General features: G+C 31.1%; 2 protein-coding genes across 2 annotated transcripts; both read left to right on the top strand.

Annotated features, from left to right (window-relative positions):
• Positions 1–37,532: 37,532 nt before the first annotated feature.
• On the top strand, positions 37,533–45,710 carry LOC143918017 (cytochrome b5-related protein-like). Its single transcript, XM_077439665.1, has 6 exons — positions 37,533–37,576; positions 37,662–37,904; positions 40,785–41,188; positions 44,686–44,877; positions 44,963–45,187; positions 45,278–45,710. Exons 2-6 carry the CDS (start codon positions 37,680–37,682, stop codon positions 45,555–45,557), a joined length of 1,326 nt encoding a protein of 441 aa, XP_077295791.1. The 5' UTR covers positions 37,533–37,576; positions 37,662–37,679; the 3' UTR covers positions 45,558–45,710.
• Positions 45,711–65,445: 19,735 nt separating this feature from the next.
• Positions 65,446–126,715, top strand: Dh31 (diuretic hormone class 2). The gene is made up of 4 exons (XM_077440324.1): positions 65,446–65,531; positions 117,765–117,879; positions 121,940–122,044; positions 125,850–126,715. The coding sequence occupies exons 2-4, from the start codon at positions 117,785–117,787 to the stop codon at positions 125,983–125,985; spliced, it is 336 nt and encodes a 111-aa protein (XP_077296450.1). The 5' UTR covers positions 65,446–65,531; positions 117,765–117,784; the 3' UTR covers positions 125,986–126,715.
• Positions 126,716–144,179: the final 17,464 nt, after the last annotated feature.

Raw genomic sequence — 144,179 nt, 5'->3', positions numbered from 1 at the left:
CAACGCTAAATAAAATAAAATTATATCGCGCGCTCATATTACCATTATTAACCTATGCTTCACCTATATGGAATAACGCCTCGAATACTAACCTTTCCAAGCTCCAAGTAATACAAAATAAATCCCTAAAAATAATTTATAATACACCCATATATACTAACCTGAAAAAACTGCATGCCATATATAATATTCCGTTTGTTACAGACATTACTAACAAACTAACCAGTAGATTCTATGACAGAATCACTAATAACCATACTAACACACTTGTGAAGAGTCTCGGTGATTACAACAAAAAGTCTATACCCTTCAGGTATAAACACAGATTACCTAAACACAATCTGCTTTAGGTCATCGACTTTAGAGAGTCTTTAATTAATATTATGTATTAGATGTATTATGAACATTTATAAGGATTGTAAATAGGTTTTTGAGCTCTTTTTCCTATTATGCTTTAGATTAACATTAGAATAATATAATACTGTGATTACTAACCAAATTAAATTAAATTGTAAAATAGAAAATGATCAGTAGATCAGTAGCTATTAAAATAGATATAAGATGTATTGTGAACATAATTTCGTAATAATAAAAAGCATTTAAAAATCAAATCAAACAATTACGAAAATTTATAAAATGGACATATGTATGTACATATGTACATACATATACATATTATCAAAGGTTATTTTTATTTAATATGCAGTTTAAATGTCTTAATATTATAAATGTGTAACGAATCAAAATTTTCCATTTGAATTATCATTCCAATTGAAATTTTCAGTGAATTTTCATTTCATTTAACACAAAAAGTGTTCCTTACCAGTGTATTTTATAATGAACTAGCTTTATTACCCGGCTTTGCTCGGTATTTGTAATATAAACCACTTAAACATGACTAATCTTATAGTAAACAATTTATTAAATTTATTTGAATACTCTTTTGTTTTGTTTTTATTAAATTGACTGTCACGAACAAACAAACATATATAGTAGGTCTCTTATAAAAAATTATATGTACACCCCCGAGATCTGCGCCCCCTATTGCTCCGCCCTAGGGGGTGGAGCGGAGCCCTAGAGCTTCGCCTACGCCTCCGGGAACTTTGAATCGGAAAAAAGCGAATTATTTGTTCGATGACGTCAGAGAAATACTGTTGACGAAAAATATGTAGGTACATGAATACATAAATACATACATATACGAACAAACTTTAGTGTTTTATATAGTAGATGGTGTGCTTGTATACATATATTAAATAATTCTACGGTTGTTTTTATGAATATAGCTGTAGAGGCCCTAAAAGTTTCCAAAACGTGAATTAAAAAAAAATATTAATTATGTTAATATTTTTTTAACTACTGATCATTTTCTATTTTACAATTTCATTTAATTTGGTTAGTAATCATAGTATTATATTATTCTAATGTTAATGTACAGCATAATACAAAAATAAAGAGCTCAAAAACCTATTAAAAATAATTTCGGCCATATAAATACATACATATGTACATGTACATACATATGAGAACTGAAAAGTCAAAAATGTTATGACCACTTGAATTTTTCCACACCGCTGAAAGTGTTAAGCTGAAAAATAATGTTTGTATTCTTTACGTACTAAATTTGTTGATAAGGTTTTGGTAAGAACTCGTAAACCGGAATAGTATTTTTTTTAAAACAATACTTTTTTTCCATCTTCTTGTTATTTTATGATTGCAATATCTATAGTAATTTTAAGTATTGAAGAGTATTCAGAGGTAAGTGGAGTCAGTTCGAGGTACAAGAAAACACGCAGGCAGGTTCCAAGTCTTTATTGCTGCTCGTCAGGTGGAGGTCAGGATCCGAATGCCACCGTTCGAGAGCGTACCATACTTATATCATAGAGCGCTCAGTGTATACACGTATTACATGTGTGTAGTCATTGGTCAAGGAGTCCGGCGCAGCCATTGGCCGCAACGCCCGACTCCACCATTGGTCGACGTCACCATGACGTCATCGGTCTACGGGCGTCTCTCTTCATAACTTTACAGTATTAAATTTTTTTTTTAACAAAATCTTAAAACCGGAAGTAGAACTATTGCCTTGTGTAAGTTTCCTTATATATGCACTCAATTTGTATCGAATATGCTTTCATATCCGGCTAACGTGTGTATGTTTCAATATCGAATTTTGTTTTTCATTATTCTTATATTCCTCGATTTTGTAGATAACGATTTTAATAACAAAATAAAAAACGTCTATATATATATATATATATATATATATATATATATATATATATATATATATATATATATATATATATATATATACTGTTTGCTACCAATGTTTCCTCTAGGGCAGCGTTTCCCAAACTATTTTTTCCGCGACCCGGTTATTTTAATCTTTCTCCTTCGCGACCCACTTTATTTGTTATCGCCTATACTACCAACCTATAGGTAAAATTAAACAATATATTTATGTCCATACTGTCTTTATATGTTGTAATACAAAATAATTTACTATGATCAACCTATAAAGAAATCAAATGTACCAATAATTTATTATTTTAGGAAATTGACGACAACCAACCCATCATTTGGGAAACGCTGCTCTAGGGAAATAAGTCTCTGAGCATTTAGCACCAACTATTGAAAATTTATTTAATTAATTAATTTTTCTATTGGTGTTTTATATTGTTTATATGTAGGTAGGGAGGTAGTTTTTACAATTTTTTTCATATTAAACAATCTAATATATAATTTCGAAAGAGACTTTGTATGTAAGTATTGTTGGTTGGAAATTTCATATCTAGAAGTTTTAACTGAATACCAAGTTATGTATATGTATGTAGGGATGATTTTTAAACGAGCCGAGCCGTAATTGTGGTTGGTCAAACTGCAAGGGATAAAGTGTGTGTGTGGTATGCATGGGAGAGACCGGATGCGTGTTGTTATGGTCACATGTTGGAGAACAAGCCCGAAGAGACATGTACAATAAATAGTCTGACACTTAATCTGTGCGTTTCGCTTGGAATCCTTCACATCCGGATCCTATATGTATATAAAATTTAGTGAACACCCGTCAACAGGTAGTGGCAGTTTACTCTTGTTCGATTTCTCTTCCACTATTCTTTTCGACTCTTTAAATATGTGTGCTCTTGACGAGAAAAAATTCAAGTATAATTCTTGTATAAGTGTGATGACAATAAAACTAAAGATTTTTAACTTAACTTAAAGATTTTTTCCTCTTAGAAAAGTCAAAAATGTTGTGACCAAACGATTTTTTCCACACTGCTGAACGTATCAAGCTAAAAAATTATATTCGTATTTTTTATTTACTAACTTAGAGTTGATACGGTTTTGGCTAGAATTTTAAGTTGTAGAATTTTTAAAAGAATTCTATTTATTGATATTTTATCTTTATAATATAATATTAATAGTAATTTTAAGTAAAAATTTTTGATCAAAATTGCATAAACTAACGTAGAGCTTTCGTCTTTTGTAAGTTTCCCTACTTTTGCGCTTAATTTGTATCGAAAATGGTCTCATAGTCAGTATGTGTGAACTTGTATGTATGTTTCACTATCAAATTTTGTATTTTATACGTCTTATATTCCTCAAATACATTAATAACGTCGTGGATTAGTCACATCCGAATTTTTTAACTATGCGATAAATCTTACAAAAATTATAATTTACACCAATCAATTCATTTCTTAGACCATACGATTTCAAATATGCAAATCATTTTTATTAGGTTATTCACATGTGTCATAGTTAGATTAACATCGACTAAAAACGACAAAATCAGCTGATAACTAATAACTAAAAATAAAACTATCACTGTTTGATCTGTGTACATATATTAAGCCTGTATTGGTTAGAAAGTTTGTTTTGATTTGAAGTTATGGGTTAAACGTCATTCTGTCAGATTCACCGAACAGTGTTGCCACCCTGCATAAAGGCCGGTGTGGCAGCACCCAAGACCGTTGGCTCAGCAAGCCTCCACAAAAATATAAATATTTATATATTAGAGATAACGAGAACCAATAAAGCAAATTTTATAAAATATAGAGTGAAAAAAGAAAAATTATAGGCGTTTAAATAATTAAAATTTGACAGCGAGATGGCAGGGCGAAAAGTAATGAAACTACCGATGTGAATGATGAATGTGACAGATAAACGTCACCGTGTAATACGATGCAGTATTTTCAAACGTGTCTAATACGATATTTTTTCACCATCGTAATTGCGGATGATACCTTAACCTATATTGATGACCAAAATGAGCAATATGGCAAAGTATGAAAACGATCGGATAAGAGATAAGGGATATAAAAAATGACCGCTTACACGAAAACCATGTGAAACGTACATATAAGAGGTTAGTAAAAATTTGAAGTATACCAAATAAAATTACATTTTTTTTGTTATACTTTTTATATTAAAATATGAACAAATTAATGAATGAATTATGGTTTTTTTTATGTTATGCCTACATGTGTACCATGAAATATAACTGAACAATATTTACTGCTGGCTATGTAAACAATTTACACGCATTTGTTTCCAATACATACATATGTATATAAGGTATTAATAGATTATTAGACTTAGTGAAATAAAAGTCCTATACATATCTACGTATATGTAAAATACGTATTTTTTTATATAAATTAAAAATGTTTATAAAGATTATATTGAGAATAGCATACACGTAGCATTTTTAAAATTTATTTTCTTACTGCCATTTCAAACTCAAATATTGAACAATACAAGTTTCCTTTTGGAGTGTAGAAGTAGTTGATAGATTTAAATTTGCCGTAGAACGCTTTTGCTCCAATTTTTTTTTTCATTACTTTAATTATATCAACACGAAGGATTGTCGATTTCTGAAACGAACGATTATAAATATGTAAAAGAGTAGTTTAGCGATTAATACCACATTTCAAAAATCACCTTTTCAGTATTGCATATATTCTTCCCATCAGTCGATACTGGCAACATGGCAAATGCATCTTTGAAGCCAGCTGTGAACTCGCACACATTTTCACTTTTCGAAGTGAAAGTAGACACATACTTGGAATTCTTCATTGTAAACACTTTTAGTTGAAACTGTAAAACGTAAAAAATACAAAAAATACTTACGCATAATTTCCGAAACGTTTAAAGCATTTGAACTAACTTTTATCGGTCCATCCACCTGTGTTATTGTGTAGTTAACATCAATCAAAAAGCTGTCATTAGATATTGTAAAATTTTGGTATACCTTTGATACATTTACTTTCTTTAAACCTTTGCATAGTTCATAACGAGTCACTAATATTTTATATGGTCCCTGAAACAACGAAAGTTAAATTTAACATAAACATTGAAATAATATTAGCTTTATTTCATTTTAAATACATTTTTTCATACATAAGACTTATAGGAGAAAGAATATACTGCAATGATGGGTAGTAAAAGTATAACTTTTTTAATCATCTTTTACTAAATGATATACATATAGTATGTGTATTAATGGAACGACAATTCCGCTTGTATCATAATTTTTGCTTTATGTATCAATATTATTACCATTTAAATGGAGGCTATTATATGTATACAGCATTATATCTAGAAATAAGATGCTTAATTGACTAGTGAATAAATGATTAGTGGGAATGAATAAATGATTAGTGACTAATGAATAAATGATTAGTGGGAAAATATAACGATAAAAATAAAATGTATGTTTATTTTTAATTTTAAATATGGAATAACGACGTATTGGAGGCTTAATGGGGTTTTGAATGCGCTTGATGTTAATTTTAGAAAGGGAGGGATTGGAGTAGTATGTGATTACTATTAAATTTATGGAAACAAATTTTCAAAAAAAAATAAATATTACAAAAGTTTTATTATTGATATCACTGAGCAACAAAAAAATGATCAATATTTACAAAGTTTGACCCACTGAATTCGAATATGATAATGATTGTTGTTAGTTCGCGATCGTTTACGAGATAAGAGCATTTACAAAAATGCGCAATTTTTACAGTTTTTTGGCTTTTGCGGTTTTTATATATATTTTTTTGACGGATTTTTTCTCCGTGTTATTTGGCCAGGTTTTTATTTCTCCACGTTTATAAGGATTGTTTTTCTATCTCGATATATTTTTTTTATCTAAACGTACTAACTCGAGTGATTTGTTGTTTTACCCGGCTTCGCTCAGTATTTGTAATATAAACAGCATAAACATGGCGAATCTAATAGTAACTATACATTTGTTTTTTTTTTATTACATTTATTTGAATCGAAAAAATAATACATAATATTCAACCGATTGAATTTTCGTCATAGAAACTTTGTTTTGTTTACAAAGTTCCCAACCAAAGATTTAAATAAACAAAATCTCTTTCGAAATTATATATTAGATTACAACAAAATATACAATTATTATCTATATATATAAAAATTAATGTCTGTGTGTGTGTGTGTCTCGAATAGGCTCCCAAACCACTCAGCCGATTACGATGGAACTTTCAGGATTTATTGTATGCATGTCCGGGAAGATTACTGTGAAAAAATATTCGGGAAAAAACGGGAACGGAAACGGAAAAACGGGCATGAGTGTCATTCACTATAATTTCAAATGTTTTCGCGTCGCGACCAGGGTGTTCGCTGCCTGCGTTGTTCCGACAAATAGGAACGGGAACAGGAATTGCATGCATTGAGGGGTCTACAGACGCTCCGGAATTCCGGAGAGGTATTCCTTGCGGTAGACCTTGAGGTATTCCTTTCAGTCAACCTGAAATTGTATGGGGCTACACACGCTCCGGTACGCCTCTCCGGTATGACGCGATGTTACTGTGAAAAAAATCGCCCAAAAACGAGAACGGAAACGGGAAAAATGGGAATGAGTGTCATTGCAACACTATAATTTCAAATGTTTTCGCGTCGTGACCTGCGTTGTTAGATAGATTAAACAAACAATTGAATTATTTCAAATGTGTTCGATGCCTGCGTTTTTCCGACAAATGGGAACGAGAACGGGAACGGGAACGGGAACGAGAATTGCATGCGTTATTTTGGCATTGTAACGCATGCCGGGTTCAGCTAGTATCATATATATAAAGACGGCCTTTTTTTAAACATTAATTGAAATATTCCTTCTCGCCATATAAAAATACGTAATTATAATAATTTTATTTAGCGAGGTTTTGAACCATTTTTTTTCTTTTCATATAAAACAATTAAATATATATTTTTAATTGAAATTATTGAAATTGAAATTAATTTATATTTTAGCGATATTTGAAAAATAAAATTAATTCCAAATCACGGAATCGAACTAAGGCCCCCACGCCCAGAACAGGTACGCTAGCCATTAGACTACGGCCTCGACAGAAAAAACCCTCTAAAATTACTTAATATTTGATTATCCTTTAGAAGTATGGGGAACCAATCATTCGCGTATCTTCGGCTTTCGTCGACAATCGACTTTCGTTCGAATTGATTTCCAATTTCTTATGATCAACCATCAACCAATATGGGGAAATTTTTTTTTTTTCATTTTTTTCATATTTTTCATTATTTTAAGTTTTTTCATATTTTTACTTACCTCCTTTACATATCGTATTTAAAATATCTACGCGTTGAATACGTACTTTAAAATATCGTATTCAACGCGTTTTAAAAACAGGGCACGTAGACCTTCTTGACGTTTAACAAGCGTTGCTTAACAAGGCGTAAACTGTTCGCCATGACACGGCCTTATCAATTTTAATTGTTTAAACGCCTATAATTCACTCTATATTTTATGAAATTTGCTCTATTGGTTCTCGTTATCTATAATATATAAATATTTATAGTTTTAACTCTCATATGTATATATAAATTTCAAATTTGGCGTGTAGCTTCTTGTAGGGTTTTTTTATGGCCAAATATGTCAAATCTGACATTTAACGGCTAAAAGTATATCTCTTCACGGAGTTTTATCTGCGAGATAAATATTCAATAAGAAGTTATGTTGTATCTAATTGTTAATATGATTTACAATAAGCTTACATACATTTAGTTTTTTAAAATAAGCTTATATACATACACCACGCATACATTACATTACATACTTACATACATACACCACCATTTTTCGCGGGTTGAGAGAGCTCGGTGCGGACGTGCGTTTGTGTGTTGTTCCGATAAGTATGTAGAATTTTGTGTTAAATTGGAGCTAAAGAGGAGGTGCTGGGATGAGTATTTAGCTCTTCTGGCGCCTCGCAAGTTAGTACATATTCAGAATCATTACCTATGCTTGATTTCATATTTTTTTTTTAAATGGAATTTAAATTTATAATATTTTCATATTTACATAATTACCCACATAATTTCGATCACATTTCTTTTGATAATAATTTATTATTAACGTCGATTGATTTATAAATGATAGTATTGATAATGTTTAACGTCGAATTATTTCATATTTAATATTGAGTGTTGAATGGTTTATATTTCAATGTTGAATTATTTCATAATTGATTATTTAATATTGAGTGTGAATTTTATTTAATGTTGATAATTTAATATATTGGATACTTGTACTCAACGTTAACGTTATTGTTTGGTACTAATTTCATAAATATTATGATTGTGAATAAACTGTCTATATATGTAAATATATCATAAATGGAAACACGTCCGTCCGCACGGAGTAATTAATAAGCTCAGAGCAGAGCTCCATGCAACCGCTCAGGTCCCCAAGTTGCAAATAGGGGAACGACTCTTGTAGTCAACTGCCATGGCGACATGGTGGTCCTGGACAAGGAGCGCTAAGATAAGAGTGGTGATGAGTGAATCCGTGGTAAGTTTCACTCTATAAAATGTCACACAACACTATGACGGTCTCAGGTCAGCGGCGAGTAAGTGCCGCCGCTTAACAAAAGCTCAACCCGGTTTTGAAAGGTACCGTAACACCCTTCATAGAGAAGGAAACTCCATAAAAAATTCTCTGGCAGTGGGCAGCAGCTCTGTCAGTACCATCCACGGCGGAAGTATATGCAATATACTAAAACGGCAAAAGATGGAAGATTCAAAGCGACGTGGCAGCCACTCAATCGGTTTGAATTCTGCGGAGCAGAAGGTTTGGGGAAAACTACTGTGCTCTCATATCCCTAGTATAACCACCATGAAGAGAAAACCTAAAACCACGGCCCCGAGTCTCCGGCGTCCCTTCAATGGGACAGGGGTGCTAAGAATCCCCGGACTCAAAGTGGTGAACATACGAAAAATTGGTACATGGAACGTTAGGACCATGTATCAAGCAGGTAAAATTGAAAATCTGCAAATAGAAATGAAAAAAAACCAAATACAGATGCTCGGCATAAGCGAAGCTAGATGGCCTGGAGCAGGAAAAACGATGCATTGCAATGGATATACGACTTACTACTCGGGATCGCTTGACGGCACTCATAAGAATGGTGTTGCTGTGATTCTGGAAGACGACATCAGTAAAAGTGTGAGAAACTTTATTCCGTTATCTGAACGAGTCATGATGATACAATTAGCAGGAAAACCTATAAATGTTAACATAATACAAGTGTATGCCCCCACTTTCGATAAAGAAGAAAATGAGATTGAAGAATTTTATCAACAAATCAAAGAATTGATGACATATACGAAAAAAAACGATGTTAACATTATAATGGGAGATTTCAACGCCAAAGTTGGAGACGAAGAAACAATGGGTATAACTGGTCGCTTCGGACTTGGAGAAAGAAATGAGAGAAGAGACAGACTAGTTCAGTTTTGCCAGGAAGAGCAGTATGTTATCTTGAATACTTTCTTTAAGCTACCTAAAAGAAGATTATACACATGAAAATCCCCAATGGACTGTCCTGATAATATTGTGCGAAACCAAATTGACTTTATTTTGATAAACAGTAGATTTAAAAATAGTATAAAATCGGTGAAAACCTACCCTGGTGCAGACGTGGCATCCGATCATAATCTACTTTGTGGGAAATTGAAGATAAGACTGAAAAAGATTTTAAGAGCATCAAAACCTAAACCAAGATTGGATTTAGAGCTGCTTAAAAATCTTACGATCCACGAACAATTTACAAAAGATCTCAATAAAATTTTTAAACAAAAATGTATAGAAGAAAATAGTAATGTAAACTTAAAGTGGGAAGGTATGAAATCAGCAATGACCCAATCTGGGAAAAAGTTTCTTGAAACAAATCAAATAATTAATAAAAAACAACCTTGGATGACGGATGAAATTATACATTTAATGGAAGAACGTAGAAAACACAAACATAATAATCCAACACAATATAAAAATATTCACCGCCAAATTCAAAGGAAAATTAAAGAAATCAAAGAAAAATGGATGGAAAATAAATGTAACGAAATTGAAAAATTACAAGAAAAACACGACGAATTTAACGTACATAAAAAACTAAAAGAAGCAACAGGATCATTCAGAAAAAAAGATTTCATACTCCTTAGGAATAAAAATGGAAAAATCATTTTAAATATGGATGAGAAGAAATCAGAATGGACCGAGTACACAAAATTGCTCTTTAAAGACAATAGAGAAACCGGAGGGCATATTGAAGATCCAGAAACGGGACCATATATATTGAAATCCGAAGTGGAACATGCTATAAAACTAGCAAAGAGTCGGAAAGCTACTGGACCGGATCTGATTCCTGCCGAATTTCTCAAGTTATTGGACGACGATAACATAGAAGATCTAACAAAACTCTTCAATAAAATATATTTATCAGGCGAAGTACCTAGCGATTGGTTACAATCCATATTTATCCCGTTGCCCAAAAAGAGTAACGCGAGGACGTGTAGCGACTTCAGAATAATTAGCCTAATGAGTCACACATTGAAGATCCTACTAAAGATAATACAGGGCAGAATTTACTCACGGTGTGAAGAGGCGATTAGCAGAGAGCAATTTGGGTTCAGACAAGGCTTGGGTACCCGAGAGGCCCTTTTCTGTATGAAAACACTACTCCAAAGATGCAGAGAAGTCCGTAAACCTGTGTACATCTGCTTTATAGACTTTGAAAAGGCCTTTGACCGTGTCCAACACGCTCGCCTGATGGAAACATTAAAAAAAAATTGGCCTGGATGACAGAGATGTCAGATTGCTACGAAATATTTATTGGAATCAGACTGCAGTAGTACGTGTCGATGATCAATTCACTGATGAGATTAAAAATAGAACGGGGCGTCAGGCAAGGATGCATCCTATCACCTACTCTTTTTAACACCTACACCGAATCCATCTTCCACGATGCTCTCCAAGAGGCGGAGGGCATCAAGGTGGGCGGCGAGACGATCACCAATATAAGATATGCTGATGACACGGCACTAGTCGCTGAAAATTTAGCAGACCTGCAAAGATCTCTAGACCGTGTACATCAAGAAAGCAATCGAAGAGGTCTGCGCATAAATTTAAAGAAGACAAAATTTATGATAGTAGATAGAATGCAAACAGACACCGGGAATCTAACCTTGGATGGAGAGGTGATAGAAAGAGTAAAAAGATTCAAATACCTGGGTACCTGGCTGAATGAAGAGATGGACCCAGATGAAGATTTAAGAATCCGCATCGAGATGGCTAGAACAGCATTTGTAAAAATGAAGGCGGCGCTTACAAACAAGCATCTCAATCTTCATACGCGGTTGAGATTCGCGAAGAGCTACGTCTGGACAGTATTACTACACGGATGTGAGACGTGGACTCTGAAAACCAAGATGATCAGCCGCATTGAAGCTTTTGAGATGTGGGTCTATAGGCGTATGCTGAAGATTCCGTGGACCAAAAATATATCAAACGAAGCTGTCCTCGGCATGATGGGGAGAGGCAGGGAACTTGTTTCTGTCATCAAGCGGAGAAAGATGGAGTACCTCGGACACATGATACGGGGTCCAAAATACGAATTTCTCCGTTTGATAACCATGGGGAAAATAGAAGGAAAAAAATGGATTGGCAGGAAAAAGTTATCTTGGCTTCGAAACATGCGCATGTGGACCGATATGAGCGCCGAAGAGCTGTTCCGAGCCGCTGAAGACCGATGCGGATATATTCAAATAATCGACGAGGTGGTCGCCAACGTCCGGATGCGGACAAGGCATTAATAAGAAGAAGAAGAACATACACCACATGCAATTAGTTCAACAGCTACCCATAACCTCAAATTTCATTGTTTATTTGTCTAAAACAAACTTTCTAACCAATAAAAGCTACATATGTACACAGATCAAACAGCGATAGTTTTATTTTTAGTTATCAGCTGATTTAATTTATCTGATGATTGAAAAGTTCATTTCTGTAAATACCTAAACTCATTTATGGACAATCATACATTGATAAACTATTCTTAACTGTATGGATTACATTACAATTTCATTGTTAATATGATTACAACTTAAATTTTATCATTAAAGCAATCTTAGTATTAATAAACTATTTTAAACTGTAAGATTCCCGGCATAAATGAGTATACATAATTCCATAAATTCCCGGCATAAATGAGTATACATAATTCCATATACATAATTCTATCCGGCATAAATGAGTTTACATAATACATAAATGAGTATACATAACTCTCGTTTCGTAGATGCATATATACAATTTTAAGATTGAAACATCTTTGCAACTGTACTTGATGACTATGATTTATAGAAATACTACATATTGAGATTTTAAAGTGCCTTTAAAGTCATTTAAATGCAATATTACTCAACAATGCAAATAATTATAAATAATAATTAAATTAATTTGTAAATAATTATAATTCAGTATTATAGTAATTTCTGAATTGAATCCATAGCAAATAGGGATAGTAAAAATATTACGTTTCCAATCATTTACAGTGAATGAGTTATGTCCAAATATGTCATACATAAATATCATTTAAATGTAAATATGTACATACATATATTCATGTTCTTATAACAATAGGCTAATAAAATAATTTCTCTCATTTTTGTAATTTAGAATTTACTGAGTACAAATTCAATTTTAATATAATGTAATATGTAATATTTATATAGCATTTTATTCAACGACCTTAAAAGGTTAATACATAAACAGTGCTTTTCAATGTGTACAATATTTTAAATCAGTTTTTGTACTTTTCTTACTGCCATGCCTTTAGCAGCAATATTAAAATTGGAGAAATAACAACTACAAAGTGTAATGTACATAGATAACACTGAGCAAAAAAAAATGGTTTTTGAGTTACCAGAGCGGAGACTAACCAATCTTTACTAAGTTTGACCCACTGAATTTGAATATGATAATGATTTGTAGTCCGACCACTGTACTCTGTGAGGTGGATTACATGCCATCTCGCTTGCACCTTGCTATCCGCGTTTCAAACTTATACACAACGAAAGCATTTAAATTGCAATTTCCGCTCAAGTGAGTACGTTTAAATAAAAACAAAAAATATTAAGATAGAAAAACAATCCTTATAAACGAGTTGAAATAAAAAATTTGCAAAATAAATGTAAAATAGCACGGAGAAAAAATCCGTAAAAAATATATTTTTGACTTTTAAAATTCGCTAGACAATTAATTAGAAATATTTCATAGCAATGAAATATTACAATCAATAGGAAAAACATCTGACTATTGATTCCAATACTCACTTTGAGCACAGCAATACTAGATTTTAAGTTAAAGACCGCAAAAGCCAAAAAACTGTAAAAATCGCATATTTTTTTAAACGCTCACTAACCAACAAAAATCAATATCATATTCGAATTCAGTGGGTCAAATTTAGTAAAGATTGGTTAGTCTCCGCTCTGGTAATTGTTTTTGTTGCTCAGCGTAATGGTCACTAAAACAGTAACAATTCATATTTATTGAAATATTAATGCAGTTTTGGGCATAAAAATTTAGTGAACAAACATCAAAGAACCAAACCTCTTCGTTAAATATTTAATTACATTAGTTTAAGCCGGGATCATAATTTTGATTGAAATCTTTTTGATTGAAATCGTTATCATGAAATCCCACATATTTTATATATTTATAGTTTATATTATCGAACATTTGTTATTGAAATATTGTTTAAATTGCCTGTTTATTTTATTTTATAATTATTTTTTTTATTTTAATACATTAGGTTTTTTTTTAATATAAATTTATTTTTTATATAATTTTATTATTAGGTTATTCACACGTGTGATAGTTACATTAACATCGACCACAAATGACTAAATTAGAAGTATATATAAAAAAAATACGTATACTATATACTTTTTAGTTTTTTTGTTATACTTTTTATTTCTTGTATGTACTTTTTATTAATTAATGAATTATGGTTTTTTTTATGTTATGCCTACATGTATACCATGAAATATAACTGAACAATATTTACTGCTGGCTATGTAAACAATTTACATGCATTTGTTTCCAATACATACATATTATATATATATATATATATATATATATATATATATATATATATATATATATATATATATATATATATATATATATATATATATATATATATATATATATATATATATATATATATATAAGGTATATAAGGTATTAATAGATTATTAGACTTAGTGAAATAAAAGTCCTATACATATCTATATGTAAAATACGTATTTTTTTTATATAAATTAAAAATGTTTATAAAGATTATATTGAGAATAGCATACACGTAGAATTTTTAAAATTTATTTTCTTACTGCCATTTCAAATTCAAATATTGAACAATACAAGTTTCCTTTTGGAGTGTAGAAGTAGTTGATAGATTTAAATTTGCCGTAGAACGTCTTTGCTCCAATTTTTATTTTCATTAATTTAATTATATCAACATGAAGGATTGTCGATTTCTGAAAAGAACGATTATAAATATGTAAAAGAGTAGTTTAGCGATTAATGCCACATTTCAAAAATCACCTTTTCAGTATTGCATATATTCTTCCCATCAGTCGATACTGGCAACATGGAAAATGCATCTTTGAAGCCAGCTCTGTATTCGCACACATTTTCACTTTTCGAAGTGAAAGTAGACACATACATGGAATCCTTCATTATAAACACTTTTAGTTGAAACTGTAAACACACAAAAAATACATTTGGAATACTTATGCATAATTTCCGAAACGTTTAAAGCATTTGAACTAACTTTTATCGGTCCATCCACCTGTGTTATTGTGTAATTAACATCAACCAAAAAACTGTCATTAGATATTGTAAAATTTTGGTATACCTTTGATACATTTACTTTTTTTAAACCTTTGCATAGTTCATAACGAGTCACTAATATTTTATATGGTCCCTGAAACAACGAAAGTTAAATTTAACATAAACATTGAAATAATATTAGCTTTATTTTATTTTAAATACATTTTTTCATACATAAGACGTAGAAGAGAAAGAATATACTGCAATGATGGGTAATAAAAGTATAAATTTTTCAATCATCTTTTACTAAATGAAATATAGTATGTATATTAATGGAACGACAATTCCGCATGTATCATAATTTTTGCTTCATGTATCAATATTATTACCATTTAAATTGAGGCTATTATATGTATGTATAAATAGCATTTTATCTAAAAATAAAATGCTTAATGTATTGTGGATGGTTAATTGACATTCATGAATAAATGATTAGTGGGAAAATATAGCGATAAGTATAAAATGTATGTTTTTTTTATTTTAAACATGGAATAACGACGTATTGGAAGTTTAATGGGGTTTCGAATGCGCTTGATGTTAATTTTAGAAAGGGAGGAATTGGAAAAGTATACGCTTACTATTAAATTTAAGGAAATCAAATTTTCAAAAAAAGAAATATCACAGAAGTTTTATTATTGATATTATATGTATAGTAATTAAATGTAATAATTTTAAATTTTTATATTTAACAATTAATTTTAATAATTTTATTGAAGTTAATAATTTAATATTTTAAATTTAAGGGTGACTTCAAAACTAGTGCTCATTCATACATTATATATATATATATATATATATATATATATATATATATATATATATATATATATATATATATATATATATATATATATATATATATATATATATATATAATAATTCATTACAATACAATTATATATATATATATATATATATATATATATATATATATATATATATATATATATATATATATAATATAATGTTTTTTTTTGATTTTTAAATGCTTTTTATTATTACGAAATTATGTTCACAATACATCTTATATCTACATACATATGTATATTAATAGCTTCTGATCAAATGATCATTTTCTATTTTACAATTTTAATTTAATTTTGTTAGTAATCATAGTATTGTATTATTCTAATGTTAATGTACAGCATCAAAGAGCTCAAAAACCTATTTACAATTCTTATAAATGCTCATAATACATCTTATACATAATATTATTTAAAGTCGATGACCTAAAGCAGATTGTGTTTAAGTAATCTGTGTTTATATCTAAAGGGTATAAACATTTTGTTGTAATATGTAATATGGCCTATGATCCTGCTGGCGATGTCGATTGGTCTTCAACTATTCATTTAGATCAATGCACTATTGAAGATCTAAACTTTGCATTTATTAAGATAAAACCTAAATCCTCAGCTCAAATCCTAAATTCTCTGCACTTCATCTTTAACCTGTGTCTCAAATCTGGAGTTTTTCCAGATAAATGGAAAATCTCCAAAGTAATTCCCGCTTACAAAAAGGGTGATAGGCAATTGATAGACAGTCACAGACCTATAGCCGTTCTATCAGCTCCTGCCAAGCTTTGACCTTTTATCAATGATAAAAGGTCACAGCTTGGCAGCTTATCATTGATAAAAGGATCACACTACCACAGTGTGATCCTTTTATCATTGATCAACAGCATGGATGCAGGCAGTTCCGATCGATGGTGACGAATTTACTCTATCTGTCAAACTACATTACTAAATCACTGGTGAATGTTATCTATACTGATTTCAAAAAAGCCTTTGACCTTGTCAATCACCGGATTTAATCATCAAACTGAGCAGTCTGGGATTATCTGATAATTTTCTCAATCTTCTAAAATCCTATTTTATAAATCGAAAACAATATTTGTCGTACTGCGGCAGAGTTTCCAATGAATATCCTACCATTTCTGGTGTCCCTCAGGGTTCTAATCTGGGTCCCCTCTTATTCAATATATTTATTAATGATATTTATAAAGTAATTAAATACTCTGAATCTTTATAGTTTGCTGACGACCTTAAATTATCCAAATCTATTGGTGCCCCTTGCGATTCAGCTGACCTTCAGTCGGATTTGGACGCGATTTTCAATTGGTCAATGAAGAACTTGTTGCCGTTCAACATCGAAAAATGCTGCTTTATTAGATTCACCAGATCGAGAAACCAATTTAGTTACTCTTTAAATGGAATTGCGATAAATTCTTATTCTGCCCGAATCTTGATTTTGGACGGCACATTGATAATATTTGCTCTAGAGCTCTTAAAATGTTGGGTTTCATACTCCGGGCAAGTAAACCTTTCCAGAGTGCCTTGGTACTCCGTATCCTATATAATTCACTTGTACGAAGCATTCTCGAGTTCTCATCTATTATATGGAGCCCTAGTGATAGGGTTCATTGTTTGAGAATCAAAAGAGTGCAGAAAAAGCTTCTCAGATATGCTTACATGGTTGTTTATGGTCGCTATCCCTGGCTCTATCCAAGTGCCTATCTACTGGGAGCACTAGGCTATAGTTCCCTCGAGTCACGGCGTACAGTATATCTGGGGAAACATTTTTATAAACTTCTGATTGGATTAATATGCAATCCTCGTATTCTTGCTTAGTTGAACTTCAATGTTCCCAGCAAACTCAGATCTACTAGATACCGCAAATTGTTTTTCTCACCTGAGGCACGTACCAATTTAATGCTTTCGTCCCCTGTCACCAGGGGCATCAAGCTCCTCAACCGGATTTCTATTAGATTGGATATGTTTAATCTAAAATATACTGATCTGGTTGAGGTATTGTTTAGTTTGAGATCGTAGCACCTTATAAAATATTATATTTTTATATTTCATATTTTTATATTTTTATATATTAACATTTTTGGTGTTGTTTTGATGTTTCTATCTATCTATAATCTTTTCTTTGTGTCAGCTCCCATTTTCGCAATTTCACTCACTGAACAGTGCCATTCGTCTGGTTTGTTGATGAGTAATCCAATTTTATACAAAGGGTGAGATGGACGAGAGTTGCGCAAAACAGACGAGTGGAAGCTTGTTGGACAGGCCTTCATCCAGCAGTGTATGGTAAGCGGCTGTAGATGATGATGATGATGAATCATATACACATTATGGGCGAACGGTCATATTTCAAGTGATGAAAAAAATCATCGAATCAAAAACATTCTTTGGTAAATTTAAATTTATACAATCGGAATAGGTGTTTATATGGTTGAAGTGATCTTTTCAGAAAGTCGTCATTTTTTTCATGTTCCCGTCATTATTTTGAAAATAAAAGTACTTGAGTGCTTATACGATATTAACGTATGATAAATAAAATCAGTTTTTTTTTTAAATTTTATAATAATATATTTAGCTGTGCTCATATATTATTCAAATAAATTTATATTTTTTATGGTAATTATAGGTATTATGTGGTTGCAATATTATACTGTTGTTGAACATCATTACATTTTATTAATTTGCTTTCATATACATAGTACAATAATAATACATGTTTGTATATAAAATGTTCATGATGATACTATAAATTATAGACGTGGACTATTTTGTAAAAAATACAGAAAATAGTTTGTTGGTATTGATTACATATGTATGTACATATGTAATTTTTTTTATCTCTGTAATGTAATATTGTGTAAGGAATATATAAATGGTAAAACAAAAAGGCTTTTTTATTGAACTGATAAATCTTTATTTGACATGTTTACAATTATTTGTACACATATATAATACATACAATTATAGCACACACACACACAATGACAATATTACATATATTTTATATTTTTTCCAAATAATCGTATGTGATTAAGAAACAGAACACATTTCCTTTTGCTGTAAAAAACTTGGCAAATGCTTTAAATTTTCCATACATAACTACGCTCGGTAAACCTTGGAACAAAGCGACTTTTAAATCTAGGGTTTTTATAGACATATTTCCCTAAAAATATACATATACATATATAACAATTATCATACATATAGGTATTTCAAAGCATAAAATATACAATGAACACAACGATTCGGAGTGACAACCATAAATGTACATACATACATATCCAATAGATTGCATAAATACAATTTTATGTAATGTGTGTATTTAATTTTAGCAGTATTTTTTTTAAATCACTTATATGAAAAAAATGTTGGTAAAAAATAAACAAAATTGATTGGTTTTTAGTTAATGTGTTAATTCTGTAGCCATGGCATTTATTTTTTTTTCATTATTTTTACAGTTCCTTAATTTTGAAATGTTAACATAAGAATGTTTTATGTAATGGATTTTTATATTTTTTACCTGATTTTATACAAAATATAATAAATCAATTTTTACCTTTTTAAAGTAGCAAGTCTTCTTGTTTGTGTTGACTATTGGAAGTTGTTTAAACAAAGCCTTTAATGTAAATTGAAATTCACATATAGTGTCGGCCTTAACAGTAACTAGCCAATTATATTTTGAATCCACTTCAATATAATATTTAATTTGTGCCTGAAGTAGAAAAGAGACCAATATTAACTAAAAAATACTTAATTAATGGGTCTACCTCACGGAACCGAATGTGAAACGCCCGAAAACGCAAATATCGGAAGGCAAAGATCGAAAATCGAAAGATCCTAAGTCGAAAGATAATAATAATGGTGCATGGTAAACGGTACATACTCACTTGATTTTCGCGAGCAGGATACAACAAAAACAAGAGGAACAGGCTTTTCCTCCCGTATTCTGCGCGCGCATATTAATACGGGAGGAAAAGCCTGTTCCTCTTGTTCCTGTTGTATCCTGCTCGCGCAAATTAAGTGAGTATGTACCGTTTACCATGCACCCTTTTTTTTGATCTTTCGACTTAAGATCTTTCGATCTTCGATCTTTAACTTCCGATATTTGCGTTTTCGGGCGTTTCACATTCGGGCCCGTGACGGAGACCGTTAATTAATATAAGAGCTCATAAACATATGTATATTATTACTTTGAGCGTATCAGTATCCTCGAAAATTGTACCATTTACATTTAATATAATTGTGTTGTTAGTTTTTTGAGTTGTCCAAGAATATTCTGTTAAATTTTTCTTTTTATCTCCACGACAATGTGAAAAATCATACAGAACAATTTCATAGGGGCCCTTAAATCGATGACAAATTTAAATTGAATAATTCCACAAAATAAATATATTTATTCTATCGCTCACGATTTTTTTTTCTGCAGCCACCAATATTATCAATCCAATGGCCACAAAGATTAACCTTACAAACATTTTAGTCATCATTATAAACATTTACCATCGCAAAGTCTGATGTAATAAAAGCACATTTGAAAAAATCCAGAGCTTATCGCATCATTAAGAAAATAGTGGTAACAAAAAATTCGTAGCAGTTCTGAACCTTTTTTTTTTTTTGGAGCAGCACAATAATTTTTCTGTATGAAATATTTGGTGCAAATCTTGTTCTAAATAATGCCCCCTTTCTTAAATGACATTCGTTCGAAACGTAAATAAAAACAATCGTACTCAAAGATTTTTTGTTTTATATTATATACTGGTTGTTTTACCCGGCTTCGCTCTGTATTTGTAATATAAATAGCTTAAAATTGGCGAACCTAATAGTAAATATTCATTTTTTTTTATTAAATTTATTTTAATCGAAAAATATATATACGTACCTACCAACATTACATACTTACAAAGTTTGTTTCGAACTTATAAATTATGTAGATGTATGTATACATATTTTATGTGAAGTTTTGTTTATTTTTTTCATGCTTGGTTAAAAAATTTTTTTAGAAAAGCTACTACATACCGTAGTAGCTTATCCTCATGAGGACGTTCATAAATTAATTTTACTAAATTAACGAGTTCACGACTTGCACCCACAAAATTAGTAGCATTGTCGGAATATATCGTATTAGACCTGCCACGTCTGGCTACGAATCTTCTTAAACAATTTAAGAAATTTGAACTCGTTAAGTCTCCGACAAGTTCCAAGTGGACTGCCTTACTGGAAAAACACACAAAGACACAAACGTAACCCTTAATTATCTTAGAATTCTTATTGCAACCACTCTTCACAGGAAACGGTCCTGCGAAGTCTATCCCCACATGACTGAAAGGAAAATTTGCAGTGGTACGTTCAAGCGGGAGTAATCCTATTAATCTATTATGTGAAAATGGTTTATTTCTAAAACAAATGACACATGAACGTACTACTCCTTTAACAGTATTATGTCCGGCCAATGGCCAATAGGGCTGTCGCAAAAATGACAGTAAGACTTGAGTACCCAAGTGAATATACTTCAGGTGCGCATCTCGGACAATCATGTGTGTAAGTTTGTGCTTATTTGACAATATAATGGGTGACGTTGATAGGGTAGTTCCCAGAAGAAGTCTACTTCCAACACAAATTATATTCTCGTGGAATACAGGGGAAAATTTAGCTAATTTACTGCTACTGGGAATTGGATGTCCCTTACTTAGCAAACAACGTCGGAACAATATATATATATATATATATATATATATATATATATATATATATATATATATATATATATGTGTATATATATATATATATATATATATATATATACACATATATGTATGTATATCATCATCATCATCATCATCATCATTTACAGCCATTCGCCATCCACTGCTGGATGAAGGCCTCTCCAACACGCTTCCACTCGTCTCTGTTTTCCGCAACACTCATCCATCTCACCCCGCACATTTTTCTAATTTCGTTCACCCATCTTCCTTGCGGTCATCCTTTTACCCTTTTGCATTCTCTCGGGTACCATTCAAGCACTTCTTTTGTCCACCTTTCGCCCATCCTCCTAGCTACGTGACCCGCCCATTGCCATTTCAATCTCTTCACTCTATCCACTATGTCCACTACTCTTGTCATACTTCTCACCCACGTGTTCCGCTTTCTGTCTTTCCTCGTTATGCCAAGCATACAGCGTTCCATACTTCTTTGAGTGCATTGGATTTTATGTAGCATCTTGGCGTTCAGTGTCCAAGTTTGACATCCATACGTCATCACTGGCAAAACGCACTGATCGAAGATATTTTTCTTCAGGCAGAGTGGCATGTTTGATTTAAAAACAGCGTTCATTCGTCCAAATGCACTCCATCCTAATTGCATACGTCTCTTTATCTCTTCGTCTTTACTACCGGATATTTCAATTATTTGACCTAAATATAAATAATTATTTACTACTTCTACTGGTTACGTATATATATTTTTCGATTCAAATAAATTTAATAAAAAAACAAATGATTATTTACTATTAGACTCGCCATGTTTAAGCTATTTATATTAAAAATACTGAGCGAAGCCGAATAAAACAACCAAAAACAACAAAGTATATGATATAAAACAACAAAAGCTTTGATTACGATTGTTTTTATTTACGTTTCGAGCAATTGTCATTTAAGAAAGGGGGCATTATTTAGAACAAGATTTGAACCAAATATATCATACAGAAAAATTGTTGTGCTGCTCCAAAAGAAAAAAAAGTTTCAGAACTACTAAAAATTTTTTGTTACCACTATTTTCTTAATGATGCAATAAGCGATGGATTTTTTCAAATATACTTTTATTAAATCCAAATTTGCGATGGTAAATGCTTGTAATGGTGACTAAAATGTTTGTAAGGTTAATCTTTGTGGTCATTGGATTGATAATATTGGTGGCTGCAGAAAAGAAAATCGTGAGCGATAGAATAAATATATTTATTTTGTGGAATTATTCAATTTAAATTTGTCATCGATTTAAGGGCCCCTATGAAATTGTTCTGTATGATTTTTTACATTGTCGTGGAGATAAAAAGAAAAATTTAACAGAATATTCTTGGACAACTCAAAAAACTAACAACACAATTATATTAAATATGAGCGGTACAGTTTTCGAGGATACTGATACGCTCAAAGTAATATTATATATATGTTTATGAGTTGTTATGTTAATTAAGTATTTTTTAGTTAATATTGGTCTCTTTTCTACTTCAGGCACAAATTAAATATTATTATGAAGTGGACTCAAGATATAATTGGTTAGTTACTGTTAAGGCCGACACTATATGTGAATTTCAATTTGCATTAAAGGCTTTTTTTAAACAACTTCCAATAGTCAACACAAACAAGAAGACTTGCTACTTTAAAAAGGTAAAATTTGATTTATTATATGTATTTTGTATATAATTAGGTAAAAAATATAAAAATCCATTACATAAAACATTCTTATGTTAACATTATAAAATTAAGAAACTATAAAAAAAAATAAATGTAATGACTACAGAATTAACACATTAACTAAAAACCAATCAATTTTGTTTAAACACTTTTTTCATATAAGCGATTTAAAAAAATTACTGCTAAAATTAAATACACACATTACATAAATTGTATTTATGAAAATGTTTGAATATGTACATTTATGATTGTCACTCCGAATCGTTGTGTTCATTGTGTATTTTATGCTTTTAAATATTTACATGTAGGAATGTATGATAATTGTTATATATGTATATGTATATTTTTAGGGAAATATGTCTCTAAAAACCCTAGATTTAAAAGTCGCTTTGTTCCAAAGTTTACCAAGCGTAGTTTTGTATGGAAAATATAAAGCGTTTGCCAAGTTTTTTACAGCAAAAGGAAATGTGTTCTGTTACATAATCACATACGAATATTTGGAAAAAATATAAAATATTTGCAATATTGTCGTTGTGTGTGTGTGTTATAATTGTATGTATTATATATGTGTACAAATAATTGTAAACATGTCAAATAAAGATTTATCAGTTCAATAAAAAAGCCTTTTTGTTTTACCATTTATATATTCCTTACGCAATATTACATTACAAAGATAAAAAAAATTACATATGTACATATATCTCAATTAAGGGGCTATCAATACCAACAAACTATTTTCTGTATTTTTTACAAAATAGTCCACGTGTATTATTTAGTATAGTCTCATCATGAATATTTTATATACAAACATGTATTGTTATTGTACTATATATTTGTAATATGTAAAATGTAATGATATTAACAACAGTATATTATTGCAACCACATAATACCTATCATTACTGTATTTGAATAATATATTGCACAGCTGAATATATTATTATAAAATTTAAGAAAATAAAAAAAAAAACTGATTTTATTTATCATACGTTAATATCGCATAAGCCCTCAACGATTTTTATTTTCAAAATAATGACGGGAACAAGAAAAAAATGACGATTTTCTGAAAAGACCGCTTCAACCATACAAACACCTATTTTGAGCCTATAAATTTAAATTTACCATAGAATGTTTTTGAATCGTTGATTTTGGTCATCACTTGAAATATGACCGCCCATAATGTGTATATTTTATTTTATTTTATTTTATTTTAAAAAATCAATACCACAGAGACTTGACAGGTTGCCCCAAAGCGTCAATGTGATTTTAATACAAATAATAAAAATCATAAAAATTACAAAAAAAACATCATAAAAAAAATAATAAAAATCATAAATAAAAAAAAACATAAGAAAATAATAAAAATCATAAATAAAAAAAAAAACATCATAAAAAAATAATAAAAATCAAGTAAAAAATATGTACACAAAATAAAAACAAAGAAATAAGATTGAAAAATTTATATCGTGCTATTTAGGATGTGTTCCACCAACTCAACATAACTGGCATCGAATAGGTCCAAGTAATGTGCCAGTAAGTTAAGGAGTCGAACAGCTCTCGAGAGGGGGGAGTTCATGAGCACGTTTGATTTAGCCCTAATTGGTAAAAATATATCATGTTTTCTTAAAACTCTACGATTTTCCGGGGCCGAGAATTTTAGTTTCTCCAGGATAGTGGGATTGTGAATCTCTCCTCTAAGTAATTTTACGAAATGTTTCCCAAGAAATAAATCTCTTCTCTTTGCCAGGGAGTTGAAACCCAAAGATCCCAAGACAAAGGCACTAGGGAACAGATATGGATAAAATCCAAATGTCTTCAGATATAAAAATCTAAGGAATTTCCTTTGGACTCGTTCCAACATTAGAGAGTAACGAAGTTGATAGGGAGACCATATAATGGAGCCAAACTCGAGCACACTGCGAACTAATGTACAATATAAGAGACGAATGGCAGTGACCCCTAGTTTGGACGAATTACGGATTACGAATCCAAGGATTTTTGTTGCCCTATCACAGATATTCTCAATGTGAATGTTGAAACTCCAACTATTTTCGAAGACTATTCCCAGATCAGATATAAATAATTCTCTCTGAAGAAGAGAATCATGAAATTTATACGGATATTTAATAGGAGAACGAGAACGAGAGTAAGAAATGACCCGACACTTAAGGATATTGAAGGGAAGTTTATTAACATTAGCCCATTCATAAATAGAATTCAAATCCTCTTGCAAATAAAGAGCGTCAGGTAAATCAATTATTCTCTTATAGATTTTTAAGTCATCCGCATATAATAAAAATTTAGAATGGTGAATAGAAGATTGAATATCGTTGATAAATATTAGGAATAATAAAGGGCCAAGATTTGATCCTTGGGGAATCCCAGAAGTGGCAACATACTCATAAGAAAAGCAACTCCCAAACTTAACGAATTGACGTCGATCCTGTAAATAAGAAATAAAAAGACCAACAAGATTATAAGTAAATCCAATAAAACTTAATTTACTAACCAAAATTTTATGATCAACTTTATCAAACGCCTTCTCAAAATCAGTATATATTACATCCATTTGATTATTACAATCCAAAGTGCTGGTTATGTCATTAGAGAAACATAACAAGTTGGTAATGGCTGATCTGGCCGGACGAAAGCCATGCTGCTGATCAATGAGCATACTTTGAAAGTGATTAAAAATGTATCTGTGTAATATTACCTCAAACATTTTGGCTGGCGCTGACAAGATAGTTATTGGTCTGTAGTTCCTTACACAAGATTTATCGTCCTTCTTATGAATAGGAGTTTCTTTAGAGCATTTCCATAAATTGGGGAATGAAGAGTTCCTTAGAATTAAATTAAAAATGAATTTTAAAGGTTCTAAGAGACTAACCTCACATCCTTTTAGGATGTAATTAGGGATGGAGTCAGGACCGGAAGAATAAATATTTTTTAACTTTAGAAAGCCATATTTCAGATCGGAAGAGTCAAGATGATTAATCGCTAAAGTGGGGAAAGTAAATTCCGAGTCATTGGTAGGTTCCATGGAATCAGTAGGATTATTGAAAACTGATTTAAAAAAGTCGGCAAATCCATTAGCAATGTTTTGATCACCCTCTAACAATCCAGAATCATTGTACATAATGGTCGACTTTACACGATTTACACGTTTAGAATTGATGAAGTTCCAGAATTTCTTAGGGTTTTTAACTATGGAACTTTCACAATCAGCTACATAAACATTATATGCATTATTAATTAATTTCTTAATTTCCGTACGTAAAATACGGAAATTATTTAAGATAAGAGGATTGCTCGATTTCTTCCAGAGTTTATGTGTTTGATATTTACTTTTTAAGAGATTAATAATTTCTTTAGTAAACCAAGGCGGATAAATCCTTTTACTCGTCACTAATCCTTTCAACCGAAAACAATCATTAAAAATAGAATATATAATGTCATAGAAATTAGAGAGGGCCAAATTAACATCTTTGCACTCATAAACTCGCTCCCATTGACAATTACAAAGAATATCATTTAAATATTTGAAATCAACATTTGTAAATAACCATCCATTTAGGACAGAGGTATTAAGACAGTTATTTATTAAACGAAGTGAGGAATAAGTTATAGTTAATTTTAAATGAATATCAAGAGCAGGATGATAGCTGTCTTCAGGAACCAAGGAATCAACTGAATTTGAAATAATAATATTCTGACAATCTAAATTTGTTAATAGAAAATCCAACATGGAATTATTAAAATAGTTTCGAATAGTATTAATTTGTTTTAAGTTGAATAAAGATATAAAAAAATTAAGGTCATCAGGAAAACAGTTAGAAGAATTCAGATTAAAATCTCCAGATATAAAAATGCGACCATTACTTAAATGTGAATAATTAGATATAATTAAATCAAAAAATCGCTTATAAATATTTGGTGGAGATCTTGGTGGAAAATAAATAGTACATATGTATATAAAAAAAGGAATGTTAACAAATCTTAGTTTTAGCCATACACATTCATGAATGTCCTCAAGATGACTAAGTCTTTCAACCGAAATAATATTTGTATTTTTAACTGCTAGAAGAACACCACCACCTCTGGCAGATCTATCATGGCGATATATATTGAAACTGCTGTCAAGTACTTCGGCATCATGTACAGATGAGTTTAGCCATGTTTCAGTAATAGCAAGGACGTCAATAGATCTAGAAGCGGCGTTGTTGTAGAATTCCTTGAGTTTTGTATTTAAACCCCGCACATTTTGATAATAAAGTTTAATGTTACGGGTCACGGGTTTGGGCAATCGGTTTCGAAGAGATTTTTTTGAGAAATAACCATTCTCTTATGCCAGTACCCATAGGCCAAAATTCAGGATTGATAATTATATTAAAAGTTTCAGTATCTACACTAATTTTAAATGACGAGCACATGTCAGTTTTAGCAACTGTTTCACAGTATCACAAGTGCAGTTATTTGCCAAATTAAAAACGTGTACATTCTTCAATTTCGGAATAGTGGCCACCTGTAAAGTTTTATCAGGTGCTCCAGATCCACGAGTGTATGGCAGTCTCCCGGAAGAAGTCCCTGAAGAAGTAGATGATGAGTGATTCATCATCATCATCATCATCTACAGCCGCTTACCATACACTGTTGGATGAAGGCCTGTCCAACACGCTTCCACTTGTCTCTGTTTAGCGCAACTCTCATCCATCTCACCCCACATATTTTCCTAATTTCGTCTACCCATCTTCCCTGCGGTCTTCCTTTTACACGTTTGCATTCTCTCAGGTACCATTCTAGTACTTCTTTTGTCCACCTTTCGTCCATTCTTCTAACCACGTGGCCCACCCATTGTCATTTCAATATCTTCACTCTTTCCACTACTCTTGTCATACTTCTCACCCACCAATGCAAAGCATACAGCGTTCCATACTTGCATGAGTGCATTCGACTTTGTGTAGCATCTTGGCGTTCAGTGTCCAAGTTTCGCATCACTGGCAAAACGCATTGTATATGATTATATGTAATTATATTATATGTATATATAATAACTCCTCGAATACTTACATTTCCAAGCTCCAAATAATACAAAATAAATCCCTAAAAATAATTTATAGTACACCCATTTCGGCTTGCCCATGATAGGGAAGAATTCGCACGGGCCATAAACGATGTCTGCCCATGGTAGTCGCCTACGTCCGAATACGGATTGTATTGGCATTAGAAGAAGAAGAATACACCCATATATGTATACTAACTTGAAAAAACTGCATGCCATAAATAATATTCCGTTTGTTACAGACATTACTAACAAACTAACCAGTAGATTTTGTGACAGAATCACTAATAACCATACTAACACACTTGTAAAGAGTCTCGGTGATTATGTACAACGAAATGTCTATACCCTTCAGGTATAAACACAGATTACCCAAACACAATCTGCTTTAGATCTTCGACTTTAGAGATTCTTTAGAGATAAGAATTGTAAATAGGTTTTTGAGCTATTTTTCCTATTATGCTGTATATTAACATTAGAATAATACAATACTATGATTACTAACAAAATTAAATTCAAATTGTAAAATAGAAAACGATCAGTAGATCAGTAGCTGTTAAAATAGATATAAGATGTATTGTGAACATCATTTCGTAATAATAAAAAGCATTTAAAAATAAAAAAAAACATTATATATATATGAATTACATTGAATTATATATATTATATATATACATATGTATATATATATATATATATATATATATATATATATATATATATATATATATATATATATATATATATATATATATATATATATATATTAATGTATATAATACAAACCAAAAACCAAATTTTGCGATGCATGGTTTTGTGGAGGATTAGCATCGTTATGCATGAGAGATAATTGAAACAATACTTTATTTTTTTTCGAACTTTTTCATTTCAATGTCATTTTTGATTATATTTTACACATTTAAAAATAAAACTTAATGTTTAGTGGACCCTGGTTTTTCTTTTATGACTTCCTTAATCCTAGCAGGCATGGAATGGAATAATCAATTTATCATAATGCGTGTCGGCATTTCATTGTATCACACATTATAAATGGCATTTTTTTAAATTTTGACGCAGTGTTGATGTTCAATTTGCTTAATCGAGGTTTTATAATCATCCACAAATTTTCATATCGGGGCTTTTCCAGGCCATGGTAACGTCGTAACTCCATTTTCTGTATATTTTTTTACCTATAAAAAACCATATAATTTTTTTAATTTTAATTTTTAAATTTCATTAATAACATACATAAGTATAAAATAAAACATTTGTTTACCATTTTTGATCGCTGGAATGGTGCAGATACGTCTTGGAATATTCCTTCACCGCAGTATGAAACATGTTTTTCCATCGATGGGAAAAAAATTTCCTCCAATATTTATTTGTACATCCCTCCATTCACAAAACCATTATTAAAACAAAGTTCTCTAATCCCGCAGTATGAAAAACACCCCCAAACCATTTGGCTGTGAGGGTGCTTTACTGTTTTGACAGTATACTTTTGGTTGTATTGTTCTGCACTTTTGCGTCGAACCTACTTTTATCCATCCGATCCAAAGATGTTAAACTTGGACTCATCCGAGAGTATCACTTTCTGCCAATACAAAAATGTCCAATTTTCATAAGTTTTGGCCCATTGAAGACTTGTCTACTTCATTGTATTTGAGAGAAATGGCTTTTTTGCAAGTCTCCGAGAAAAATCTTCTAAAATGTCTCTTCTTAAATCTGAAGCAGTTTTGAAAAGATATTGAATAAATTGGCGTGCCAGTAAACGATCTTCCCGTGAATTTATCTTCCGAGTCAGTCCAGTGCCTTTACTCGGTCCAAACTGTCAATTTCTCGTTCTTTCTTCGGTATTCTTGAAATTGTTGATTGAGAATATCCCAACTGACTTGAAATGTCTTTTGTTTGAAAGTCCACATTTCGAAAAAGATAAAATTTTCACTTTGTTCTCCGAAGTTGTTTGGTGGTGTTTTGACATCACTATTTGTAGATTAAGAATAACGCTGCTTCCACTTCGAAATAATACTTTAAAATGAGTTCAAAATATCGAGGAGGGTCTATTTAAACAAAAGCCTAAAAAAAAATTCGAACCCAGATGGGGTAGAACTTTTACGACCCGAAAACCGTAAAATTCAAAGTGATGCAATTTATGTGACCGCTAGTGTATATACATATATGTATATATATGGGTTTGCTACAAATGATTGCAAACTACCCGGCTGCATGCTCATTTCGATTGAATTTTAACTGTTTGAATTTCAGCATGTACATTGATGATTGGCAATTCTTAAAATTGAGTTGGGTCTTTCTGGCAAGTTTAAAATGGCAAAAGCCGAGAAAAAAATATGAAATAAGCATGCAGCGAAATAAGCATGCGTCCGCTTTATTTGCAATCGTTTGTAGCGCAGGGATTCCAACTAGCGTTTAACGTCATTCGTATTCGAAAACAATTCAACTAGTAAATTATCTTACACTTTCAACAATGTGCGCCAGTTATAATATAACAGTTGATTTTTGACAGGTCTCATGTTTTTACGAATGCTTTAGAATGAAATTACGCGTTAAAATAATATTTGCTAGGTATTGCGAATAAAGTTAACGAGTATCGTATTACGACAACTTAAAGAATGTGTTCAAAACAAAAAAAAATGGGACTTTACAACTCAATTTACTAGTTAAATGACGTTTTCACAAAGACATATCCTCTCCATCTTACCTAGTACTAACTTATAGGTAAGTGTATTTTCAATTGTAGTATATTTTGATCACTTGGAATGTAATTCGTCATATGAATCAACTTTTTTGGGTTACACGCTACCATTAAGCCATACAGCCAGCAGTATGGCTTAATGGTAGCGTGTATGTTTAGCACCAAGTGATCAGCCAATTCGATCCACCATACGGCTGGTTAGATTTGGGGGTATTTGTGGCTCCAAATCGATCGTTTCTTATAAGAGTTTGCCAATCTTATCTGATCATTGTTGAAACGGTTCCTCAAAATTGGCAAAAAATCATATTTCTTGTTATCACAAATCTTCTGTATTTGTTGTGTGTATAGTTTCTAAAAATATGTGCAAAATCTAAATCCATAGATGTCTCAATGGATTAATTCTGTAATTAATTAATAAATTAATTGTTATTTCGTGTACTTCAGCTTCTGGAGATACAGTGATTTATGTAATAATAAAATGCTGCATTGTTTGTAATTAATTGTCCAGGAAGGCGCATCGGGGCATTCCTGTCAAGTCTTCCTGGTATATATATATATATATATATATATATATATATATATATATATATATATATATATATATATATATATATATATATATATATATATCTACATATGTAAAAATAAAAATATATACATATTCCAACTAGTCCAAATATATTAGAACTGAAAATATGTAAATTTCAACTGTTGTATAACAGTTGTTGAGTATATTCCAACTTGTCGAAATATATTACAACTGGAGATATACTTCAACTGTTATATATACATGTATTAAAATGAGATTTATACAATTTTAGTTTAATTCATGAATTACATTTTTATGCTTGAATAATAAATATTATGCCATATTCATTATTCAAAGTGAATATTATATTATTATTATAATGCAGAATAATAAATAATATGTTCATAATATTATATTGTATTACTCAAGCAATGCGTTGGTATATTTACATACATTTGCATGTCTACTCAGGCAATACTGAGTATATTGTATGTATGTATGTATGTATGTATTTGCTAGTTTTTTTAATAATTAAAACAAACAGTTGAACATTACAATGTTTAATTTCTTAACATTTATTTAACAAGAAACATGTATATGCACAGTAAATGCGAGGTTTTTCTTGATTATAAGATTTTCAATTTTAATTCTTGGGAATTATTCTAAATATTAATTGGAGGCATATCAGATTTCCTTGTGGTACATAAAATCTATTTACTGATTTGAAGTCACCATAAAAGCCATTAGAGCCGTTGTAATCATAGAAAAATTGTGTCAAATTGATTCTATTTACATGAAACGTTCCCTAAAAATAATTATATATTTAATTTAATATTGTTAACATATTAATATCATCTCTTATGTGATCACATAATTTTTTACTTACTTCTTTGGTGTAGCATTGTCGTCCTTTAGAATCTACAAATGCAATTTCTTTGAATACTTTAAAACCCAACAGTTTAAAATCACAAACGCTGGCATTGTTGATATTCAATACGTTTTCCATTTTAATACTACCCATTTTTCCCATAACTCGACTGTTAAACTGGACATATTATTATATTATTTTAATTGAAATATAATGCTTTTGAATCTGTAAAATATTTTTTAAATTATACACAAACAAACCATCATTGGACCATTTCTACTCGGAAACGAAATATTGCCTCGAAATATGTAACTATTATAATCATCATAATAAGGATCTAGATTGAATTTTCCGAAATCTTTCTTCTTTAGTCCTTTACATAATGTCACATTTTCAATTTTTATTCTATATGGACCCTGAAATTTTACTTTTGAAATTTATTCAAATTCACATATTTATATACATATGTACATATATCTGTTTGAGGTACAAATAAAGAAAATAAGTATTACCCGTACAAAATTGGGTGTCAGAACTGCAAAATTAATAAATATTGAAAATAGAAACAATATAGAGAGCTTCATGAACATATTAACGTTACGAAACCTCGACTGTACGTATTTTTATTTAAAATTTTTTTATGAACAATTATTTTAGATGACATTAATAGCAAAGTAATTTTCAGATATTGTATATGTACATATACATATACATATGTACATATGAATATACGGTTCGTTGCACATAACTGATTGTCCATTTATTTTATATCTTCTTGATGTTTTCCTGTATTTTTTTATTACAATGAACATATATATATAATATATAGGTATATGATCATTGTTTATAGAGTCATCATTGTCATTAAATATGTACATATGACATATGTATTTTATGTATACATTTCATGACGATGTTAATTTAATGTTTTCTCTTATTGAAAGTGGAGGTATTCCGATATATTTTTTTTTCAATGTTTTCTAAATTTTGGAATTAATACAATTTAGAAATAATTAAAATAGTATTTATCTCGTTTTCAAAAACAATAAGCACGTCTGAAATTAGCAGAGATACAACTTGTAGTAAGTTGCATATACAGTGGCGTTGCGAGGGTAAGGGCGAATAGACTTAGAATATATGTAATATATAGAATATAATAGAATAGAATAGAATAGGTAAGGCCGCTGTGGACGTGCAGAATGAATATGTTTGATTTTTGATTTTTAAATGCTTTTTATGAATACTAAATTATATCTATTTTAATAGCTACTGATCTACTGATAATTTTCTATTTTACAATTTTAATTTAATTTTGTTAGTAATCATAGTATTGTATTAATCTAATGTTAATGTACAGCATAATAGGAAAAAGAGCTCAACAACCTATGTATTTACAATTATTATAAATGCTCATAATACATAATATTAATAAAAGACTATCTAAAGTCGACGGTCTAAAGCAAATTGTGCTTAGGTAATCTGAATGAATATGTTGGGAACATGTGTTTAGATATCCATATGCAACCGACAAGTTTATCCTACATTTCTTCAAATATGTGATTCACAGTTATCGATCACGGTCAAGCAAGGATAAATACAAGGATAAAATATCACTGAAAACACTCCAGGGGGTGATTTTTGGGACTGTATACCATGTATATGGGCTAGGGATGCTACGTTTTTTTTTCATATTCACTAAAAAAAAAAAACACGTCACACACGTCCAACTCTATGTTTTTACTATAAAATATGACAAAAAAATAAATAAAAAAATATATTTTGCCTTTGCAACGCAGCGCCCTCAAAGCTGGTGCGCCTATTGTTCTAAAATGCGAATCTAACTCTCAAAAATGTCTTAATCTTCTGTAAATTATTGTTAATATTTCTAATGGAAATAATAAATATTTTTTATTTAGTCTAAATCTAATATATAATTTCGAAATAGACTTTGTATGTATGTAAATATTGTTGGTTGGAAATTGGTTGGGAAATTCGAAAACAAGTCATAATTTCCATGTCGACATGGGGACGGGGGATAGGGGGCGCTGGGGGCGAAGGCCGGGGGGCACCGGGGAGGCCACTGGATTCTGGTATAATATATAACCAGCAGCGTGGTCTAGTGGTGAATGTTGAATTATTTCGTACTTGATGTTACGAGTTCGATTCCCCGCTAAGTCTCACTGTTGGCCGGACCTTGATTTGTCTGAATTTTCCAATTTTTCTGATTTTCATTGAAACGATTCCTGTAAAATTGGCGTTTCCTTCCCAATTTTCTGTTGCGAACATTTAGTTATTGTTATATCTTAGGTTTCGCCATATTGCTCACCATAGATGTCTCTGTTGTTGTTTATCGAATATAAAATTCGTATTGTTACATGAAAGTTATTCATCGTTATTTATCGTATCAATACGATTTTTGTAATATATGTATACTGCCCATAGATGTCAGATATTATTTAGATTTACATGTATCTATGTAATAATTATGTGGACCAGGAAGGCGCATTTGGGGTTTACCTGTTAAGCCTTCCTGGTATATTTGTAAAATAAATAAATAAATAAATAAAAATAAAACATCTATAATATATAATTTCAAAAGACATTTTGTAAGTTTGTAACTAAAGTCGGTCGGAACTCGAAAACAAGTCAGTTTCTATGATGATTCCATTGTTAAATAATGTCTGAATTAAAACGCTTTGTGTATTTGTTTATATAAGTTGTATTATAATGGAATTTAAATTTATTACAGTTAAATCATTAGATGAAAAAAATACATATTCACATTTTAGACAATGTAAAAATGGTAGAAAAGCATACTATATTTTCATATTTTGTAAAGTATTCACTAATAAATTTGTAATGTCCATAAAAGTACATCTTCCCTAACAAATATTTCACAATTTTTGCAACATCTATGTTGGCGAATGTTTTAGTGCCCTGAAAAAAAAGCATTGAGATTATTAAAATATATACATATGTATGTATATTAATTTCTTATTGTAAAATTTGGTAAACGTTAACAAACCTGGTTTAGAGTACATGTTTCGCCATTGATGGCAAAAGTCACCATTTCATCGAAATACTTTTGTTTCACCGACTCAAATTCGCAAATATCTTTACTTTTATACTTGAGCAGTGATTCAAATCTTTTCCCGACCCATTTCAATAATTTTCCTTTGAACTAAAACAAACTTGAGATTAGATTTTGGCACTTGAGAATTGAATTGAATTATTGACTTGAATGTTAACCATCACTGGTATAACGTCTTTCAAGACAGTAATATTTCCATCGATTATTTTATTGTTCTCATTTGTCACGCTGTTTATAAAAGCAGTTGTCAAATTAGACTTTTTTGTTCCTTTGCACAGTTCGACACTGTCAACAATCACACTGTAATCACCCTGTCGATAACAAAACAAAATAAAATATTTTATATATCATAAAGAGTATCAAAATTTCAGAAAGGCTCACAAAATCCTTGGAAATTTGCAACTGTCCATTTGCGATTTGAAACATGTAGAATATTATAAAGAGAGCCAGTTTCATTTTGGTAATGCTCGTTTGACAAAACGTAAGACAATGAATATACATATGTATGTAGGTACATATACTTACAGAGAAATAGATTAATTTTTGGAATGTTTCCTGTTTTTTCAACCATATAATGCAAACGTACAGGAAATCGTACGAATGATTGAAAAAATAAATTACATATGCACCGGAAATGGATTTTATAAACGCTTCACAGAGTATTATTTTATTGTATTTATTAGAATTAAAAAAAAAATAGTGTCGCTATATAATTAACTCCGTGTTGTGTATTTTAATTTATAAAATTTTTAATGTGCACTTGATTGAAATCATCTGGTGACCGGCACACGACTTTTTCGAACGAAAATACCCTATGGATTTGCGGCTACTATTAATACTGTTCGACACAAAAAATGGTTCAGAGACAAGATATGACTTTTCTTATAGATCTATGTCCAGTAAACACGAATCTGTTTATAAAAAATGTTGATTGGCTCGAGATTCGGAGATATGTGTTTTTTAAATCGCGCGATTTTTCTATATCTTGGTATTGTTCGGTCGATGTCTCAAAATCTGTCTATTTCCTGTTCAAAATGAATATTGGAATCTATAGTCGAGTATTTTATCTTCCATTTGTAGTACTTTTCCGCTTTCAAATCTCTCTAAGTAGTCGTCTAGTATAAATCAAATGTCAAAAGTACATATTTTCATTTGGGATTTTTCCCACTGTTAATACTTTATTATATTGAGTATTTTCTATTGAAAGATGTTTATTGGGATAGTGATCTGGCCACACTATTTTTTGTTTTCGTTTAAAAGGGTTAATTGGAAGTGTGCTGAATTTTAAATAAATAAAAAATAAAAATATCATTGCGTTGAGCAAAAAACTTGCGACAAAATACAGGCCGTTCTTACCATTTCGTGGAAACGGCGAGCCGGCGTCGAAACGAGATAGAGCAAACAAATTTACTATGGCTGTCATTGCTTATCCCACTATTGCTCATTATATAATGTTGTTTTATATTTTTTCCCTATTATTTTTGTAAAAATAATATTTTCAAAGAAATTTCTGCCAGCACCGTAATCCCGGTATGCAGGCTAGTTTCAGCACCGGGATTTACGGTACCAGAAAACACCGGTGCCCGGGATCCCGGGATTGGAAGCCTTAGTATTTAATAAACAATCATGTAATATTTTTTATGAATGTTAAGAAGCATGTAATATTTTTAAAAAAATATTCTTATGAAGGTCAAACATAAAAGCATTTCTGACAAACTCACACTTGTAAATTGGCCATTCAATGTTTATTGATAATCAAACGAAACGTTCAAAGAACGAGGAAAAATTCGTTGTATTCAGTTTCTATGACTTGTGAGGTCACATTTAAAAAAATAAACATACAATTTAATCATTCTATTGAGGAAAATCAAAGAAGACGAATGTCGACAACTCCGTAAGTGTTTTGCCATTATTTGAAATTACAAGTGATATTCTTTGATGTACATATGTATGTATGTTTCTGTTGTATATTTATATAGATATTGAGGACTTTTGGTATGGCTCCGAATGTACAAGATTCCACAGAAGTGAAAACTAGCTTTCCAGAATTGTCCTATCCCACGTTGAGAGATGGCAGTGTCAAGAATGGCGATCAATGGATACGTGGAAAAATCATCGATGATGGCGCAGAAGGCCTGTGGAGGGTGCATGATAAAATTTACGACCTGTCAAACTTTGCAAAAGTTCATCCTGGTGGGGAATTTTGGCTGAAGCGAACTAAAGTAAGCTTTTTTGAATTAATTTTGGTCGTGTTGCAATATTTGTTTATTGTGTTTAAATTTGTTGTTAACGGAATAGTGACACTAATTAATACTCTAAAAGCGGCACATATGTAAATGACAAAGTGCTATAACATTGACATGCAAATTGATTTTTTATTTATTTGATTAATATATGTATTTATAATTTTGATGCAATACAATATATTTTTGTAGAGTTCATGGCATTCAATTCAAATTATGCTTTGATATTTTTTTATACAATTTTCAATAGAAATCACACAAATTGCTCCTGATATTGGTTTTTGCCATTAAATGTAATTATTATTCGATTAATTCAAAATTTTAGTATAGTTTATCATGAGTCGATTTAATCAGAATAATTTTTATACTGAGATATCACTAAAAATTATTGTTGTTGAACTTACAATGTTCTAATAATAGATATTTCTTTTTAATTTGATTTACATATATGTATGTACATATGTACATACATATATCGTGTTCTGCAAATCATTTAACTACCAATATATATGTAGCTCTAACTCTTTTTACATACCTCCTTTACGTTTCACTTACGATTACAATTCAGGAAAAAGTTTGCCTCTTATCCGATCGTTTTCATCCTTTGCCATATTGCTCATTTTGGTCATCAATATAAGTAAATGGATCCTCCGCCATTACGATAGAGATAAAATATCGTTTAAGAGGCTTTTCAAGTCCGAACATTTTTAATCTCGGTGACAGTTGATAGTCATTAATTTTATACATAGATGGCGGTAGTAATTACATACCTCCTTTACATTTCACTTACGATTACAATTCAGGAAAAAGTTTGCCTCTTATCCGATCGTTTTCATCCTTTGCCATATTGCTCATTTTGGTCATCAATATAAGTAAATGGATCCTCCGCCATTACGATAGAGATAAAATATCGTTTAAGAGGCTTTTCAAGTCCGAACATTTTTAATCTCGGTGACAGTTGATAGTCATTAATTTTATACATAGATGGCGGTAGTAATTACATACCTCCTTTACATTTCACTTACGATTACAATTCAGGAAAAAGTTTGCCTCTTATCCGATCGTTTTCATCCTTTGCCATATTGCTCATTTTGGTCATCAATATAAGTAAATGGATCCTCCGCCATTACGATAGAGATAAAATATCGTTTAAGAGGCTTTTCAAGTCCGAACATTTTTAATCTCGGTGACAGTTGATAGTCATTAATTTTATACATAGATGGCGGTAGTAATTACATACCTCCTTTACATTTCACTTACGATTACAATTCAGGAAAAAGTTTGCCTCTTATCCGATCGTTTTCATCCTTTGCCATATTGCTCATTTTGGTCATCAATATAAGTAAATGGATCCTCCGCCATTACGATAGAGATAAAATATCGTTTAAGAGGCTTTTCAAGTCCGAACATTTTTAATCTCGGTGACAGTTGATAGTCATTAATTTTATACATAGATGGCGGTAGTAATTACATACCTCCTTTACATTTCACTTACGATTACAATTCAGGAAAAAATTTGCCTCTTATCCGATCGTTTTCATACTTTGCCATATTGCTCATTTTGGTCATCAATATAAGTAAATAGATCCTCCGCCATTACGATGATGCAAAAATATCGTGTACGACGCTTTTGAAATTTGAATTTCTGAAAAGTGCCTGACGTCTATCCAGTTTTTAGTTTTAAACATAGATGGCGGTAGTAAAATAAAATTATTGGTATATTTATTCAAAATATCAAATAAGCGCCTTTTTTTAATAGCTACATGGCAAAAACATAATTAAAGAAGTAATCTGGTTATTAAAATTGTTATTTATTGTTTAAAATTGCGTTATACAAAATATGATTTTTTATCAATAAAAATGTAAAACATTAATTTATTATATTTATTCGTGGTATTAATTTACCGATTCATACTTAAGAGGGCTGGACCCCAGCCCCTTCTCCATACAAACGTATGTATTAGACTTCTCCGCTCCTCAATTATGGCACTAGAGAAATATTTTTTTAATATGCTACGGATATCTAACATAGGCATGGTTCTATTTTTTTTTTTGATTAATTGATTTTTTGATTAATCAAAAAAAAAAAAAAAAAAATAGAACCATGCCTATGGTAGAAATAAATAGCATATTAAAAAATAATTTCTCTTGTGCCATAATTGAGGAAGGGAGAAGTTTAATACGTTTGTATGGACAAGGCGTTGGGGTTCAGCCCTCTTAAAATTGAAATAAAAAAAACGCAACTATGATTTTATTTTTTTAGCTTCTAAATTAGCAAAATCATTAATGATATCGTCAAATTTAAAATCATTCACTAATTTATGTTCTGTTGACAAAAATTTTAAATCAGAAGTGCGATCTTGACAGATCTAAAACAATTTTTGATTAGTCTTAATTTGCTGAAACTGCTTCCGGCCGTGGTTAAAAATATGCGTATATCTTGTGTTTCATAAATTTTATTCTAGTATTATTACTTGAATTTCATATTGTATTTTTCGTCGTAAGAAAGTTTTGCTTCACGCAACTAGCGCCCTTGGAAAATGTCCCGTTGCTAATGTATTGGTACGGTTTTTAGATGTATGTAGATAACGAAATTTTTTTAAGAATTTCTATTATTTTATTTGTTGTTCAAATTTTCATTCATTAGAGCGACGCCAGGCAATTATATATACAGTGGCGGATCAAATAAATGGGGGCCCCAAGCTCTTTTGATATTTGAGGCCCCTACTTCAGTAAAAAATGCTATACATATATGTTAATACTTTTTTATTGCATCTTTTAGTTTAACATTTCTTATGTCTTCTAGCGATAAATAATATTAAATAGAAATGAATAAAACGAGATGTATATTATTTTCAGGGTACAGATATTACTGAGGCTTTTGAATCCCATCACATGTCTTCCCGGCCTCAATCGATGTTACCCAAATTTTACATCAAAGACGCCACTACTTCTAGGAACTCACCGTTTACTTTTGAAAGCAACGGATTTTATGCCGTATTGAGAAGCAGGATCAGAAAGGAACTGAAGGAGCTACCCAAATCTCTAGACGAAAATTCTAAAGGAATAATGGACGCTCTAGTAGTAGTGACTATCGCTATGGCAGTTCTCGCCTGCAGAATTAATTTCCTTCCGGTAAGAATCACACTGTGCATAGTGGCAGGACTTTTTCAGACCTGGACCGTTAACTGTGCCCATAATTTCACTCACCAAAAGGACAATTGGAGAATGTATTGGTTCAATTTGAGCTTCAATCCCACTAGGTAATTATAAAAAAAATCAGGTACTTTTTTCTTCTTCCAGAATTCAATAAATGAACCTGCCTTCATCACTTAACCCTTTGAGTGCTGACGTCTTTTCTGTTGAAAGTCCACCATGCTGAAAATGTTGCCAACATTTCCAACTATTGTAGAATTATTTAGAAATCCAATAAAAAGCAGGTATAAAAAATGTAGTTTAACCAAACAAACCCAAGATCACTACACTAGATAACTACCGCCGAGGATTTAGAGTTTTGTAAAGGTGTATTTAGACTCTCTAATATATCTTGCAACAATATAAAATAAACAAAAAAATGTATTTTTTACATACCTCCTTTACGTTTCACATGGCTTTCGTGTAAGTGGTCATTTTTATCTCTTATCCGATCGTTTTCATACTTTGCCATATTGTTCATTTTGGTCATCAATATAACTAAATGGAGCCTCCGCCATTACGATGGTGCAAATATATCGTGTAAGACGCGTTTGTAATTTGCCCGCCGACATTCTATTTGACGTTTACGGTTGACGTTTGTTTGTTAGTTTTAAACATAGATGGCGATAGTAAAAAAAAAATATTGGTGTTTTTATTCAAAATAATAATTTTATATACAAATTACAGAAGAGGTATGTTTTTAAAAAACTTTTTTTTTTCCAAAATTAGTTCCATCTTCTTTATTGTTGTTAAAAATGTAATGCTCACAATCTAAATGCCAAGCCACAATCAAAAATACTCAGCAGCTAGAGATTTTCATCTAGAAATTCTGCTATGGTTATAAATTCAGAAATTACGATGTAAACCAGTTTTTATAACATTGACACGGATTACACGACCAATGTTCAATACATTTTTTTTCAATGCTACCTGGAAAGGCTTAGCGGGTAGTATTCTTGTTTATTTTTTACATACTTGTTGGCAACATGACTTGTTGGCAAAACGCCAATCGGCGTTGGTTAGCATTCAAAGGGTTAATGACTTATGTTCCTCCAATTCTTCAATAACCTTTTTTTAAACATTCTGAGAACGATCCTCATCCAGTGCAATTAGGATCCCATTTAGCCGCTTTTATATAATTGACTACATATGTATTTACTTGAATCTTAGATCGCACACATACATTTTTTCAATTATTGTAAAGTGTTTCTTTTGATTGTTTGTACCAACGAAATTTCGATCAAATAATAGCTTGCATGTATACACAATAGACAAAATATAATACGTGTTCTTATTGTATTTTTGAGGTATTTTGAAATTTTTTAAAGAAATAATATAATAATATGGGATTTGGTTTTGTCAGGAGACATATGTAAGTGGTAGAGTAAAACAAGTGGCTTACAACATTATTTATTTCACGGGGCGCCGCAATGTAACACGTCGAATAAATCGTTCGACGTGTTACATGTTACCAACCTCAATTATTTTTTCTTCTCACGCGTGCCAACCCAATCATTCATACATGCATTTTTCTAGGTGAGAAAGGTAAATCCCACAATATTAATTTAAAAAATAATAATTTTAAATAATTTATTTAACGTTACACTCAATTGTACTATAAATAATAGATATTAAATAACATACAAAGTTCTTCAAGGTACACGTTTACTTATCCTATGTCTTTTTCAGTCACATAGGGCTAAGTTAAGCTTTTTATTACAGTATACTAGTGTTGTGCCCGTTTATTTCAACGGGTAGCTTCGGAAAGGAATTGATACACGAATTAAAATAAGGTTTATATGTTATATATAAATATAATTTAGTTATATTTATAAGGTAATTTATAGGCGCATGCACGCACGTATAATAGAAAAAGTTGAGTGCGCGCATTACACGATCGTCGATCCAACCCGTTCATCCATTCGAAATGTTGAATGAATGTGTGAGTGAGTGTGTGTCTTTGTGGATGTGTGTATATGTTTACGCTCCCACGCATGCTTAGGCACATCTGACGCTGACGTCACTCGTCGCTTGGCGCTCAGTATCAGGAGCACGTGTCAGACGCTCATGTCCTCGCTACACACTTCCCCGCTACTCGGCGTCTTCTCGACACGATCGGTCTAATTCTAATTCCTGGTATTCTAATGTTTTTTTTTTAAATCTCCATACTTGTCCACACGTCCGCCACATACATCGCGTCCGTTTTTATATTATACTATGCTAGTGTTGTGGGCTTTGATTTAAACGGGTGGCTTCGGAAAGGAATTGATACACGAATTAAAATAAAGTTATATGTTATGTATAAATAAAGTGTAAGGTAATTTGTAGGCACGCGTGCGTATTCATAATAAAAAGTCAGTTGCTCATTAAATGCCCACGTCGAGAAGATTAATGAATGCGTGTGCGTCTTCATGGATGCGTGTACGTATGTGTATACGCTCCCGCGCATCCGACGCTGACGTCACCCATTCCAACTCGTTCAATATCAGGAGCACATGTCAGACTCGCAACTCGCTTCCCCACTTCCTCGCATCTCCTCGACATGATTGGTCGTCACGCCACATTCCGTTGCATAACGTATACTCCTGGTATTCTAAATTTTTTTTGGAATCTCTATACTTGCAAACATATCTACATATGTATATACATACATCCCGTCCGTTTTTATATACATAATAGTTGAACCCAGCATGCGTTGCAATGCCACAATAACGCGTGCAATTTCCGTTCCCGTTCCCGTTCCCGTTTTCGTTCCCGTTTTCGTTCCCATTTTCGTTCATTCAATTTTATATATAGGTATAGATATATTTATTGACGTGGGCCCATCCGCTGTGTATTTGTGGTACAGCCCTGAATGGTCAGTACATTCGAGTGCGAGGTAAGCGTGGCGCGATTATTGTCACACTCGCAGCGTGATGCGTTGAAGGCCGGAGGATAGCTTTACTTTCCCGTCAGTAAAATCGTAATTACGAATATTATTATTAAGAGGTTTTTTCCCGTTTTTTTTCACAGTAATCTTCCCGGATATGGATACAACAAATCCTGAAAGTTCCATCGTAATCGGTTCAGTGATTTGGGAGCCTATTCGAGACACACATACACAGACATTCAATTTTATATACATATGTAGATATTATTAGAATGTGATATTTTCCACCTTGGGGAGCGTAGATTATCGGATGTTATTTTAACATATTTATCTGGTAACCTGCGCTCATCATTACTTTCTTAATTTTAATGTGATGTATGAATGGAATCTTAGTCTACTCTCTTTCATTTGGGCCTCGCTGTGATTTTATTTTTTATTCATATTTTGTTTGATTTATATTACTTTTTCTTTCTCCTTTGTACATTTTTATATACTATTTTAATTGTATTATTATTTTCCTTTTGTTACTTTTTTATTATTATTTTATTTTACCATGTTTTCTGCTTTCTAATTTTTCTGTTTTTTACTTGTATTTATATCTTTGTTAAATGTAGGCCACTGTGGCGCATTAGGTTCTTCTTGTAATGCCACAATGGTCCAAAACTATTAATAAATAATAAATTATAATTTTTTTAGGGAATGGCGGATAGGACATGCACTATCTCATCACATGTTTCCAAATACTCTTCTTGATCAAGAGATTAGTGTGTACGAGCCGTATTTTATGTGGTTACCCAGAAAATCGAAGAATATTTTTCATAGATATGCTCCTAGGTTGTATGCCGCTGTTGTTTATGCGTTTATTGTTGACTTTATTATTTTGAGCAGGTGAGATATGTTAACATTACAGCTTATTTACCAACAAGAAAAACAAATAAAAATGCTCACACTATGACGCAATTATTGATTTAAGGTTAATGCTAGCGTTTACCGCCAGAAAACTACCTGGTTGGCATATTGAAGATTTGTTTTCATTCATTGTACCGTCTGTTATGTACACATTTGGAGGTTGCAAAGTTCTGGAAACACTTCTGGTGTGGGTTGGAATATTGCACGCGTCCAGTTTCTTCTTCACACTGATAGGATTGAATGCTGCTCATCATCATCCGGATATTTTCCACGATGGAGATGAGCATATGTATTATTGTTTTATCGTTGAATCTTGAAACTGAAGTATACATACATATTATATGGATGAAAAGTTTAATGATTTGGTTTTCAATTCCAGTTCTGACAGGGATTGGGGTCTGCATCAGATCGAAGCTGTGATGGATCGTGTGGATGTGAACGGATCTCTTTTGCTGGTTTTGACCAATTTTGGTGATCATTGTCTTCATCATCTGTTTCCGGCGGTGGATCACGCCTATTTGCCCAAGTTATATCCGGTGTTTTGGGAGACTTGTAAGGAATTCCAGACTAGACATAAAATATCCACACAGCTTGATTTGTTCCTTGGACAGTTTCAACAGATGACCAGAATCGAGCCTAAAAAAATTGAAAGATTTTGATTCGTTATTATGATATTATTATTGTATTTCATACCGATATTTGTATTTTGGTCTAATGTTTCCGGCCATATTGACATATTGGGCCAACCTATCACAAGCTAACACTATGGTTTAATTGTAATTTTGAAATATATAATTAAAAATGTAATATTTATTTAAATATTTTATTTTATTTATAATAGCTTAGAACGCTAGTTATAATATGCATAACTTACAGCTACAGTATAAACTAAACTTATTATAACAATTATATGGTGCTACTTTAGTATGCGGTCTATCTTAGCATGCGATCTACCTTTGAATCGCAGTCGACTATTTTTTTTTTATTTGTATCGTAGCAACGACCTGTTTATTATAATTTTTGTTTTTTCCTGCCGCCCCATAATGTTGTCGTAGCATTTATATCAAAATATCGTCAGCAGCAAAGAAAATACCGACCCTAACAACCTAATCTTAAATGAATAGAGACAACCCTAACTTAACCTAACCTAACCTGACCCTTAAATAAATAGGTGTTGGCTGTTAATATATGTTTTTTTTAAGTTTAATTTCATCAATATTTTCACAAAAACCTATCTCGTATTATATTTAAGGGTTAGGTTAGGTTAAGTTAGGGTTGGTCCTATTCATTTAAGATTAGGTTTTTAGGGTCGGTATTATTCAGCCTCACTGTCACACGTGGGAACTGTAAGTGAGACCGCATTTTAAAGTAAAAACGTGAAGGTAGATTGCATACTAAAGTAGATATGTGAAGGTACTTTAGTACGTATACTAAAGTGACACCAATTATATAATATAATATTCGTAACAATTTCTATGAACTCTTATTTTTGAATATTATTATATGTATATTACATTTAAATATAAATTAATACATATGCTACATAAATGTAGAAAATAGGAGGGAAAATGTAGGATTTACACATTTTTGATATGTATATGTATATAGAGCAGTGGTTCTCAAGTACGGCCAATAGTGGATTTTACTGCGTCACTAGCAACTTAATAGTAAATAATACTAATAGTATTTTAAAAAAATTAAATATATTTTAAAAACTACAAAAAAGTAACTTAACAATAATAGAAACCATGCTCATCATTGACAAACTAAAAATTATAGCGAAAAGCCTTGTGACAGAAGTTGAAAATGACAATTTTTCAATTTTATCTTCTGTTAGTGATTTGATAGATAAGATGACAGGCACAACTTCAAAATTAAAATTAAAACTTAAAATACTAGAGTGTTTTAAATCTCTGAATCTGGAACTTAATAGAAGTTTCGAAGAATTGATTTTTTTTAAAACTGTTTCTTTTGTATCTTCCCCTTTTATTATGATGACAAATGAAAATTTCATAGTTCTACAAAATAGATTAAAATCATTTTCAGTATTGAGATTAATTAACTGGGCAAACGTAAAATATTTATTATTAGAAATTAGTCATGATCAAGTACTTAATAACCATTTTAATAATATTTCGGTTCAAAAATTTTGGCCGGAAATATACGTTGACAATGAAACAAACCAATATAAAGATTTGGCAACAATTGCTTTATTAATATTGTCTATTTTTCCCACTACCGTACATATATTGTGAAAGATCATTCAGTGTAATGCACTTTATTAAAAACAAATTTAGAAACCAGCTTACAGACGCAAACTTAGAAGCAGCAATGCGGCTTGCATTGGAAGGAAGGAGTATTGAGCAATTTCCATTTACATTATTATTAAATAAATAGATACCAAAAAGTTAAAATTTCTTTTATTTTATGAATAAATTGATCCACTTTTTGTAACTTAAATTTATTTGATTAAATTTGGTGCGGCCACAAGACATTTCAATGGGACCACTATTATCACCTGTGCGGCCACGGTAAAATTTCGCCTGAGAACCACTGATATAGAGACATCTATGGCTGATTTTTTAAATTTTTTAGACCTAACGGTTTAAATCTGAGCTAAATATAATTTTGTAACGATTTTTTAATTGTTTTATTGAAAAAGCTTTTATTTATATTTTTAAATAAAAATTAAAATGAAAAATAGGTTATTTCTAATTTATATTATTTCCTTATACTATACTTTTTTCCAAAAGTTTTAGATAAAAATTTTACCAAGAGTGAATTTTCCCAGTAATTTCGTATTCAGGACTATACGGAATGGTAGTACATACATATGTACATAATTCTTGATCCCACATAACCCAAAAGTTATAATGTTTGCTGTGGTCGTTTTATTAGGGTCGGTTTCAACCGTGTCGATGTTTAGAGGCCTCTCTGCTTGTACCAAATTGTTTTCATTTTGCATATACGAGACAGGTTAATATTATATTACGTAATAATGAAATAATCACAATAATAATTTAAAATCATCAATCATTCCGGATGTTCCTTAGTATATCATTAACAACTTCACGGAATCACGATGAATCCATTGATAATATATACAACTAATTATGTACATTTATACTCAGGACAAATATACAAATACACTTTAAATTTTAAATACACGTATATACATACCAGTGGCGTATATTGGGTGTGTGCTAGGTGTGCGGCGCACACCCGTGAAAACCAAAGACCACATAAAGTAGTATTTTAATACAAAATAATGTGTTGTTGTATAAACAGGCATTGATGTGTATGGTGTATTTACCGCGTGCGCTAAATGTATGGTGTATGGTGTGGTGTGCAGTCTGCAGCGTGTTGTGTGATGTTAGATGTAGTTTGTGCGCCGCGACGAGAGAATACCTATGCCGTGCAGCAAATTGGTGGGTTTGGTTGGAGTGTGCAGGCGGATATTCGCTTGTATAGGTTTGTTCGCGATATTAAGACGTACGGTGTGCTACGACTTCAGAGCACCACGCACCGCACCGCACCACTCGGCAATTGACCGAATGCGATGCGATACGTGGTCTCGTACTTTTTCGCACATTCGTATTTTTATGGTCATATTATTACCTCTAATAACTAATAATGGCTAACAGTGTTCAAGACATTTTAACTATTCCGTTTTCAAATAGAAGTTTTGAGATAAAATTAAAAATAATTAAAGATGGGAAACCGTGTCCGTCTCTTCCAAATTTATCCAGTTTGCATAAAGAAAAAACAAAAGTTTACACTAGACATTTTTGCGTTTCAAATTATAAAAAATTCGAATGGATTACAGGCTGTGAAATTCGATCCAAACTTTTCTGCTGGCCATGTTTATTGTTCTCCAAAGATATTAATGTGTGGAACAAAGAAGGATTTGCTGATCTCAACCATTTGACAGCAGCACTGAAGAAACACGAAGGATCGCAGGCACACGTTCAATCATTTCTTTCCATACAAATGTTTGGCAAACAACGAATCGACGTATTAATTGACAGTCAACGTAAAGCCGAAATAAGTCGACATAATGAACAAGTAAATAAAAATAGAGATGTTTTAAAACGAATTATTAACGCAATAATCTATCTAGGAAAACAAGAACTGTCCCTGCGAGGTCACGACGAGTCATGTAATTCCGTAAACAAAGGCAATTACATTGAATATCTAAATGCTCTTCGAGAATATGATTCTGTTTTAGATACTCATTTAAATACTGCTACTACCTTTCGTGGTACTTCTCCAAGTATACAAAATGACATAATCGAAGCAATCGCTCATGTTATTAAAGTTCATATAAAAAATGAAGTAGAGTCAGCAAGTTTTGTTGCTATTATTCTCGATGAAACTTCAGATATAATGACAAAATCACAGCTCTCAACAGTTTTACGTTTTGTATGTAAAGGCAATGTACATGAACGGTTTATTAGTTTTACAGACGTTAGTGCTGATAAAACATCTAATGGTCTATTCCGTCACGTGGTGAACATAGTTGAAGAATTTAAAATTCAAGACAAATTGGTTGGACAGACTTATGATGGAGCAAGTGTAATGAGTGGACACGTAAATGGTTTGCAATCCAAAGTCCTCAATGCTTATCCTTTTGCTCTTTTTACACACTGTTATGCTCATGTATTGAATTTAGTATTGCAGCAAGGTCTTTCTGATATTAAAGAAAGTAAATCATTTTTTCAAACTTTAAATGGATTGTCTACATACTTTTCAAAATCTTCCAAAAGAGTATTCGCTTTACAGGAATTTGTGACAAAAAGACTTCCCTCTGTAGCACCCACAAGGTGGAATTTTACATCTCGTTTAAGTAGCACAGTACAACAATACAGAAGTCAATTTACAGATTTTTTTCGACATGTTATAGAAAATTGTGAATTATGGGACACAGATACTGTTATAAAAGCACGAGGGTTTTTAGGCTTTTTAGAGGTTTTTCAAACAATTAAACTTCTTCAAATTTTTTCAAAACTGTTTGGAATAACTGATGTTTTGTATAACATTCTTCAATCTAAATCTTCGGACGTTTTATATTGTTGTAAAAAAATTAATCATGTTTTGCAGCAACTGAAATACGAAAGGGATAATAATTTTGAAATGTTATGGAATAATTATTTAAATGAAAAAAATGATGATCATGATCGTAGGCCACAAAGATTAAAAAATTATTCAGAAGTAGAAGATAAAACTTCATTTCGTCAATTATATTTCAAAATAGTTGATAGCATAATCGCACAAGTCGAATGTAGATATTCTTCACTTTCCAAATTAGAATATTTCCACCTTCTTTGTAATGATAAATATGACGAATATAAAGAAAATTTTCCAAATGTTTTAATTAATAAATTAAAAGATTTTTATGGATCACTGTTTGATTATATTCGATTGAAAAACGAACTCATCGTGCTATATTCCAGCTCTGAATTTTCAGAGAAACCTGTTCATGAATTAATACAATTCATGACAAAAAATAACCTCGAATCTGGTTTTAAAGAGGTGTTTAAGCTGGGAGAATTAATATTAACGATACCAAGCAGTACAGCTTCAGCAGAACGTTCTTTTTCGGCGCTGAAAAGAATAAAAACTTGCTATAGAGGTACGCAAGGTCAAGATAGATTATGTGGCCTTAGCTTAATTTCAATAGAAAAAAAGTTATTGGTGGAATTAAAACAGAAAGACACATTCTATGCATACGTGATTGAAAAGTTTATGTCTCAGAAACGTCGCATTGAACTTATGTATAAATAACTAATAAATTAAACATTTTTGTAATGCAAAACGAGTATTTTTTTTTAATTGCTAATTTTATACCCTACGCCCTACGGCATACACAGCACACCCGGTATTAACACCCACCGTCCGCCACTGATACATACATAAAATATGTAGATAATATGCGTTTATTCCCTTAGGAAGTGTTTAGCGACACTGTCATTTGTCTTTTTGACAGATTAACCATCTTAGGTGGCCGATGGGATTTAAGGCAGGTATACTAAATTGGATTCAATTATGTATGCGTCAACTTTGTGCGACACCCACACGCTTTTCATTTAGTTTAAATTGAATTTTCTTCATAAAACCGATCTTTTTCAATTTAAAGCATACACATGTAATTGAATCGTCAATTTTTTTATTCTATTTTATTTTTTATATTTTATTACATTTTATACAGGTAAACCCCAATGCGCCTTCCTGGCCAATTACAAACAATGCATCATTTTTAATACACAAGTCGCTGAATTACGAGACACTGAAAACTCGCAAATTAACGAGACATCTATGAATTGTACATTAATTATACTCAAATAGTGGTGACATAGTAGGTAGAAAGGTTTTTAGCCAATTTTAATCGGGAACCGATTCAACCAGAGAAATTTTATATTAATAGAAGTGGCTTTAAGCATCATATTGTTGTCAAGTGACGATCATCTACAGGCAATCCTAAATAATTTTAGCATCAGTCGTATTTTATGCTTGGTGCTCGACGTATGTCCGATAAAAACTTCTCTGTTTGTTTATATTACTCGCATGATGGGCAAGCATCGGTAAAAATTGCACAATGCATTCAAAAACACACAATAAACAACATGGGATAAATTTTAAATTTAAATTTAAAGTAAATTTATCCGATTGTATTCCGTGCATTGTAGCGTATTTATAGAGACGTACCACGTAATATTCATAACAATTATTTATTAGTAAGGGCCCTTCTATTGTTATAACATTTCTCTGGTTTCAGCAATGAAATTAGAGAAATTGGCAAACTCTGATAGGAAGCGATCGACCTGGAGTCACAGATATCCAGGTCTAACCAGCAGCACTACAGATATACTCAGAAAAATTATTTTAAATCGAGGTTAGCTCTTGGGATCGAACCCGGCGCCTCTCGGTGCTAGGCAGAAGCTTAACGACCGAGCTTTGCTGCTGGCTAAAAAAATATTTTGATTGGGAAGTTCTGCTTGTGATTGGGAGGTTTCTAGTTTAAGTTCATATGTTGGAAATATCCCATTTAGACCATTTATCGGCCCGGCAAAATAGCCCTATTTCCAGACTAATTATTTATCACGACATAATATGCAAATGACCATCTCTAAAACATTTCGCCCTACAAATTAAAGGAATGCCCCTCTCTAAAATAGCTCGCACGACCAAATCAGGGTTCGCCTGGTAAATAAAACGTCAAATGGGTTGCCAGTAACAAAACTAAAACTTGTCAAAAATAAATACGGACCCTAACAACCTTATCTTAAATGAATAAAACCAACCCTAACTTAACCTAACCTAACCTTGCCTTAAATTAATAAGTGTTGGCTGCTAATATATTACGATGTGTGGACTATGAGGAGAGTGGGAATGGACAAGAGCGGGGCGACGCACTATCATAAAAACTGTCAAAAATTATAATTTCACTGATAGGGGCCAGTGAAAATGTAATTGGATGCGATTTCACTGAACTTTGCCCAGTGAAAACGTAACTGATTATGATTTCACTAAAACGTCAAATTTTATATTTGTTACTGACAACCCATTTGACGTTTGATTTGCTGGGCGAACCCAGTTTGGGTCGTGCGAGCAGTTTTAAAGATGTTAATTTAACATATTTTGTGTAATTTATTATGTGGCCGTGCCAAAAATATTATCCTTTTAGATAATTATAATAATTTAGACCAGACGTCACCCGTCAGAGTATTCATTTATCAAAATAAAATTCATTCTAAATCACATTGAATACTCTCTAGAAAAGACAAAGGAGGTGCTTAATAACATGACAGATAGTAAAAATGTTTCTCATTTTGAAATTGATATTGATAGTATCGATTAATGGAATACTTAAGCTAGTATGAGAATGACGCACAATTAATATTAAGATGTAGACGTGTAAGACAGCACAATGTTTAGGAAAATTTGAATTTTTTGTAATTGATTTTGGTACTATATGTTTTTGAAATGTATATATTCTGTACAGTTGAGATATGAGTACTATATTTGATCGTATATTTACAACTTGCACATACATATTTACACAACTCATTTTCTTATACAAAAATGTATATGATGAAATATGTATTTTACTGAGTGACAGATTTTTAAAAACCATTTTTATTTATTATTTTGTATTTATCAAGACTGCACTCAACATCAAGGTAGTAAATTACAACTTGTAATTTTATTTTAAGACCCCAATACGCCTTCCTGGATTAATTACAAACAATGCAGAATTTTTATTACATAAATCACTCTATTTCAAGAAGCTTAAGAGGGCCGTACACCAGCGCCTTGTCCATACAAACGTATTACACTTCTCTCTTCCTCAATAATGACACTAGATAAATTATTTTTTAATATGCTATGGATATCCACCATTGGCATGTTTCTGTCGTTTTATTTTTTTGATTAGTTATTTTTTATAGGAGTTAGGAGCTGCCAAACATCTATAAAATCGCCTCTTTTTTACACCCACGAAAAGAGTCCAGCATGCTTATTTAACGGTTGATTTTTAAAAAAATACGACCACACAAACATAGAAAATATCTTTTTCATACTGATGATGAATTTTTTTTTAAATTGGTCCAGTTTCGGAGGAGAAAACTGGAGAATACAAAACCTCGATTTTGTCGATTTAAAATAGATATTATCTGGTCGAGTCGCAACTGTCGCATTCACTTAATATATGTATATATCGAAGAATGGAATGGCAACAAAATTAACGTTTCGAATATCCGCCTTCCTAAGAACTCGAAATTAAAAATTAATTAATTAATTAATTGGGACATCTATGGATTTTAGACTTGTACATATTTTTTTACAAATTGTACATACATAATACAGAAGATTTGTGATAACAGGTAGGATGATTTTTTTTGCCAATTTTAAGGAATCGTTTCAACAATGATCAGATAAAATTGGCAAACTCTGATAAGAAACGATCGACTTGGACGCACAAACGCCCAAGTCTGACCAGCAGTATAGCGGGCTCGAACCAAATAATCACTTGGTGCTAAATATACACGCTACCACTGAGCCATACTACTGGCTATATACATATATGTATGTATTCAGTAATAATTTTTAATTAAATTTTTATTCGCATTGTATTACTTACTTTTAATTTTTTTTTCTTAATTTGTTTAAATTTTTCAAAATGTTTATTATGCTCTTTCTTACATAATTTTCTCTCTCTTATTTATATATTTTTTCTTTTGACGTGAATAATATTTTGTTTAAATGATTGGTCACAATGTCGTTTCGGGCGACTGTAAAGACACTGTGGCAAAAAAGTCTTTTTCAAAAATCACATTTCTTTTAAAACTTTGTAACGAAAATATGCTCACGAGACTATGTAGGTATACTATTTTTTTATTTTAAATATGTATACATTTTTCAAAATTGACATCCAAACCTGTTCTGGTAATATTTTTTCATTTATATTTCATATACATATACATACATATGTACGTATGAACATATGTAGATATATGATATGAAATCATTTTATATATATGTATATTTATATGAAACTGAAAAGTAATTAATTAATTTAAAACAATGTTTTATAGGTTTTATTAACTCGTACTATTTGAAATATTTTGAACGCGTTGATTTGCGTGCTTAATTAAAATTAAAATTTTACCATAGCAACAGCTGATACATGTACCAATCGAGCCAAAATTATGTATGTATAGTATTATTATAATATACATGTAATACTAATTTATATTTTTTTAACAGTTTGACAATGGAAATTTATCAAACAAAATAAATAAAAAAATTGTAAGTATAAATTGGAAGCATTTCAAATTTCCTTGTGGTGTATAAAATCTATTGATTGTTTTGAATGCCCCATATAAAGAAGTCTGGCCCAAGAAATCATAAAAAATTCGTGTTACATTGATTGCTATTTGAAAAAAGCCCTAAAAATAATTATATTTTAAATTTAATATTTGCTGGATAATAATAATATAATTTTTATGTAATCGTTTACGAACTTTGTTGGCGTAGCATTCTTGTCTTTTGTCAGATTTTTTATGAACGTAAGACCCATCGATTTGAAATTGCAGAAGCTTAATTTGTTGATATTCATTTTACTAGAAGTCATTGCTCCCATAACGCGACTGTCTAATTAATAAGAAATATATTGTATTTAATTTCAAAACCATTAATTCGACATGATTAGGTTTTGGACATATATAGTAACGGACCAGTTTTTTTCGTAAGTGTGATATTTCCTCTCAATAAGCAACTATTATAATCATCATAAATTAATTAAAAAAAAACTTCCAATATATCTTTTAAAAAGTTCTTTACTATGCAATATATTTTCAATGCTTATTTTAAATGGACTCTGAAATGTTATTTTGTTAGCATTTAAAAATGATCTGATATCACATATGTACATATTGAAAATAAAAATAATATATGCAAAAAAAAATATATATATATATAAATATATATATATATATATATATATATATATATATATATATATATATATATATATATATATATATATATATATATATATATATATATATATATATATATATATATATATATATATATATATATATATATATATATATATATCGCTGGCCTGTTATTTTCTGCTGGTTCTTGGCCTGCTGGTGTTCATTTTGGTAGATTTAAAGATTGGGGAATGAGCATTAAGAATATAAAATCTAATACTAATACTACTTCTATGTCTGCCACTGACGTTGTTTCATCATTAGAGCTGCGCCCAAGTGTTTCATTTGCTGATGTTTGTACGGGAGCTGCTAGATGTTTGAAGCCTGATATTAAAACTACGTCTGCAAGTATTAGTGAATCTTCTATGGAAACGGTCGCAGTGACGTCGATGTTTGCCTCTTCTCCTACATCTGCCTGCTCAAATGGTCCTGATAGACGTGATTCTGTTGTAACTGTGTTGGCTTCTTCTTCTGCTTCCTCTTCCGTTTCGTCTCCATTGGCTCAATCAAAACTGCCATTTCTTGTCTCAAAGAAAGTCACGCGCCAAACTGGGAGACCGAAAATTGGTAATTTATTACCAAAATGCACGAGGTCTCAGGACAAAGCTGGCTGCGTTTAATTTAGCCGTTTCTTCTACATATTTGTGATGATATGGTAGCACTAACGGAAACATGGTTGACTTCATCATTTTTTTATGCTGAACTTTTTGATTCTTCCTGGAGGCTGCATCGTAGCGATAGAGTAGATCGACGTGGTGGTGGTGTATTATTTGCTTGTCGTGATTGGTTTCGGTCGGTCCGGATGACAAATTTTGAAACTCTATCTGGTGAGGACTTATGGAATTCATAACTTGAAAATCATAATCGAGAAAGAGTATTACGAAATACAAAAACCTTGTAAACATAGAATGAATTCAAGACGATAAACGATATATAATAATAATAATAATTATTTTTAGTTGTTTGTGTATATATATGTTTTGTTTTTGTTATGTCTAATTTATTATTTTGTTTCTTGTCTTTTCTGTTTGACCATTGTGGCGCATTAGGAATTCCTGTAATGCTACAACGGTCCAAACTTTAATTAAATAAATAAATATATATATATATATATATATATATATATATATATATATACATATATATATATATATATATATATATATATATATATATATATATATATATATATATATATATACATATATATATATATATATATATATATATATATATATATATATATATATATATATATATATATATATATATATATATATATATACACAAATATATATACATATTAATATGGAAATTATAAGTATACATATTGAAAATTAAAATAATATATGTACATACAGTCAGACAGAAATGCGATATTTGAATACACTTTATGAAAATGACATCGATTATGATGGTAGTTGTCGTAATTAGATATCGGTTCGTTGAAAATTTGTGATTTATGTACATACATACATACATATATATTAATGCATAGAATACTCCACATAAGCTATGAAAAATATACGTGTTTACTTAAATAGTCTTTAAGACAATTGTTCTGTTCTCAGTGGAGTGCCTCAAGGATGAGTTCTGGGTCTTTATTTCTTACACACATACAGCGATTTATATTATTCTAATGGTGATGCAAAAAGTGGTTTTTAACACTGACTTTAAGTAGTGTAAGCCTTTTACAGTTTAATTTATACATAATATACCGTACCGTAGAGATCACCAAATTATATATTGTATTATATACATAGTCACCGTGTAGTGCGTCCGGCTTTATCGAATTTAACTTTGTAGATATGTAAATTCAGCGTGATTTCTATAATTCTTGCGAACATTTTAGGGAACATTAATCTTCGCTATCACGTTTTAGACTGCTCCAATCATCTTCCACATTACATTGTGTACATATAAATCATGCGTGCGTCCTATTATTGTAAATGTGTATAACCAATTTCGCTTAAGCGATCGTGAGCAATTCCCAGATGTGCGTAATTGTGAAAGCGTCATTGTAAAGCTCTCGGGTATAACTAAATAAATTGCCCTTTTTAAAAAAAAAACCTTTCACAAGTAAAACCTGCGGCTATACCGCATTCAGAATATCACGACGGAAAAAGCGCATATGCTTGATATTGAATTAACTTTTTCGTGTGTTTTTAAAAAAATACGATTAGTCGAAAAAGCTTGCACAGTCCAATTCCGCATTCGTAAAGCTTCTCTAATTTATTTATTCATACGAGTGAATTCTCATATGTAATAACACATGTATGTATGTGTGTATATATGCATCAGTGGCGTGCGGTAATTTATTAATATATACACATGAATAGTTCAGTTTACAAACACCGAAGAGTGCACGTATACATTATTTAGTAGACATGCTTAGTTCGAGTGTACGTCTAAATTGGTATAATGCAACCAAATGACATTAGGAATGGCTTAAATTGAATGAGTCTTATTAACTACACGTACCTTTCACGAACTGAAATTTTAATTGTATAATTAATAATTTAATTTAATTGTAAAATGTTTGTTGCAAAAAAGGAAAGGAGGGGAAAATGGATAAGGAATGTGAAAATGCACCGTTTCATAACTCGCTCAGCTGCATTATTTCAATACATATTACCACGTGTAAGGAAGTTTAACTTAAAAAGTATAATAATTAGTATCAAAACATACCTACATACATGTGTACATATGTATGTATGTTGGTAAAAATAGGTTTTTTTTTAGGATAAATACGACAATGACAATGATATATTGTCGTTGTATTAGAGTGGTACATACATACATACATATGTATTCAAACTAATTAAATGTACATCTGCATATATTGTGTTTGTTAAGTAATAAATGTTCTGTAATTCATTTAAATATTCTATATATATATATATATATATATATATATATATATATATATATATATATATATATATATATACATATATATATATATATATATATATATATATATATATATATATATATATATATATATATATATATATATATATATACATATACGGAGTGGTTACTATTTAAGTTAGGTTCGATTCCCACTAACAGCTGTTGGCCAGACCTTGGTTTGTGACTCCAGGTCGATCGTTTCCTTTCAGAGTTTGCCAATCTTTCTGATTTTCATTGAAACGATTGCTGTTAAATTATTCAACAGACACACAGACAGACCGACAAGCAGAGACAGAATAGATATATTATATTTACAATGTACTTCAATGCAAGGTATTATTAATTAAATATTACTCTAAGTTTTGCTGTCCATAACATGACGTTGAAAATTACTTTTATTTTTAAAATATACACCTAATTTTGAAAGAGACTTTGTATGTAAGTATTTTTGGTTGGGAACATCGAAAACAAAACAAAGTTTCTATGACGATGATTCGATATATATTTTTTTCGATTCAAATAAATTTAATAAAAAAACAAATTTTTATTTATAATTTTTTTTTATTACATTTTATGTAATAAAAAAAAGGGATGGCCCTACAGGTAAACCCAAATGCGCCTTCCTGGCCAATTACAAACAATACAGCATTTTTATTATACAAGTCGCTGAATTACGAGACACTAAAAACTCGCAAATTAACGAGACATCTATGAATTGTACATAAATTTTATTGTACATTAATCATACTCAAATAGTGATGACATAGTAGGTAGGAAGGTTTTTAGTCAATTTTTAATCGGGAACCGTTTCAACAATGAAATCAGAGAAAATTGGCAAACTCTGGTAGGAAACGATCGACCTGGAGCTCAAATATCCAGGTCTGACCAGCAGCACTATAGATATACTCAGAAAAATTATTTTCAATCGAGGTCAGCTCATGGGATCGAACCCGGTGCCTCTCGGTGCTAGGCAAAAGCTTAACAACCGAGCTATGCTGCTGGCTAAATGAATATTTACTATTAGATTCGCCATGTTCGAGCTGTTATTACTATTAATATTACAAACACCAAGCGAAGTCGGGTAAAACAACTAATCGTCTATAAAATATAAATTTTCGTTAATATCAACAACTTACGTATATTAAAATTTTATATTAAAGTTTTACTAATGTAAATATTTCAAAATACGAAACATGAATTCAAAACTAACAAAAAATAAAAGCCAAATTCTACCGACCGCTATACGCACGAACAATGTTGTATTTTTTGACCAAAATACAATGCGAAACTGAAACGAAATGTAATTGGCCATCATGGGTTGAGTGTGGGGCGAATGCGTTGGATGAACATTTTACGTAAGTCTCAGTTCGACTATATCATTTATTTTCATTCGATATGTCAAGAATCTCGGAGAAGCAGAATAAACGTATTACAGGCCACCATTATTTTTACATATGTATGTATGTACCTCTTTACGCTTCACTTACGATTACAATTCAGGAAAAAAATTGGGTCTTATCCGATCGTTTTCATACTTTGCCATATTGTCATTATGGTCATCAATGTAAGTAAATGGATCCTCCGCCATTACAATGGTGCAAAAATATCGTGTAAGACGTGTTTGAAATTTGAATTTTTTTAAATCTGGTTAAACGCAAAACATTACATTTAAATTTTTGCGAGATATTTCTCGAAGCGAAGAAAAGTGGACTCATGACATTTTCAATTATAATTTCAATATTTTATTTATTTATTTATTTTTATTTTTTTGCTTTTATTATTTTGTTTTATTGTTACAATCAATATACACTCGTCATTACAAGTTGCTCCAATGCGACGAGTATACGTTTTAACGGTCAGAAATACAATATACATATCAGAAAACGTAGCATATAACAATTAATCAGAAATAATTATCATAGAGACAACTATGGATTATTTTTAGATTTAGTGTACAATTTTATATATCTAATAAATACGAAATTATAGAGATGTCTATAGAGATATCTATAGATTTCAGATTACTGTGCATAATTTTTACAAATTATACACAGACAGATTTTTGTGATAACAGGAAATGATCTAATACCAATTTTTCAGGAACCGTTTCAGCAATGATCAGATAAAATTGGCAAACTCTGATAGAGAAACGATCGATTTGGAGTCACAAAACCCCCAAACCTAACCAGCAGTTTGACGACGACTCGAACCTTCGGTCTCAGTGGTGCTAATTATATACGCTACCATTAATCCAAACTGATGGCCAAAATATGTATTTACATATTTGGCCATACTGTCAATTTGGGGCAATCTTTTATGGTAAATGTTGAATCAAATATTTGAAAACAATTATCGATTGATAAAACGAAATAATGAAAGAAAACGACAGTTTGTAATCCCGTGTATTAATCAAATGAAAACGAACAGACGTGGACAGACAGTGCTTATCGTCGATAATGCCATATGTCGGATACAATTTCGATAGTTCCGTATGATGATTTTCCCACAATTTTCCACGCAATATGCAAATCAGGATCTAAACTGTCGAACCTGTAGATAAACAGCCTCGAAATTTTATCTCGCTAATAAAAATCCCATTCCGTTCAGTGCATTTCAATTGCGAATGGTCCTTTTGATGCTATTGCGTCAAATTAAACCGAGATTATTATGTACATTTTTATCTGTGATTTAGGTACCTTGCGTGGGTTTTGCAATTACGTGAGTCATAAGAATGAATCTGTTTTTAGATGTGTCTTCGGGGGAAAAGTGTCTTGGATTCGTCACGTCTGTTTGTTCAATTGTCGCCAGTGATTTTCCTTACGATTGATAAATAGGCTGATTTTATTTATTCGGCATTGTGTGCTCACATAAGTACACACAATAGCACCAATATATATATTTCGTGGTAAATGTATTAAGAATAGATGAAAAACAGTTTGAATTTTCTAATTATTGACCGGTTTGAAAGCCGGCAATCCAGCTAAAGTGGACACATTTATGCCAAGTATAAAACTTTATGGGAAAAGCAAGGAACGGAATTTGCTTCGGGCCAGTTAAATAAAATGCGACAGAATATACATAATAGTGAGATGTATTCTGCAAATTGCCACATTTAAATCTCAATCGAATCAATTGATAATTTCTTAAGTGTAAGACGCCGTTTGTGTGTGAAAAGCTTGCGGAAATTCAGATGGTGTAATATAATTGTAAATTTTTGTACGCCACTGTACATACGTAAATCGATAAAAACTTCTAAAAATGAATGTTCAAGTTGAGCCTTAATCAAAAACAACGCTCTTATTTGAAATATTGTACAATTTCGTCGAAGAATTTGAATGAATGCTGAAAAGTTTGAATCGTATGAGAGAAAATTCAGTATTATTTGGAAAAGTGTACGTATTGATGTCTGAAGTTATTTAATATACATGTATACTATAATATGCACAACTAATCAATATAACAATCATCGTGATGTATTGTAATAATAATACAATAATACATATATATAAAAACGAATGCGATGTATATATGTTTGTGGGTATGTGGTGGACGCGTCGACCAATATGGAGATTTCAAAATAACAAATTTTAGAATGCCAGGAATATATACATATGTTGTGTCTAGATGTATTTAATAAAATAAATACACGCGCACAACCAATCAGCGTGAAGTGGTCCACGTGGACCAAAACGTTTGACCAATTAGAGCAACGACGATACATTCTGACCAATGGGTGCATTTTCAGCATCCGCTATAGGGATGTTTCGTGACGACCGATCGGGGGAAGCTGGGTAGTGGGGAAGTGGGGGGAGGGGGTTGGAATGTCTGACATGTGCTCCTGATATTGAGCACCTGACTTGGAACGGGTGACTTCAGCGTTAGATGCGCTGCGCGGGAGCGTACACACATACACATTAACGAAGACACACACACACACATTCATTCATCATTTCGAACGGGTGAACGAGTTGATCGGCGAGCGTGGAATGCGCGCACTCAACATTTTACTATTAATATTTGCATAAAGTTCGCTCAAACAATAAATTGAGTTTTCCTGATGTTTTGAATATTGGGAAAATTCATTTGCATACATTTTTGAAAACTATTAAAATTGAAAATAAAATGTGTTTTTTCCTCACTTGGTGCTTAAAATAAGTTTTGATTGTTATTGAGTGGAGTTTTAAAAGTTCGGAAAAATTCTCAAGCTCTAGAGTTCATGGAAAAGTACAATGCTCGTCTTTGTAGTTTACTAACTACAACTTATGTACATCAAGCCCACAACTTGCATCACACAACTACGTAAAGAAGAAAGTTGTGTGATGCAAAGAATGGGTAGTATAATTAATGCAATTATTCAAGAAATGCTTAGGATAGAAGAATTGATGATATGTAACAATTTCGGAATTGCTTCAATTAGAATTGTTTCTCATAAATAATCATCTCAATATTATACATTGAAATATATGTATACGTTTAAAATTTAATGATAAATAGAGCATTTTCAAAAGGCGATATATTGGCTTATTTCCTTTTAGTATCGGAGTTCTGGGTACTAAAAGGTCTAAGACCCCAGCTTTTCTATTATATCATAGTATCGTAAAATTTCCATATTTTCATACATACATAAACAAAGATATTTTCCTCGAAGCAATCTCATTTTCAAATTTTTCTATATTACGACTATTTTTGAAGTTGAATTTTAGTATGATTTGTATTATTATGTATATTATATTTTTATTTTGTTTGGCTCATAAACCATTATTTGGCTGAAAAAAAAGCTTATTTATTACACAAAACTATTAATGTTGAAGGAGTATAAATCAGTGGTGGATGTGTAATTCTTTTAATTGTGTGGTCACGTGATCAACCCCTAGCTTTGTGCTGCTGGGCAGACCTTTGATATGTAACTACAAGATTGATCGTTTCCCATCAGAGTTGCCAATATATCAGATTTCATTGAAACGGTTCCAAAAAATTTGCAACTTTGTCTTGTTTCTCGCATAATTCGAACCCACAGCAAATTCGTCCATAGGTGTATGATTGTTGTAATTGTTGTAATCAATGTTTGTGTTTGGCCTTGAATAGTACTTAAAATACTCATGTACAAATTTTCACTATAGATGTCGTGTAAAAATAAATAAATGGGTGTATACCTGTATAAATAAATAAATAAATTTTATTTGTATTTTCTACATAAATTGACATATGTATGTATGTATGTATATTTTATTTTTATTGTTACAAATCAATATATACTCGCCATTACAGATTTGCTCCAATGCGACGGGTGTACGTTAACGAAATACAGAATACATAAACAATCAGAAATCAGAAATACAGTAATACATACATATACAATCAGAATATATAGCATATAACAATTAATCAGAAATAATAATCATAGAGACATCTATGGATTATTTTTAGATTTTTTTTGTATACAATTTTTATACATATAATAAATACTAAATTATAGAGATGTCTATAGAGATTACTATAGATTTCAGATTACTGTGTATAATTATTACAAATTATACACAGGCAGATTTTTGTGACAACAGGATTAGATCTAATACCAATTTTCAGGAACCGTTTCAGCAATGATCAGATAAAATTGGCAAACTCTGATAGAAAAACGATCGATTTGGAGTCACAAAACCCCCAAATCTAACCAGCAGAATGTCAAGGACTCGAACCTTTGACCTCAGTGGTGCTAAATATATACGCTACCACTAAGCCAAACTGCTGGCTAGCATAAATATGTATATTGATTATTATTTGGAATAAAATCTTATTATTATTATTATTTAATATTTTGAACTATTTTAAATTATATATTATATTTTATATATATATTATATATATATTATATTTTATAATATGTATACTTAAATATTCATAAACAACTACAATATTTATTGTTTCTTGTATGAATTTACATATTTATAGCATAAATAAAAAAAATAATTTTTTTTTGAAGTTCATACATACATGTTTATATATAAATATATATTTTTTTCTAAAAATAAGATAAATATATACATTGAAGCATTCACCAAAATTAGCCAAAAAATCTATGGATATGATTTATAAATATTTTATTTGCTTGCACATTCAATAGACTTTCAACTCCATTGGGATTGAAATACAATTATTTAAACTATATCCCCAAAATGAGAAAAATATATATGTACGTACTCAGAAACTTCCACCAAAAATTAAAAAATAAAAAAAACTATCGAGAAATATCGTAAAGCCATTTAAATAGATTTTTTTTGCTTCCAGATTCAATAGACCTAAATAGAATTCCACTTTTCAATTGGAAATGAATAGCTGAATTATTACAAAGAAAATGCTTTACTAGACTCTAAATATTTTAAATAAATATATTAAATTAATAAATATTTTTATGAAGGCTTATATTTATATTTATTTTTATTTTACATACCAGGAAAGCGAAACAGGTAAACCCCAATTCAATTTATTGGCCAATTAAAAACATTACAGCATTTTTTTATTTGATAAATCGCTGAATTTCGGGATGCTGTAAAACTTATAAATAACAAAGACATCTATGAATTTTAAAATTGTACATAAATTTTACTGTACATAAATCATATTCAAATAAGATGAATTTTGCCAATTTGATGGAGGAACCGTTTTAAAAATAAAATCAGAAAAACCCAAACTTTGTCACACGACCAAATCGTTTGCAAGCTAAGAAGAGGTATGTAATAAAAATCATCGAAAGCGAAGTAAGAAGAGGCTAGTAATAAAAATAAAAAAAAATACAAATTAATCAAATTAAAAACATTTCTGCATAATACGAACATTCTACCACTATTAAGCCGACAAACACTTAATTCAGCGATTTAATTTATTTTCAACCGAGCTGAGATAGACGAGACTAAGAGGTGGACAGGGGGTGGTGGGTGGGAGGGGGAGGGGGGGTGGTATATACTTAACCATTTTACTATAACCATTCGAATTGAATGAGTATCGTCGCTGTTGATATGGCTGGGGTTTATACGTGTATATGTGGTAAATTGCGTAAGTGTGGGGGTTGGGGGCGGGGGCGTGCGCTCCGTAAGCGTATAAAAGGCGATGCCGGGGGCGGCAGGAGCTCACTGTGGAACTCAGCCACCTGTCGTAGGCCACCTGCTGCACCAACTGTTGCTGCCTGTTGTTGCCTGTTGCTACCAAAGTCTTGCACCACACGTGAGTACCAAGCTTGAAAAACCCTTAAATTCAAATAAATCAACCACCCCAATACATTCGAAAAATTTTACACCCACTTTGAAAAATGTTTTGCATTTTTTTTCACTTTATTATATTTGAATTTGAACATATAGTTGAATTTGAAAACATACAGAATTGAATTTGAACATATGCAGATTTTAATTTGAACATATACAGATTTTAATTTGAACATATGTACATACATACATATATTGCGAGGCATTGTTCGGGTGGATGAAATAATAAAAAATAATAAAGAAAATAATAAAAAAAACCCCGTCTACGGTCTTACATAGTTTAAGTACCATCAAACGATGTTGTTGAGTTAAAAGCTGTAGATTTTCATATCACAAATATACGTGCAAGCATTAAATTTTATATATTTAAGATAAAATGTATGTTATTATTTTATTATGTAAGCAAAGAGAGCAATCTCCCGAAGGCAATTTTGTATCTTGTCCGTCTTTTTTATATTTAAGTTTAATTTTGTTTTGCGGTATAAAATTTTAAACGCACGACCGTGTTCTTTTTCGACAATATAATTATTTTATTGTGTTTTGTGGGAGAAAATTCGGCTTTTTGTATGGTTTTGTTTGAAAATCGTTGTTGTTCATTTGATGAAAGAGTTTTCGCAAGCACGGGAAATTTAATATCGAGTAGCGGAAATCTAATTTATTGTATAATTTAATTAAAAATATTGACTGGGAATTCAATAAATATCTATACAATTGTATAAGGAATTAAATGTTGCAGTTTGCGATCGCTATTTAAATGCTAAAATATGTTTGTATAAGTTGAATCAGTTATGAACACAAATATTTAAGATTAAAGCCAAAGTTTATACAAAGGATTAACTTTTATAACTTTAGTACGAATTTTTCAATTAAAAAACAACAATTCTGTGGTTCCAAGATAAAGAATAACTATATATAATTTTACTAAAATTCAAACACATTGATTAAAAATTCGTAGCATACTTTAAATTTACACTTAGAATTTTTTAACACTTTTTTATTATTTTTAACATATACATATACTATATAAAAGATTATTTTTAACATATACCCATACATTTACAAACATACATTTTTTTATAAAATTCATTATTTCATTATATACGCTGAAATTAATTTTAAATAAAAAAATATTATAGAAAACGCAGCAAGCAATTATATGTATATTTTTTTTCTTTCAAGGTTGAAAAATAAGTATTAAAAAAAAACTCTTATATAAATTCCACCCTTTAAAGGTTGAAATGTAATTTTCAAATTTTTATTTCATTTACATTTATATATACAAAAATATATCCGCAAAAGAAAATAATAGATTATGCAACAACTTTTCGACAAATTGTGGTCTATTTTAATATATAATATCATACAATTATGTATATTATAATATCAGAGAAACTGAGCTTTGTTCGATTATCATCCTCATAATGTTATATTACCTATATTTAGTTAAATTTTCAATTTTAAAATACGTACGATGACCGGTAAAATCCGTAAGAGCTTCATTAGATTAATGTATAAGGTTTCTGAATATTTACACTTCACAAATAGAAATCGTCCGAACTACAAGATATGTTTCATTACATTAGTAATGCTTTTTTGAAAAGTATTTCGGCAACGATGTTCTGGTTTATATGGGGTACAAAAAGGGTAATTTCACCTCTAAATGAGCTAATGAGTTTTCCAATGAAAGCTGAGATTTATTTAATCTATTTGAACTAGGCGGAATGAAAACTGTCAGTCTGTTTTCTAAGGAATATACACAAAATTGTACAAGATTGATTTTGATTTTTAAATGCTTTTTATTATTACTAAATTATGTTCACAATACATCTTATATTTATTGTAATAACTACTGATCTACTGATCATTTTCTATTTTACAATTTTAATTTAATTTTGTTATTAATCATATTATTCTAATGTTAATGTACAGCATTAAAGGAAAACGAGCTCAAAAACCTACTTACAATTCTTATAAATGCTCATAATACATCTATGTAATACATAATATTAATTAAAGACTCTCTAAAGTCCACGATCTAAAGCAGATTGTATTTAGGTAATCTGTGTGTTATACCTGAAGGGTATAAACATTTTGTTGTAATCACCGAGACTCTTCACAAGTGTGTTAGTATGGTTATCAGTAATTCTCATAAAATCTACTGGTTAGTTTGTTAGTAATGTCTGTAAAAAATGGAATATTATTATTGGCTAGTTTAATCATATGGAAATATACAAAGTTTTTACATAATGAAGGCGCATTAAAATTAACATACCTATATATTAGATGAACAATTTTCTAACATATGTATTGGGCAGGTTTTGAATGCAAAGGAAATAGTTAAGTTGTAAATGTATGTACGAGTGAAAAAAATCGTGATATTCATGAGATAAAACGGTATATGTACTTAAAATAATAAGTGAAATTTGGCACTCGAAAATTTAGACAGATTAAATTACAACCTAAGTTTGAGTGTGCGTAATGAGATTATACATCTATTACAACAAAACACACGCATTGCGTAGGTACACATTTATTAAAATTAAAATTTAATGTGACGAAAAGCTTTCAGCGAGCGAGCACGATTGTCGAAAGTTTCCACTACGCAGTTCTATGATATTATTATGTATACCCTACTTGATAATACGTTTAATTAATAATTAAACAGATCCGTCCCGTGTAAGTACGACAGGCGCGGTTAAGAAATTGGGCAAGTTTCGCGGCTTTAACCTTTTGCCCCAACGCTAGTGTTGAGATTCATCTGCTAAGTCGCAGCATTTATCGCAGTTAACCGGTTATTATTATAATATATATAACAACGGAATCTCACCGGAGGGTCTTATCCGTTTTGACTCTTACCCTTTGGAGTCCTACTACTAAGCTCGCGGCCTTTAAAAGGCGTCGTTTTCGGATCTTATTGGAATTTTCTCAGGTGTCACTAATTAAAGCTATCTGCTTTTCACGTTTAGAATGTCGAGTGGAGGCCTCTTTCCTTGCAGTCTTTCATATAAGGACAGCCAATAAGGAAAGTGTACGCGTGTCTGAACAAAAATGAGAAGCTTTGAAGAGAAAAAGGGCTATTTGGAAAGCTTATTTTTTTATTAATGGACGTAGTTTAGAGTAATGAATCTTATTGTCTTGATTCATTTTTTAATATTCTCAACTTTTTGTGAATTTATTTTGTTCAAAATAAAAGTCAATCCAGTCGAAATTTAAGCGCAAAAGTTTCCTTAGTTGAAAAAAATACGGTAAAATTTTTACTCACCATGTTTAAAGAGATTTTTTCAGAATTCCGAAATTTAAATCTAAAAAAAGAGATATTAATATATATATATATATATATATATATATATATATATATATATATATATATATATATATATATATATATATATATATATATATATATATATGTATATATATAACCACTCAACCAACTATGATGGAACTAGGGCTTCCAAGCCGGCTTAAACCGAAACCGAAAAACCGGCTTTTTGAACATCTTTCGAAAAACCGAAAACCGGCTTTTTTGCTCAATCAACCGGATTTTTACGGTTTCCTGTAATTAATGTTTTTCTTCTCAAAACTAACAATTATGAATTTCAAATTTCTATAAAAGATCAAAAAAATGTGTATTGGATTCAAACTTTCTTTGAACAACAAAAAAAAAGGTATGGCACTTAGCGGTGGCTTTAGGATATAGTAATGGACGAAGTTATTAACCTATAAAATTTTATTGAAAGTAGTTTCAATAATTTTCAATAAGCCTTTTCAGAATTTCGGCAAATTGGGTTTTCCATAATTTGTAGTTTTTGCACGATATTATTTTTGATAGATACATAGTAGCTGATTTAAATCATTTAGTTATTTGTGCGTATTCGGGATCTGCCATTTTACGGCTGTGATATTTGTAATGATCTTATGAAAGTTCATAATGTTAATAACTCAATTTAACTCACAAGCAATTATTAAGTGGACAGCAGCGCCTTGTCCATACAAACGTACTATACTTATCCCTTCCTCAATTATGGCACTAGAGAAATTATTTTTTAATATGCTATGGATATCTACCATTGGGGTGCATCTATCGTTTTATTTTTTTGATTAATTATTTTTTATAGGAGCTAGGAGCCGCCAAACATCTATAAAATCGCCTCTTTTTTACACCCACGAAACGAGTCCAGCGTGCTTATTTAACGGTCGATTTTAGAAAAAAAAATACGCCAATAGATGCACAGAAAGTATCTTTCTCATACTGATGATGAAATTTTTTTAAAAATTGGTCCAGTTTTGGAGGAGAAAATAGGAGAATACGAAACCTCGATTTTGTCAATTTAAAATACGTTTTATCTGGTCGAAGCGCAACTGTCGCATTCACTCAATATATAAATTGAAATATATTGTCGCATTCACTCAATATATACATACACGCAATATATATATCGAAGAAAGGAACGGTAACAAAATTAAGGTTTCGGGTGTACAGCCCTCTTAAGGGCAGAATTCTGTATTCAGCAATTACATTTACAATTACAGCAACATACATAGAAAATTCTAAAAATTACTCAAAGCACTTGTTCCATTTGAAATTGAATATGTTATTTGTTGGAGAAGATAGAAGAGCGCGAGTCAAAAAATAAGTGGCATACATATTTATGAATTGTATTTCTTTGCACAGTAAATTTCGCATATCTGGTAAATGAGAATCATGAGGGATTGAAAATTCGTATTCGAGAGCACACACTCATATCCTTTACCCCTTAGGCAAAATTCAATATTAGCATTTGGGTTTTTTTTTTTGCGTTCAAATGTCAAACGCGTCATATACTTGCACATTTTTCCGAGGAAAAGCTACTTACATACATACATATATAAGACGTGCCATATTCACATCTAGTGTATTGTTTGTTCAAATATTCAAGTCTTTATTGTCATACATTTCAGTATGATGATGGATTCAGTTTATGGATGACGTACGAAAATGAAATATGGGGACGCGTTTTAACCGTGAAATGTTTGCGTTATCTTTTCGTTTTAATTAATTCACGACGTACTATGCAAACTAAGCTATCAGAGCTGTTTCAAATTGGGCGATCGTTCAGGTGAAAATTCAAATGATGCAATAATTAAATTATATAAATTAAAGCGTGGGAGTCTATCTGAAGATCCGATCTCTCGTTCGACACTATACAATCTTCCGTAGACAAAAGTGAGCTTTTATTCCTTGCGAATAAAGGTCTCATAATAGAGAATGGGGAACTTATATACTACAATAGACGACATCTTCTTATCCCTATAGAAAACGATCTGCGAATGACACTTCAAAATCCATCGAACGGCGTCTCTGCTCAAACAGATTAGGATCTAACATAAACAATTAATGTGAACGTTTGTATTTAATTCAAATATATGTATGTGGTAGTTCTGTTGACTTTCTTTGAAATTACATTTCTATCACGTGTAAGAAAAGTCTCACGATGAATATATCTACTTTTATTATATACATATGTGTATATCGTGCGATGTTTTATGATATGAATCAACATATGAGAATGCTGCGAGTAAGTACGGGGTAAAATATGTAATATGTATTCATGAAAATTTATTAAAATTTTATTCTTTTGACTTTTGGGCGAACGGAGAATGGAAAGTTGACTTTGAATAACACAAAACGTTTAACTTGATATGTGTTTGAAGATTAATTTCATTTTCGGATTGGATTACAAATAGAATGAGACTTGAAAGACAAGCAAATCAAATAAAATGTATTATATATTTAAATGTAATGAGATTATAGCTAATGTTAATACGCTTTTTTTCAAACAAAGCTTTATGAAATTGAACAAAAGATACAAAATCATTTAAGCAATTTTTCGAATATTTTTAAGCCACTACAATATATCTATGAACTTTTGAAGAATTTCATACAATTATCCCTAGTTTTATCAAATTTGAAAGAACGGTTTCAGAAAAAAATGTAGTATTCAGTCTAAATTGTAGTATTATAAGATAGTATATCAAATTTGGAGGATCTCACTGTAGATTTGCATAGTTTATGAACAAATAAACACACAAACAAGTTGAAGGAGTGCAGAATGTTCATCAAAGGACGGCTCATACATGAACTGTTCATCAAATATCATTCATCAAGATGACTGGAATTTTGACTGTTTCATATTTTATGAACAGTCCTTTTAATGAAAAATCTATGTATGAATCGACATTGATGAACAGTTCTACTTTTCATTAATTTTTAAATGTATCAGAAGAAGATAATTAATTCAAAAGTATGAATCATTAATTAGAATTTTAACTAACGTTATAGTCAAAAAAAATATTTGGGAAAATTATATAAACCGCTTAAACAAAGCTAATCTTCATTTATTTTTATTAAATTTATTTGAATCGATTAAATATAATATTCAAATACAGCCAATCAGAAATGAATGTTTTTTTATATATTAATCGGAAATCGGGTCTGAAATTGGAACCGCGAATCGGAATTGGAAACTGAAACAGGAATCCGGATCCGGAACTGAAACAGGAATCGGGAATTGGAACTGAAAAAAGAATCGGGATCTGGAACTGAAAAAGGAATCCGGATCTGGAACTGAAAAAGGAATCGACATCGAAATAGATAGCGATGTCATTGTCTTAGAAAATTAGATTTTTTTTGATAACGTCACGGATTCCACGAACCAAAACTAACATACATACATACATATAAAGTCTCTTCGGAAATTATATATTAGATATGATGCAAAATTACTAGAAGAAGGGGTTGTTATGAAATATTTCCTACATATTACGGTTTGATAATATTTTTTCATACCACTTAACACAAGTTTATACAAGCTTTTCCAATACAGTGTTATCAATTGTGCCGGTTCATATCAAACGAAACAGATTTGTTATCAAACTCTCAATAATTTCTAAATTTGTTTGCACAGCGAATATTAGTGAAGGCTTCAAGGGGAATGAAAAAAAGTTTTCAATGAAAAATCGATACGCGAAAATCGAATTACATCAGGTGTGACGTTGTCGTTATCGCGTTGATAAACCGAGGCCTCTTCGTTCATAAATGTGACACAAAAGTGTCAGTGCAACTTCAATTTGCACTGATATATGATTTGCATATTGAAAATGAATGTCGATCGACGTTTTTTTATTATCAAATGTAATGCAATACGTTTAACTTTAGTTAATTTTATATGAAATAATGCAAGGAGAATTTTCCACCGTAAAAACTCATGGCTGTTTGTGTTTTTGATAAGCATTGCATTTTCACTAATCCCTTGTGAAATTTATTTCATCGATTTTTATCATAAGAAGTGTCATTTTTTCACACAAAATTTGATTTTAGTATAGCATATAACTACATAAATGTTGTATGTACTTGTTTTCCATGAATTTAAAAATAGATTTACGTCATTCGATACAAAACAAATCTGATCTAATAGTTTCCATTAAACTATAATATACCTAAATATTTACTTTACACATGTGTGCATACGTATGTGTATACATATGTATGTACATATATGGAGACGAGTTTAATATCTACTACATAATTATGTTGGTAAAATTTATGAATTGTTTGTAGAATTATGAAAATATTTCGCTTGATACGGAAATTCATGAGATGTTTTATTAAAATTTGAACAATATTCTGACTTTCCTGCTTTCGATACTTTCCAAATATAGACCGTTTTTAATTTGGATGTAGTTTAAGCTTTTGATGTTCACAACTTTGTGAACAGTATTTAGATATTGTATATGTACAATATGCTTTTGTTAAGGTTTGTAAGTCAAATTTTATCGCTAGATTTTATGAGTTTGCAAGGAATATGAGAAAATATAAGTACATTGTAAAATAAACGATTTACATATACATACATAGTGAATACAAAGTAAATAATATTTGGTTGAAAAAGTACGTTTTTCAGAAATCATTTCAATAATTTATATAATTTTGCAATGTGATAAGATTATTGATGTAAGAATTATCTATAAAATACCAAGACTCGTAATAAAACACATGCTCTATAAAAACTATGAAACTGCAATCTGGTATTGATACTGATGTCAAATCAATTAAAATCTGTAGCTCAATTTTTTTTGCAATTACCCAATCCTATTTTATTTCAATTGAACCTTTGAATCTTGAACTGAACCTTTGAATCGCTCCAAAGAAACGAGTGTACTAATACAGATGCGACACAATAATACACAATAATACAGATGCGAATTCATACAAACATAATCCACAGTGACATGTATGGAGAATGTTTTGCAGCATTTTATTATAGAAATTGACGAACCTCAAGACGCTGAATAACTTGAGATTTGCAAGAGAGATATGAAAGGAAATGCCAATTTAATGGAACCATTTCAATAAAAATCAGAAAAATTGTCAAACTCCAAAAGGAAACGATCGACCTGGAGTCACAAACCAAGGTCTGACCAACAGCTACTAGTAGGAATCGAATCGTGACCACTCTATTCGAAAGCACAATATGCTAACTGCTAATCCAAGCTGTTGGTTTTGATTTGATTTAATTTACATAAGTGTATATTAATTTGATTTGATAACCTAATCTCTACGTTACAGTACCTATCATTTTTGTTCCCTTTACTACATATGTACATATGTAGTTGAAGTACTGAATATTGAATCATCGAAATTCATCCAATATATGTATGTACATATGTACATACATACACGTACATATGTATACAATTGCAAAAAATTTAGTTAAAAATCATGCAATAAAAATAAAAATAAACACGTCTAAAATTCACAGAATTCATTAAAAACTTCATCATCGAATTTCACCCGAGCACATGATACGTAGGGGCGGAACAAAATTAAAAGCCCAAAGAAGATATGTAGGGGTAGATTTGAACGCGTTAAAATCGGAAACCAGACCGTAGCGAATCCAATTTTCGAAACAATAAATACACCCCCGTTCGTAATGAACGTATGGGGGTGGAGGTCCATTGTCAACAGTTTCCACGACTCTCGCCTCAATTAAGCAAAACCCCATAATCTCCTTAAAGACAAACATATGCACGGTTTGGTCGGTTCGCATGTTTTTGCCCGCTTTACATAATTGAGTTTCGCTTCACCGAAAACACCTTTGTTAATCAAAAGTCAAAATAGGCGCGTGCAAATGCCGAATTTCCGCGCGTGTCAAGTGTCAAATGACACTATAAACGACTTCGGAGTGACTCTATAGGCTGATTCGGTTTTACTCATTGTAAAAAGGCATGATTGCAGAGATCGTTAGGGAAAAGTGAGCGAACTGTAGATGAACATAACATACATATACTATAATAGTGTTTTTACTCGGCTTCGCTCGGTAATTGTAATATAAACCGCTTAAACATGCCCAATCTATGTAATACTAAACATTTTATTAAAGGTCAATGGACAAATAGTATGGGAGAAAAACCCACGGCGGACAGAAATGAAATTGTGAGGATATATAGATAAATGTCTCTAGTTTATCATGGTAAAGGTCGCTTTCTTGTGGGTTGTGGGAATATTGAAAAACCTGTCGGGTACGTACATCAACATCACGCGGGACGTACATCAACTCGCCAAAACCCTTTACTTACTAAAGTTTTGTAAGCGTCGAAGGGTAGATACCCGTGGAGAAGAAACCAAAACAAACCCGGAAGAAAAAAACTTATTGAAAAAATTGATTTTGCGCTGAATAGTCCATGCGCTGAATTGTCGTTGCGCTGAGTTGTCTGCGCCGAAAGGTCGGCGCTAAGTTGGTTTGCGCTGATTTGTCGTGCCACCATTTATGTATTATATTTCTATAGTTACAATACCAATTTAATGTATAAGTTTGAGTACAACAGTGGCGGAAATTTTTATTTTTCTGTCGCACAGCTTGTAGGATAAGTTGTTAACGTTGAAAGCGGCAAATCACTAATTGATCTTTACTTCAGTTATATTAATCAAATCCAAATTAATATTTAATTTTTTTCATACATATATTCTGGCACAGTTTTGTTACCTAGCGCTTTTTGATAGGGCGGTTTTGTCGACGCGAGGTAATGTTGGGGTGGTTTGTCGGAACGATTATTTTCTGAGCGGTTTTGACAGCACATAATATACATCAATATCATATCTATCTGTTACAGTGCAGTTTCAATTGATTATTTTGTCGGATAATAGTCGGAAAATAATCCGGGAAAATGCGGATCGGAGCTCGCGAGCTTTTCCGCCGACAAACTCGTCAGCATATTCGCAGATTGGATTAATTGAGAGGAAATTTGGTGAAGCCTCAGGCTTCAAGGGTGAGGCATAGCCGCAAATTGATTATTTAACGTTGATGATGGCATTCCGGTCTCTGCACGTACTTTCGTAATTACCTTATAAAATCACTCACCGGGTAAAAATGCCCCGTATATTCGATGTCTCGCAATACGAGTTTTCCGAATATTTTTGTTGTATACATAGATAGAGAAAATAGTCGAACAATTACTATTTGTTTAAGCTTTCATTGTGAGCGGCCTTTATTTTGATTTAACACAGACTATGCTTCACGTTGTTATTTCAAGGAAAATCATATGACATAGACGTGGAAACCAAACCGAATGATTTCAAATGGTTTTAAACTATTTTCCAATTTTATTAAAGAGCCACGTATGAATGTATAGTTATGTAATTCAAATTATTGTCAAATAAAATATTTATTATATTACGATTTTCAAACAGTGCTATTAATTCAGTGTCACATTACATGAATTTAGTTTTCACTTTTTGTATTTGATGGAAAATATAATTTGTAATTTAATTTAATAATATTATTCGTTTTATTTATATAAGAGCATTCATGATATGTTATTGCTACATACATATTATGTCTATTATAATGAAAGAATTCGTAAAAATACGGTATACAAAAGAAAAACATTGTTTTCCACGAAATTCGTAAAGATCGGATGTACACATACATACATACATACATACAAACATACATACATATGTAGGTTTGTATGATTGTATATGAAATATTTCATGGAATTACATCAGTAAATTTGTAATCCGTTTTTGCATCCTTGGAAATTTGAAAAATGAAGTAATTACCGTTGTTTATTAACCATTATTCTTAATCAAATTATTTTTGTTTAAATAAAAACGGAATTTAAAAATATGTAACTTTTTCATGCAATAAAAGTAAATTTTCATGATTGAGCTTATAAATTTTCCTAGTTAGCACAAAGGAAGTTAAAAAGTACTCGTGTACTTCATTTCTTTGGAAATTAGCATAAAAATAAACCTAACTACATATACAAAAAACTTAAACATAGCGTGAACAAAACAGAATCTAAGAAAAATTAAAAAAAAACGAAATATAAAATATTTGTTGAATACAATATTCTTGTTTCCAAGTGGATTAAATGTATGCTATGTATTATGCTATCCGATGTTTAAACTCATCGCGCAGAACTTTTGTCCCCTATATTTTCATTTAATCTGTAAGAATGTCTTGCGAGTTTGAAACTTGCAGATTTAATCCTGTCCGTTGCTAATAGGAATGAAAGTTTAAATCGGTATTGCGGCCTATTATGCTTTATGCGCTTTTCACAAGTCTCGCGTTTCGCCTTATTAGTTTTTCCAACCCGAACGGGAAAACTTTCCATTCGGCCGATAAAGGGATTTTCTCCGCAGCAATTGATTCGAAAACTCGACTTTCACAGCGATCCAATTTTGCTGCGGAGGGTCAACAATTTTAAGACCATGGCCATTCTATTTACAGTTAGGAATTCTTATAACAATAAAACTATTTGAAATCTAATATAGTCGTACGTTATTTTAACCCTCCCTCACCGAAGTGGGGTATGCAATTGCCTCAATTTTTACTCTTTTCGTGATAGCTATGTGGTTTTCAAAGCTATACACCCTATATTTCTTGCATTCCTAGAATGAACTACAAAAAATTTATTTTAATAGATTTTGTATGATTTAGAAAAGGGGTACATCGTAAAAAAATACATTTATACATTTCTACGTCCCAAAGTATGATTTAAATGCGGTAGCGATAAGTCATGTTTTTAACAATTCGCTTGCATATTCTTGTTGATCGATGAATCAATGCGAGAGAAAGAGACAGCTATATTTTTGTATGCTATTGTTTTCGTCGCTTTTGGCGCGTGGCTTTTGAGTCATGCAGTCGCCTGTTGGCCTTACCTATGCGCGTTTGCGTGTTGATGCTTGTCGTTATTTTTTAATATAAAAATAGTCAAAAACATGCTATAGGACCAAAACTTTTTATGTTGATATATAAAAAGATTAATAAAATATATATTGAACCCATTTGTATTGAGAAAAGCTGTATTTTGATTAAAAAATACTGGGGTCTTACTCGACTCCGATTCGAGACACTCCTTCGATCTCGACGCCCCGTCCTTCAAAGGTTAATAACAGATTACATAAGATGAAATATTGGAATTTGATTTTTGAGATATCTTCAAAAAATGATTTGTGCTATCCTACATACACATATGTATAACATATTGTTGAATAGGGGTGGATTCAGGATCCAAATGAAATGCCAAAGTCACTTTACAGTATTTATTTAACGATTCTGGAGGTCCACATTGTCTACCCGCACTCGTCCCATTATATTTGTAATATGTAAATACCGTCCAATATGTAAATACTGTTTCTTTATGATAATATTGTTACATAGGGGTGGGTTCAGGATCCAAATGTAAGGCCAAAGCCACTTCACAGCATTTATTCAACGATTCCGGAGGTCCACACGAAACCACCGCCCAATCCAGAACAATTTGATCTACCGCGTATACCTCCTTATAAAAGACAAGATACTCACTACAGCTTCCCTAGTCCATTTATGCATCTTTTTTTTATCACATAAAGGTCTGCCGTGGTGAGTCCAATGTTCTGTTAGAATTCAAGTGTATCCTTGGTTCAGGCACTTACTCCCGTCGAGTCCCGTTAGCCTAATCCGGGGTTTATATTGTTCACCTACGAATGCACTTAGACAGTGGATACTCGCTCCCATGTTCCAACGTTACACTATTTTTATTGAGATTTATTTTTCAATTAAAGTGTTCATTTTCATGCTGCCAATCGTCGCATTGTTTTCGTCTTCCTCTGTATAGACACATTACAAAATCAACTTGATAACTAATTAAGTAATAATATTATACATGTTTTAAAGTTTAACACGATAAAGGAAAAGTACCCACGCTCGTCAGTAAGCGGAGATTATAGCCTAGCTTATATCAAGACCCGATTGATAGAGAGCCTCAGAAAGCTTTCAAAAGCGTACTTTATGATTTATGAAGATTAAACCTGGATATTGACCGACAAAACGCGATAATTTTCCACGTAATATATTTTTAAATAATAAAATTAAACAGCTTTTCGTCCTTTTGAATATTGTTTCCATATAAAAAGGCGCTTACAAATATGTGTATCGATATTTTATATGGTGATATTCAATATTGATAATATAATGTAATGCATTACAAGCGCTTAGGGAAATCTAAAATATTCTTGGAGTTTCTTCAATACATTAGGTGTAACACATCTGTCGCACTTTATTTTTTTCGTAACGGGTTTAATGTGGCGAAAATTTAACCGACTTGTTAAAACTTTCACGTTTAGGCAAAAGTGGAAAGTTCCAACACGTATTATTCACTCGTGTAATAATTTTTCATAACTAATTTCACTGGGAGAGAAATTTTCTCTGAACTTTTCCAGACAAGCTTCACACCGACAAGCGAACTAGCCGAGTGTTGTGGAAGGGAAATTGTTCGATTTGAAAAAAGTTTGCTGATTATTGACGTCAAAAATTGTTTCGGAAATCAAGACGATAAAATGAAATTGCCAGGTGGAAATTCAATGATTGTTCGCGGACAGTTGTCGAAAGGTTCGATGTTTGAAATTCTGTTTGCGATTGATTTGCAAGTAGGAAATTGACAGTGTAATTGACGTATGACAGGTTTGCTGGCAACGTCACGGCTAACACACTTTCAATTTTCATATTATAAATTGCCATTTTTCAAATTAAATAATTAAAAATAAAATAAAAATCATCCACTATATTTAAACGCATGCTTTTAATGCATACTCGCCTCCCCTAAACTAAGATTAATTGCAGAAATTAAAATACTGAAGTTAATGTTTTGAATAGATTCAGTTATGTCATGTTAAATTTCAATAATTTCGTATATAAAATCAATAATCGTTCACAGAACTTCATACATACAAAATTTCATATATTTTTTGCATAGCTTTGATGCAATACTGTGGACCGACTATGAGTCATAAAGCCAAATTATGATTAGTTTTATAAAACATCAATCTTTTTTCATAACAAATTAAGTATTATTTATATATAAGAGATAATCGAAGAGAAGGCGACACAAAATTTATTATATATTTTGACGCAACACTACGAACTAACTGTTAGTCATCAAGATAACTAATTATCATTATTACAGACCTTAATACTTGCTCTATTCAAAAATTTAAATATTATTACTATGCAAAAGATAATTTTGAAATTATAGTGATATTAAAGTTGACACATTTTCCTCATACAAAATACGTGACTTAAAAATAACTAGCTTTTATAAGAAAACTACATATGAGCCGTTATAATTAAAAGTGGCATAAATCCACTTTTCAGTATTTCGAGACATATCTCGCAAAACATTTGATTTATATAGTTTTGCGTTTAACAATATTTAAAAATACTAGTGGCACGTAATACGTTTATTCTGCTTTTCCGAGATTCTTGATATATTGAATTAAAATAAGTGACAACAATTTGTGAATTAAGTCAAACTAGTAAGAAATAGTGTATTTGAAACTAAAAATTGAAATACCGCCACCTTCAAATATAACGGCTTATAAAATATAATTAGAATTAAGAGAAAATCTCAGATTTATAGCGAATTTAATGACGACACATTTTCCTCATACAATATTTCTTGATGAAATGTTAATTGAAATGTAATAATCCAAGTATTTATTATTTATATATAATCTATTTAGTTCACTTGATATTTGAAATCATAGCATAGCTATTGAGATTTAGTTTCGGATTTATAGCAATTTTAAGGGCGAAGTATTTTCTTAACTGTATGCATAAGGCATTCTTGAAATATATAATTAGTATGAAAGTGCAGAATGTTGAAACTTAACTTTGTTTACAATAAAGTTTTAATAGAAAATGATAGACTACTTGATAAAATCTCTCACAAATTGCTATTCATATACAATTCCACGTAAAAATAACATCTTGGATAAATATTGTGTACACCATAATCGCATTATGTTGCGAATTAATGTCAGCAGAACGGCGACATCGCTGTCATTTTCAGACCGGAAGCTGGGAATCCTCGTCCGTTAAAGGTATTTTTAACGAGGTGCAGTAAACAGGTGGACGTTGACTGCACCTCACTTAAGCTAGACGCCTAATTGCGAGACGATTTAACGAGAAAGAGACGTCTTTGCTACGAGGAGAACACTCGGATTGACGTGACACAACATACACATAAACAACACATGCACACACATATATATTATTTAACTTTTACATAACCATTCCAGTGCATTTCAGTTTAAAATAACCAAAACTTCCCACAGAAAATAATGTACAATCTCAGATTGCTTCATTTCGAATAATTTACACAAGCACGGAATATCAAACGAGCTTTTAGTACCATTTCAAATGACACCCGACATACTTAACGACGCTCTAATAGAATAAATTGCGAATAAACCTGCCGAAAAGATCAATTTTCAGATTGTTTCGTCGTGGAGTTAAAAAATAGCCACAATATTTCATGACGTTACCCTTTCGTTGTGTCTCGTCGTGTATGAAACTAGTTTTCAGGGATAATTTTGCGACGTTAAAACGGCACGTGCAAAAAGCCTCGCATAAACTTGTCATTACAAACCCTAAAATAAATTTTCTTTATTCTAGCCCTAAACGGTGATTCGATTTCATACAAAATTGAACCAAACTGTATGTGCTATCATGCAAGGGTTTCCGGGAAATCTTTCATGTAAATTTTTCAGAGAGCTATTATTTTTTGTCTTCTTAAATAAACACGACTATCAGCGATGTTTCTTTAGAAAATTGATAGTGGAATATCATTAATAAACGTAAGTTTGAATTTTTGAGTCTTAACCTTTGAAGGACGGAGCGTCGAGATCAAACGATTGTCCCGAACCGGGGTCGAGTAAGATCTGAGTATTTTTTAATCAAAATACAGCTTTTCTTAATACAAATGGGTTCAATATATGCCTTATTAATCATTTTATACATCAACATAAAAAAATTTAGTCCTATAGTATAGTTTTGACTATTTTTGTATTAAAAAATAACGACATGCATCAACATGCAAACGCACATAGGTAAGGCCAACAGGCGACTGCATAGCTCAATAGCCACGCGCCAAAAGCGACGAAAACAATAGCTTACGAAAATATATAGCTGCCTTTTTCTCTCGCATTGATTCATCGATCAACAAGAATATGCAAGCGAACAGTCAAAAACATGAATTATCGCTACCGCATTTAAATCATACTTTGGAACGTAGAAATGTATAAATGTATTTTTTTACGTATACCCCTTTTTTCAATCATACAAAATCTATTAAAATAACTTCCTTGTAGTTCATTTTATGAATACAAAAAATATAGGGTGTATTGATTAAAAAAACACATAGTTATTACGAAAAACGTAAAAATTGCGGCAATTGCATACCCCACTTCGGTGAGGGAGGGTTAAAGAAAGATACATATATGTGATAGATCTTCTAATATAGGTATAATATTACTTTCAATACACAATGAACTGAAGCAATTTCCATACCATACATACATATATTAATTAATAATATAGTGAAATCAACTAGAAACCCATCGAGTATCATCCTGAAAAAAATAAACCATCAGGAATAGTTTGGTTGAAAAATGGCAATTTAATGAAAAATTCAATGCTTTTTTTTATTTAATGTAACTTTTCTACATACATATATATACTCTTTTATAAAAAAGCACTAACAATTAAGATCCACAACACGCAATAAAACTTTAACCGATACGCTTCAATAATACAAGATTAACCACTCTTAATCGTACCCAAGCAAATGGTTTAATACATTGTAACAGTTTTACGGTTGGGATCGGTTCAACGTTGGAGTAATCAATATAAGTAAAGCACGCAACGCGTAACTTCATTGTAAATTTCATTCTTTCCTATAAAATATATGTATACATATATCACATTGGTTTTAATTGCGCGTAGAGGGCTTTTCTTGTTAATTTTGTTCGCAAAATGCGAATATAACCTGTAAGTTTTTTATGCGCAGTGTAAGCAATCTGTTCGAATCCCAAAAGAATTAGACACTTCAATGAATAGCGTTGAAACAAAAGGTGGTTAATTATCCAAAGAAAATTCGTATTCTTATACTTTCGAGCGATTTGTAAAGCTTGATTTATCGTTTCTGTTTTTTATTAAAAATAAAATTAAAATCCAATTACCTATAAAACATGCAATGATATTTCACAACACTTGCTAGGTTATAATCTTAGACCTCTAAAACTCTAACACTATATAGAAAGTGTTTTTTTTTTTTTAATTTTGTGTGGATATACAAATGCATATACATATAAGATTGATTTGTAATTAAATACTACTCCATTTTTTTTGCCTATGATTAGTAACTATGTGGATTCAGGTACAATAATAAAAATCCAAGTTTCAAAATGAAAATCAAAAACTTTAATTGTTTTTACTTTAGATTGAAGACGATTAAACTCGTCACTATTTTTTACAAACCTTTACGTTTCACTTACGATTACAATTCAGAGGAAAATTTGCTTCTTATCCGATCATTTCCATACTTTGCCATATTGCTTATTTTGGTCATCAATATAAGTAAATGGATCCTCCGCCATTACAATAGAGATAAAATATCGTTTAAGACTCGTTTTAAGTTTACAACTTTGAAATCTGAGTGACGTCTATGTAGTCTTTAGTTTTATTCATAGATGGCGGTAGTAAAATAAAATTATTGGTATTTTTATTCAAAATAATAATTTTGTTGAGTCACTTATATAATTGGTAGAATAGAGTTGAATATAAATTGGCATCATTAACTTTTCACTCCACTTAATAAATATTAAATTTAAAGATATAAATGCCCTTTTTATTATTTAAGAACGTATAAATCACTAACTGTGTATATTTCATTGTCTTCATATTACACATAGAAACACAGAATTATATATAATATGTATGTATGATGAAAACGTTTTTAAAATTAAAACTGAAAAAAATCAATATGGTATTTTTTTCTATACGATTCTCCATATATTAGGTATATTTAATAATAGACGTACATAAATATGTATGTGTCAAATTTTCATAATAAAATCTTCAAAGTACATATGTGCGTATGTGTTTCGAATGTTCGAGTACGCAAGTGGTATGAAAAATGCAAAAATACGTCGCTCTTCTCAAAAATCCGAATTTCATTTACATTTGAGTAATGTAACGAGGGACGTTCAATGAATATTAAAATTGTTACATTTTTCGGGGTGAGACGTGTCGTTGAAAAATTGCAAAAATTAATAAAGCCCCGAAATGAGAGCGAGCGAGTGGGTCTCTAAATCGGGGGCAATTTTCCCCATTTTCCCAGAAATGAGAATATATCCTATTTATTTTCAACTCAAATGTGCCGGACAAGACCCGCAAAATACCTCTAAAAGCTCAGATTAACGAAACATATACAAATTTATCATCAAATTAAAACTGAAAGCATAGATATGTACATACATATATGGACGTATACTGAATGTACCTATATTGAAATGAATGATACTTACGACAAATTAATAGAAAAAGTCGTGTGCAGGTCACTGTAATGTCATTTTTTATATTGTGAAATTATTTTCAATTAATCTCCGGGTATGGAAACATTTTAAAATGCCGTTTTTTTATTTTATTTTTTGTTAATTTTCGTTGAACAACGTGCTCAAGTGTAATCTCGCGGTAATCTTGTTTAGTTATGATTAAACTGGATTTTCACCGTTGCTTTTCCGGATTGCACGTTTTTTTTTCAAAGCGTCTCGCAAATTTCCATCTCGCAATTGATTTAACTATAATTATTGTAGTAAAAACGAGTTTCTCTCACAACAAAGAGCGACGCTTATCGAATATAACATAGATTTTCACCACACATACGAAACGAGACATGAATAATTTATGAACACGAAGTAATCTTATCGACAGGAAATCTAATATAATATTGATTACTTGTTACAAAAATAGTATCTAAATTCTTCGTGAGCTGTTTTACAATGTAATTTTAATTGAAAAAGTAAAGTTCTTCCACTTGCAATGTTCGGAATGGCCAGGAATTAGGTCAAACCTTTGAAGTTGGTGCAATCGTGACTTTTGAAAAACGATCGAGATTACTCTTGTGGATTAATTCTTAAATATTTGATTAAATACAAAACCAGTAGATCCTTAAAGTTATTCATTCGAATATAAAGGGATGCGAACAGGCTTAGTACTGTCGTGAAAGAAACCACAGGATAAACAAACAAACGCTGTCTACGATCCGAATTGATCTATTATTTATTCAGTTGCTGGCTTTATAATGCACTTTGAAGGGAAAGATCGATTCCGACCGAGCTATAATATAATCTAAAAGATTTCTTGGAAAAATCTGATTTTCCATTGTGCATTTCGAGCAAAAGGTTTTGGTGAAAAATGAAATTCCACTATTTATTTCATCTCCGGTTCTACCCGTGAGGTAGCTCGATCTCAAAGATTCATACGAAGGTTCCGGTTATATTTGAGGTAAACCCAAGGGAGTTGTCGAGCAAATAAAGGACTTTTCGAAGGAGACCTTTCGATCGAATCACCAACAAAGTTAACAAAGAGCGGGCTAAATAAAAGTAGGCTTCAATTAAATTATACGATGACGGGTCATAGTTTGAATACAGATGTTACATACATATATTGAGCGGTACAAATCAATATTTTAATGCAGATATCAAATTAAACTATACAAATAACATAACGGATGTTTTAATAATATATTGGAGGTTTTATTAAAAAAAAAAACAATTATTTTATGAGTGTTCTTTGGAAGTTTATATTTGATTTGAACTCAATATGGCTTCATTTATAGACAATCATCCGAATTGACTTGTTTATATTTATATTTTTTACGATTTACATATACAGATTGAATGAAATGGATATAAATCGGCTTTGATTCTTACAAGTAATCTTTTATTAAATGAATTGACTTTATTTAATTAAGATTATTAATTATTATTTAACAAATTGAATTGATCTCTATCTATACTTTATTTAGGTTCATTTAAAAATAAAAGTAGATATTTTCGTAAAATAACTTAGAGGAGAGATTCACAATCCCTCTATCCTGGAGAGACTAAAATTCTGGGCCCCGGGAAATCATAGAGTTTTACAAAAACATGATATATTTTTGCCAATTAGGGCTAAAGCAAACGTGCTCATGAACTCCCCCCTCTCGAGAGCTGTTCGACTCCTTAACTTACTGGCACATCACTTGGACCTCTTCGATGCCAGTTATGTTGAGTTGGTAAAACACATCCTAAATAGCACGATATAATTTTTCAATCTTATTTCTTTGTTTTTATTTTGTGTACATATTTCTTACTTGATTTTCACTATTTTTTTATGATGTTTTTTTTTATTTATGATTTTATTATTTTTTTTATGATTTTTACTATTTGTATTATAATCACATTGACGCTTTGGAGCAACCTGTCAAGTCTCTGTGGTATTGATTTTTTAAAAATAAAATAAAATATATGTTAATAATTTAAACACTTTAATACCCGAAAGATAACATTGAGGCGTATATATAATATACATATATCTCAGTTTAATTACGGAAAGCTATAAAAATATTCAATCTAATAATAACGTTGGATCACCCGTCATACTATGCATTTTATTCAATTGATAGAATATTAATAGCGCGTTTAAACAAGTTGAATTTGAGCGTAATCGAAAGCTCAAAAATATATTTATTTATTCAATAATTCCTCGATAAATTGTGCTATCACGTTGGACAAGCGTGTGCGTTCGCAAATATAACGAGCAATTTGGTTGAAAAATGAAAATCGATAGAAAGGACGCCAATGGAGTGACAGTTTTAATTTAACTTTATGGACGATCTCCTATTTTCTTTTACGAGAAAAGAAATGCGTTTTTATATTATGTAGCTGGTTAAAAATCACCCACGTTTAAATTTTCAACCGCAGTATGGGGAGATCTGTATAGATTGGTTCACGTTTTTGTTAATATATATGTACTTGAAGAGGGATAGAATCGATTTTTTAAAAGCAACAAAAAAAACCATCAAAATGGAACAATCGAAACATTCTAAACCGAAACACTTACATATACATATGTACAATACCTATCAACTTAATGAACTTGAAACTAGTGTTTTGTTTCAAGTTCACTTTGACTCGATGCCCTTAACAATGGCATAGAGACATGTAATCTAAATTACAGTAGACTACATTTTTTCGATTTTCTCTCGACGAAAGATACGTAGTTTTATTTTATTCTTTTGGATGTAGAATCATTAAAATAATATATGTATATTCGTGCCTCATTCCTAAGATCGTGACTAAAATTAAGTTTTCGTTCATTGGGAAAATACTGCAGATGATTCTCATTTCACGTTGAATCCTTATATGTAAGTGATTAAAAATGATGTCTCGGAATTTGATTTCAAAATATGTATATAAATACATATACAAATATAACTGATTAAATAAAGAGAAAATCCAGTCTAACATTAGAGAGTAAAATTTTAGTATATATGTAAGTCAATCTTAAAGCCAGTCTGGACATATTGTATCCAACTATGGGGAACGAGTAGTAATTCTATAATATTTATACAAATATAGAAATATTTCGGGAAAATTGTTAAATATATTTAGCTCGGTCGTTAAGCTTCTGCTTAGCGTCGAGAGGCGCCGGGTTCGATCCAATGAGCTGACCTCGATTGAAAAGAATTTTTCTGAGTATATCTGTAGTGCTGCTGGTCAGACCTGGATATTTGTGACTCCAGGTCGATTGTTTCCTATCAGAGTTTGCCAATTTTCTCTGATTTAATTTTTGAAACGGTTCCCGGTAAACTTGGCTACATATCCTTCCTATTGGCTAAATATCCTTCGGTTGTTGTCGGGACTTGCTAATGAGTGTACTCGTGCTCATTCGTTTATAAACAATCCAGTGTTTCTTAAACTTTTAATTACTACCTACTATGTCATCACTTTTTGAGATTGATTAATCTACAATAAAATTTATGTACAATTCATAGATGTCTCGTTAATTTGCAAGTAATTCAGCGACTTGTATAATAAAAAAAATGCTGCAATGTTTGTAATTGGCCAGGAAGGCGCATTGGGGATACCTGTAAGGCCTTCCTGGTATATATGTAAAAAAATAAATAAATAAATAACATTATAATTAAATAAAAATCAATATAATATCACTATCAATGATGTAATACGTATATGTATATAAGACGTCAACAAATATATCTATACCTACATATAAAATCGAATTTCCGTGGAACGCGAACGGGAACGAGAACGGGAACGGGAATTACAACGCATTATAACGCATACCGGGTTCAGCTAGTATTTTATAAAATTTGCTTTATTTGCAGGGTGAATTGTTTAAGAGATGGTCATTTGCATATGATGTCGTGATACATACCCAATTTGTCTGGAAAGAGGGTTATTTTTCCAGGCCGATAAATGGTACCCAATAATAATTGGATACAAACTCATCAAAACACTTTCAACATGATGCACTAGTTCAAAGCCCAAGCTTTGTATGTACTACATATATATATATATATATATATAATATAAACACGATACGCAATCGGATGCAGCTGGGAGTTTAAACTTTTAATGTTCAAAGTATAATCAACACAACCTGACTAACACTGAAATGAGATGCCCGGGAGGTGAAATGGACATGTATTCAAAGTTTGTCAACTCAATTAGGTTTGACGTTTCGAATAATGGCGCGTTCACATCGCGTCAAAGTTGCACCATTCAGACTCGGTCCGTCTGTGTGTCTGTGTGTCCATAACGACATTATTCAATCAGTGTGTCCAATAGAGTATGAACAGAAGCCTGGTGGACCACAGTGACCAAGTGGTCTGTTACGATAGAAGTACGGATCTCCCTTGTCACCGAACTCGAAATACTTATTCCGGTCGTCCCTAATCCAATCGAATTCGCTTCCCTTTCGGCTTTACTTTTTTTTTTTACCATTATTATTTCATATTTTCTCTTGAGGGTTATTTGGCGATTTGTGCAGAAATTATCGGCGTACAAAAGACGTCCGGTCTGTCTCGTAAATAGTATATAGGATTGATTTGCGAATTTTTCGACGGTGACGCATTTAACGCGATCGTATACATACATATGTACGTGTGTGCCGAATTACTTATTGAGAAAAGTGTAGGCGTATATACATATAAAAGTGGACAAAGTCCACTTCGGGATTGAAGAAGATTTGAGACGCTAAGCGAGATAAGGCACGCTGAAGGGAAGCAATTATTTTGTATATTTATGAAGCATTTTTCGTTATTTACAGGCAATAATATAAAAATTAAGATTTCCGGAAAAAAAAATATCACCGTCTTGCACATTTGCTTTAGGAACGTTATTTAAATTAATAATATATATGTAGTTTTGTTTATTATGGCCATTTACGGGACAACATATAAAGTTTCATACATTTCGGTTATAACTTTGACGCAATGCTGTAGACTGACTTTAAGTCATCAGGCAAACTCTTTTTAATTTTTATAAAGCATCATCTTTATTATATTGAAAATATAACTAATTTTAATATTTAATATATAAATTAAAATTTATAGCAATTTTAAAAGCGACAAAATCATACCATTAAAATGTAACTTCACGAATATATATGTACATATACATATATAGTCGATATGATAAATAATTCATATTAAAAAAAATGGAGAATGGATTTTGAAAATCATAGCAATATTTACAAATTAATATAAAAAAATGTTTTTTATACTAAAAACTAAGAATGAAATGGGAAATATTTGAGAAAAACTCTTCCAAAGGCAATTCAATGCGGACAAATTGACGTTGAGAATTTGCTAGATACGGTTTCGGAATCAAGTAAAAATAATTTTGATATAGAACATTATATAAATGTAGTAATGTAAGTAATTGCGAAAAAAAATAATTCATTATTTAAATAATTCAATAAATAATTACACTATGTATGTACATTAAAATTAATAATGTATATGTATAGTTTCATTTATTATGGCTATTTATGTAGGGTTTCGTACATTTCTGTCATAACTTTGACGCAATTTTGTGGACTGACTCTAAGTCATCAGATAAACTAAATATTATTTTTATAAAGCATCATATTCTATTAAAAATATATATTCTATTAAGAAATATAACATATGTATGTATGTATATATATATTTTTAATATTTAATATATAATTTCAGATTTATAGCTATTTTAAAAGCGAACACTAAATGAAATGCCAATAAAATGAACCTTCACGAATATATAAATGTATATGTGTAGTTCAATGTCGTTACAATAAATAATTCATATTGAAAAAATGGAGAACGGATTTTGAAAATCTTAGCAATTAATATTAAAAAAATATACGAAAAACTTAGAATGAAATAGGAAAATATTTGAGAAAAACTATTCCAAAGATAATTCAATACGGAAAAAACCGATGTCGAGAATTTTCTAGATACGGTTTCGTTACATTAAATAAAGTAATTACGAAAAAAATTATTTACTATTTAAACAATTCAATAGATAATTACACAAAAGCAATCATCAAATAATTAACGTATGTAAATATTAAAATAATAATGAACTACGCGGGAAAACTACTCATTGTTTTCCGCATTTGTATTTATTTATTAATTTACTCTAATTACATATAAAAATAATAAAAACAACAATTATTCACCGCTTTGACCTGACAGGATTAGTGATAAAAATATATTCAATTGAATTAGCATTTTTTTATCACATAATCAACAGGTTTATTAATTCCTTTGTGCGAAATTTTCCCTCCCGTATAATCGGAAATACAGCTCTGAAAAGTAATTAACCCCAAAATCGTTTCACATCAGATTAAACCTTAATTAAAAAAAGTCTTTCTCAGTCATCATTGTCACTCGGTAAATATTAATAATATAAAAAATACAAATCGTTAAATTTATTTTTATTTTTTATCCATCTCAAATGAAACTAACTCAACGACGATAAATGCATTCATTATGCGCATACCATAAAGTACACGAAATCGATTTACCGTTTAATTCATTTCCAATCGAACCCATTCGTAATGCAATTACAGAACAGGTCAATTTAGACAGGCGAACGGGAATAAAATATCTGACGGTTAACTGGTTAACTGGATTCTTTATATGAGCGTGTTTTCAGCGATAGACTGTGAAAAAAAAAACCGGAACATTGAAAATACAATTGAGTTTAACCGAGCTGATGATTCTGTTATTATTATACATATAATATATAGGTTTTGCCACATGTAAAAATGATTATATACAATACATAAAACAATAATTTCGTATATCAAAAGTATGGCTTGTATTTTCTATGATCAAAAAATACAATGTTATATAAATTTATGTCAACGAACTAAAGGAAATCGAAACAGAAGTTCATTTATGTACAGTATATAGATATAACATGTATGAAGAAATTAATTGATTTTTTTGTATGTGGAGCCTTAGATGCTTTCCTTATGTAAGAGAAAAAAGTTTTTAGTACTATTATTAATTAGTCGTTGGTTTTGTATGATTTTGATCACTTATTAAAATAAATAAACAGTACCTTCTATAAATGGTAAGTAAATAAAATAAGCGGTCAGTAGATTCGGGTAAGAAGTAGACAGTCAGTAGTTAACTAAAAAATGGTGATTTATATACAAAGATGTATCGATTTTAGATTTTGAGGCTAGTAATATAATTAAACGGTCAGTTTATTTTAACAGTTGGTTCGTAATTTAACATATGTACATGTATGAAGTTTTTATGTATAATGAAATAGATTTTTGAAGCCGAAAACGAATGACTGATTTACTTTACTAAGTTATAACTGAACAAAAATTTAGTTGCCAATATAAGCTTTAAAACATAATTAAAAATATTTCATAGCCTTTTAAGATGAAATAAAAAATTTATTTAACTTTGTATAGTAAAATCATATTAAAGATTATATGAATAAAAACTTATATTATAGCTCTTGTTATTAAAAAAATATTTAAATAACCAAAGCTGAGAATAAAGAAGATGAATAGAGTCAATTTGGAATATATATGTAGACTATCGAAAAGTTATTGAAATAATTCGGTTTTTTTACTTTATTTTGAATACCATCGTGCATATTTAAATTTTTTTTTTGTGATACGATTAAATTATACATAAATACATATATGATTATACTCAATTTAACAAACACAAATTATTATTATAATTTAAATTGTTTTTAATTTGTAGCAGTGTTGTTTCGTGTGTTGTTTTCACGATGTTTATTCAACTTTGTTTGTGTTTTCGCATCACGTAATTTGTAAAGAATTTTACAACCGTCAGGCAGTAAAGAATAAATTGTGGGGGAAAAAATAAAAAAAATAAATGTAAAAAATGAGAATCTCATGGGAAGGACCTCGTCGTCATTTTCTCAGAAATTCTACACCTTTACCGTCAAAAGGCGAGACGACAAAATTTGAATACTAATTACTCCATAATACATTTATAGGATGAAGAATACGTGTATAAAATTACGGTTTAAAAAGCTAATTTTTATTTTTATTTTTCCATATTTTTATATAGTGTTTGGAAATATGTAAATAATATTGTTGCGTAGGGGTGGGTTCAGGGTCCAAATAAAATGCCAAAGTCAATTTCTCAGGTAGAAAAGCACTACGATATAGCCAGGGATAATAACCATACAAACCAGCAGAATAGACTAGTGTTTAGCATATAATTCTTTGAACAAAATTGGTCACGGGTTCAATTCCCACTGATTTCTGCTGGCCAGATCTTGGATTTGTGACTCCAGGTCAGGTCGATCGTTTCCTATCAGAGTTTACCAATTTATCTGATTTTCATTGAAACGGTTCCAACAAATTGGCAACCTTACACATTTTCTCGCAAATCTCGAATTTCGCTGAATTGTATAAAATGCTGCAAATTTTCACTATTCTTATTTATTTCTAACAAACTCAAAAAACAAAGCCTATCGGTATTTTCAGGCTCATGGACTTATTGGCAAAACGCCAATCAGCGTTGGTCAGCATTCAAAGGGATAATACAAATACTACTTGTATCAAATGTACAATATTTCTGACTTGCAAGGCGCATTGGGGTTACCTGGTAGGCCTTCTTGGTATAAATTAAAAATAAAATACAATAAAAATATCTGAAAAACCGTTTTTGGATTGTCTAAATCTTCAAAGAATGCGTCGTATGAGTTGGACTCCATATAAAAAAGCAATATGGCTTAATGGTAGCGTGTATGTTTAGCACCAAGTTATCAGTGGTTTCGATCCATCATACTGCTGGTAAGATTTGAGGGTATTTGTGGCTCCAAATCGATCGTTTCTTATCAGAGTTTGCCAATTTTATCTGATCATTGTTGAAACGGTTCGTCAAAATTGGCAAAAAATGATCTTTCCTGCTGTCACAAATCTTCTGTATTTATTGTGTGTACAATTTGTAAAAATTATGAACAAAAATCTAAATCCATAGATTTCTCAATGGATTAATTATGTAATTAATTAATTAATTCATTGTTATTTCGTGTTCTTCAGCTTCTGGAAATACAGTGATTTATGTAATAATAAAATGCTGCATTGTTTGTAATTAATTGTCCAGGAAGGCGTATTGGAATCTTCCTGTCAAGCCTTCCTGGTATATATGTAGGTATCTATTTAAAATAATGAATGAAAATTCTAAAATGCTACGTAATAGAGATTCATAAATAATTTCAAGCACCAACGCACAAATGTCTGACAGGACGCTAGAGGAATTTGTATCTAGTATGACATATTTAAGACGCTAGAGGAATTTGTAACTAGTATTACATATTAAAGACATCTGCCAGATCGACTTGATGACAGTTGCCTTTCCGGCTGACGTTCGCGACACCCCCTCATAGCTTTTATTTATTTATTTATTTACATATATACCAGGAAAGCCTTACAGGTAAACCCCAATGCGCCTTCCTGGTCAATTACAAACAATGCAGCATTTTTAATACAAGTCGTTGAATTACGAGACACTGAAAAACTCGGAAATTAACCAGACATCTACATATAAATTGTACATAAATTTTATTGTAAATTAATCATACTCAAATAGTGGTGACATAGTAGGTAGGAGGGATTTTTAGCCAATTTTAAACGGCAACCGTTTCAACGATGAAATCAGAGAAAATTGGCAAACTCTGATAGGAAACGATCGACCTGGAGTCACAAATATCCAAGTCTGACCAGCAGCACTACATATATATATTTTATATATTTTATTTCATTGTTACAATCAATATACACTCGTCATTACAGATCGCTGCAATGTGACGAGTGTACGATAACGGTCAGAAATACAATAATACATATACAATCAGAATACATAGCATATAACAATTAATCAGTACAGAAATAATAATCATAGAGACATCTATGGATTATTTTTTTTTTAGATTTTTGTGTACAATTATTATTACAATTTTTATACATATAATAAACACGAAATTATACAGATGTCTATAGAGATATCTATAGATTTCAGATTACTGTGCATAATTTTTACAAATTATACACACAGATTTTGTGACAACAGGAAATGAACTAATACCAATTTTCAGGAACCGTTTCAACAATGATCAGATAAGATTGGCAAACTCTGATAGAGAAACGATCGACCTGGAGTCACAAATATCCAAGTCTGACCAGCAGCACTACATATATATTTTATTTTATTGTTACAATCAATATAAACTCGTCATTACAGATCGCTCCAATGCGACGAGTGTACGATAACGGTCAGAAATACAATAATACATATACAATCAGAATACATAGCATATAACAATTAATCAGTACAGAAATAATAATCATAGAGACATCTATGGATTATTTTTTTTTAGATTTTTGTGTACAATTATTATTACAATTTTTATACATATAATAAACACGAAATTATAGAGATATCTATAGATTTCAGATTACTGTGCATAATTTTTACAAATTATACACACAGATTTTGTGACAACAGGAAATGAACTAATACCAATTTTCAGGAACCGTTTCAACAATGATCAGATAAGATTGGCAAACTCTGATAGAGAAACGATCGATTTGGAGTCACAAAACCCCCAAACCTAAACCTTCGACCTCAGTGGTGCTAAATATATACGTTACCATTAAGCCAAACTGCTGGCTCTGAAATATGTACTCTGAAAAATTCTTTTCAATCGAGATCAGCTCATGGGATCGAACCCGGCGCCTCTCGGTGTTAAGCAGAAGCTTAACGACCGAGCTATGCTGCTAGCTGCTTTAAGTCACAACAGTTACTAAGTATTATTGCTGTGCATGAGACAAAGTGTGATTATAGCGATTTAAACGCTAAATAATACTAATCACCACATAGAAGTATGTCGTGCGTTTTGCAACACTAGGTGGGGGTGCGAGCGTCGTGGCCATTACGTGCGGCGCACAAAATGGCGATGTCCAAATTAACGCCTTTTCCTTTATCACTCGGTCGTCGGAGATTTATATCACGCTATCATAATGGCGTCGGCAGATTGTCGAAGATTTTCCTCCGACGTCCATTCAAGGCTGTGAAGGCGTGATTGAGGCAAAACAGGTGGCCGGATAGCGCCGGCCATTAGCGCGTAATGGCCGAGTGTTCGTCTTCGTATTCCGCCATATTTGCAACCCTTCAAAACGACCGCGCCATTATCGGTCTATTTATAAGTGTTGCACGTTAAAATTTAACGTATCTCACATACAAACGGCTATCGTTGCGGAAAATCTGCTCGGGTGACTAAATTGTAATAAATTTTGACTCAAATATAATATTTTATTACCAAAGAAATCCTCACATGTATAATACTTAGATTTACTTACGGTGTATATTTTATACTTTATACAACTACAAAGAAAATGAAATATGAACCTTCTACAATTTAAAACTGATATCTATGTGAAAGGGAAGCAATGTGAAATATTAAATAATATAATACACACACTATGTAGTACCTATAAGGAATAATATATATATATAATAACATAATGGAACTATGGCCTAATGGAACTAAGCCATTTCAGTAATTTTATGTGCAATATAAAATAAACTTATACAATTTAATTCTTAGATAAAAGCATTCTGTTTATTTCTACAATAGATTATTACAATTTTATTTATGTACTTTTTATACTAACAAACTGATTTATGAAATATGTATGTATGCACATAATATCTACAAATATTCAACATTGCTTCAACGAGTTTCAAAATATCAAATATTTTAAGAAGAATTTAAATAAACTAATTTTTCTTTCATAGACAGCAGGGTTTATGTTTAGTACCGAGAGGCTAACGGGTTTGATCTCATGCTAATATTTAATGCTGCTGGTCAAACTTGGATATTTGTGACTGAAAGTCGAACGTTTCCCACCAGAGTTTGCTAATTTATTTGATTTCATTGTTGAATCGTTTTCTCCATCAAATTAGCAAAAACCATCCTACCCGCTAAGTCAAAAATATCTGAATTTGATTCATGTACAGTATGTAAAAAAAATTGTACAAGTCTAAATCCATAGATGTCTCTATGGATTAATTAATTATTTGTTAATTTCGTGTCACATTAAATATCAATTGTACGTATGTCACAGTGAAATTATGTATATTTCAAGTGAAAATATATTTTCACTGACGTTTCAGTGAAACCATTAAACCAGTTACATTTTCAGGGTTGGTTTTATTCATTTAAGATTAGATTGTTAGGGTGGGTATTATTTAAGGGTTAGGATAGGTTGGGTTAAGTAAGGGTTGGCCCTATTCGCTTAAGATTGGGTTGTTAGGGTTAAATTTAGAGAGTTAAACGTATTGTAAATTCATTGGTTGATACCTTTTGCACTGTTTGAATTGGTGAAACTATATATTTTACTAGTGGAAATATACTATCACTTGAATATGCTTTCACTGAAACATATAAGTTTTATTTTAATTCTTTCAATAATCATTATTATCTGTTATTAATTGTATAATAGTATTTTTTTGTAATATTTTTATTTGAATTAATTTCGTGTTACTTGAAACATCATCATATGTAGATGTATCTCTTAAAATAGCTTATAGATACATACATACATACGAAATACTTTTTATACGACTGTAAGACAATTATGGAAAATTCACATTGAAGCGATTACACGTATCATTTTAATATTTTGCTAAACAATATCGAAATCACCCAACTTCAAATCTATCTTTTTAACTATGCGAATACAAATGCATATCTCATCGTACATTCCCTAAACATTTTCCCTAAAATCAATAGTCATATAGAATTTTTATAACAAAATCAATTTTTCCCATTTCGTGTAAAATTTCCAACACAGCGACAACCGAGACAAAAATAAATTAACCCTATCTTTTATAAGAGGTTTCGACTCGGGTAGAAACTCTTACGAAAAGCGTATACAATACGTACATACACACACTGAACAAACACAATTTTTCAAATTTTATCTGACACGACAACACTTATCCGAGGTTGGGTTGTGGGTGAGCTCCGTTATATAAATAAAGTGGTGCACGGAAAAATTATTATACGGTGGGGTAGCTAACACCCCACGACTCGTTTGACCGTGTAGTAAAGTTGCTTATCAACACTTTGAGATCGTTGCAAACAAATGCAGGTGCAGAGTGCAACCGACAGAATTGCTGCAATAAAATACAAACCTTTCAAAAGCATAATTGCCCGGGGGAAATTCAAGAATTCTCCTCTATATAAACTGGATAAAAATCACGTGACACAATTAGTAGCTAAGCATCTTGACAATTTCTGGAAAATTCCGGCTTTTTTGATGTCATCAATTACAAAAAAGAAGAAAAAAAACCACCTGTTTTCACTCAGCATCCGACTGGCGACGGGTTCCCATCAAGATTAACGACAAGTTGGAGGGTCTGAGGTTTATCCGAGAAGAATCAAAACTTAATGAAGCACAAAATGGCGGCGAAAAATTGCCGATCAATTCTGTCAATAGGAAAAGGTCACTTCGAATGAGATGAAAGTAATGCTACATTTGAGCAAATAAATATAAAATGAATAGTTTCACTATCTATATATGTACATATGTATACATATATGTATGTACATGAATATGGTTTTGCATAATGGATCTTAACCTTTGCAATTTTGTATGATATAAACGAAAACTCACGAAGTTTATTAATAATATACGTAGCAAGCAACAATATTGTTTACTATCATTGAATTTTATGAGTTTGCTTTTACATACATATATTGTACAAAGAATATTCATAAAGTTTATTTTGAAGAATATATAATATTTTGAAAAATATTACACTTTGAAAGTTCCATATAAGTAGGGTTGCTATACGTCCCGTATATACGGGACATGTCCCGTATTTCACTACTCGGTCTCGTATTACAATTTGTCCCGTATTTGTCCCGTTTTCTCCCTAAACTGTAAATTTTCTTCCTAAACTCTAGATTTTCTCCCTAAACTCGAGAATATTTTCCCTAATGTCAACACAATGGTCGGATGAAAGAAATAAGCTGGCAGTTGATACAGTTGAGGCAATTTTGGTTTGCCAGTATAATTTTAAAATGACTTGCACCCAATTTTATCATCATTTAAAAGAGGAAAACGATTTAATTAAAAAAGTTAAATCATCGTTTAAATACGATTGGGCTAAAAAAGACAAATTTTTTAAAATAAACTATTACCTACCCACTTTTCCATGGTTTATTTATGTAGCACTTAAATGTCCCGTATCAATGGTTGACAATTATGGCAATTATGAGTCAAGCGTATTATACAAAATCAATAATCTACTATTAAAATTGTGGTAAATAGATAATTGAATGCAAAATTTAGCAAAAATATACATACTGTTAGTTGCAAAGAATAAATTTGATGAATTATCATTTTAACTACAAAATAAGTCTTCAAGATTTAGGGAATGAAAAAAGAAATTCGGATGTGACCAACCAATGACATTATCTATGTATTTGAGGAATATAAGGAGGTCACAAAATAAAATTAGACATTGAACCGTCCAAACACATTCACACATACCGGCAGCGTATTATGAAATACTAATAGCTATGACAGCATTTTCAATACAAATTGAGCGCAAATGTATGGAAACTTGCACAAGACAAAAGTTCTACTTCCGGTTGTTCTAGATATGAAATTTCAGTTCAATAAACCAAAAGTTTTATAAGAAAAACATAAAAAACCTCGATTCTCTAGGGTAAAAGTACTACTTCCGGTTCAGATAAAAATATTTAAAAAATATTTGATTATAAAATTTATAATTTATATTACATGTAAAAAAATTTCAGTCCGATTTAGTTAGCGGCTTGGGAATTCAAAAACTTAAAAAAAAGGGGACACTTATAAGGGGATTTACCATTTCCGGTCAACTTAAAAATTTGAAAAAAAATTAAGTCATTTCGATAAAAATTTCAGTAACCGATACTAAGTTCCAGTTCGATAGGACTAATGGTGTTCAAAAAATGCCTAAAATACACTGACACACAGACACTTTTTTTTTCGTTTTTTTCGCATGATCACAAAACTTCATTTATTGTTACTACGTACATAGATAAAGTAACAATCAAGATGGATAGATTCATTATGCAAAACTATATTACATATTATTCCAATATATTCACGAAGAAAGCTTATTTTGAGTATTAAATCCTGTTATATAATTTTTTGCACATATTAATTTACATAATACAAAATCGTGATAGAAATAAATAAAAATACATCACATTCTGAGAATAAATTAATGAGTCAAGGAAGAAGAGCAAATAGTACAATGCTCTTAATTAAAATCGCACTTTGACGGAATTATTTATATGGTAAATAATATAATATTAAAATTAATAAACAAAAATGCAATTTGATTTCAAATATGTACCTACTATATACAGTGAAATGTTTTTATAGTTCAAAGAATTTCATAAATTAAGAAATCAAACATTTTTTTTATAATGGATATCAAATCATACAGCAAATGCATCTCAAGTCACATAAATAAATCAATAAAAGAGCCTTGTAAAAACTGAAACTCATTTCTAAACAACAACAGTACTGTAGAATGTGATGTAATTATTTATTTCGGCACATTTCGACACAAGATTAAATTGCGGCTTTAAGCCTTGACGCGGGTCGTTCTGTTTGTTTAGTCGCCATTGATTACATTAAAATTTGACCGGGTAGTTAAATTAATGATGTCGGTTAATTTTCGTCGTTAACGACATACAGCCGTATACGCGGTTTAATTTGCACTGTAAAAATCGCCAAACTGCACATCCATTCGTCATTAAACGTCATCGGCAATAATCCGATTTAGGAAATGAAATAGAATTTGGTACATTCGTACATATGTATATTATATGTGGTACCTTTTAGAACTAAGCTTCTGATTTAAACGTGTATTTACTAATGAAAGATTGTCACGCATTATATATAGTACGTACATAGGTATAGAATGGGACTTTTATAAGCTTTTATCGAACTATTCAGAGCAAGGTTTAGCGAGAATGAAATTGTTACTTCTTTATAACACCGATGTAGGACACGCAATTTATAAACCACACAATGGAAAAATGAACTAAGTACATACAACTTTATATACTCATATTTCATCTCAACAACTTGTATATGAGCAATTCTATTCATTCCAAACACAAATCGATTAAACCAGCAGCGTGGACTATGCATTCTAGATAGTTGCAATCTCAAGGGGTATTTGTATATTATCCGAGGGTGCTTACTCTTTTTTTGTGGAATTGTATTGCGTAAGTTATTTTTGAGCGCCTTTGAAAATTATGACTTCTCGAAACTGCGCTACTATTCAGTGCAGTTTAGTGCATCTTTCCGGGAACCATGATTTCGAACATAGTGGTCACGGTTTCTTTTCCCACTAGTAACTACTTGCCAGACCCTGGTTTGTGACTCCAGGTCGATCGTTTCCATTCAGGGCTAGCCAATTTATTTGAAATGGTTCCAACAAATTGGCAACCTTTACCCATTTCATTTCAGCATCTAGAATTTCGCCGATTCGTATAATAATGTTGCAAAATTTGTTCATAATTGTCTAGAGAATCTCGAGTATTTCAGCATCTTGAAATTTGACGATTTATATAAAAAAGCTCTGAAAATGTAAGTTTACCAAAAATGTATCCATAGATGTCTTTATGATGCTTTGTTAAAATTGTATATCGATGTTTGTAATTGGCTAGGAAGGTGTATTGGGGGTTGCCTGTTAGACCTTCCTGGTATATATTTACATATATGTCTTTTATTGATTTTGAAATCCTTTTTTTATTACTAAATTATGTTCACAATACATCTTATATATTTTTTTTAATAGCTACTGATCTACTGATCATTTTCTATTTTACAATTTTAATTTAATTTTGTTACTAATCGTAATATTATTCTAATGTTAATGTACAGCATAATAGGAAAAATAGCTCAAAAACCTATTTACAATTCTTACAAATGCTCATAATACAACTAATACATAATATTAATTAAAGACTCTCTAAAGTCGACGATCTAAAGCAGATTGTGTTTAGTTAATCTGTGTTTATACCTGAAGGGTATAGACATTTTGTTGTAATCACTGAGACTCTTCACAAGTGTGTTAATATGGTTATTAGTGATTCTGTCATAGAATCTACTGGTTAGTTTTTTAGTAATGTCTGAAACAAACGGAATATTATTTATGATATGCAGTTTTTTCAAGTTAGTATATATGGGTGTATTATTAATTATTTTTAGGGATTTATTTTGTGGTATTTGGAGCTTGGAAAAGTTAGTAGTATTCGAGGCGTTAATCCATACAGGTGAAGCATAGGTTAATAATGGTAATATGAGGCGCGATATAATTTTATTTTATTTTGAGTTGATAAAGAACTATGGCGATTAAATATTGGGTATATTGAGGATAAACCCCCCCATCGCCTATGTATATGTATGTATGTAAATACATCGATGTACATTTGCCGAAAGAATTTAATTAAAGACGTGACGCTTTTCATGACAAAAATATACCATTGTCTTATTTTATAATAAAATTGATAAATATTGATATTAAAATGTGTGATATTATGAGCTTTTGATAGAAAGTGCTGTAATGATAATCGAATTAGATAGTAACATATCGAGGAAGCTTTTCAAATTTATAATGAAACCATCATGAGTTTTCCTTAGAAGAGTTAGTCCACTATCGACATTTCACACTGGGACCACAATAAGCTGGCGTTAAGAAAAATCTCGTACAACAATTCTCATTTATACAACTCATAATAAATATATATATATATATACACATATATAGAGTTGTTAGCGAGGCTGTGGTCGGGTTCGGGTAAATATTGAATCGCGGTTTATGCCTTTGTTAAAGCGGCTCACTCGAGTTAATCTAGCGGTCTAAACCACAATACCACAACATCACAGAAATTCTCGGACACGCGCCTTATTCTATGCCAAAAATTTGAATTATTCATACGATCGCATCAACGAATCACTTTTATTTTTTACTATTATTATTACTTTCAAACGACGTCGACGGAGGAAAGTGAAAGAAGAATAAAAAAAAAAATGTAAAACCAGTCTTGGGGAAATCGATTTTGAATTGTGACGGATTTGAAGAAAGCATTACTAGAGGGATATAGAGGATTCGTATGAAATTACAAAAATCACATATGTAATATATTATATATTATACCATCGAACCGCTCGAATTCCGATTCATATCAAATAAACAATTTTCCATTCCTATCGATGATTTGTGTGTTCGCAATTCCGAGCTGTCTATTTTTTTTCTTTTTGAAGAATGTGATATGTTTCCCAATGATACATTAAACTTCTCAGTATATTATTTCAATATAATATGAGATGTGTGTATGTATGTATGTATGTATATTTAAATTTGAAAAAGCTTCAGATTTATTAATTGGTACTTTTCAAATCGACTTAATCTACTTTGATTAAGCGTGTATGTAGGGTATTGAGATTTCAAAAAATTATCATTATACCGATTTCGATTTTGATTTCGATTTCGATTTTTTTTTCAGCTCCTGATCCGTATTTCCTTTTTCAGTTTCGGTTCCGGCTTCCTTTTTCAGGTTCGGGTCCGGATTCCTGTTTCAGTTCCGATTCTCGATTCCCGATTTTTCTTTCAGTTTCGATTCCAATTATTACTATTCGTATTGTAACTTTATTTAAATCACGAATCAATTTGTTTCCGAAACCACCCGTTGAAATTTCAATGCGCAAAACACTAGTCTTAAACATATTAACTCAAATTGAAACCAGCAGCGTAGACTAGTGGTTAGCACATTATGCTTTCGAGCAGAGTGGTCACGGTTCGATTCCCACTAGTAACTGTTAGCCAGACCTTGGTTTTTGACTCCAGGTCGATCGTTTCCCACCAGAGTTTGCCATTTTTATTTTCTGATTTTCATTGCAACGGTTGCTGTATATTGGCATCTCCTTTCCAATATCAAGTTATTCAGCATCTTGAGGTTCGCCAATTTCTTTATAGTAAAATTCTGCAAAAATGTCTCCATACATATCACTGTGGATGATGTTTGTATGAATTCGCATTGTATAAAAACGCGTGTATTAATTACATTATTGTATTGTATCTGTATTTGTACACTCGTCGCTTTGGAGCGATATGTAAAGACGAGTATAAATGTTCCATTGAAATAAAAATAAAATGAAATACTTTATATTCTTTCGTTTGGCAGCTATTCAGCGTCTTCAGATTCGTAAATTTGTACAATAAAATGCTGCAAAAATGTATAAACCCTCTGAATAATATAAAGCATTTCAAAATTAAGAACTCATATAAAATAATCCATTGTAAATTTAAGGTATACATATTGTAGGCATTCAAGACTCAAAATATTAAATACATAATAAAATAATAATATTAAACCGTTTTTTTTTTTAAACCTTATTTATTTGTTTTTATTATTAGAGTAATAAATCATATTAACAATTAGATACAACATAACTTCTTATTGAATACTTATCTCGCAGATAAAACTCAGTGAAGAGATATACTTTTAGCAGTGAAATGTCAGATCTGACAGATTTGGCCAAAAATCAATATAAATCGTGTATTACATTACATGAAGCTAGACGCCAAATTTGAAATTTATATATACATATGAGAGTTAAAACTATAAATATTTATATATTAGAGTTAACGAGAACCTATGGAACAAATTTTATAAAATATAGAGTGAATTATAGGCGTTTAAACAATTAAAATCTGATATGGCCATATCACGGCGAAAACGTTGAAGATAGATTATATTAGCTTGCTAGACGTCACCGTACCCAAAATTGTGGATATTTGATACGCATTGTATACGATATTTTATCTCCAACGTAATGGCAGACGATACATTAACGTATGACCAAAATGAGCAATATGGCAAAGTATGAAAACGATCGGATAAGAGATATAAAAAATCACCACTAACACGAAAACCATGTGAACTGTATAAGAGGTATATAAAAATATGCAAAATCAATATTTTCCAGCAAAACCTATATAATGAATCGGCATATATTGAGATCAGATGTACGTATTGTATTATATTTTGAATATTAATCCGTTTAAAATAAATTTAAGCAGTCAAAAGACTTAGTATGAAACTAAAACGCTTTTGAACGTCAAAAATTAAAAAAAAAAGTAAAATCCTTTCCTAAATAGAATATTTTTCCGAAGTACAAAGTGTGCAAAGTTAAATTGAATCGCGACCCAAAGTTTTCAGCGCGCTTTTTATTATTAAACTATTCAAAGATTTCGCTCACTATGTATGAAAATATATACATTTTGAAATTCGTTTTAAATTATTTGAAAATAAGATTGGATTTTTTTTCTCATTGCACTCAAACAGATTGCTTCTGGGTAATTGCATTCGTCTTGCGAAGTGCATTGCCGTTGCATCAGAACGAAATTGTTCATTTACATCCATTCCGCGTTGACTATTATTCGTTGTAGCGCTTTGCAGATGGAAGTTCTATTTGTTCACTACGTCCCCGTTGAATTTAAGCTCTCTAGATTGTTTTTGCAAATCTGCAGGAAAGGACAAACGATATATAAATATGTACATATATACATACATATAATATAATATAAGGAACAGGCTAACAGTGTTCGTTGGATCGGCTAAGCAGATTTCCAAAAGCTTCTCTTCGACAAAAGCGACACGACAGATAATGTCCGGCGATTATGAAGCGCTTAGAGATCTACAATTAATACATCACATAATATTATACACTCATATGTGAGAACGAATTATGCATTTGAAATACTGTTTTGAATGATCTATTGAAAATTGCGTGAGTAAATTTAAGCGAGGGTTTTCAATTACGAATGAAATGAAATGAAATTTTTATATTCCTATATATGTATATGTACATATGTGCATAGATACATTAAAACGAATATAATCATCATCATTTTATCCACTGCTAGAAGAAAGTCTTTCAAACATGCAACTATTCCTCTTTTCTGAAAAACAATCATACATTTTCTTCATTTTTTAAGTTTTATAGGTCAACTCATCTAAATTACAACCAAACATGTTATACATATGTATGCAAATACATTAAAGCTAATATAATAATCATTATTTTATCCATTACTAGATGAAAGCCTTTTTAACATGCTTCTATTTTCCTCTTTTCTGAAAAACAATCAACTTAAAGACAAACATTTACACTTTTTCAGTAGCATTTGAGCTCATTTTGCACTTTTTATCAATTCTTATAGCCATTTAAGTGTTTTAACTGGCTTCATTAAATTAATTTATATCTCAATCGATTTTTGCCCTTCATCATTAAACCAAGCATACCACGTTACTCACTTCCAAGGTTCTTTTCATGCAAAAATTTGTCATTAAATGTCTTCAAAAGCTCATCGCCCACATCATATAACATGATTTGTGTAAAAAAATCATAATTCAATACTTTTGCTATCACGCATTTTATGATACATTTTTTTCAATATCATTAAGAAAACTGTATCATGATTATGCATGCACTCTAAAAATGTATAATAAATGCTATTTAAAATTCATTTTGACACTTTTCAATACAGGTATGTGTTATATTGTAAAGAAAAAAAAATATAGCTTATCATAAACACATACATATGTATGTATGTATACGAAAGACTATTCTACTTGCAAATTTTTAAATTGAAATGATTATACAACATTAGCAAAACTATGCGCTTTTAAAATATGAAGAGATTTCAATTAAAAAGCATTTTAAGTTGACTTAAAACGTCGAAAGAGGGAATGGTGCGCTAACTTTTTCTTTGACTACAAAGGATTAACGATAAAAGCTTCCACTAAGCGGTCAAAATCGTTTTTTTTCCATGAATGGATAATACAGATTATACTTTATATGAAAAAACCTTTCATTCAATGATATAATACATATATCAAACCTCACATTTAAATATACATATCTTTATGCGCACATAATCAAGTGTACAAAGTTTATCGACATATTTTTATCCCTGACCGCCTAACTCCCGATTCCCTTATAAAGTACATATTATATATTATTCTATAAAGGGATAAGTGCTGGGAAAGATCGATGCCATCCCAAATGTTAAGGTTTAGCTGAACTATACACGCCTTTTAATACGCAGAAGGGAATTGTTTACCATCGTCTTGCGGTCGCACAATAAATATCCCTTTTATATCGTTTGTACATACATACAATGTGTGTACATACATAATAATATAACCTTTGCGCTGAATGCTTTGCGATATATCGTTTTATTTCGCACCAATCTGCTATCGAAAAAATAATTGAGTCCTTCGAAAGCCATTCGCTTCGGCTTATATCACATGCAGCCACTGTTTAAGCCGTTAGATCCTTTTTGCGAGACTAATTGTGATTTGTGCAAACACTATCCTGTCCGAGATTTGCACACAAACTTCTAAGGAGTTCTGAGAAGTAATACAATTAGCGGAATTTATCTTCGGCTTCCGTATAAATATACATATGTTGTAAAAACAAAACTTTCCTAGACTAGAGAATGAAACAAACATAATTCGCAAAAGGTTGCGAACGAATTATACCGTCTTGAATATTCAGTATGGATGAAGAAAAAATAGCTTAATTGACGTTGTAAAAAAATGTAACATTTATAATTATTGTAAAATCAGAACGTTTCTTTAATTGCAACTAATAAAAAATCCCACTCAACCGACTTTCATTACCCAACGGTGTTGGCTTTTACGCGTACTTTTAAAATCTCTTTGGCGTTTGCGTAATTTAGTACTTTAACTTTTGCCTCTGGAAACAATTAAAGAAATTTAAATAAAACGATTTCTTTCATCCGAAAGTATGCACTTTGATATTCCGCAAAATAAAGAGTTATTCTTGAATTTTACGAATGAAAAGTATGCTCAGTATAGTTTTCCGTTGTTCGATATTCATAAAATGATCCCCATTTTATTACGCCATTTTAAAATAGCACTCTATGTAAAAGCACATTTCTGTGAAATACTTCGTTAAATTTATATGCACACATAAAATTTAAATTTATTTACATTAAATTTATATTTATATATTATATGTATATATACATATATACAAACATATACCTATATGCATGTTTGTCGTATAAAATGGTTCCTAACCATAACGTATATTGAAAATTTTACAATACCATTCAACTTTCAGATGAAATGAACATACAACGTTTCATTAAAGTCAAAATATACTAAAGACGAAATTTGAAAATTTTGCCAATTAATTAATTTGCAACCGAAAACATATTTTTCAAAAGAAGTAAACATCAATGAAAGGTATACAGTCTATTGAATTTTCGTAATGTCAAATAAAAATTGAAATATAAAGCAATAATGGCAATGTTTATATACATAAATTATATATAAATACATAGTACATATATTATATAACATTATAAAATAATTATTTGTATTTAATCTTATGAAAATTTTATGAGACTATTTGAAATGAAAACTGTTATGTTTAGAAAAATAAATAAATAGAATAAAAATCATAGTATACGTACATATGTATATATGTATTATATGCATATGAAAATGAATTAAAATGGAAAAGGACATGAAAATTAATCGGAATTGTTTTATATTTTAAATATATAAAACTCAGAAGATGCTGCTATCATAAAAAACGACTTATTTTCAATAAATTCGGATATTATTTCAAAGTAGTACTGCTATTATATATTACATATATCATCTGTACATCTGAGCACACACACAGTATAATACAACACCGAACAATGAGCAAACGAAATTTTTTTTTGTTCCGAATAGAAAGGCTTGCCTAGTTTGATCCACCCCTTTTTTCGATTTGGCAAAAAGCTATTTACCAACGCTCAAATAAATAGAGTATTCTGTTACGCGGATATAAGGTGAGGCCATCGCCCACCCTCGACACGCAGTTTTACCTGTGAAATTTGCTTATAAGGAGCATACACACACACACACATATGTGTGGATGTTTACAGGTGCAACTTTTCAGGTGGATATAGCAATTAAGTCGTGCGAGCTTACGAGCGAACGTATACAAAAGTACGAACAAGCTTTCGCCAACTTTCGACTCAGGGCATGCGCATGTTAACGAGACGAGAAAAACTTACTTTTCGAGATTTGCATTAATGTCTCAACGTCTCTGGAACGAGATTAACACGACGGGAAAAGCGTTAGTAAAACTGTCACTGAGATATTTCGTACGATTATTACTATTGTGCTATACTCTAAGTACTTACTAAGCTCATGTACGTGAGTGTTCCTTTTGTTAGTTGTGAAGATTATACATACATGTCTCGTGGGAAATGCACTTCTAATTTGGACGTTTTGAATGTATTAATAATATTATATATGATTCTTACTTGTTTTGTCTGGAGTTGTTTCAAGTATTGAATTTTAAATGACCGGTGAATATCATTTCAGATTAATTCGGCAGATTCAATCAAGAGTTCATACGTTTATTTTTTTTTTTGATTTTTAAATGCTTTTTATTATTACTAAATTATGTTCACGATACATTTTATACCTATTTTAATAGCTTCTGATCTACTGATCATTTTCTATTTTACAATTTTAATTAAATTTTTTTAGTAAATGTAATGTACAGCATAATAGGAAAAAGGGCTCAAAAAGCTATTTAAAATATATATATATATATATATATATATATATATTATACGTGTTTATATATATATATATATATATATATATATATATATATATATATATATATATATGTATATATATATATATATATATATATATATATATATATATACATAGGTACTTATTAATATTGTTCTGATTTATTCTATAGATATGTTAATTAAAATTAATTTGAATCAAAATAAAAATGGCAAACTCGATCCGATGTAGAGCGAGATCCGAGAATGCTATCGCATTCATAAAATTATTTCTTTATTTTTTTAATAATTTCTTATTTAACTATATAATATTATTAGAATATAATTCAACGCAAGGTCTTTAATTATATTATAATATATTACTGTAAGTTTTGCTATCCATATCATGACGTAGATAATTACTTTTACCATCGAAAACATATAAATTTCCAATAATATATAATACATAAATTACATTCATATATACGTACTCCATAAATAAATTAAAAATATCAACAACTTACGTATTTTATATTTAAATATTTTAAAAATACAAAAAAAAACTCACTAACAAAAAAAAAAGTCAAATTTTACTGACCGCTATACGCATGAAGAATATTGTATTCTTGACCAAAATGCAATGCGAAACTGAAACAAAATGTAATTGATCATCGCGGGTCGAGTAAGGGGGGAGGGGGGGGGGTGAATGCGATACATTTTTCGTTTGACTATAATTAAAATTAATTTGAATCAAAATAAAAATGGTATATGTACATCATCTCATATTGATAACTTTACATAAACATAAGGAATTTTTAAAAGGAGTCATAATTTCAATTTCAATTTCAAAAATACACGTCAAAGCTTTATATTGGAAATATTATATAAAAAGTTAAAGGAAAAATCGTCATTTATCCTAAAATACCCACTACTAAAATCTGCTTGCGAATTATATTATATTATATACATGTATAATAATCTCGATTATCCTACTCCGGATAATCCGACCAAACTCAAAATTCCAATTTAAAAGCTGAAAACGGAAGAACAAATATAAACACACATACGTATACCAAATACCAATTTTAGTCCATTTAATTTTGCTGTATATACACATACATACATAGCATTTAAAACTAATATATCTGTCTATTCGGAATTATCTACCATGCTCAATTTTCCGCTTAGTTCGAAAAATCGAGTCTGACGAATATTCACAAATTTGAAACGGCACACCCCAGATATTCTTTTCGACAAATTTAAATTCATCGATATATATCCTATATAATACAACCTGATATAATTTAAAAACCCACCGAACCATCTTAAATAATTGGACATAAAGAAGCATCCATCAAACTAACGACGACACATTAAAAGATATTACATCTCGGAATGATTCCGCTTATAACTTCAACTCAGACGTGTCAAACTTTTCGCAAAAACATCTCTAAATCACTCTGACAAAATTAATTCATTATAATATTTAATAAATTTCACAACGCAACTACATATATACATATTATAGCTATACATATAAATTAAGCATCAACAAGTTGTTGATATGTATATATGTATGTATACGTGCAGGTCGACTTTAAACCAAGTTGCAACATTTGATAGATCACTTCCAACAAGATAAATGGAAATTCCACCACTTTGCCAATTTTACAACGGCAAATTACGATCCCGGCTTTGCATCTGGAACGGACGTAAATTTCCTATCTGTTCCGGTAATTCTGCGGTTTATGCGAATATTCGCACACATCTTACGTACGTGCATTGTACATAAGACACACGTGGATGTATTATATAATACTATAATCTCATCCTTGTGGGTCGATCCTGTCGATTGTGCACACATGCTTCGTGCAAAAACAATAAAATCTAAGTGCAAACATTTGCTTGTACGTGACATGGTTGACCTAAGTCTAAATAGACCACAGGCTATTTACCCTGTCTGGCATTTTTCACACCCTCATTGATTCCAAACATGTTCGAATTTATTGCAAGCATACATAGAGCTCTTATCTACATACATACTACATAGGAACACATGTATGTACCTTTTGACTTCAAACTATCGTAAAATTTCGATTTGTAAGGGTGCATATTAGCAATTGGTCTTTAAAATCAATCTGAAGTTATTTCTCAAATAGTTATATCTTTGAAATATATACCATATATATCAGAAAAACCTAACAGGTAGATCCCAATGCGCCTTCCTAGATAATTAATTACAATCATTGCAGCATTTTTATACCATAAATCGCTGTATTTCGATCGGATGAAGAACAAGAAATAAATAATTAGTGATTTAATCCATAGATACATCTGTGGATTTAGACTTGTACATTAGTTTTTACATATTGTACATAAATCAAATTCAGATATCTATTTGTGACATAGCAGATAGGATGATTTTTGCCAATTTGATGTAGGAACCGGTTCAGCGATGAAATCAGATGAATTGGCAAACTCTGATTACGATTATAATTTAAATCCATTTGGTCAAGCTTTGAAGATGTAAGAAAGCTCTTTGCTGTTAAAAAAAATATATTTTCATAGTGTTGTTTAAAATTCCTTATATTTTATTTTACATATATATATATATATATATATATATATATATATATATATATATATATATATATATATATATATATATATATATATATATATATATATACAAGAAAGGCCTAACAGTTAGACCACAATGCGCCTTCCTAGACAATTAATTAAAATCATTGCAGCATTTTTATACCATAAATCACAGTATTTCAAGAGGCTGAAGAACACAACATTAACAATTAATTAATCCATACAGGCATCTATGGATTTAGACTTGTACATAAACTTTTACATATTGTACATAAATCAAATTCAGATATTTGTGACATAGCAGATAGGATGATTTATGTAAATTTGATGTAGGAACCGTTTCAACGATGAAATCAGATAAATTGGCAAACTCTGATAAGAAACGATCGACTTGGAGTGACAAATACCCAATCTGATCAGCAGTATTAAAGATTAGCACGGGATATAACCCGTTAATCACTCGGTGCTAAACATAAACGCAATCACCGAGCCATACTACTGGCTGTATGATGATGATTTCTGAAAATCATCGATTTGCCTAGATTTACAGTCAGTTTAAAGTATTGCGTTAAAGTTGGGTGAAAAATGTACATGATATTTTTACATGTAGTTTTACGTTATTACGAAATACTTCAATGAAATATCAATATTTAAAAAGAATAGAACTGACCTGCTGAATATTTTCAATTTCATATCTTACGATTCGATTCGATGAAAAAAAACGTTGCCCCCTTTTACAACTGCTCTGGGAGAACTGTAGGAAACGAATTAATGTCGCGTAAATAATTCAAAGAAAATCTTCCTTTGTCGAGCAGATCATAGAGAAGACCTTTTCGGATTTGACGAAGTCATTGTTAAGAATTAAATTCGTCTCGATACGACGACCTAATGGGACTCGATTTCAAATATAATAATTTGAAAATGCAAATATCTCTTCGGTAAAAAAAAAACAAACGTATTATACGCAAACACTTATTGAATTAAATTTAAATCAATTTTCGTTTGTCCCCACTTGCGTAGGCGATATTTTTCGCAATTCAACGCATATTATAGCATCGATCATATTTAATTCAATAATAATATTGTTACTTACATACAAAACGGCGAAACTAATCTAATACTACACATACATTAAAAAATATTGTGAAAATCATCAAGAATGTTTTGTAATTTTAAAGTCTTCTAGAGTATAATCAATTTCCCATATAAATAATATAAAAAATGTAGGCGAGATGGAAAATTTCGGAAAGAATGCCTTATTTTCCGTTAATATTTTACTCAGAATTGCTATTGAATAATCTGTGCACGCAATATGGTCGGGATATCGCACATAGCCTGAGGACTAAAAAGGTTTTTACGGGTTAAGAAAAAAATAAATAAAGAAAGCACAACGTGCTTTGATATTCAATCCATAAAATAATCAAAATATAAATAATGAAATGTTAACACAATATATTATGTCGCATGAATATGTAATTGGTAATGTTTCTTTGAAAGGAATTAAATGAGCGGCTATAATTGAAAGTGGCATAAATCCACTTTTATGCATTTCAATAAATACTATACGAAATAAAATATTTATCAAAAGGTGGCCTATAATTGGTTTATTCTGCTTTTCTCAGATTCTTGATGAATTGAAATAAGTGATTACAATTTGTGAATTAAGTCATATAGAAATAGTGTTTTTGGAACTGTAAATTGGACTTACACTCTACTTTTCGTCCCAAATATGTAATTTTGTCGTTTTAAAACACGCACTTCCATGAATTGTATTATAAGTACCGTTGTTTATTCTCACTAATTAGTCGAAATTTCCTCGTAATATAATTAATATCTGTAGTTAAATCTACCGCGAAATTTTCAGCATTTTATCAGCAATGGAATTTCACAATTAGTGCCGTTTCTAGAATTGGACTTTTTAATTATAATTTTTTGCATGTTTACTAACATATTTATCCAGACAGCGAGCTCGTTATTCATACAATACATACTTGGTATATTACACATAGAAAATCGATTATATATGTTAACATTTCTTCATATTATGTATATAAGTTCAACAGCACTTACAATCTACGTATATAAAATACCATGTGGATTAGTTCCATTGGGCAAAACCACGCCCAATTATAATGCATATCTATATGAAAATGTATGTCTGCAGTACTCAAAATTTGAAACACTATCCTCAATTAGACTGTTGATGTATTTTGGAAAGGGTTTGAGTCCTTTTAAAGGAGTTTTCCAACTTTCATTCACCCGAGATATACTTTACATAAAAATCAATATTTAATTGTTTGCTTGCTATGAAAATCTACAACTACCTACATATATATTCAATATTAAAATACTATCCTCAATTAGACTGTTGATGTATTTTGGAAAGGGTTCGAGTCCTTTTAAAGGAGTTTTCCAACTTTCATTCACCCGAGATATACTTTACATAATAATCAATATTTAATTGTTTGCTTGCTATGAAAATCTACAATAAAAAGTTACTATAATCTCTATTTATACATATATAACGCAACTACCGCTCGAGTTGGTGCGTTTAGATAAAAAAAAATATTGAGATAGAAAACCATTTCTTATAAACGTTGTGACATAAAAAAACTGGCCAAATAAACGCAAAATAGCACAAAGAAAAATTTATATTTTTGACTTTTAAAATTTGCTAGACAATTAATTGTACGTATTTTAAAACAATAAAAAATCACAATCAATAGAAAAAATGTCTGACTATTGATTACAATACTCAGCTTGGGCACAGCAATGCTAGATTTCGAGTTAAAGACCGCAAAAACCAAAAAACTGTAAAAATCGCGCATTTTTTTAAACGCGCATATCTCTTAAACGATCACGAACCAACAAAAGTCATTATCAGTGGATCAATCTTAGTAAAGATTGATTAGTCTCCGCTCTCGTAATATTTTTTTGTTGTTCAGTGTAATCAAAATATACAAATATTAAAGAAAATCGTATGCCAGACTTCAGAAATATCACAGTGACATAAAGTCGTAAGAAAAGAAATAGAGGCACTTGTTTGTGAAGTGACTAACAATGTGTCAAGGGATGTTGGCTCTCAAATCTCCCTGTGCACAAGCGAAGCAAGTTGGTGGAAAATTGGATCTCAAATGACGTTTCGAAACACTATACCGTTCATACAAATTGTACAACTCGTAATTCAAACTATAAAACGACATACATATAGTTTACTACATATGTATGTACGCTGCACTAAGCTGCACTTTCTTATGTGCAATGTCATCAGCTGAGCACTCGGTATAAAACAAACAGTCGACTGCACACATTGTACACATACATATGTATGTATGTACAGTTGATTAATGACATATAGTACAGAGTTTCTAATCCCGCGAATTCATCCCGATCTTATGAACGTTCAACGTAGATGTTGAAAAGGATTACATAATATGTTCCTATGTATATATTAGTGCTATTTTATATACGAATTGTTATTTGTTCCGATAATTGGAATGGATAGATCGTGAAAAGTATGTAGGTAGGGTAATTGGCCACGGGAAGGGATGATCCAAATCCGGATGTGACGTCAATCAAATTTGACGAAATCGAATTTCCGCGCTTTCACGCCTAATTTGACTGAAACTTTTCACTATTGTACGATATCATTAAAAAAATATATTTATTTATTATTATTATTATTATTAATATATATATATATGAGCAAAAGCCAAAAATTTGTAAAAATTGTCAATTTTTAAACTAGAGACAGTCAACAAAAATCATTGTCATATTTGAATATGACAGGCTTATAGGCTTGATAGGAAGACCCCAATGCGCCTTCCTGAACATTAATTACAAACAACGCAGCATTTTTTATTATTACATAAATCACTGCATTTCCAGAAGCTTAAGAACTCGAAATAACAATTAATTAATTAATTAATTACAGAATCAATCCATTGAGACATCTATGGATTTAGATTTTGTACATAATTTTTACAAATTATACACACAATAAATACAGAAGATATGATTGTTTGCCAATTTTGAGGAACCGTTTCAACACTGATCCGATAAAATTGGCAAACTCTGATAAGAAACGATCGATTTCCGAGTCAAAAATACCTCCGAATCTAACCAGCAGTATGGCGGATCGAACCCACTGATCACTTGGTGCTAAACATACACGCTACCATTAAGCCATACTGTCGGCTAAATATAATATATAGTATGACACATTATCAATTTAAATTGTTTGTTAATTAAAACTCTTTTGAAATACGTTATAGATAATATTTAAGCATTTAAATAAATTAAAATGTATTGAATGTTCGTTCAATTAATGTGCTAATTACATATAGTGCACATACATATGTACATATGTATCTACAGAATGCGTCAATACACTGAACAACAAAAAAAGTTACCATAGCGGAAAATTATCAATTGTTACTAAGTTTGGCCCGATAAATTCAAATATGACAATGATTTTTGTTGACTGTCTCTAGTTTAAAAATTGACAATTTTTACAAATTTTTGGCTTTTGCGGTCTACATTTAATTCCAAATGCCAAAAGTCAGTATTGAAATCAATAGTCAGATATTTTTTCTATTGATTATAATTTTTCATTACTTAAAAATACTTGTAATTAATTATTTAGTGAATTTCAAAAGCCAAAAATATACTTTTTCTCACACTTTTTTTCTGTAATGAGCTTTTTTTGCTAATTTGTCACTTAGGCACGTTTATAAAAATCGGTTTTTTATTTCAATATTTCTTTTTATTATCTAAACGCACTAATTTGAGCGGTAAATGATTTTAAATTGAGTTAAAGAATGCGCCGTATGCATAAATATGTCAAAAGCAAAATAAATAATAGAGAGCACATCACTCCATCTCAGTCGCTCACGTTCGCACAATGTCACTTACGAATGATGAAAATCCAACCTAGAACCTATTCATATTTGTAAACTAAAATCATTTACCGCTCGAATCAGCACGTTCAGGTACAATAAAATGTTTGAGAATACAAACCAACCCTTATATGTATGTATGTGGTAAAGTGAAAAATTAGCGAAATTAGCTCACAGTATTACGGAAAAAAAATATATCGTTGACTTTTAAAATTCACTAGATAATTAATCATACGCATTTTAAAGTAATAAAAATCATAATCAATAGAAAAAACATCCGACTATTGATTCCAATACTCACTTTTGGCACAACAATACTAGATTTTATATTAACGACTGAAAAACTAAAAATCTGTAAACATTTCACCATTTTTTAAACACCCATATCTCTTAAATGAGAGAAAGCCAACAAAAATCATTATCATATTCTAATAAAGTGGTTCAAAATTAGTAAAGATTGATTAGTCTTCACTCCGGTAAGCAGAAAACATGATATTTTGTTGTTTTTAATTAATATATTAATTAATAAATATATTAATATATTTTTGGTTTTTAATTAATTAATATACAGATACAGTGTTTTTAATTAGTATATTTATTATTCACAAAGTGCTCATTGAAAAATTACAAATATACATATAATCGGATATTATTCTATAAATTTCTACTGCACACACTTCTATCGTTATTAAAAAAGTCAATCAATCAAAAGCTCTCAAACAAACCGACGAACAACCGAAATGAGACATATTTCGTTACACGTCAAAAAACACTCAATCTTCAAATCGATACAACAAATATTTGACACAAGTGCTATCATACATCATCCGACGAAACTGAAAATACTAACAGACTAAACATTTCACTAATAATAATATACATAATAAATCGATAAAGACAACAGTGTTGTGATTGAACGAAACGTGAGCACACAAACTTTGCGTCGAGCAGTAATTAAAAGATAACGAATCCCGGATTCCCCAGCGTATGTTTATCGTCGAAATTCCCCACACTATCCAGAATCAAGGTCCCGTAAAATAGAGATCTAATCGCATATTCTCAATTATTGCTTTCAGACGAAAACAACAAACCAAAAATGCAAATCAACGGACACGTATTGTTGCCGGCCGCCCTTCTCATCGCTACTTTCTTCACATTGGTCTGTGAAGCTCAACCAGCACCCCTCAACAGGTAAACACACATTTTTTTTTAATCCAGTAGTCCCTAACCTTTATTAACTTGGCGACCCATTTCCAAAAATTGTACCACGAAATTTATTTAAGTTCAAATATAAATTTATAAAATTAACAAAACGGAAGTGAGACAAAGGAATCTAGTAAGTATTAGAAATTGGCATTTGAACATAAAGAACAAATAACTTTATCAAATTTTTTGTTTTATTTGATATTATATGATAACATTAAATTCGATTGTGAATGACGGCCTCTGTTCGGCGCTTCCTCGATTAGGTTTTAAAATTGAATAAACATTAAGAGGGCTGTACACCTGAAATCTTAATTTTGTTGCCGTTCCTTTCTTCGATATATATATTGAATGAATGTATATATTGAATGAATGTGACAATATATATCAATATACAGTAACATGCAGAGAAATCGCATACAAAATACAAAGAGAAAGTAGATATTCATCACTAAAATGACCAGACAATAGTCCCGACTTACAACCTATCGAATATTTATGGGCTATTATAAAGCAAAGGGAATAAGAACAACACCCTGGGGCAAATTATGAGTTAAAAAAACTGTTGAAAATGTATGGTTTCAATGTTTGTAATATTGAATTCACAACAAATGAATTCAATGTTTTAAATTCAAATTATTATATTATGTTAGAGATGTTATTTATTAAAGCACTTTCCTTTCATTTGATTATATATTTGACGGTAACATAATACTTAAATTTGCATATTGTTCCTGCATTATGTGACTCCTCGCCTATTCCCATTTGGGAATCGCTGATTAAACCGATAGAATTAATGGTATTATTAATCGGCTGAATTTTGACACGTTGATTAGCGTCGAGTTCCTTCGGTGCGTAGAATTTAAATTAGCGTTAGCGACATTGAAATATATGTGTTGCGACAATCTAATGGTTCTAACATTCCGGAATTTGCCTAATGTTTCAGTTATAATTTATCCGATTTGAATAAATCAACCGCGTTGACGTACGCTGTTAAATGTCAGTTAATATTCCTGAGATGAAGCTGGAAAATTGTGCGTTTTCATATACGGCTGGAGTTCGATCAACGGGCGGAATGATATCGTGGAAAATGTGGAATTTTCCGGGCAAATATTCGGAATATTTGAAATTTCTGATTTGGAGATTGCATTGTTTGGTACAATCCATAAGACGATTTGAGTTTTGGTGTGCAAATTGTTAAATAAAAAAATTCACTACAATTTATAATGTTCTTTCATACAGATTTTTTATATTATGTAAAATATTAGAAGGTTTTCTTAATAAAATGTAGTTTTTTGATTTGTATTTGTATTTGATTTATATTGCAGAATTGATACAGAAAACTCAATTAAGACAAATATTTTGCCCGTGGCGTAAGGACCTTTTGTGGATAAAAAAAAATTACAATGGAAAATCTAATCTAATAGATACAATATAACGAAAATATAAGTATTTTACCTTCATTGGAGACAAATCTTTAGAGGTTTATTTGGATTTAAATTAATTGATAACATGGTTATAGAATAAATATTTATGTTTTTATTCAAGCATCAATGCATTGAAAATTTTAATGCTCTTTCATACAAAATTTTTATATAATGTAAATAAAAATAGAAGGTTTTCTTTATAATATGTAGCTTTTTGATACAAAATTCGAATATAAATATATAAAAATATTTTGCCCGTGGCGTAATACCTTTATATGGATAAAAAAATTACATTGAATTATCTAATATAATAGAATTAACTAAAATATTAATATTTTACCTTGAGTGGTTTATTTTGATTAAAATTAATTGATAAAATTATTATATGATACAATAAACAGGATTTTTTTATATGTATATATTAATGATTTTATTCAATCATCAATGCGTTGCAAAATATATACTCACGTAAATTTAGAATTATTCGTATGTTAAGATAAAATCTGTTTTCTCGTATTATTGAAATCATATCAATATTTATTTTACTTCGTGTCACAATTATAAAGAAAAAAAGCCGAACAAGGTGAATATTAATTACATAATGAAAAAAATTTATTCACATTATTTATTTAATTAACAAATTATTAATTAATAGTATTTAATTAATATGTGTTCATTGCGTAGTATTAAATAGGTATAATTTAAAAATGAATTGAGATAAAGAAAAATGGCTTTATTATATGAAAAATTTCTCCTTTTCATGTTAAAATATTATATGTGAATATAATATGTATGTGTATATATTTATTCGTAAATAAATAGATAATAGAATTATCCAAACTATCTGCAATAAATAACGATTTTTATAGACGATATGTTATATAAAATATTATATACATATATGTCCAATTTGTTGACAGAAAATTTCGATATAAAATAAATATTAATTTCAATAATATTTTCTATGAATATCTACTTGCCCATCATATAGTTTTTAAACTTCAAATTCGTAATTTTACAAATCAAATTCGTCAGTTTACAAATCAAATTCGTCAGTTTACAAATCAAATTCGTCAGTTTACAAATCAAATTCGTCATTTTACAAATCAAATTCGTCATGTTGCAAATCAAATTAAGCAATTCATTTTATTAAACATAGATAACGTTATAGAGAATATTGAGGATCTGCCAGCAAGTTCCTAGCGAAAAAAATATATAATATACATATATACATATATATTGTATTAAATATTCTCTTTTTCTCTACAATACATAATATACTCTATAAAGTTCTCTATGTATGTATAATAAAATGAATATTAAAAAAGTATGTACATCCAATTGTTTAATTTGATTTGCAACATGACGAATTTGATTTGAAAAACGACGAATTTGATTTGTAAAACGACAAATTTGATTTGTAAAATGACGAATTTGATTTGTAAAATGACGAATTTGAAGTTTAAAAACTGTATACATGTTTACTTTAAATTAAAATACTTTCCGAATCAACATCTGTTCATACGATATTTAATTATTATGAATTTTTGATTAACATCGTCCACTACGAAGCATGACTGTCAATTGAAAATTTGTTTTCCGTTTTATAATAATATTCAGTACCACATAATATCAGAAATAACTACGTTATTAGAATTTCCTCGGTGAAAGTTTTTAAAATTGCCCAGAGAGCGCTTTTCACGAACTGAATACACCAGACAGTTTTCAATATTGTGCCATGCTTACAACTTATCATCGTGCGAGCTTTATTAAATGATAAAATCTTCGATAAAACACACCTTCGATGTCTCTTTACCCCAATTTAAAACTTCCACGTGTGTTATTTTAAGTTTAATCCCCGATTATATGTGTCTATATATACAACCGCAACAATTTCTTACCTTTAATTAACAGGAGCGTCTTGCTAACCTAATTTTCCCGACATCGGAATGTATTTGCATCACAATTTAGCAATGTTTGTATATTCATATATTAAACAGAGAGTCCCATAAGTGCGACACATCATAAATTAATTTAATTTTTAATAAAACAATTTATGTTGTGTAGATTATGTGCCCGAAACAAACAACGAATGTGTGACGCAGATAAGGAAATTTACGACGGGAAATGTGTAAAACGTTTGAGAAGCGTTCTTATGTGGCAATTAAGCTTTTCTCATGTTTGCTCATCAAATTCTAGATACTCTATTCACCGTTCTATGTGGAAAAACTATACACGTTTTTATACGCCGATGTCGAGAGAATGGGAAAAGCTTGTAGTCGTGCATTACGTTTGCTTTTTTTTCCTCCCCCGGTACACTTTTTGTATTTTATTTTTATTTTTTACTCTGAAATGTTAGTTACGAGACTTGTAAAGGCATGTAGCAGTAAAGTATACGGTTTAATTGATATTTATTATAGTATAACTCGGCCGAGACTTGTTTCCTTGTCGAATAAATGTCTTGGGTGCATAAAATAAAAACGCGTATAAAACGATAATTAAAAACTTCAAATAAGGATTTGTTTATATACATATATTGTTGTATGCATAGTTAAATCTTGAGGGTTGCTTTCGTATGATTTCAAGCGTGAAAATGTGTTTAATGTTTTGTATGTTTGCAGCCAACCGAATTATTACTCTGATGTGGAATCTGAACCAGACCCAGAAGCTGTCTACGAAATTCTCGCCAGAATAGGACAATCCATCATCAGAGCACGAGACAACATGTTAGTATCGTACTTTACTGTTTTAAAATAAAATCTAAATTTAAACATTCGGGTTATATTTGTCGTATACAAATATCATAAAATGCAAAGGATTCCTTTCAAATGAGAGGGTATTATTATATAATATACAATACATAGGCACATGTAGGTATGACTTATGAAAAATTGACTGTTTGTCTGCCATTAGAGTGTATATATATTTCATGGACGGCAAAAAGGGATTAAGTTATAAATAAATAAATATGTCCGTGCGCGCACTAGTTCGTTCAAACAAATTCTCACTACATGTACACTCTAACTAGAGTATTATAAATAAACAAACTCTTTGAAGTTGTTTCAGTTCCAATCTGGAAATAAAATGTGAATAATTTAATAAACTTATATATCATATTGCGGAATATTTCATAACCTATATAATTCCTGTCAGTAAATTTTTAAAGCACATTTAAGTCTAAAAATAACACAAATCTTAAATTAAAGTAAGGCGTAATCTTATTTACATTTCACATAACTTGATAATTAGGTGTTTGAGAGAATGAGTCATATAGCAGTCAAACATAGTTGGGACAAATAATCAAGGCAATTGATAAATCATGCATTATGCATGGTAAGCTTTGAGTTTCTTATGAACTGGATTAGAATTTAGCTTCATTGTTTTAAAGTGGAAGGCTAATCAGAACTCAAAATGAGCACCTGAATGTGATTTACAAGGTTGTTTTGACCTATGGAAAATATTACTGGATGTGAAACTAAAGTTTTATATAAAGATTCTAGGTACAGCTTACAAGATAGGATGAAACCCCAAACTTTTTATTGATATATCTCAATTAAGCTGGATGGGGCACATTCTTTCAATGTTCGAAGGTTACGAAAGAATTCTTGAAGCAGTACCAGTACGTAGAAGAGTGGTTTTGTATAATATATGTAGTATCAGAAGATATATTTCTTCGATGTTCAAGACCTACATACATACATACATACATACATGGATAAGAAATAAAGGACAATAATTGAAGTATGTACTGTCTAATGAAACAAGACGATCTTTGAAGCAACTTGATTAAGAAGCTAGGATCCTAACCCAATATTAAATCTTTTACCTTTTTTTTAATTTATACCAGGAAGACCTAACAGGTAAACCAAAATGCGCCCTCTTGGCCAGAAACATTGAACATTTTATATTATTAGTATTTTACAAAGTAAGTACATTAAATCAATTAACATCCACAGAGACATCTATCGTCAAACTTGTAAATTTGTAGCATTTTATACAATTCAACGAAATTCTAGATTGTTGAAAACTCGAGATTTGCCAGAAAATCGGTAAATTTGTCAATTTTTTGGAACTGTTTCAATGAAAATCAGATAAATTGGCAGATTCTGATAGGAAACGATTGACCTGGAGCCACAAATTCAAGGTCTGGCCAGCAGAAAACAGTGGGATTTGAATTCGTGACCACTTTTTTCAGAGAATTATATGCTAACCACTAGACTATTATATAATTAAAAGCAAAACGAACTTATGTAAATGTATGCAGTGAGAATCCCTAATACAAAATCCAAATCGTAACCTCTCTTATATTTAATATATATTATTTTTCAGTCAATTAAAGCTTTGAAGAATCACCGAAGATTTATAACAGCGATGACGAACATTTTTTGATCAAAAAAATCTGAAATCACAATGTTGAAAAGTGCTAAAAACAGCCAATCATTCCCAACTACTTTACTTTGAATGCACATGTTTCATATTTCTTTCTATGTACGTTCGTTTTTATTTGAGTATCATTTATGTAACATATACGTCTATATACATATGTATGAACATACAAGCTATATTTACTCCAACCTTAAGATAAATCTTAAACAATACAATGAAACTGAGGATGAATTTATGTATTTGTACCTCCTGTACAGACTTGAAACCATGATACGTGAGAATTTCATCATAAAAATCCACAACGAGCACTTGCAATATCACTAGGCTTTATTCCAACATCGTTTTCCATTATCAAACGGCTCAACAGTCGTTGAGTTTATTTTATTTTATATCTATTCCTGATTTTATTCGTCGAAAGTTCAATTTTTGTATCAAAATGGTATATTTTCAAAAGAATTTTTCTTTTTTTTAATTTTATCACTGTCATGTGCATTCGATGGCCAATTTACTTGCGGGAATAAGGAAATTATGCAATTTGCAAAAGCCTTATCAACTTCACTGTTGCGTTGTAACAGATTTATCTCGCAGTAAGCACATCTCTCATTGCCGGAAATGAGAAATTTGAAGCATTGATTTATGTATATTGAATTCTATATATGTAATTTTGAAAAACAACTGGGCAATAACGTTTGTACAGGTAAAATAATCGTCTGAGATAATTTTTTTCTATATTTTAAAGGTTATATGTATATGAAATTGAGTACACTTTAAGCATACTTGCTCATCTTTCTTTCTAAAATCTACGGAAGGTATTAAAAAAAAGCCCTCCTCAAGAGACTCCATGCTGTTTTTTATGAAAAAATCACAAATATAATTTCACATTCAATTTATCTCTTTTCTGATATTGAAATAGTAAAATTGGGTTCATTACAATGAAAGAAACTACTGCAATCCAATTGTGGAGGATATTAATTAATTAATTGACATATGTAAAATTGTAGATTTTTGAAAGATTCATCTTTGGATGGGAATTAGAGGTAATCAATAGTAGAACCTCTCCATTTTTTTACAAACCTCCTTTACGTTTCACTTGCCTCTTATCCGATCGTTTTCATACTTTGCCATATTGCTCATTTTGGTCATCAATATAAGTAAATGAATCTTACGCCATTATGATAGAGATAAAATATCGTTTAAGACGCGTTTGAAGCTTGTAAATTTTAAATCTAGGTGACGTTTATGCAGTCTTTAGTTTTATACATAGATGGCGGTAGTAAAATAAAATTATTGGTATTTTTATTCAAAATAATAATTTATATATCTTAACATTATATACAAAACTAAAAAATAGGTTTGTTTTTAAAAACTTTTTTTTACATGGTATTAATTAGATTTTTCTTAGATATTCACTTTAAATGTACCTATTTTTTCAAATAACACTTGCCTTACTGTGTTAAAAAAAATCCGCTAGTCACTGTGCTGGACGCCAAGCGTCCAGTTAAAAATGTGTGTTTTAAGTTAATATAATGCAAAATATAATTGGTTAATCACTGTAGTAATCTTCCTGGACATGCATACAACAAATCCTGAAATTACATCATAATCGGTTGAGTGGCTTAGGGCCGGGCCGCACCGCTCAACTCGCGAACAACTTGGTTGAGGACGACCAGACCAATGCATGCAGGTAGATGGGACATGCCACACTCGTCAATTTGCTTGTCGCACACATTTCCATACATTTTTTCGTGTCGCGCAACAAGGCGGCCGACAAAGTTGCACGGTGCGGCCCGGCCCTATTCGAGATACAAAGACAGACAGACATTCATCATATTTATATAGATTTGAATTTTACTTTATATTCATGATGCATAATCCTTTATTGCAGTACCTCACAGTACCTAAAAAAAATTGCATTTAAATTACTTTTCAGCATTAAATAATGTAAAAGGTCATTTATTGTTACACATCATTCCATCGATGCTCGAAGGCTTACCCCCATTCCTCGTAGTAGGTGCGCAAAAGCAGCGGCCAGTACATGATCTTGTTGTGCGCATCTTTTCCGTGGAGTGGGGGTGGGCCTTCATAAACGGACGGTTGACTACATTTACCCCTCATATTTAATATATGCTTTGTATGATTTTGCAGCCCCAAACGCGGAATGGATTTGGGTCTTAGCCGAGGCTATTCTGGTTCCCTCACCGCCAAGCACCTGATGGGCTTGGCCTCTGCCAACTACGCTTCAGGCCCTGGCCGCAGGCGACGATCTGTAGCACAGGTCTAAAGACCATCCCAGACCACCACACCCCCCTCAAACAACAGACCAGCCCTGCTACCCCCAACATCTCACCCCGTGCTGCCAACAACCTGAAACCTCTCATCTCTACCCACGGGACGAAACGACAGCGGACACCAACAACAACTCCATTTTATTTATTCAACAATTCACCCAAAACCACTATACTTAAATGTATCGAATAACGCATTTTAAGAACCCCACCCCTCAATCCCAAATCGTCCCCCTATTTAGAGTGTGCCGCTCGAAACGATCGACCCATTATTTGGTATAGGTTAAACATTTTACTCAAAGTAATGAAAGCGTTAATTTTTTTCTTTTGCTTGTCAGCTGAAGATGTCAAGTTATTTTTTTTTAATTGACAGCTCGGATAATTTCAACGTCGAAAAAATACGCAATCATCGCTTTTCGCGAATTGATTTGATTTTTAATATTAAAATTCGGGTTCGCGAGCCGGATTATGAAATCCGCGGGCCGGATCCGGCCCCCGTGCCAACGTTTATCCATCGCTGCAAATTCATTCTAAATTGTTAAATTTATTATCACAGCTTTATTTTTTTATTTGGAAAGAATCTCTCTAAAATTCATCAACACACTTGTTAACATTCATTTACATAAATGTGCATGTCAAATTTTTAAAATAACTGTGCCAATCAATGTTTAATAATTGTAGATTGAGAAAAATATTTTATGTATTATAAATGAGACATATATATGTAATAAATAATTAATAAAATGAAAAAAAAATTCTTATAAAGAAAATTTAGATTGCACTGTGTTAGAATTCACTATTATTAATACACAAATAAAATAATATGAAAGATTTTAGTTGTAGCATATATTTCAGTCACCTTTTGATTACATCTTTTGTTTGCAACACCAAAAAAATCTAAGTGTGAAATTGGCTAATGAAATGTTGTATAGGGAAATAATAGTGAATTATTTATAATTAAATTAAGATTGTCATAAATAAATTTTAAAATTCACTGAATATTATATAAATGTAATAAAAACAGTTTTCAAATGCAGCAATTCTTAGACATGTTTATATTTTCAATGTAATTACACAATTTGAGGAGGATTTTAATAAATACGAATAAGCATTGATCACGTTTCAAAGTTTACGTAACAAATCATAATTATAAAATAATGTTGTGTACATATATATGTATTATAATATTTATATATTATTTGCTTTAATAACCGTTTTGTTCACATAATATATATTTCATTATTTATTTGTTATTGATATGTATGCATCAAATTTTATTTAATAAATCATTAATAAAAATATAATATAATAGTTAACGAGCATTTAAATTTTGTGTATTCATAACCCAAAAACCAAAACGATCCATCTGAATAAATACTATGTTCATATATGTATGTATATGAATACTTGAGAAGTTATTATACCATTATCCAAATTATTTCAAAATGACTTACATATACATACGTATTTCGTTTGAATTCCTACAATATATTGGGTGCGATTTAACTGTATGTACATTGAGAAAAATACTTTGTATCTTAAAAAAAATGTTTGTGCATTAAAAATTTGCATTATTTTCGGTGCATTAAATAGTCTCGTATTGTGCATCGAATAAAATATTTGTGCATTATAAAGCGACCATTAAAAAATATGAAACGATCATTAAAAAAAATGAGTCTTAGCATTAGAATAGATATAAAAAGTGGCAACGTTGCAGTCTTCCGCTATTGACAACTGTCAACTGTCAAAAGTGTTTACTTTTGTTTACATATTACGTATGAATATGAATGATGATGTCAGGTCGTAGGGTCAAAGCCAATGTCGTGGGTATCGAAGATCGCAAGCCAAAGAAGGAATCCAGTAGAGAGAAGCGCTGATCGTTGTCGGTACGTATTTTGGTATTCGCAACGTTGCCGATACAGTTCATCTGTCATTTTAATACACATTTCATCCGCTTTTTAAGTAGCAAATACTTTTTTCAATAATCAAAGCAAAGTTTCTAATGCAATCTGTATCCGTCATTAAGAAATGCACACAATTTTTTTTTGATGTACAAAAAAATTTTGAAATGCACATTTATTTTATAAAATAGACATTTAAATTGTTCCCCAATAATATTGATAGCTTAGTAATGCCATTCCCTAAATAATTTGATTGAAAAAAAAACGTGCTGCTATTATAAGTAAGTACTATTACTATTTTATTTTAGAGATAAACTGGTAAACAAACAAATCATCTATATTGACTATGAAGAAAAACATTAGTTATAATTAATTTACATTCAACATATCAAAGCAAAAAGAAAATACCAAAATGAGTATTTAATGAGACTTGTATTTACTGGAAAGCGAAATAGTTTAAATTTTCTTACAAAGGGATATTTCAGCACTATGAGTTGTGTAGATATTTGATCAGTACATTAAATAAATATGTAATACATAACAATAATCAGTAAGTATCAGTAGGGAACCGAACCGGAATCGAACCGAAAACTGAAATAACCGTTATTTTTTCCAGAACGAAAACCGAAACCTAACCGATATATAAACCTAACCGGTTCGGAAAAAGTTTCCCGGTTTTTCGGTTTCGGTTTTCTTTCATTGAGAAAGCCGGTTTTTCGGTTTCGGTTTAAGCCGGCTTGGTAGCTCTAATTATTTCTAAACTCTAAACTGTTGCACTTTTGTTCGTAAAAGCAGGACCCGATGAAAAGTTGGTAAGCCTAGAGAAAGTCAATCAAGTATGAACAAAAAAAAAAGTATTATTTCTGCATTTTAGCTACATCAGAATCCGCCCTCTATTCCGCAGTGCACTAGCGGCAAGCTGCACACGCTAGGAAATGTTCTCCTTTAACATATTAATTATGTATACGATCACAATAAGTTATAGCGAAAAGCTGTATAAAGAGATATATAGACGGTGTGTGTGTATTTACATTAACTTGCTAATATTTAAATACAAGAGAACCGAAAACCGAAAACCGGAACTGAACCGATATATATTTTTTTACCGAACCGGAACGAAAAAATAACGGTTCGAGTCCCTGGTAAGTAATATTAATAACTATTACTCAATTGTCAGTAAGTATATGCCAATTTTCAGTGTGGTCAATTCAACGGTCAGTAATTTTTTATAAAACAATCATTATATAAATATACATACATACATACACATACAAATTATTATCTAATATATAATTTCTAAAGAGACTTTGTAAGTATGTTGAAAATATGTAATGTTGGTTGGGAACTTCGAAAAAAAAGTTTCTATGACGACAATTCATTTGGTTGAATTTTATATTTTTTTCGATTCAAATAAATTTAATAAAAAAAAGAAATGAATATTTACTATTAGATTCGACATGTTTACGCAGTTTATATTACAAACACTGAGTGAAGCCGGGTAAAATAACTAGTATTTAATAAATTTAACAAATAGAATTCTGGGTAATATTTATTACTGATTTTTTTAAATATAATAATATAATAGATATTTTTAAATAATTGAAAGAAAAATTATACATATCATAATTTCTTTTCGTAACTGTTATAGTGCCATCTATTGTCAAATAGTTGTACCAAAGTACTATTAAGAACAAATAAATTTCAACCAAAAATATTTTATTATAATAGTACAATTAGTACATAGATGACACTGCAAAACTATTGCTTATGTTGAATGAAAAATTATTTTTATTTTTAATAAATTCAAATAATTTATATATTAAAATTTTAGCAAATAATATTACAAAATAGATCATAATTTAAAAAAAAATTATTCAAATTTAAAAAAAACTCGTATAAAAATTTCATTCACGCTTTTTTTAGGCGATTTACTAATTTTTTGAAAACGTGCCAAATTTTCAACGACTATAATGTAAGCATGTTACACATTTCCTAATATATAACTGGCCCATTCATTACTAGCAAGATAACTATGCACCTTTTGAAAATATCCATCACACCATATAGACAAACAAACCTGTCACGATGTACAAACAAAAAAAACACACAGAAATCCAACATATGTATATATATGTACGTTACATGCAAAAAATAACTAACGGAAACCTTAATACACGAGCGAAAACGTAACGGAAGAAAATTTTCTTGAATAAAAGAAAAACTTTCTCGGAACAAAGACCCTTTGAGCGTTTTCTCGAGCACCTGAAAAATCACAATAGAAGTCGGCAAGGCCTTAGGCCACGTATGCTTATATTTGAACAACACTTTTGACAATTCCGCCGATAAAAAGCGTCCTTTATGTTGATGCAAAATAACAGATGATAATAATAATAGCAAAAAAGTCGTATAATCTGTACTATCTTATTTATCGCACGATACACTCAGTATTTATATCGTGCATTTACATAATTCGCATTCAAATTAATTCTTTCTCAACACAGGCATGACCGAATTCTATTTATAGCCTAGTGAGAACAAACCTAGTATGCATGCAAATTAAAATATTGGATTTGGCATTTTATATATGTATACTGCATGTACATATATACCTATAATGTCATATATGTAGCATATAATGTCCTTAACAACGAGTTTCTAACAAATAAATAAATAAAATATGATTAATTTTATTATTTAATTAAATTATTATTTATACAATATCATAGAGACATCTATGGTCCAATCCGACATACAAATTTTTTTACGTATGTAGGTGGGTAGCATATTTATAACAATCAACACATTCAAGACACTAGAAACTCAAATTTGTTAGAAACGGGGATAGATTGCCTATTTAGTGAAAGCGTTTCCACAATGAAATCAGATAAATTGGCAAACTTTGATAAAAAACGATCAACCTGGAGTCGCATAAATACATATTAGCTAGCAGCATGGCACGGTGGTTGCTTTGATAATAAGCACCGAGTGGTCAAGGTTCGATCCCGTGAGCCAACCCCGATTAAAAATAATTTATTCTGAGTATAATCTTTAATGCTGCTGATTAGACTTGAATATTTGTGACTCCAAGTCGATCGTTTCCTATCAGAGTTTGCCAATTTATCTGATTTCAATGTTGAAGCGGTTCCTCCGTTGAATTGGCAAAAAACATCCTAGACACCATGTCACCACTATTTGAATATGATTTCAAAAATTTATCATCAATAACATATGTAGATGTCTCGTTAATTTTCCTATTTATTGTGTTTGTATTATGCTTATATGTCTGCTAACAGTGACGCATTAGATTATTCTGTATTGCCATTGTGGCTAATGTGTAAATAAAAAATAAAAATAAAATATATCCAAAGTCTGGGCAGCAGCACCTGACCAGCAAATGAACCAATGACCCCTACTTTCCTTTTATATATTATTGCCAGATAATAAAGTAACTGGCTTTCATCATTTATGTATGAACTAAACATTTGAAAATTTCCTTAAATGAGAAATTTTTTTGAAACATATTATTATATACAAACATACATGTGTATGTATGTATATATGTGTCTATTTAAATAAATAAATATATAAGGTCTTATTATATTATTTGAAATTTAAATATAATATAATATTATAACGTTATTATTATATTTAAATATGCATATATAAGGTCTGCCTTCATTGGGTCAGTTTTTTCTACGCCTTTGACCAGTATTTTACATTTGACGGTCAGTATTTTGACAATATGAAATTCTATGGTGCTTTTATGTATTATGAAATGATTTTTTGAAGCCTTAGAAAATATTTGCAATTCGATCGAAAACGATTTTAAGGGTCCATCGATTGTGTCTTCCTCCTCTCAACGGTAAATTACATTTGTAAAGTTGGCCTTGCGAGAGCATTAAGATCCGTGACGATCCGTGAACCAATTTTCCCTTTCGTCGTCCCTTCACTTATTTTTATTCAATTTTACAGATTTTCCATTTCAAAGGATTCCCAGCCTGTCGTATTTATTTGTTCGAAAAGATGAAATTAAATCCTCGTCGAAATCCGACTCGAAATCGCGTAAATCGGACCGAGCAAGGATTCAACGACACAATCGAAATAATCGATTAGGAATTTCGACATTTATCGATATCGTGCATGAGATTCGACGTTTTGATTGAGATATGTCTAATCCAATAATCCCGAGGTGACATTGCGAACACCTTTGTAAAACCTTGACCGTTAATCCTGGAATTGTTCCCGGGATTACGGGAACGACAGCAGCTGATACCCGACAGCGGGAATAAGTGAGGAAAGGTCCTCATCAGTATTCAACGAAGATTACACTTTTCTCAGTGCCCAATATATAATACTTTATAAGAGTATACGTCTATAGACACAATATTATGTGAATGGTACAGTGTGCATAAAAATACGCGGCACGTACTTGTATTATTATGTTTCGAAAACTTATGAAACTGCCTTATTAAATAACGTCAAATTACGACTCTTTCCTTTTTTATCACATATAGCAATTTCATTTTTATCTTAAGTATAATATAATGTTTTGAATTAAATAAATTAAATAAAAAAAACGAACTAGGTGGTTGAGTAATGAATATTATATTATTATTTTTTTAATATTTAATATTTGAATTTTTATCATACAGGCTGCCCTAAATCGATATTACAGTCGAATTTGTATGTATGCATGTATACAAATTCGAATATAAATATCACAATCAATGTAAATATAAATGTCATAATATTTTACAAATATACCATAGATACAATATCTGACATATATGGTCAGTATACATAGTATATTACAAACATCGTATTGATACGATAAATAACGATGAATAACTTTCATGTAACAATACGAATTTTATATTCGATAAACAACCACAGAGACATCTATGGTGAGCAATATGGCGAAACCTAAGATATAACAATAACTAAATCGTCGCAACAGAAAATTGGGAAGGAAACGCCAATTTTACAGGAATTGTTTCAAAATTGGCAAATTCTGATAAATCAAGGTCAGGCCAACAGCGAGACCTAGCGGGGAATCGAACTCGTAACATCAAGTACGAAATAATTCAACATTCACCACTAGACCACGCTGCTGGTTAAATAAATATAAATATCAGACAACAATGGATAGGCATAAGACAATTTATATATAATACATTTTTGAAATCATATTCAAACACTGGTGACATAGTGGGTTTTCATCAATTTGATCGAGGAAGTGCTTCAACAATGAAATCAAATAAATTGGCAAACTCTGATAGGAAACGATCGACTTGGAGTCACAAATATCTAAGTCTGACCAGCAGCATTAAAGATTATACTCAAAATTAATTCTTTTCAATCGGTTTCAGCTCACGGGATTGATCCCAGCGTCCTCTCGGTGCTCAAGTATCAACGCTACCACCAAGCCACGCTGCTGGCTAAACGACATCCTCTCTACTTGAGAATATCTTCACAAACAGAATCAGCCCTAACTGGGTGGGTAGATTTTACGTAATGAAGTTCACTTCTGTAATGTGTGGTGTAAAATCCAAGATTTTTTTAATCACTGTGTATTATACTATAACAATATTATCATATCTACATACATATGTACATATATATGTACCGTTCTTATCACCAATCACACATTGGCGTTAATCCGACACGCATCAGATGGGTTTTTCTGCCATTCGATAAGCAAACCGGTTTACTGTTGACAATACAAAGTTTAAAATATCCCAAAGTATAAATACAAGTGACGGAAAAGTCGGGGAAAAACTCAAAAAGTCGAACGTTTCATAATATACGTATATAATAAAATATGTATATAAGATATATGTATAATAGGATAGAAGAGTAACCTTGCAGTAAACGCGTGGTTGATGAACCGCACCAAAGTTTCCGCTTCGATCCATTTCGTTTATTCCAAAGTATATTTATTTATACATTAATATAATTTCGCCGTTTTCACGGATGGCGACCGCATAAAAACCAACCCCCCCCCCCCCTCCCGATATATTTATAAATCAAATTTAATAACGCGTCCAGTTTTTTTTATCTATCTATCCCCGGTCAAAGTTCGCAAATAATCCGTGGAAAGTTCAACCCGATCAGTATTTATCTGACGCGTTCGCAGCCTCATCAATAATTCAACCGGATCCTAGGGATTTTCTCTCCCTTGCCCTTTATTTGGTGGAATAATGCGTTAGTGCAGTAGTTTCTAGCCTTTTTTCTTTGACACGCGTATCCTTTGACTAGTTTTATGCATCTTTATGCATATTTTTCCCTTTTAGTCAGCAGCGTGGCTCGGCAGTTGCGTTGATACTAAGCACCGAGGGGACACCGGGTTCAAACTCGTCAGCTGATTTCGATTGAAAAGAATTTGTTCTGTGTATAATATTTAATGCTGCCGGTCAGACTTGGATATTTGTGACTCCAGGTTAAGCGTTTCCTATCAGAGTTTGACAATTTTTCTGATTTCATTGTTGAAACAGTTCCTCAATTAAATTGGCTAAAAACCTTCCTATCTACTATGTCACCACTATTTCAGTATGATTAATGTGTGGTTTATAAATTGCGTGTCCTACATCGGTGTTATTTTATTCTAGTCTATTTTGCTGGTTTTTGTGATTATAATAAAGGTTTTTGAAAGACAAATATTATTACTTAAAGGACAACTCCAACCTGTGAAAAAACAAGTCGTTGGGGAACAAAAACGAAATAAAGCGTTTGAACTCGTTCTTCGGATAAGCATAAACAATAATATGATCACAATTCCATGGTTCAATTTCAAGCGTTATGGAGAATTTATAAGAGGTCACAAAACGAGTAGGTATAGGAAACCATGACATGCAACGTTTGGCAAAAATCTTTTGATGTGTACCTTATTATTAATTGTTTGTCTACCTACCCCTACAGGGTTCTAGGACACTTACCCCCTGGACACATACCCCCGGTTAAAAACACCCTAGATATTAACCCCCCGTGCAAATAGCCCCCCCCCTGTCAAAGATAAAAATATTTTATAAAAATTGACAGTATTGTTACGTATACAAAAAAGAGCCGCCGAGTAATTGCGATCGGATTAGGCCGGGTAGCGTCCTGAGAGACCGTGTGACCGGTGTAAGTGGTTTTAAGGATTAGCGACAAGCTAAGTGCATGTAGGCTAAACAATGGCGACCGAGTTGGCTGGCATTGGTCCTTTCGCAGAATTGACCTGTACCGTGTCGTGGGAATGTCGTGGGAAGACATATCCGTACGTGACCATAACAATAGGTAAACAAATATGACGTCGAAGATGTCGTGAGAGATCTATCCCTTATAAGGCGATATCATGTCATTCTGGACTGAGCACTGCCAGTGCGTGTATCTCCTTAATCATCAATACATGCTGTGAGACGACTGTTGGCCTTTTACTTGGATCCTCCACTCACCCCTACGCAACAGTATCTTTAATAAAAAGTCAGTATCAATGCTAATTTATTTCAGACAGAAAAATACAGATTCAGAAATACAGATATTAATAATACATATATCAGATTCATTAATCAAATAATCAATAATAAAAAATCAGTAATCCAAAATAATAATAAAAAATATACAAAACTCCAAAATCAATCGTATTTTAATCCCTTTTTCTTTTACAAATTCCATCAAGAATAGTCTAAAAATATTTAAAATATAATAATACTAGTGGTTTTGCCGGCTTAGCTTGGTATTCGTAATATAAACCGCTTAAACAAGACTAATTTAATAGTAAGCATTTTATTAAATTTATTTGAATAGTTTTATTTTATATAAATTTATTTGAATACTTATTTGTTTTTTTTTTTATTAAATTGACTGTGACGAACAAAAAGCATATATACTGTCTCTTTCGAAATTATATGTATACCAGAATCTAGTGCCTGCGTCCCCGGAGCCTTCGCCCCCGGCTGCTGCGCCCCGGGAGCCTTCGCCCCCGGGGACTTCGAATCCTTTGAATCGAAAAAAATCGAATCGGCGCCTATGAATCGAAAGTGTCGTTCAAACCAACCAACCAACCAATGTTACATATTTATATGCAAAGTCTCTTTCGAAATGATATACATATTAGATTAATATAACAATAATATATGTATATACTTTTATTAAAATTTACTTTCAATACCACAGAACACAAACGCTAACTGGTGACTAAAAGTCTTTTAAATTGATATTTATTCTATTTACTACAATAAATTGAAATTAAATATGCTCTACCACACTCAATTTATTCTTATTTATTACTTTACTTTATTATTAATTATTAATTGTTTATTACTATTTTTAAACAATTTTTATTAATGGTGGGGGTATTTTGCACGGGAGTTAATGTCCAGGGGGTTTTTGGCCGGGGGTGTGTCCGGGGGGGTACGTCTCCGGATACCACCTACAGGTATTCATGCCGCTGGTTGTGGATCACTGCTTAAGAGGTATCCAGAGAGGAGAGGAGAGGGTCTAGACCTATCCCGTGACGTCACAGGAAGTGTGATCGTGGCGGATTTCGAAGGCGTCCATTGTTCGTTGTTCACAAAGAGCGTTCAAATTTGACAACAATGGTCCATAGCTTGTGTATGCACATTTATATACGTACGTATGTACATATACTATAATATGGGGATGCCTATTCTGAAAGGGGGATAAAGCCAATTTGGAATCGTATTTATTCTGGAACTGAGGTTAGTTAGAGCGTTGAACTTATCGTGGGAAAGTTCGAGGCTTCGAACCCGAAGCTTACTGTTGTTTTTATCTGTTCCAAAAACTACGTTCGCTAGAGGCCAGATTCAACTGAAACAAAAAGTTTTAGACTTATAGTACGATGAACCCGTTTTAGCTTATTTATTTATTTATTTTTTACACATATACCAGGAAGGCCTTACAGGTAACCCCAATGCGCCTTCCTGGCCAATTACAAATATTGCAGCATTTTTTTATTAGTATACAAGTCGCTGAATTACGAGACACTGAAAAACTCGCAAATTCACGAGACATCTATGAATTGTACATTAATTTTATTGTACATTAATCATACTCAAATAGTGGTGACATAGTAGGTAGGAAGAATTTTAGCCAATTTTTAATCGGGAACCGTTTCAACAATAAAATCAGAGAAAATTGGCAAACTCTGATAGGAAACGATCGACCTGGAGCACAAATATCCAGGTCTGACCAGCAGCACTACAGATATACTTCAATCGAGGTCAGCTCATGGGATCGAACCCGGTGCCTCTCGGTGCTAGGCAGAAGCTTAACGACCGAACTATGCTGCTGGCTAAATATGGAAAACCTTTCCATTCTGTCTAAAAATCGAAATTATTAGTACAGTTTTGAACGATTTCAGAAACGGCTTGAATGAAGCTTTCTGTAAAGACATCTGTGTATTTAGACTTGTACATAAATTTTTACATATTGTACATAAATCAAATTCTGATATTTGTGACAGCGGGTAGGATGGTTTTTTCCAATTTGATGGAGGAACCGTTTCAACAGTTAAATCAGATAAATTGGCAAACTCTGATAGGAAACGACCGACTTGGAGTAAAAAATATCCAAGTCTGACCAGCAGCATTAAAGATTAGCACGGGATCGAACCCGGTAACCTCTCGGTATTTAACATAAACGCAACCAACGAACCATACTGCTGGCTACATATATAATATATAAACATAGCAAGAAAAAAAAAAAAACAAGTAATATAAATATTAAAAAAAGGTTATAAAATAAATTACATGAAAAATTAATGACAAATTAACATCTCTAAAATAGATGAAATCTTAACCAGTTACATTTTCGCTGGGTAATCGTAATATCTTAGCAGCCAACACTTATTTATTTAAGGGTTAGGTTAAGTTAGGTTAAGTTAGGTAAATCCATATCTGTTCCCTAATGCCTTTGTCTTGGGATATTTGGGTTTCAACTCCCTGGCAAAGAGCCATTGTGGCGCATTAGGTTCTTCCTGTAATGCCACAATGGTCAAAACGTTAAATATATAAATATCAAATAATTTTCAATCTTATTTATTTGTTTTTTAGTATGCATATTTCTTACTTTTTTTATGATTTTTGTTATTCTTGATTTACTTATATTTGTATTATAACCACAGTGACGCTTTGGGGCTACCTGTCAACTCTCTGTGGTATTGATTTTTAAAAATAAAATAAAATAAAAGAGCGATTATTTCGCACACCAAAACATATCATTTCTTATGTAACGGAATTTGCCTGCCCTAAATTATTTCTCAGAATCAGTCTTTCACCGCATATGTATATGTATTATATAATAATATATGTAATAACTGTTACACCGAGAAACGGTTTTCAACTAGCCTTCATAACGACTCTTCCTGGAAGCTTAAACACCCTTATAAATATTATAACGAATCCGGAAATAGACCAAAGTCAAGTATTTTTAATTATTTCAAATTTCAAACATATGTACAAGCATACATATGTACATACCTTCACCATACGTAAACCGGCTCGCTAAAAGGTTTGGCGCACCTGACATAATGGCCACCTGAGAAGGCTCTCAACGTATTTTCCGCCATGCAAGTTGACAGGCCATTTTAGTTAGACAACCATTCTGACGGTGGTAATAGCTCGTGTAATAAGAACCCTCTCCACTATGGAGAAGTGGCACGTCTCTCGTTATCTTCATGTTCTATTTATTATTCTCGCACTATATTAAAAATTATATCTGATCTTTTTGACAAATTAAAAAATATTTCGATGGTTATTCACCGCTGCATATATTTCAGTACAAGAAGTTTACTATGTACATATATAATTTATTTATTTAAGTTTAAGTTTGGACCATTGTGGCATTACAGAAGTTCCTAATACGCCACAATGGTCGAAAAATAAAGAGATATGAGAAAAATAAATATATAACATATACACAGACAAATAAGAAGAGGTAAGTAAAGATACATCTATACATCTTATATATAATTTGGACAGAAACTTTGTATGTCACCTTCGTTCGTTGGGTCGTAAATACATGACGTCATCGAACAAATAATTCGACTTTTTTCGATTCAAAGGATCCGAAGTCCCCGGGGGCAAAGGCGCTGAGGGCGAAGCCGCCTTTCCGCCGGGGACGAAGCCCTAAGGGGCGGAGCCCTAGGGGGTGGAGCCCAAGGGGTGCAGGTGCCGGATTCTGGTATACATATAATTTAAAAAAAAACAAATGAGTATTCAAATAAATTAATATAAAATAAAACTATTCTAATAAATTTAATAAAATTTTTACTATTAGATTAGTCACGTTTATATTACAATGGAAAAATGGGAATCAGCTCCACGAGTCTGCTTCCAGTTGCGCGATCCGGTCGCGAGATGGAGCCAATCCGCGCCGTCTTGAGACGATGTAAAAGGGCCGGGCCGCACCGCTCAACTCGCGAACAACTTGGTTGAGGGCGACCAGACCAATGCATGCAGGTAGATGGGACATGCCGCACTCGTCAACTTGTTTGTCGCACACATTTCCATACATTTTTTTGTGTCGCGCAACAAGTCAGCCGACAAAGTTGCACGGTGCGGCCCGGACCAAAGCGTCTACATTTACGAGATGAACACGTGTGGTAGCAGTTGAAGATGTGCGTCCTTCAATGGGGTTATGGTAGGTCGATCATTAAGCCAGTTGCAGCATGGTCACCACGTGCTGTATGACCGCAATCCAATTCGTTGTGGTGATAAGGTTTCGTTTCGTAGTAGAGTGTAGGTTGGTCTGGGATGATGATCTCATGGTCGGAAATGAGAACTCACGAAGACTTTGAAGTTAGTATTTTATTGCGTATAAAGTATAATGTACACGTGTTCGCCATTATGGCGAGAAAAAGATTCGTAACGTCTTTTCCTGGTGAGAGTTCGACGCCGTTTATATTACAAATACCGAGCGGAGCCGGGTATACAGCTAGTAATTTATATATGTATATGAAATTGAATGTCTGTGTGTCTGTCTGTGTCGTATAAGCTCCTAAGGGCCGGGCCGCACCGCTCAACTCACGAACAACTTGGTTGAGGGCGACCAGACCAATGCATGCAGGTAGATGGGACATGCCGCACCCGTCAACTTGTTTGTCGCACACATTTCCATACATTTTTTCGTGTCACGCAACAAGTCGGCTGACAAAGTTGCAAGGTGCGGCCCGGCCCTAAGCCGGCCCTAACCGATTACGATGGAACTTTCCATTTCCATTTCCCGTTCCCGGGTTAACGTCGTGGTAATCTGACTTATCCAGCGTTTTGGCGCGTGCTTCTCGAGAAGTAAATGTTTCAGTTTCAAATTAATACTTAATAATCAAATTAAATTACAGTAATGATAATTTGTCGGGGAAAAAAAAATTGAAATTATTCAATTGTTTGTTTATTTTACCCTAACAACGCAGGTGGCGACGCGAACACATTTGAAATTATTGCGTTGCAATGCCACTCATTCCTCTTTCCCGTTTTTGGGCGATTTTTTTTACAAAAAACCATAGCGGGCATGCACACAATAACTCATGTAAGTTTCATCGCAATCGGTTGAATGGTAGAGGAACACACACGTGACAGACCCGTTTCCGTTTCCAGTAATGCTTGGAGTTCAACTAACATCTCTTCAACGCCGTGTCGTCATAAACCAACTGGTAACATAGTTACCAACGAACACATTTCCTTGACTACACAATGGCGCTTCAAACTTTCGCTTCGGTAAAATCGCAATTACGAATATTATTATTAAGAGGTTTTTTCCCGGGTTTTTTTTCACAGTGAGCTTCCCGGACATGCATACAACAAATCCAGAAAGTTCCATAGTAATCGGTTCAGTATTTTAGGAGCCTATACGAGACAGACAGACAAACAGACATTCAATTTAATATAAAAGTATATACAATGATAGATAGATAGATTATATACATACATGTGTATGTATGTATTTTAGTCCATAGTATAGCTAAATATTATATAATATAATATATGCAAATGTATGTAATGTGTTATTAACAGTTGAAAGCGTGTCAGTTCGTATCCTCTCAACTTGAATCTAGGCTTTTTGTTTCTGGAGTGTTGCGTTCGTGTGCTCGTTCTGGATTTGCATCAATTGAATTTCATTGCATTACCTAACGAGCGGTGCACATGCACTTGCATATGCAACGGATAGTGAATATACATACATATATACATATATCGTAACTATATATATACAGGCATTGTACGACCAGACTCAGTATTATTTAATTAAATTATTAAACTCAACTGTACAGCAGCGCATTTACATCGCAAGCGATGGAGAATTTTCGAGCAAACTTGATTTTCGATTTCAATTCCAATCTAATAGCTTTGAGAATACAACTTCGCTCAATTCTATTGTGAAGTTCGACAGTGCCAACTTACATTCATATATGTACATACATATATACACAAAGGCAACAAGTTTCAATATGTTCAAAGGGGCTTCTCATAAATATGAAACGAATTGCAATATATTTTTCATACGTATGTAACATACATGCGTTCTAGTATATTGCTTTTCAGCTTGTTAGCGCACGTTTTATGTCTCTAAGAAACCTATCTTTATACGCGGAAGTTAACAATGCTGCTTGTGTACGATATATAATATAATATATGTTTGAAATTATGACCGAGACAAACTTGGCAACATGTCATGGTCAAAATAAACGTCAAAAGATTCTTATATTTATTTGGGTTTGTATCGTTCGAGTACAATAGTACGTCTGATCCAGCTTTGATGTATCGTAAAATGTTTTATTTTATTTCTATAAAGGTATTTGAATAAAAATTTAAGACAAAAATAGCAAATGTTATAAGTACTACGAATACTTCATGTTTTACAAAAGCTTTGTAATGAAAAATAAATCGAAGCTGTAACTACATAACAACGAGGGGAAATAAATCGTATTTATCGACTACATGCTAGCTTGAACGTTTGATTGAAAATATATTATATGTAAATAACAATAAAAAGCTCTTGTCTGTGAATTTAAATATTCCTTTCGATTATGACCAGCAGAATGGCTCGGTGGTTGCTTTTATGTTTAGCACCGAGGGGTTACCGGGATCGATCCCGTGCTAATCTTTAATACTGCTTGTTGGACTTGGATATTTGTGACTCCAAGTTGATCGTTTCTTATCAAAGTTTGCCAATTTATCTGATTTCATTGTTGAAACGGTCCCTCCATCAAATTGGCAAAAATCATCCTACCCGCTATGTCACAAATATCTGAATTTGATTTATGTACAATATGTAAAAATTTATGTACAAGTCTAAATCCATAGATGTCTCTATGGATTAATTCTTTAATTAATTAATTGTTAATTTCGTGTTCTTCTACAGCGATTTATGTACTAAAAAAAATGCTGCAATGTTTGTAATTAATTATCTAGGAAGGCGCATTGGGGTCTAACTGTTATGCCTTCCTGGTATATATCTATGTAAAATAAAATATAAATAAGGAATTTTAAACAACACTATGAAAATATAATTTTTTAATAACAAAGAGCTTTCTTACATCTTCAAAGCTTGACCAATCAGTAAAATTGATCTCATGTCTAACTTGCAAATTTCATTTATAATTATGTATTATCATTATTTTGACATAAATACTGGTTTTAAATTTGATTGGTTTTTAAATGCTTTTTATGATTACTTAATTATGTTCACAATACATATTTTATCTATTTTATTTAATATTGTAGTTACTGGTCCACTGATTATTTTCTATTTTACATTTTCTTGTAAGTAATATTAGTATTATCTGATTTTATTGCTAAAGTACAGCAAAATAGAAAACTAATGAGTATGTCAGCTAAATTTCAAGGGCAATGAAAAAGTGTGTCAAAGTCTATAAAAATACATAGTAAAAGGAGTTATTTGTCGAAAAAGTTTAGACTTTCATGTGGTTTACTGAAAAAATAAAATTGCCAGTTTGATCATGTCAAGCCTGAAAAATCCACTTTTATTATTTATTTATTTAATAGAATCATTTAATCAACGATAACTCATAATTTTCTGTTGTCTATAGCTGCTTTTAGTTTTTCTAATATATGTATGTACAAACCTATATAAAAAGTAATTATTGGAAAATAAATGAATAAATTACATAAAATATACTATTATTATTAATTTAATTTAAAAGTGGACAGATATATAAAAATATATTATACTATCAAGAATATGACAATAAAATTAATTACATTTAAATATATACAACGTACACAATTACGAATGTCGTTAAGAGCAAAACACCATTAAAATTTTACTTCAGCAACAAGAAATAATCTTAAACTTTGCACTTGTAAAACTAGCTTCAGCGAAATGTCGAGTGCATCGTTGCTTGACCCATTTTCGTTCAGCTATTATATTTATATATATAAATATAATAGCTATATAATATAATTATACAATATTTATATATATATAAATGTATATAATGATGATCCAAATATTATAAAAAAAATTAAAATAATTATGACTCTCGGAAGTCTTTATTATCATCAAAAGGTTACTTTTTGAATAACCACAATAACCACGCAATAAAAGTGGATCAATGTTATCGTTCAGATTCCTATAAGTGTTATATACATTTAACTTATGAAATAAATCCAAAGAATATAATTCAAAATAGCTAAACCACACTATCTTAGAGGCCATTCTTTGAGTGTAATAAAGCGGTTGTTTGATGACTTGCATGGAATGTGGCGTCATCTTGTCAAAATACAGCCATTTTATTGCAATGATTCGGTTCATCTCCTGCGAATAAAGTGAAATCTAATACAAAGCAATAAATAACAACGTTTCGAATGACTTGCGTGGTTTAATTTTTTTCGGTGATTACATTTGATGCGTTTTATGTAGCATCAATTAAAAAGTCATACATTGTGTTCATAAAAAATGTAATGCGTAGATTGTCCATAGAATATCCAATTTAATCCGCACAATCATAGCTCATTGGAGTGTGTCAGCACGCAATCATCAAAAGAGATTCCGCATGGATTTATTGCGGTATTATCAGATCATTAAAAAATGTGAAAGAAAAACAAAAAATGAAAACGGATGTGAGTAACAAAAAATTTGGGAAAACTTTCAATAATCAATTGTTTGATGTGATTCTGAAATGAACATTTGTATGTAGTTCATCATTTATATTTTTATTTTACATAGATATATACCAGGAAGGCCTAACAGGTAGACTCTAATGCAACTTCCTAGATTTAAAATTACAGACATCGCAGCATTTTTATTACCGACTGAACAACAAGAAATAA

Source organism: Arctopsyche grandis, chromosome 10 (genome assembly GCF_051622035.1).
Source record: "Arctopsyche grandis isolate Sample6627 chromosome 10, ASM5162203v2, whole genome shotgun sequence".
Classification (NCBI taxonomy): Eukaryota; Metazoa; Arthropoda; class Insecta; order Trichoptera; family Hydropsychidae; genus Arctopsyche; species Arctopsyche grandis.
Note: the sequence above shows the minus strand (reverse complement) of the source record. Positions and strands in the feature narration are given on the sequence as shown.

Bases quoted from the DNA above. Each gene is read 5' to 3' on its own strand.
- LOC143918017 (XM_077439665.1), top strand. From the start codon at position 37,680: ATGGCTCCGAATGTACAAGATTCCACAGAAGTGAAAACTAGCTTTCCA. The intron at 37,905-40,784 runs GTAAGCTTTTTT...TATTATTTTCAG, and splicing joins TTTGGCTGAAGCGAACTAAA to GGTACAGATATTACTGAGGC. The intron at 44,878-44,962 runs GTGAGATATGTT...TATTGATTTAAG, and splicing joins GACTTTATTATTTTGAGCAG to GTTAATGCTAGCGTTTACCG.
- Dh31 (XM_077440324.1), top strand. From the start codon at position 117,785: ATGCAAATCAACGGACACGTATTGTTGCCGGCCGCCCTTCTCATCGCT. The intron at 117,880-121,939 runs GTAAACACACAT...GTATGTTTGCAG, and splicing joins CAACCAGCACCCCTCAACAG to CCAACCGAATTATTACTCTG. The intron at 122,045-125,849 runs GTTAGTATCGTA...ATGATTTTGCAG, and splicing joins ATCAGAGCACGAGACAACAT to CCCCAAACGCGGAATGGATT.